The following is a 144,179-nucleotide window of genomic DNA, read 5'->3' as shown; positions in this document are numbered from 1 at the left end:
CACAGAGGACTCACCATGGAGTCTGGGCTGAGCTGGGTTTTCCTTGCTGCTATTTTGAAAGGTGATTCATGGGGAATGAGTTGAATGTAAGTGAATATGAGTGAGAGAAACTGGGAATATGTGTGGCAGTTTCTGACCAGGATGTCTCTGTGTTTGCAGGTGTCCAGTGTGAGGTGCAGCTGGTGGAGACTGGGGGAGGCTTGGTACAGCCTGGAGGGTCCCTGAGACTCTCCTTTGCAGCCTCTGGATTCACCTTCAGTAGCTCCTGGATGCACTGGGTCTGCCAGGCTCCAGAGAAGGGGCTGGAGTGGGTGGCCGACATAAAGTGTGTTGGAAGTGAGAAATACTATGCAGACTCTGTGAAGGGCTGATTGACCATCTCCAGAGACAACGCCAAGAACTCCTTGTATCTACAAATGAACAGCCTGAGAGCTGAGGACACAGCTGTGTATTACTGTGTGAGAGGCACAGTGAGGGGAGGTCAGTGTGAGCCCAGACACAAACCTCCCTGCAGGGGCATCTGGAACCACAAGGGGGTTCTTAGGATACACAGAGGACAGGGGCAGCCCCAGGGCAGGTGCAGGTGGAGGTCAAGGGCTGCTCTCCTCCAGGGTCTGTGGCTTCCTCTCATCTAGCAGTTCCCCAGGGAGCCTCATGAGTTTACAGTGATGTGCTACTGAGGTTTCTAAGTTTGTGAAGTTTGTTACTACAGGGCGAACCACTATCAAACGCCCTTAAGGCAGGTGTCACTGATGGAGAAAGAAAAGGGCACAGGAGGCCGGGTGAGGCTGTGGACACTGTCTGCCTATGATTCAAGTTTCACAAGCAGTGAGGGAGAAATGGGGTGTTTGATGGAGCCCCCTAACTACCATGTGGTCTAAACTAAGTCCAACTAAGTTCCTGAGCTCTAGGTGCCCATCAGGGATCCGCCATGTGCCCGGCAGCCGCGTGCCTTTTCGTCTCCTCTGTGCCCAATCACTGTCTGTGATGAGCTTCCAGGATGTGCGTGTCTGGCACAAACCAGGTGATGGACGTCAGAGAGCAGCAGCTGGTGCCCGGATCATGGGCTCCCCAATGCTGGAGGAATGGGAGGTGCATTCTCAGGGACAAGACACTGTTGATGGATTTTTATATAGAAACCACAATTTTACTTGCTTCTGTCAGGGGACATAGAAGAAGCAAGCATGCAGTCAGCAAATAATTATAATTTCCACAATTACCCCAAATGGTTAATCCTTAATTCTGTGTAGGGTCCTGCCATAGAGTCACCTTTCTCATGAGGAATGGTTGAATCTAGAATGAGTCCACATGATTTTCATATTTTTGGCTTCTGTCCATGTTCAGAGATTTATAGTAGAGTAAGTTTGGACCTTTCCACACACACTAAGCCTCACCTCCCTCACAGAAAGAGCAGAGACTGACTATTCCTGAGTGTGGGGTAGGGGCTGGCCCTGCACACCTCACAGCCTGCAGAGACTGCCACATGCAGTGTTATAGATTAGGTGTTTCCTCATTCAGGAGGGATGACCTCCACAGCCTCCGATTTCTGCTAAGATATAACTGTGATTGCAGAATTAGGACACCATTAGGCTATCATGCCTCACTTCTATTCTGAAAATCACCCTCTTTATAGTAAAAGAAAACAATTCAATGTCCATGCCCCTGAAAGTCGTTTCTTTTTAATTTGCTTGCAAGTTTACCATATATGTGCCTGAATTTATTCTCAGAATCTACTGAATTGTTTATAATCTCACAAATTGAACAAAAATGAATTCTTCATTCTTACTAAAATGTGTGTATGTAGGAATTTCAGTGTGTTTTCCAGAAGCCGTGCACACCAACCACTGTGTTTCATGGTGATTTATTGGCCTGGTGAGGCCCTCCCAGACCCCCTCCCTCACCTGTGCTGTCTCTGGATTCTCCATCACAACCAGCACTTCCTGCTGGAGCTGGATCCGCCAGTCCTCAGTCAAGGAAGTGGATCAGGGCATAGGTCACGAGGGAGCACAAATTCTAACCCACTCCTCATGAACTCAGTCACCATCTCCAGATCCACGTCCAAGAACCAAATTTTCTTTTAGCTGAGTTCTGTGACCAACAATGCCACAACCTTGTATTACTGTGAGAGGAACAGAGAAGACGTCAGTGTGATCGCAGACACAAACTTCCCTGGAGAGGGGCCCAGGACCACCAAAGGGCACTCAGGCTCCATGAAAACAGGGCCCAAGCTGGAGAACGGGTTTCCTGTCACCCTCACGTTTCACCATTAGATACTCTACACTATGCCTGTGCTGAGGTGTGTGTATAGTATAATTAGAAAATGGTATTTATATACGTGTATAATCATATCTAGTGTAAGAATTTGTAGTTTCCACCTTATGTGACCGTTAAAGACAACATCTCTCACCTTATTCAAGGACCTTATAAAGTATAACACTTTTACATAAGATTTATCTCCTTTTTTGTGTTTCTCCTTCTGTCTATATTCTCTCTGTCTCTCTCTTCCTCCCTCTTTCTCTCTCTCTCTCTCTATCTCTCTCTCTGTCTCTCTCTCACACACAAATACACACACATGCAATCGTTGACAGTATATAGGCTAATTAACAATATATTCCCATATGATTTAAAAATAAGTTTTACAAATATTTGCCTATAATTTTTCAAAGAAAATTAAATCCAAATGCCAGTGATTTTTTATGTGACTTTTAAAATTTAAATTGTTAATTTTTGTTTTCATCAATGCTTGTATGTGTGCTTTTGTATTCTTTCAGATTATCTGGTGCCTTCATAGAATTAAACATGTGAAACTCTCCACTTGAATTTCTGTGACTCAGGACTGGTGAGCAAAAAGTTAGAAGTCACTCTCCTGATCCTTCCCTACAGCTGCAGATTCCTGAAGGTAATGACCTAACAGTAGACCGAGGCCCTCAAAGGTGACCTTGAGTTCCAGCACATCTTGGGAGGCCAAGCGGATGTTTGTGAAAGAAATAGTGGCTATGTGACAGTTTCTAACCAGAATATCTCTGTGTTTTCAGGTGTCCAGGGTGAGGCCCAGCTTACAGAGTCTGGGGGAGACTTGGTACACTTAGAGGGGCCCCTGAGGCTCCCCTGTGCAGCATCTTGGTTCACCTTCAGTATCTATGAGATTCACTGAGTTTGCCAGGCCTCAGGAAAGGGGCTGGAATGGGTTGCAGTTACATGGCGTGGTGAAAGTCATCAATAGAATGCAGACTATGTTAGGGGCAGACTCGCCACTTCCAGAGACAACACCAAGTACATGCTGTACATGCAAATGAACAGCCTGAGAACCCAGAACACGGCAGCATTTAACTGTGCAGGAAACATCATGATGGGAAGTCCACGTGGGCTCAGAGACAGACCGCCGTGCAGGACACAGGCGGTGGCTTGGCTGAAGGGGGCACTCAGCACCCACAGAAGACAGGAGCAGCCCAGGGCAGGGGCAGGTGGAGTTCAAGGGCTGCTTTCCTGTCAGGCTCTGTGGCTTCTTCTGCATCAAATGCGTTCTCCTGGGAGCCTCTCTATATTTATGGTTCTCTGCCTACCACTGAGGCCTCTGGATTGGAAAAGATTACTACTAGAAAAAAAATTCTCATATACCCCTAAGGAATACATCATTAATTGAGGCAGAAGATGTCACAGGAGGCCAGGGAGGCTGTGGAAACTGTGGGACGTGGATGCACATCTGATGACAAAGACATGAAAAATCAGGGAACACTGATAAAACCTCCTAATTATGCCATGGTCCTCTCTAAGCCTAATAAAGCCATTGATGCCTTCCTGGGCCAAACCCACCCATCAGGGATCACTCCTGTGTCCCAGCAGCAGACACGCCTTAGAATCTCCACTGTGTAATCACTGTCTGGGAGGAGCTCCCAGGGCATGTGTCTTTGCATTAACCAGGTGATGGGTGTCAGAGAACAGCAGCTGGATGCCTGGTCTATGGGTTCCCTGATGTTGAAGAAATGGGAGGTGCAGTCTCAGGGCCAATACACTGTTTATGCATTTTTATACAGAAACCATGATTTTTCTTGCTTCTCTCAGATGACATAGAGGATCAAGAAAACAGTCTGTAAACAATTGTAATGTCCCCATTTCTTCTGAATAAATGCATTATTTCTTAATTCTGAGTGGGGATTTGGCAGACCACGCCCTTCTCCTAAGCAATTGTTCAATCCAGGCTGAAACCACATGGGGATCACATTCTTTGGTTTGGTTCAGGTGCAGAGGTCTTCAGTAGAGCAAATTTGGTCCTTCCCACACAGTAAGCCTCACCATCCTCAGAGAAAGAGCTGAGATTGATCCAACTTTGTCTGAGGTGGGAGCTGCTTCTCCACACCTTGGAGCTTGCAGAGACCCCTAAGTGCAGCTTCATTGAGTCAGGTGTGTCTCCATATGGGGGACTTCTGCTGCCAGTGATTGCTGCTCAGTTCTAAATGTGGGTTCAGAATTAGGACACTTAGGTTATCACGCCTCAAAAATTACCATCATTGTAGATAGAAATAATAGTACAATGCCAATTGTTGTCACTTGTTTCTTATTATTATTGGAGTATAAGTTTGAAGAGACAAATTGTTACCATATATTTGCATAAATCTAATGTCAGAATCTCTTGAATTGCTCTTGAACACTTACAAACTGGTTAGAAGCAGATTCTTATTTTTTTCTATACTAGTGTATTTTGGGATGTCAACATTTTGTCCAGAACATGTGAGTACCAATAACTGTGTGTTTCAGAAATGACTGTGAGATTCAGTCATTTCTATCGAGTGGGAAAACCAGTTAACTTTGTCTTTGATATATGGATGGAAGCCCAAGATAGAGGCTTGTCAGTCATTGTTTCTGTGCCTTCTCCCTTGGGAATGTCTGTATTTTTTATGCTCTGTCCTGGGTCTATACCCCAATGGTTCCCCTACTCCATGGCACCTGCCTGTGCCTGTGCATGCCCCTGCCCACACTCTCTGTGAAACATCTGCTTTGGCTCAGGAAGAACCCCTCCTCTGCCTTTTTTCCTCCTGCCCCTGGTCCACATTCTTCTCCATCCACAGGCTCTCAGCAGCACCTCCCATCCACACTAACCCTACATGGGGTCACACCTTGTCCACCACTTCCTCTCTCTTTTCTTCTGAGCTTTGCCTTTTATTCCAACAGCCTGTTTCCATCTCACCTGGACTTGTGTACAGGAAAGGATTTACCGAGCAGGCTTGTGTTGTGCAAACCCTGAACATTCCTGAAAAAGTGCTTTCTCAAGATAGGCCCATATTCAGCTCCTGGGAGATGATATCTGCCTTTTTGGCATACTCCTCCTGGTAGTATTATTAAACCACTTGATTAAGATAAGGTTTACATCTGTAAAACTACACATTATTTAACATACTTAACTCATTGAGTTTGGAGTAAGTATACATCTGCAAAGTTATCCCCAACATCAAGGTCATAACCATAGCAATCACTTCCAAAACATTCCTCTTATCTCTCTTAATATTGTGATTATTTTATTAGTTAAAATGTATTTTTGTTTGTGTTTGTCTGTGTCTCTGTGTGTGTAGCCTGGGTGCACACTATACTAGCTGTTTTCATAATGACTTATGGTGAATGCCTATTAGTGCTCAAGGGGCCGGCGTCTGAGCACTGGAGGTCAATTGTGCAGGTGTCACACACATCTGTGATGGGCCCAATAAACAGCCCTGGGCACAAGCACTCAGGTGAGCTTCCCTGGTGGACAATGCTTCACAGGTATTGTCATGCATCACTGCTGGGAGAACTGGGGACAAGAGACTCCTCAGGGAAAGAACACCTGGGAGCTCATGCCTGGATTCTCAGGGCCTTCTCCCTGGTGCCTTTGCTCATTTTAATTCATATTCATTCGCTATAATAAAGCTGCACCCATGAGAATAACAGCTTTTCTTGCGTCCTTTATTTGTACTGATTAAGGGGCCTGAGGATGGTCTTGGGACACTCAACACAATTACATCAGAGTTGGAGAATGCTAGAAAGCTCCTGACTGCTGACACATGGCTAGAGGATTTTTTATAACATCAAAGGATGAGAAAGTGTGGGATAAAAGACATTCAATGCCCAGATGGCTACAGAATCATATGGCATGAGATGGCATGTGCACTCCAATAAGGAGCAGGAAGTGAAAGTAATCCGTGGAATTTAGAAACAACAGACACAGCTTCCTAGGAGTTGTTCCCTGAAAAAGGAAAAGTAAAAATAATGAGGAACAACCCGAATATGCAATTCATATCTGTGATAGCTAAAATAATAGTAAAAAGATGCACATCCAGCCTTGCACTGTGCCCTGTGAGCCGACGCTGCTAGACTCCCATTCACCACCAAAGGGTACAGTTGTCCAGAAACAACACACAACACATAAGAGTGACACAGAAGGTAGCCCAGAGTTTGGGCTGGGGAGGGGAATCCACTAGACAACTATAACAAGGAGGACAGCGTGGAAAGTGGCATCATTCTGTGATATGATTGATATCATCAATTGATATCATCAGATTGTGAACAAAGTTAGCCAATGGACTATGAGAGTGACTGACGTAGCAGCTTCTCTGGCTTCGTGTGTTGCAGATGAGAGGAGAATGTTTGGGAGGATGCTGGACCCACAACTCACAACAGACGTATGACAGATGTAGCTGATCCCAACCTCAAGTAGGATGTTCTTGATGAGACAGCTTCCCTGGTGCACTGGATATCAGATCCTGTATAGTTTCAGAACCTGTGTAGTTTGTGTTGCCTTGGCTTTTTCTCTGGATCTTTTAGGTGCTAATGAAATGAGAGTGGTTCACAAAAAAATGGGGCAGACAAAGGGGATAGTTAAGGGCCTCCTCCAAGCAATGTGGATATCATAAAATAAATGTTAAAAAATGAAAGCACTAAACAAGAAGGTGCTGGGGTTGACACAAAGGACTTAAAACAGCACTACCAGGAGTTGGGTGCAGCAATGGGCATCCCTTCAGGTCCATCAGCAAGTCAGAGACCTAACAAATATTCCCTATTCATGTTGAATTGGCAGAGTGTAAAAATCTAGAAGACAAAATGGCCAGGAAAAATGTGCGATTTTGCATGGGTGAAGGTCTGGCAAGTTAATCATCTTGAGGACTGTTGAGGTCCTGAGGTGGTCCTGCCCTTGCTTGATGCCCAGGCCGTAGTCCAACTCACACGAAATTGCCAGGGAATAGACAGTAGTCTTTTTGGTAGTTCTTGTTATCAGGCATAAGTGCATTTGAATTTTCTCTTCATGGCTTTTTCTGGCACTATTTCTCATTTTTTTTAACACACATAGTTTCAACTAGATTTATCACCTTCACAGGGTCACAGAGAAGGGTGGAAGAAGGGAGGCCCTGGAATGGGTCTCGAAGAAACATGGAAAAGAGTGGAGAGGGACAATAGCAGGGTGTAAGGAATTATTGAGACCTTACTCTGCCCCTCCCAGGAGGCTCAGGCCAGCCTTTTTCTGCATTTGAGGTTCTGGGTTATAAACGCTGTAGACTCCTCCCTTCAGGGCAGGGCGGCAACTATGCAAATGCAAGTGGGGGCCTCCACACTTAAACCCAGGGCTCCCCTCCACAGTGAGTCTCCCTCACTGCCCAGCTGGGATCTCAGGGCTTCATTTTCTGTCCTCCACCATGATGGGGTCAACCGCCATCCTCGCCCTCCTCCTGGCTGTTCTCCAAGGTCAGCCCTGCTGAGGGCCTGAGGTCACAGAGGAGAATGGGCGGAAAGCAACTCCTGATTCAAATTTTGTGTCTCCCCCACAGGAGTCTGTGCAGAGGTGCAGCTGGTGCAGTCTGGAGCAGAGGTGAAAAAGCCCGGGGAGTCTCTGAAGATCTCCTGTAAGGGCTCTGGATACAGCTTTACCAGCTACTGGATCGGCTGGGTGCGCCAGATGCCCGGGAAAGGCCTGGAGTGGATGGGGATCATCTATCCTGGTGACTCTGATACCAGATACAGCCCGTCCTTCCAAGGCCAGGTCACCATCTCAGCCGACAAGTCCATCAGCACCGCCTACCTGCAGTGGAGCAGCCTGAAGGCCTCGGACACCGCCATGTATTACTGTGCGAGACACACAGTGAGAGAAACCAGCCCCGAGCCCGTCTAAAACCCTCCACACCGCAGGTGCAAAGTGAGCTGCTAGAGACTCACTCCCCAGGGGCCTCTCTATTCATCCGGGGAGGAAACACTGGCTGTTTGTGTCCTCAGGAGCAAGAACCAGAGAACAACATGGGAGGGTTCCCAGCCCCTAAGGCAACTGTATAGGGGACCTGACCATGGGAGGTGGATTCTCTGAGGGGGCTCTTGTGTGATCTACAAGGTTGTTCATGGTGTATATTACATGGTTAACATCAAAAGGCTGCCTAACAGGCACCTCTCCAATATGACAGTATTTTAATTAGTGAAAATTTTACAAAGTTCATTGCTTGCTTGCTTTCCTCCCTCCTATCCACTCTCACTCCCTCCTTCTTTTATTTTCTACTTAATTTTACAAAATCACTTAATCCCTTTTTGAACTATTAATAGGTTGTCTTTGTTTGGTGATTGTTTTCCTTTCAATAATATGTACTGAATAATTCATCTTTGTGCCAATTCGTAAGTATTCTGGTGTAATAAAGACTTCTTTCATAAAAATTGGATAAATTAAAATAAAGATTTAAAAACTTTTTAAAAACATACAATCTATCAAAACTGAACCATTAAGAAATAAAAAATCTGGGTTGGGTGTGTTTGCTCATTCCTGTAATCCCAGCACTTTGGCAGGCCGTGGCCGGTGGATCACCTGAGGTCAGGAGTTCGATATCAGTCTGGCAAACATGGAGAAACCCTGTCTCCACTAAAAATACAAAAATTAGCTGGACATGGTGGTGCTCGCCTGTAGTCCCGGATACTTGGGAGCCTAAGGCCAGAGAAGAGATTGAACCTGGGAGGCAGAGGTTGCAGTAAGCCGAAATCTAGCCACTGCATTCCAGACTGGGCAACAGAGTGAGACTCCATCTCAAAAAAAAAATCTGAACAGACCCATGAGTAAAGAGATTGAGTCAGTGATTTTTCAAACATCTCAAATCAAAGAAAAGTCAAGAACTTCGTGGCTTCACTACTGATTTTATCAAAAATTTTTTAAAAAACCTAGAATCTCTATACCAATTTCCAACAAAATAAAGAGGAAAAAATACATGCAAGCTTATTATGGAAGGTCCTATTTCCAAAGCAAGGAAAAGACACTACAAATACATAAAATTACAGGCTAATATCACTGATTATCTAGTTTCAAAAACTCTCAAGGGTGATGACAAACCAAATTCAACAGCACATTAACAATAGAATTCACCATGATCAGGTGGGGTTTATCTCTAGGATGCAATGAAGTTTCAACCTGCAGAAATAAATGTGATATATCAAATGAAAATATTGAAGGACTAAAACCATATGTACCGTATGTCCATGTCAATAGATGCAGAAAGAGCCTCTGTCAAAATCCACTACACTCTAATTTTTAAAAATCTGAACATATTATGCATAAAAGATATACACCTCAACATAATAAAGACCACATATCACAAGCCCACATCTAACATTATACACAGTGACAAAAATTTTATTTTCCTCTAAGACTAAAAACTAGACAAGATGCTCACTATCACCAATATTATTAAACACAGCACTGGGCGGTCTAGACAAAATAGGCAAGAAGAAAAAATAGAAGTCATCCATATAGTAATGAATAAATTTAAAATATATGTTTTACATATTATATGCTCTTCTGTATACAAAGCCCTAAAGAGTCCACCAAAAAAGGTTGGAAGTAATGAAGAAATTCAATAAAGTTGCAGAATCCAAAATCAAACTTACATTTCAAGATGGCAGGTTAGAGGCATTGCTAGCATACCCCTTCCACTTGGAAGGACAAACTGATGTGGAGAGATGAACATTGCGGACTTATTTTCAAGAAGCAATGCAGGAACTGAACAGAAACACTGAAATAATCTACAGACTTTCTGAAAAAGCAGGAAGCTGCAGCCTACACTGTGAGTCAGGTGAAGGGCCGGGAGTCCCCAGCGTTTGAGGGAGAACAGCCAAAAATTTCAGCCAGTGGTCCCAGGTTGAAAGTAGCTCTCAACAGGGGTGTGTAATATAACCTAGGGTTGGGACGAATCCCCTTGACCAGGGCCTGGGTAGGGAAGTGTTAAAAGTGGGCTCTGCAAGTTTAGGAGCCATGGGTGTAGGAGCTGGTGCCCGGCTTTGCAGGAGACAGGAAGGGGCATAGCATGAAACTCATAGCTGCAGTCTCCACCGGGAAAGCTTATGACTCCAGGCATTTGCAGGTATTGATCACAGGTTGACTGGAACTCATCTCACTGCTGCCAATGGAACACCATGGGAGTGGATCAGCCTCACCTAGTGTGTGGGAACTGTGTGGGGCCTACCACCACCTGCCACTCCCCACCCCCTGCCCAAACTTCTGTGCAGCAGAGGCAGCCATGGTCCCATCTGGAACATCATCCCAGTGGCCTGAGAACCACCCCTGTCCCCCACACCCACAGGGCCTGCTGCTTGCCCTGCATACAGAGACTCAGAGCAGAAACCCACCTGGCCCAACCCTCACCTTGCTTTGTGCAGCCACCTGCCCTGGCAGCTTAACACAAAGGACAGCATCTTTTAGGAGTTACATAGCCACACCCACTGCCTGAGAATCCACAGTAGCCCCCATACCTGGGCAACACAAGGCTTGCAAAAATCCCACTGCTAATAATGCAGCTGGTGCTCTTTTGCAAGCACCACCTCTTAGCTGGAGGCCAACCAACAGTCCATTACAGTATCTCCTGGTAGACTAACACTGCATCCCGGAAGGAGAAAATGACTGTGCGATCTCAACTATCACCATGGCCTGCACCACTTTGGATGACCAGGAGATCCTGAGTCTCTCCATGTGATCAGTTCATTACTACTATAACCAGCATTCAAGAAAGCCAGTATACAAAGGCTATCAATATCCATGGAATTTCACAGCGTCTCCATCACTCTCCTGCCTGCCACTCCCATCAGACCGGGTTCTGCTGCTCACTGTTGAAAAATATGAGGACAGTTCACATCACTGGATCACTTAGAGACATTTGCCCACACCAGCCTGAAGTGTGTCAATGTCACTGGGCAGCTAGACCTAGAGAAGAAACATAACTCACAGTACCATGGCTCCCAGGTTCTCCTCCTCTTAGGGGAAGGGAGTGCACCACATTGAGGGAACACCCCATGGGACAAGAGAATCTGGATGGCAGGCCTTGAACACCAGATCCCTCCACTGGTGGGAAACTTCTTCTAGCAGAAGTACAGTTGCAGCACTGGGCTCAGCTGGGAAAGTCTTCAGCTCTTTCTCAACAGACAGCCCTGTTGCTTGTGAAGAATCTTGAAGAAGAGGAAGCCTTTCCCCCTTGTACACCACTGCAGGCACACTTGGGGCCTCTCCCACAAGACCTCAGCATGGGTGCAACTATAGACAGCCTTTCTGGAACACATCATTGTGACTGCATCCCCCAGAAAGAGCACTTTCTGGATTCAGGCTTGCATGAAACAGAGAGTCACAGTTCCTCTCTATTTGGCACATCAACATTTGTACAGATGAAAAAACATGCCTGTCTTATCTGAATAGCCAGAATACTGGGACAGCAGTATGTCCGAGAGGTGGATAAATTTCCTACTGACTTGACAAGAGAGCTGAGGTGGTTCCAACCCTTCCCACCGATAAGACCTCAGTGTGACTCACTAAAAACTCTTTCAGCCAACTCTGTCAAGGCTGGGACTTAATTCACCCACCTGCTTTAGCCACAACTAGTTTCTACCCAAGGAAAAGTCCTCCACTGATCTGAAGCTTGAGCCATCAAACAAGTAAATAAATCACTGGGGACAAATAAAATAAATACATGCATGCCACAGAGGAATGAGATAAGGTTTAATAGACCTCTACCATTCTAACCCCATAGAAGAAACTGAACTTGCTCACACACTGAGCAGATTTCTACCACAACCAACACATAGGAAAGCCATCATACAAAGATTCTCCATAACCACGGAACTCTTACACAGTCTTCACCCCTCTAAGGACCAAAAACCAAATCAGGTTGTAATTAATTATAAGCATTAAAGTCTCTTTCTTAAGGGAAAAAATCCATTTAAAAACAAACACAAGAAACAGTCAAATCAAACATAAATTCAATAATAATTAGAAAATCTACCAAAATGAGAGGAGATGAGAAAAATAATTGGGGAAAAATGAGAAAACAGGGTGCTGTGCCAGTGCCGAAAGGTCACAAGGTCACACTACCTCTCCAGCAATAAACCATAACAAAAATGGAGTCTTTGAAATATCAGAAAAGAAAATCAGAATGTTGATTGATAAGCTACTCAAGAAGATATCAGAAAAAGGCAAAAATCATAATAAATAAATTCATAAAACTGTTCAGAATATAAATACAAATTTTTACAGAGAGATAGACATCCTAAAGAGAAACCAATCAGAACTCCTGAAAATTTAAAAAAATGCAGGGAATTGGAAAGGGAATTACAAAATGCCATGGAAAGTTTGAAAAATAGACTAGAAAAAAGTAGCAGAAATAACAATAGACTAGAAACAGTACAAAATAAAAGTAGAAGTAAAATATTCGAGGAAAAAGAAAAAGGAAACAGTTAAAGAAAAAAGTAGAAAGACCAGATTATTATTGAAATAACCAAATCAGACAAAAATAAATTTAAAAAGAGCCAAAAGAAGTGAAAAAAGTCTCCAGGAAATATGGGATTATGTAAAACAAACAAATTTAAGAATAATTGGTGCTCCTGAAGAAGAAAAAATGATAAGTTTGGGAAACTTCTCTGAAGGAATAATTGAGAACTACTTCTCTGGCCTGACTAAAGACCTAGATATCCAAATCCAAAAAGTTCAAGGAACTCCTGGGGAATTCATTGCAAAAATACCTTCACCAAGCATACAGTCATCAGGCTACCTAAAGTCTACATGAAGGAAATAATTCTAAGAGCAGTAAAACAAAGAAACCCATCAGAATAATGGCAGACTTCTCAGCAGAAACTTGACAAGCAAGAAAGATTAGGGTTCTATTTTCAAACTCCTTAAACAGAAAAACTTTCAACCAAGAATTTTTTTTTTATCCCACCAAACTGTTTTATAAATAAAAAAGAAATAAAGTCATTTTCAGAAAAACAAATGCTGAGGGAATTCATCACTATCAAACCAGCACTACAAGAAATGCTAAAATAAGTTCTAAACCTTGAAACAAAAGGCCAATATGCACAAAAATGGAACCTCTTAAAAATTAAAAACTCATGGGGCCTATAAAACAATCACACAATATCAAAGAATAAACAAAATTAGGTAACGGCATGACAAAGAGAATAGCAACTCATATCTAAATATTCACATTGAATGTAAATCATAAAAGGCATGGAAGAAGGAATTTCACAAAAATAGAAACCAGGAGTGAGCAGGACTAGCTATTTTTGATCTCAGACAAAACAGGACTTCAAAGCAAAAACAATTTAAAAAGACATAGATGATCACTACACAATGATAAAAGGATCAATTCAACAAAAAATTACAATTATATATTTATATGCACCAAACACTGGAGGAACTAGATTCATTAAACAAGTACTGCTAGACCTAAAAAACTGAGAGAGTTAGCAAAACAATCATAACGGGAGACTTTAGTACAATCATGACAGTACTAAACAGATCTTCAAGACAAAAAGTCAACAGATAAACAATGCACTTAAATGACTCACTGGAACAAATGGATGCAGCAGATATTTACAGAACATTCTATCCAAGATCTGCAGAATATACATTCTTCTAATCAGCACATGCAACATTCTCCAAGGTAGAGCATATACTAGGCCACAAAACAAGTCTCAATAAATTTTTAAAACAATGAAATCATATCAAGTATCTTCGCAGACCACAGCAGAATAAAACTAAAAATCATCTCGCTAAAGAACTGTCGAAAATGAACAAATACATAGAAATTAAGAAATCTGCTTCTGAATAATATCTGGGTTAACAATTACATCAAGATGAAAATTTAAAAATTATCTTAATTAAATTATAATAATGAGACAAGTTATTGAAACCGCAAAAATAAAGGAAAAGCAGTGATAAGAGGAAAGTTTATAGTGCCAGCTGCCTGCATCAAAAAGTCTGAAAGAGCACAAATTCACAACCTAATGTCACACCTCAAGAAATTGGAGAAACAAGAACAAACTAAACATAGAGCCAGAAGAAGAAAAGAAATAACAAAGATCAGAGCAGAACTAAATGCAATCCAAACAAAAAAAAGCAATGAAACAAACAGTTGGTTATTTGAAAAAATAAACAAATTCATGGGTCATTAGCTAGATTAACAAAGAAAAGAATATCAAAGATCCAAATAAGCTCAGAAATGAAACGAGACATTACAATCTACACCACTAATATAAAAAATAATTTGAGACTACTAAGTTCACCTTCATGTGCACAATGTAGAAGACTTAGAGGAAATGGAAAAATTTCTAGAAACATACAACACTCCTAGATTAAATAAAAAAGAAACAGTTACTTTGAATAGACAAATAACAAACAGTGAGATTGAATCAGTAATTCAAGAATTGCCAACAATAACAACAATGAAATAGGGCCAGGTGAATTCACAGCTGAATTCTATCAAAAAATTTAAAGAAGAATTGCTGCCAATTTTGCTGCAACTATTTTTTAAATTTAGATAAAAAAGAATCCTCCCTAAATTATTCTATGAAGCTAGTATAACCAAGATACCAAAACCAGGAAAACACACACACACAGACACACACACACTCTACAGATGAATTTCCCTGATAAATATAGATGCAAAAATAGCAAAAAAAAAAAAAATAGCTAGTTGAGTTCAACAGCACATCAAAAAGATAATTCCTCATGATCAAGCGTGTTTCATCTCAGAATTGCAGGGATTATTTGAACATACACAAGTCAATAAATGTAATACATCACATAAACAGAATTACAAATAAAAAACTTACGATTGTCTCAATAGATGCAGAAAAAGCATTCAACAAAATTCGGCATTTTTAATGATAAAAACTGTAAATAAATGAGGCATAGAAGAAACCTGCCTCAAACTAATAAAAGTTACATATGAAAAATCCACAGCTAATATGCTGAATGTGAAAAAGTTAAAAGCATTTACCCTGAGAACACAAACAATACAAGGATGCCCAAGTTCACCAATTCTATTCAACATAGTTCTGGAAGTTCTAGCCAGAGCAATTAGTCAGGAGAAAAAAAATAAGGGTATCCAAATTTAAAAAAAGAACGTCAGACTATCACTGTTTACAGATCAAGGGATTATATATATTAAAACCCTAGACTTCTCCAAAATACTAGTAGTTTTAGTAAATGAATTCAGTTAAGTCTCAGATTACAAAATACATGTACACAAATTAGTAGCACGGCTATATATCAACAACAGCAATGCTGAGAGTTAAATCAAGAACTCCATCCCTTTTACAGAAGCTGCAAAAAGATAGTATATTTACCAATATACTTAACCAAAAGGGTAAAAGATCTCAACAAGGAGAACTACACAACACTGCTGAAAGAAATCATAGATGATACAAACAAATGCAAATGCATCCCCTGATTATGGATTGGAAGAATCACTATTGTGAAAATGACCATAATGCCTAAAGCAATCTACAGAATCAATGAAATTCTTATTAAAATACCAACATTATTTTCTATAGAATTCAAAAATAATAACGTTGAAATTTATTTGAAACCAAAAAAAGCCAAAATACCCAAAGAAATCCTAATAAGATAAAGAAAATTGGAGCCATCATATTACTGAACTTCATATTACACCACAAGGCTGCAGTTACCAAAACAACAAGGCACTGACATAAAAGTAGGCTCATAGACCACCGGAACAAAATAGAGAACCCAGAAATAAAGCCACATATGTAAATCCAACTGATGCTTTGCAAAATGTACCAAATTTTAAATTGAAAAATAGACACCACATTTAATAAATGGTACAAGAAAAACTAGCAAGCCACATGTAAAAGAATAAAACTGGATTTCTATCTGTCACCATATAAAAGACCAACTCAAGATGAATCAGGTACTTAAATATAAGACATTAAACTCAAAAATTCTAGAAAACAATACTGGAAAAACACTTTTAGACATCAGGGTAGGCAAAGAATTTATAACTAAGACCCCAAAAGCAAATGCAGCAAAAACAAAACTAAATTTATGGAACCCATTTAAACTAAAGTGTTTCTTCACAGCACAACTAAGAGTCAATGGAGTAAAAAGACAACTCACAGAACGGGAGGAAATATGTGCAAACTTCACATCTGACAAAAAATTGGCATTCAGAATCTACAAAATACTAAAACAAGTCGCCAAGAAAAAAACAAACGATCCCATTTAAAAGTGGACAAGGGACATAAATAGATAGTTCTCAGAAGAAGATATACAAATGGCCAACAAACATATGAAAAACTGTGTAATATCACTAATGATCAGGAAAATACAAATTAAAACCACAATCTAATAACACCTAATCCTGCAAGAATGGCCACTATAAAAAGTCAAAAAACAAAAGGGAATGCTTATACACTGTTGATGAAAATGTAATTTAGTATAACCACTATGGAAAACACTATTGAGATTTCTTGAAAAGCAGAAAGGTAGATCTACTATTTTTTTTTTCTTTTTTGAGATGGAGTCTCTCTCAGTCACCCAGGCTGGAGTGCAGTGGTGCAATATCATCTCATTGCAACCTCCGCCTCCCGTGTCAAGTGATGCTCCCACCTCAGCCTCCGGAGTATCTGAGATTACAGGCACCCGCCATCATGCCTGGCTAATTGTTTTTTGAATTTTTGTAGAGAAGGGGTTTCCCCATGTTGGCCAGGCTGGTCTCCAACTCCTGACCTCAGCTGATCCTCCCCCCTCGGCCGCCCAAATTACTGAAATTACAGGCGTGCAGCATCGCGCCTGGCCAGATCTACTGTTTGATCCAGCAATCTCATTACTGGAGAGCTAACCAAAGGAAATAAAGTCATTATATGAAAAAGACGTGTATATGTATGTTTATAGCAGCAGAATTCAAAATTGAAAATATGTGAAACCAATTTAAATGCCCATTGGCCAATGAGTTCAGAGAGAAAATGTGACATCGCCTGTAATCCCAGCACTTCGGGAGGCCGAAGAGGGCGGGTCACGAGGTCAGGAGATCGACACCATCCTGGCCAACATGGTGAAACCCCGTCTCTACTAAAAATACAAAAAATTTGCCGGACCTGTTGGCGTGCACCTGGAGTCCCAGCTACTCGGGAGGCTGAGGCAGGAGAATTGCTTGAACCCGGGAGGCAGAGGCTGCAGTGAACCGAGATTGCACCACTGCACTCCAGCCTGGGTGACAGAGCAAGACTCTGCCTCAAAAAAAAAAAAAAAAGGAAAAGAAAAAGAAAATTTGACATATATGCATCATGGAATACTACCAAGCCATTAAAGGGAATGGCATAATGTCCTTTGCAGCAACTTGGATGAAGCTGGAGGTAATTAGTATAAGTGAAGTTACACAGGAGTGGAAAAGCAAAAACTGTGTTTGCACACTTACAAGTGGGAGCTGGGCTATGAACTTGCAAAGGCATACAGAGTGATATAAGGGACTCTGGAGACTCAGAAGGGAAAGAATAGGAGGGACACTAGAGAGAAAATAACTACACTTTAGGTAGAGTGTACACTGTTCAGGTGATGAGTGTACTAAAATCTCAGAATTTATTGCTATATAATTCCTCCATCTAACAAAAAAATATTTACCCCCAAAGCTATTGAAATTAAACAAAAATCAACCTACAAAAATAGGTATCTTCTGTATACACTGAAAAATGATTATTCAAAATTAAAATCAAGAAAATAAATCTAAATACAACAGCTTAAAATTCACAAAATAAATTTTACCAAAATAAATTTAACAAGGATACAAAACATCTGCACATGAAAATTATAATATATTGATTAAAATGGAAGAAAACACAAATAAATGGAAGGCTATCTTGTGTTCTTGTGTTACTGGAACACACATTGTTAATATGTCCACCCTAACCTAAGCATTTACAGATTCAATGCAATCCCATTCAAAATTTCAAAGACATGCATTTACATAAATTGAAAAAAAAACTCTCTAATTTGAATGGCTGGGATGATTGACCCGGACTATTAATTTGAAATCAGACTACTATTCCACAATGGAGGTGAGACAGAGTATGTCTGCAATACAGAAGATTTCTTAGGGCATCTCTTAGTATTACTTTGCCATGGGATTATGGTCAATGGGAAACTAAAACAACCTCATTCAGGCAGGAATACAAATGGCCCAGATACTTCAGAAATAAAAGTTTGGGTCTTCACCCAGATTAAAAAACCTGACCAGCCAAGGTACTTGCTGAAGGCAAAACAAATACAGAATGGGTAGTAGAAGAAGGTAGTTGTCAATACCAGGAACGACCATATGACCGGAAGTGGGGACCGTAATTGTCATGAGTATTTTCTCCATATCTTGTTAAGCATATATTTCTGCATGTGTATAACTGTACTAAGAAAATATCTTCATTGTGCTGGACACGGTGGCTCACACCTGTAATCCCAGCACTTTAGGAGGCCAAGGTGGGTGGATCACCTGAGGTCTAGCGGTCGAGACCAGCTTGACCAGTATGGTGAAACCCCATCTCTACCAAAAATACAAAAATTAGCCTGGCATGATGGCAGGCACCTGTAATCCCAGCTTCTCAGAAGGCTGAGACAGGAGAATAGCTTGAACCCTGAACCCGGGAGGCAGAGGTTGCAGTGAGCCAAGATTGCACCACTGCACTCCAGCCTGGGTGACAGACTGAGACTCCATCTAAAAAACAAACAAACAAACAAAAATATATTAATTGTTTTCATTGAATTTGTTTTCTTTTTATCATGTGTCACAAGAATTTATTGACTTCTTATCAGCATTTAAATGTTGTTAACCGTATGTAGTGCTATGTATGTAGGTTAAGGATTAGTGCACTTTCAGTTGTATGAAGGATAGCTGTGTTATGTTAGGCATAATTATGACATTATTATTGTCTTTATTTGGAGATCAAGCATGATTGCAGCTAGATGTGTAGGGGTGCTAAGTTGACAAGAGTTGGGCTTTTGATGGTTGATACTAGGTGTCAATTTGATTGGATTAAAGGATGCCTACATGGCTGGGAAAGTATTGTTTCTTGGTGTGTCTCTGGGGGTTTTGCCAGAGGAGGCTGACATTTGAGTCAATGGACTGGAAATTTGAGTTTGTCATGTTGCATGATCCTTTTAAAGTCTTACAGAACTTAGTTGACTATTATTTGGGAGTAGTTCATTTGTATATACTAAGAATATTTCTTTGAAGTTTAATTTTCTTCCTTTGCATTTGTCTGTCACTGGCAATACAGTAATTGTAGCCTTTTAGAAATAGCTTAGAAGGTTGGCGCCTCGTCATTTTTTGAAAAAGTTAGGGAACGGTCGGCATGACTTTTTTAAATTCCGAGAGTCATTTTTTATCTAACATATAACCTATCATGAAGAATATCTATAGTGTGCTTGGGAAGCACGCGTATTACACTGCGCTTGGTTGGAATGTTCTGTAGATGTCTGTTAGGTCAGTTTGTTCAATAGTGTTGTTTAAGTCCACGGGTTTCCTAAGAATTTTTTTTATGGATGTTCTATACATTATTGAGGGTGAGGTGTTGAAGTCTCCTCCTTTCTTATTGTTTTCTATTTCTCACTTCATATCTCTTAAACTCTTGTTAATGTGGTTATATTTCTATTTTTACAACTATGTAAAATAGAAATAAAATAATAATTGCTTAGTAATTTTAATGGGAAAATCACATAATAAGAAATTATATTTTCCCAAATGCTGCCATCACCACTAAACTCCTCCAGGAGTCTCACATCTGCTCTGGGCTCTGCTGTCTCCTAAGGGGACCCACATCAGAGTTTGCTACAGAGGAGGAGACAAGAAAATAGGGCCCTCCCTCTCCTGATGAAAACCAGCCCAGCCCTGACCCTGCAACTCTGGGAGAAGATCTCTAGTCCAGAATTACCAGGAGTTTGGATTTGATGATCAGCTCTGTACAAACATGGCTCACCGTAGAGTTAGGGCTGAGCTGGCTTTCTCTTGTCATTATTTTAAAAGGAGAATAATGGAGAACTTGAGATATTGAGTGTGAGTGGATATGAGTGAAAAAACAGTGATTCTGTGTGGCAGGTTCTGACTCAAATGTCTCTGTGTTTGTAGGTGTCTAGTGTGAGGTGCAGGTGGTGGAGTCTCGGGGAGAGTTGGCACAAGCTGGATGTGCCTGAGACTCTGCTGTGCAGCCCCTGAATCCACCTTCTGTAGCTACTAGATCAGCTGAATCTGCCAGGCTCCAGGAAAGGGGCTGCGTGAGTAGTAGATATAATGTACGACGGAAGTCAGACATAATATGCAGACTCTGTGAAGGTCAGATTCACCATTTCCAAAGACAATGCCAAGCACACGTTGTATCTTCAAATGAACAGTCTGAGAGCTGAGAATACGGCTCTATATTATTGAGTCAAAGGTACCAAATGAAGGGACATCAGTGTGAGCCCAGACACAAAATTTCTTGCAGGGAGAAGGGAGGAGGCTGGGCTGCAGGGGGCACTCAGCACACACAAAAGACAGGGACAGTTCCAGGGGCAGGTGCAGGTGCAGGTGAAGGCAAAGGTCTACTTTCCTTCCAGATCTGTGGATTCCTCTGCATCCAACAGTTCACCTGGGCCTCTGTCTTTATGGAACTGCTCCTACCACTGCTGTCTCTGGGTTAGTAAAATTTGCTACTATAGGAGGAAACATTGTCATTTGTCACAAAGGTGAATAATGGAGAACTGAAGATATTGACTGTGAGTGGATATGAGTGGAAAAAACAATGATTATGTGTGGAAGGTTGTGACCAAAATGTCTCTGTGTTTGTACATGTCTAGTGTGAGGTGCAGGTGGTGGAGTATGAGGGAGAGGCATGAGGCAGAAAAGTGGGCAGGAGGCCAGGTGAGGCTGTAGACACTGTCAGCCCACTACACCAATCTCACAACCACTGCTGGAGAAGGTGGGAGTCTGATGGAGCTTCCCAAAAACCCTGTGGTCTAAGCTAAGTCCATCAAGGCTGCTGGTTCCTCCTGGAGCATAGCTGTCCATCAGGAATCCCCCATGTGCCCAGCAGCAGCCACGCGTTGGCATCTTCACTGTGCACAGTCATTGTTTGGGAGGAGCTCCAGGATGTGTCTCTTTGTCAAAAACTGGGTGATGATGTCAGAGAGCTGTGCCGGCTGACTGGTCCAGGTGCTCTCTGATGTTGGAAGTATAGGAGGTGCGTTCTCAGGGTGGAAACACCTTTTATGGAAATGTACATAAGAAAACACGATTTTCCTTGGTTCTCTTAGATGACATGGAGGAGCAAGCGCGCAGCCTGCAAACAATTGTAACGTCCTACATTATCCCAAGTTCATTGATTCTTGTAAGCCTTGGTTTCTGTCCAAGTACAGAGATATTGATTAGAGTGAATTTGGTTCTTTCCACACACTAACCCTCACCTCCCCCAGATAGAGCACATTGTCCTCACTCTGAGTCTGAGGGAGGAGCTTTTCCTGTACAACTCAGGGCCTGCAGAGACCCCCGTGGGCAGCTTTGCAGAGTCAGATCTTCCCTCATGTGAGGCGACCTCCACTGCCCATGATTGCTGCTCAGGTCTAATTGTGGATTCAGGATTAGGACACCCTTTAGGCTATCACAGGTCAACCAGATTCTGAAAAATCACTGTTATCATAGACAGAGGTAATAATTCAATACCCATTCCCCTGACAGCAGATTCTCTTTCTTATTTGGTTGAAAGTTTGAAGAAAATAAGTGACCATATATTATTCTTATTCTAACTTTAGTATCCACTATTTGTTCTAGGGGATTCACAAATTTCAAAACACTGAGCTCTTCATTCTCATGAAAATGTGCATATTTGTGAATTTCAACGTGTTGTTCAGAACCTGTGCATGCCGACATCTGTATTTCTCGTGCGTTCTTGGCCTGGCAAAGCCCTCACAGACCCTCTCCCTCATCTGTGCTGTCTCTGCTTCTCCATCACAACCAGTGCTTCCTGCTGGTGCTGGATCCCTCAGCTCCCCAGGGAAGGGACTGGAGTGAATCAGGTGCACAGGTCATGAGGGAGAACACAACGCAACCCACGCCTCAAGAGTCCAGTCACCATCTCCAGATCCACATCCAAAACACAGTTTCTTCTACGGCTGAGCTACCTGAGCAACGAGTACACAACCATGAATTTTTACACAAAAGATACAGCAAGGGGAAGTCAGTGTGAACCCGGAAACAAACCTCCCTGCAGGGAAGCTCAGGAACTGCGGGAGGCCCTCGGGACACCAGGGGGCGCTCAGGACACACATCAAGGCAGGTGCAATGTGGGGAAAAGGTGCTGGAGATGGGGTTTGGCATCATCATCATATTTCACCACTGGACACCCGCCACTATGTTTATTCTCATGTACGTGATTCTTTGTATTATTAGAAAATGGCATTTATGTAAATAAATAACCATATGTAGGTGCATCAAGTCGTCCTCTCCATTTTTTTTTTTTTTTTTTGAAGGAGTCCTGCTCTGTCACCCAGGCTGCAGTGCAGTGGCGCGATCTCGGCTCACTCCAACCTCCGCCTCCCGAGTTCAAGCGATTCTCCTGACTCAGCCTCCTGAGTAGCTGGAATTACAGGTGTGCACCACGGCGCCCGGCTAAGTTTTGCATTTTTAGTAGAGACTGGATTTCGCCATATTGGCCAGGCTGGCCTCAAACTCATGATCTCAGTTGATTCGCCCGCCTTGGCCTCCCAAAGTGCTGGGATTACAGGTGTGAGCCACCGTGCCCGGCCCGTCCTCTCCATCTTATGTGGAACTTTTCCATTAAGACTCTGAGTCCCTGGATTTATTTGAGAACCTCATAAATCATGGTCAATTATGTCTCTTTCTCCTCTTTCTCCCTTCTTCACTCCTCTCTAGCTCACAAACTGAAACACACACAGAATTTTCTAATTTTAATTACCTGATGTGTTGAAGACAATTGATTAAAGCGCAGCTTTTCCAGTTTAGCCACCGTTCATATTGTTGTAAGAATAAGAACGTTGTGTTTCTCAGCTGCGTGCTTCTCTAAGATGAGTAGCAGCTTTTTAATATAATATCCAGAGGCTGAAAGCAATCTGAATATCAATCATCAGTTTAATCAGTAAACACATGGTGGTAAATTCGCTCACTGGAAGAACACCGATTGTTACAATCAGGTAAGGCTGGATACTCTCAACAGCAAGTGTAAACTCACAAGTATATATGATGATTAAAATAAGACAAATACAAGTACATACATACTGTTCCACTTTTACAAATTCTATAAAATGAATGCTAATCTAAAGTTACATAAAGAAAACCAGTAGTTGACTCTGGACCTGGTGTGAGGAGGGAAGGGTTAGGAACCAGAAATTGTAGGAAATGAAGAAGAAATGCTGAGGGTAGTGGAGTTTTTTCTATGTTGATGAAGGTAATAGTTATGTCACTATTAATCAAATCGTACACATTATGGGATGCCTATTATTTGTGAATTTCACCCTATTTAAATATTACAAGTTAAAACAAGTATAATTTTGTAGAAAATTAGTTAGACATAGATGAATAAAATGTATGATAAATAAAAAAAGAAAATCACAGAACAATAGCATAAGGACTTCACTCATCAAACTGAAGAAATTTTAAATTTCTCAACACAGAATTAAAGATTTAATTAGATATACATAAGAAATCAAAGACTCCTGGATATACACACGAATAAACCCTAAGTCCACCTGTATTTTTAGGGAAACGCTAGAATACAAGAAAATAATGTCATGATTTCATTACATAACGGGGGTTAATGAAACCACATCAGGCATGTCCAGCTGTGTCCTGGGGTTGGTTCAGGGAACAGGTGTGTCCTGTGGTTAGGAGACGTGGCAACAGGCTCACAGCATCAGTTCTAGTTGACACCATAAAAAGGCCAAGAGATCACAATTAAAATGTCATGTGGATGTCACATCTGTGGGTGCGGCACACTCCCCCATGTGAATACGGAAAGGTTAATTACACTCTTCAGGTGTCTGCTGAGCACACAGCTGGTCTCTCAGGAATGTCCAAAATGGTTCGATAGAGCAAGAAAGGTGACTGGCTCAGGGTTCCTATAGTGGCTTGGTGGTGTGGGCAGAGTGAGGGTTCTCACTCAAGAAAGGGGTTTGTGGGGTTTGAACCTTCACATGGCTTCAAATCGGGCAACTCCTGTGATTCCTAACTAGATTCATGTCGTGTGGGAAAGAAAGGAGATGATGGAGGAATGAGCCTTAAGTTATCAGCAGTCAGACATCAAAACAATAGTCTGATGACTTATTCTATGTAGCACCTATAAAAATCGTCCCGGTCGCGGTGGCCCAAGCCTGTCATCCCAGCATTTTGGGAGGCTGAGGCGGGCAGATCATGAGGTCAGGAGTTCAAGACCAGCCTGGCCAATATGGTGAAACCCCGTCTCTACTAAAAATATTAAAAAAAAAAAAAAAGTTGGGTTGTGGTGGTGGGCGCCTGTAATCCCAGCTACTCAGGAGGCTGAGGTAGGAGAATAGCTTGATCCCAGGGGGCGTAGGTTGTAGTGAGCCAAGAGCACACCACTGCACTGCAGCCTGGGCGACAGAGCAAGACTCCATCTCAAAAAAAAAAAAGAGTAAAAAAAATCAGCCCAATATGGGTGGACAACAACCAGGCCTACAAAAAAGGAGAAGACTGCTTATAAGAATAAGCAAATCATAATGAAAATTAGGAGGAAAACAAGGAGAGTGAGGTGAAAGGCATGGGGCAGGGGATTAGACAAGAGTCCTGTTCCAATGTCTTGTGTGGAGACTTTTCACTGTCTAAAATCATCCACCTATTCTGAATGTCTTAGGTGAACTGTCTGCTCCAAAACATCAGAACCACCAGAGGATTTTTGAGGATACTCAGTTTAATATCTTATATTTGAGGTGCCTTACAACTGTGTAAAATTCTTAGTTATTATCAGTATAATTAGAGATAGGGCCTCACTGTGTCACACAGGTTGGAGTGCAGTGGCACAATCATAGCTCACTGTTACCTTGAACTTCTGGCTCACATAATCCTTCTGTCTCAGCCTCCTGAGTAGCATGGACTAGAGAGGTGCACCACCACACACAGCTGACTAAAAAAAAAATTGTTTCATAGAAATGGGGTCTTTCTATGTTGCCCAGGGTGGCCTTGAACTCCTGGTCTCACGTGATTCCCCTGGTTTTGTTTCTCAAAGTGGTGGAATCATGGGCATGAGCCACCGTGTCTGCTCAGAATTGATTATTTGGTTGCAAAATATTAACCCAAGAATTGACTCCCTGAATTTTCTCTGCAGCGTTTTGGTTAATAGTGTCTGATAAGATTTATTTCAATAGTTTCAACAGCAGAGTGTTCTCCTGATGTTTCTTCCAATAGTGATAATTTCATGGTTGAAGATCACAAAATACTATTAAAAGATGACATAAAAAGGCAACCTTAAACTTTTGGTGATGGAGTGAGTATAATACAAAAATTACGTTCAATATTGTGTAACACACGCCTGCAGTAGGAGGAAGGTGAGCAATGAGGGTAAAATTTCTAAACGTATGAATCTTCCAGCTCCCCAGTCATAGGGCAGTAACTGATGAGTCGTGAGAGAGGGAACGTAATGCCGTAGTGCTTGTGGGATAACTCTTGGCCAAGAGAGTTTCCATATTTTATTAAAGTGGTTATAATTTTTAAATTTAAAGATGCCATTTTTTCAACATATCCAGAATATTGTGAGCGGGATTGATTCTGTATGATACGAGCAATGGCAATGCCTTCTGTTTGGATAATATTACAAACCAGGTTAAGACTGTTTGGTGTAATGATGCACCAGAACATTATTCTAGCTTCCATACTAGATTTTGTTTTTCTCTTTGTTTGCATTCATTTCAAATTTATATGTAAGGTCTCTAGAATGTAGGAGTTTATTTGAAAGTGTCTTTTCTTGTTGGCCATTTTGATGGGGCTTCCAGGAGATTTAAAAACCTCCTCTGCCTGCAGCACAGTTTAAAATTCTGCACTACAGTAGAACATCTGTATTTAATCCTGGTCTTTGGTTGATTGACAAGCTCTAATACATGCAATAACTTCTGCCTTCTGGGCTGGTTTTACATCAGGTAGAGGAATATATCCTAAATGAAAATTTGCACTAGTAATATATATTATTAATTAATAACCACCACTTTTATTATTTAAGTGTTATTAATCAAGAACTAATGTTAAATCAAGGGTCTCAATGGGAATATTACCTAAGGGATACACAAGATATTTTGCTAATCTAGATAAAATAGATGTGAACACTCTCGTAGTATCCAGCCATGTCTCCTGTCTGTCACATTGTTAACCACACAGTAAATTCACTTGGCACTTGTTCTAATTATCTAATTAGTCACTTACTTATCTCAAAGCCTCCGGATTATTATGTGCGACTATTTCAGCAGAGAGTGAAGAAAGACAACCCAGGCTGACCAAACAATGAGGAAAATCACGACCTGATGAAACAGGAAGCCTGGATGTGAGTGGCTCCAGGATTGAATAATTTGACAGCTCATGTGCCCAGGCTGTTTCTTTTCTCAATTTTCCACACTGATACATCCAGAAAGGCAGCTTCACCCCCCAGGGGACTCCCATCATGCTGTGACATGGTGACAACATTCCCAAGGCTCACACACATATGTTAAATATCGGCTGGAAAAGGGCCAGAGACATTTCTGTAATTCTCTTCTGAAGGACCATGAATGCCTCAACCAACCATCTCCCCTGCCTCCATGACCAGAAATGCACCACGTGCCCACACGGATATTCATCCCTGTTGGGGATAAGACTCCATTGATGAGGCTGATTATTTTATCATATAAAATTACTAAAGACTGATTTAAGGGTTTCAAAAACTAATTGAACTCTGTTGTTCTATGTCCACCAGAGATTACAAATCTTCCAATGATACCTTCTTTGTTTTTTGTCTGCTTGACTTTGTCTCTTCAACTTGTTCTGTACCCCAGAGAATCTCTTTCAGCTCCCTCAGGTGCATTCAATTGTTTTATTTAACTGACAATTTCTAAATCGGTTAAAGACATTAGGCTAAAGACTCCATATTCCTAGGTCCGTATTCCTTTTTCCATATTCCTGGGAAGGCATTGTGACCCAGAGTCTGGGCATGACCTTGTGAGTGTTCCTGACCCTCCTCCATATGAGATGCTGGTCTGGGTGTTCTTGCCCCTTTCCCTGGGGTAGAGTCCTCCTGTTTTCCCCAGGTGTTCCCTCCCACAGCTCTAGTGTTCTCAATCAGTGTCATCACCTTCCAGATCTTCTGCCCTGCCCTGCAGACTAAGGCTCTGATTCCATAAGCAAGATAGGGGAGCTGCTCCTCAATAGATCTTTGGTGAGGACCTCTGTTCCCATCTCAATTCCTGTAGGGTTGAACCAGTGTTCCTAGGATTCTGGTTTCAGTAGCTTGTCCCTGCAGAGTAAATTCTTAGTTCTGTAGGGGGATTAAGGGAGTTGGGTCTGAATACATTTCAGATGTCGAGGATCTTGTTCTCTCCCAGAAAGACACTTCGGGAAAGTAAGATTTTGGTAACTGTCCCCTTTCTTGGGGAAAGGGATTCAAGAGGATAGGTTGCTTTTGGGTATGTGGTCCCTTAAAATTTCACACTAAAAAGCGTTTCCCACACTCAATTTCAAGCAGCCCAATATATATTTGTATTTTTTCTTGGAACAGACAATATTTTATATTCCAGACTCTGCCTTAGGTAATTTCAAACCCTGGCTTTGTTACTCTCTACAAGAAATTGCTTCTCCATAAGCTTCAGATTTGTTGTGTGTTTTGAAATTTTATCAGAAATATTAAAGAAAATTGGCAAAATTCCATCCTCCATGTTTATCTGTTATTGTTGATGCAGTTGTAAAAAATAAGAAAAATATATTCCTTTTTTCTGTACATTTCCAAGCTTAGTAGCAAATTTTTAGTAACACCCAGAATAATAAAAAATTCAAATATTGTTTAGCTGCTTAATAGGAAAACAAATTATAGTAAATTTGTTTGCTAGAATGCTACCCAGCATTTATAATAAGTAAACATTTGATATACCCAACTACAAGGTAAAATATCTATTTATGCTAACTAAAATAAGCCAAACAAATGAGAATATATACTATGTTATTTCATTTTTATAAATTCTGAAAAATTAAAATGAATTTGCAGCAATGTAAAGATCAGTAGTTGCCAGGGAAATGGTAGAAGAAAGAAAGGAAAAGGAGAAAGAATACAGAAGAACAAAAGGAAACGTTAAGAATTCTCTTGTCCAACTTGATAAGGATGATGGTTACATCATTTTTATCAACTGTAATCTTTAAATATGTGAAAGTTTATTATCTGTAAACTAAACGTTATAAACTTTATTACAAGCAAAAATTGAAAGTTAGACAAGAAGGAGTGATAGAAAGAGAAAATGTACATTAAATTTCAGAAATATTTAAGAATGTATCTGCCTGAACCCTAGTTCTCACCATATCTTTAGGTGAATGCTAAAATGCAGCAAAATCACGCATGTTCTCACTACAGAAAGTGGGTTCTACAAACCACACTCGGCACATTTAGCTTTGTCCTGGAGTTGGTTCAGGGAGTTATTGGGGCCAGTGATGAGGAGCACAGGCCAAGATACCAGGGATTACTTATCCAAAAACATAAGCTCTAACATACATACTTAGTCCCTTTTCCGTGTGTGGTTTACTTCCACATCTGTACATGGAGAGACCACTGACTGACAAAATATAATTTATACAAATATGTAAAATTAAATAGGGTGATCAGTTCAAGGTGTTTATCACAGCATAATTTTATAATAAGACAGCATATTTCCCAAATACCATCATTGTCACCAAACTCCTGCAAGGCACAGTCATCTTATCTGGGCCCCGTCCTCTCCTCAGGTGTCCCACCCCAGAGCTTGGTATATAGTAGGAGACATGCAAATAAGGCCCTCCCTCTGCTGATGAAAATGAGCCCAGCCCTGACCCTGCAGCTCTGGGAGAGGAGCCCCAGCCGTGAGATTCCCAGGAGTTTCCACTTGGTGATCAGCACTGAACACAGACCACCAACCATGGAGTCTGGGCTTAGCTGGGTTTTCCTTGTTGCTATTTTAAAAGGTAATTCATGGTGTACTAGAGATACTGAGTGTGAGGGGACATGAGTGGTAGAAACAGTGGATATGTGTGGCAGTTTCTGACCTTGGTGTTTCTGTGTTTGCAGGTGTCCAATGTGAGGTGCAGCTGGTGGAGTCTGGGGGAGGCTTGGTACAGCCAGGGCGGTCCCTGAGACTCTCCTGTACAGCTTCTGGATTCACCTTTGGTGATTATGCTATGAGCTGGATCCGCCAGGCTCCAGGGAAGGGGCTGGAGTGGGTAGGTTTCATTAGAAGCAAAGCTTATGGTGGGACAACAGAATACGCCGCGTCTGTGAAAGGCAGATTCACCATCTCAAGAGATGATTCCAAAAGCATCGCCTATCTGCAAATGAACGGCCTGAAAACCGAGGACACAGCCGTGTATTACTGTACTAGAGACACAGTGAGGGGAGGTCAGTGTGAGCCCAGACACAAACCTCCCTGCAGGGGCGCACAGAGCCACCAGGGGGCGCTAGGGACAGACTGAGGGCGGGACAGGTCCCAGGAGCAGGTGCAGGGGGAGGTTTCCTTTTTCCTTGGCTGGAAAAGTCACGTTTATCTTCCCAGGACTCGAGCCTTCTAGGCTGTGATATTTTATTACTTGTATTTACTGTTCATTTATTATCATTAGTTTTTAAATTTTGGTAATTTTTACAACTCTATGGATATATTTTTAAGTGTATACTTTCAAGAAATAAACATTCCTAATTATTTGCACTGATTCTTCCAGAGTTTTATTAACATTTGTTGACATCAGCAACTACATAGCTATAGGGACAAACACTTTTAACGATAGACAGTTGTTTAGGCCTGAAACCCCGTTTATACTAAAAATTTACAAAAATTAGCCTGGCGTGGTGAGGGGCGCCTGTAATCCCAGCTACTCGGGAGGCTGAGCAAGGAGAATTGCTTGAATCCGGGAAGCGGAAGTCACAGTGAGTGGAGTGGAGTGCCACTACACTCCAGCCTGGCGACAGAGCGAGACTTTGTATGAAAGAAAGAAAAGAAAAGGAAGAAAGGAAGAAAGGAAGGAAGGAAGGAAAGAAAAGAGAGAAAGAAAGAGAGAGGAAGGAAGGAAGGAAGAAAAGAAGGAAAGAAAGAAAAAAGATGTATAAACTCGCAGACCTATGCATAGAAAACCATAGGGATTTATATTAAACATTACAATAAAATAATTCTAAAAATGTGTCCTAAGGAAGCAAACATAATGATGAAGTAAATATAAATGTTAGAGTAATTTATAATTGATTTGTTATTTTTAATCGTTTACATGAATTTATTTCTATTTGTTCATTTAAAAGTAGTATATTGGTCATTTCAAGAGAGTTAACAGTATCAGATGTTGTTGTTACGATATATGATAAGAATTTGAGGTGGTGAATGATAATTATCTTATTTCTCAATTATCTTAGTTATTCCATATTGTATTCACAAATCATAACATTGCTTCTTACCTTATAAATATAAACAACCATAATTTGTGAAATTACAATAATTCTTTATTTTAATTTTTTAATTTATCCCAGATCATTATGTTTTTCTTCGCTTCCAGATCTCACTGGATCATCTCGAGGGCCCATCTTCACCCCTGTCTCCCGAAGACTCCTGGAGAGGCTGCAGGACGGGCAGAAGGAGGCGCCCCGTGTGAGTCCACACGACCTGGAGCCTCCCTCTCCTTGGATTAGGCCATCTCCTCGGGATCACAGGGCTCTTCATTATCCTCACCCCGCTGTTGTACCAAACAAGCAACATCACACTTCAATTCATCAGGGTTTGCTTTAATTTTCTAAATCATCGTGAAGGTGATAATTTTAACAGTAATGTATCACAACCAAATAGGATAAGCCCTTTTCCATGGAACAGGGTTTCTTATCAGGATATACATGTATTATGGATTCTCAATTTATTTGTAGATGAGATGCTAATATCTCCATATTGTAGATGATTCTGCTAAGTCATCTCTTAAAATTAATTTTTCCAAAGACTCAAACAAATAAATGATATAATTATAAATTTCAGGTGTAATAGCTGAGCCAACATTGAGACTATATTAACGTTTAGAACATGAACTTGCAAATATTGTTATTTTCCTGTCGGCTGTCCCCAATTGTGATTTTATACAGAATATTAGAAATGTATCCTGATAAATCAGGTTAAAATATTATATCATTAGTTTATTAACTTTTATAACTAATAATATAAAATGTTCCACATATTTTTTAGCCATGTTTTACTTATCCATGACATGTGTGTTTATTAATTTTTCATTTTAACATGCCACCTTTATCTTTCTTATTTCTGGGATTTTATTCTACTAGATAGAGCTGAATGCATTTTAATAATTATTGTAATAATCACATTTATATTTTGCATTTTGATTTTCATATACACTTTATTAATATTTTAATTTCAATATAAAATATTTTCCTACAAATGTCAATTTTTGATTTTTATGAGATAAAATTAATCTATACAAAATACATGTATTTTCAATGTACAGTTTGAGGGTTTCTGGCAAATGTGCACACATTTGTCTCCAGCATCTAAGTTATGATGAGGAGCAGGTCCATCTCCACAACAAGTGTCCTCTTCAGTGCTTCCAGTCAGCTCACACATAAGGAATTTTTTTTCAAATTTAATTTAGATACAGAGGGTAAATGTTTGGATTTGTCATGGGGGATTATTGAGTGATGCTGAGGTTTGGAATACAGATTCCACCATCCTCTCCCTCCACTCTCCAGCAGTCCACAGTGTCTATAATTCTCATAATTATGTCCATGTGTGCTCAATGCTGAGGTCTTAGGAGAATATGTGGTATTCAGTTTTCTGCTCCTACATTAATTTGTTTATGATTAAGGGCCCCAGCTTCTTTCATTTTACTGCAAAGGACATGATTTCACTCTTTTTTGTGGCTGTGTAGTATTATATATTGTAGATGTACCGCATTTTGTATATCCAGTCTACCATTGATGTGCATCTGGGTTGATCTATGTCTTTGCCACTGTGAATAGCACAGCAATGAACATAGATGTGCATGTGTCTTTTTGGTATAATTATTTGCTTACTTTTCAGTGTATACCCAGTGGTGGGATTGCTGCATAAAATGATATCTCTGTTTTAAGTTCTTTGAGAAATCTCCAGTCTGCTTTCCAAAGTGGAAACACCAATTTATATTCCCCTCATCAGTGTATAAGTGTTCTCTTTTCTCCACAGTCCCACCAGCATCCATTGTTTTTTGACTTTTTAGTGATAGCCATTCTGAGTGGTGTGTGGCTACACACCTACAATCACCTCATCTTTGATAAGGCTGATGAAAACAAGCAATGAGGAAAGGACTCTGTTCAATAAATGGTGCTGGGACAACTGACTAGGCATATGATGAAGACTGAAGCTGGATGTCTACTTTCAACACACATAAAATTAACTCAAAATTCATTAAAGTTTTAAATGTAAGACCTCAAACCATAAAAATCCTTGAAGACAACCTAGGAAATACTCTTCTTGACATCAGGTTTGGCAAAAAAATTTTGGCTGAGTATCCAAAACCAATTGCAACAAAAAGAAAAATAGACAAGTGGGGTCTAATTAACTGAGGAGTTCCTGCTCAGCAAAACAAACAAAACTATCAGCACAGTACTCAGACAACCTACAGAATGTGGAAAGATATTCACAAACGTTCCATCCAAGAAAGCCCTAATATCCAGAATCTATAGGGAAATTAAACAAATCAAGAAGCAGGGGCAGGAAGGGTGTTTCCTTTTGGATCTTGCCACTAACCTGTTGGGAGTTTTTCTCCTTCCTTTGTGGTTTCAAGAAACATTGGTAGATTCTCCTCAGGTATAAAGCTCTGCTTTCTTGTATTATGTAATGTTTTTGGTTTCGGATGTTACCAGAATTACACTGCACTGTGAGAGGATTCATTCCTGGTGTGTGCAATAGTGGATGAAAGCTGCAATGTTAGGGGTGGCTTTGAAAGCTACGTTAGGGGTGGCTGAGGGCAGTTAGCAGGAAATGATCATCACTATAGAAGGCTACTCATTTCTTTGCACATTTCCATAAACAATTGTAGTTTATGCCCTAAAAACTGCATGCTTTCTTGGCCCTTTTTCTTAAATGCCTCCAATCCAAGACCAGTCATCTAATTAAGCTGTATGTCAAAGACCACCAATCAAGTTAAGTCTGTTTAATGAAACACTTTCTAAACAAAAAAGTACATCTGTGTTTGTATAGTCAGCTTTAAATTTTACATTGCTTTACAAATATTAATTTTGTAAATTTAGTCTCATAATTATCGTCAGTAATTTAAAATCTTAAAGTCATGCTATGTTAAATTAAGTAATCTTAGCTTTCTCACTACGAATTAGAGTTACTAAGAATTAGAATAGTAAGAGCATGTATAAAGAAAGATGAAGATACGTTTTTTGCTTTAAAATATTTTGTTTTCCAGTTTACAGGACCTTTCTACTGGTTTTAAGATAACAATCACTGTTTACATCTAACCCTTTTTTTAAACACCTGCTGTTTAAGATTATAAAATTATAAAATTAAAAACCTAGTTAAAACCAGATTGATCTTTGTAATTTAACAAGATGTTTAGTATTGTTGTTTTAATAAAAAATAGGGAAATACTTAGCTACTAGAAAAATTATCATCTATTTAATCATAAGGTTTTACTTAGGTAAACACCTAAATTTCATGGGTTATAAACATGGTTAATAGGTGAAAAACTTTAATGGACAAGTATTACAGTTTTCATAAATATTCTAGGTAAGCTATTTAAAAAATAAATTAGGTAAATGAAATAAAACAAACCATTTAAATAAACTTGTTCTACAATTTAAAAATCTAAAGTTTAATTAAATAATATATATTATATAAATGTTTATGACATTACTAATTGTTTAAAATATATATACTATAAGGAAAACTTTTAAAAAATACATACTATAAGAAAACATTTTTGAAAACATTTGTTTTTAGAAAAATAATTTATTTAATTCAAAGGTTAATTATAAAATGTCATAAACATACCCAGTTAATGAGAGGTTTAAAGAAAGTTCTAGACATAGAGAAGTACTTTTGGTAAGAAAGGTTAAAATAAAAAAAAATTATATGAGAAGGAATTTTGTAGGATAACTTTTTATATATAAAAGTGACTATTTATGAAAGAATAATGTTTAGAATAAAACAAGATGTTCAAGTATGCCATAAATGGTTCGTGTAAGTCAAAATAAGGTTTATAGAAAGCTAACTTATTTAAAAAACTTCATGTTATCAAGTTGACTATCATTGAAAGGGAAGAATTTATTATAGTCTTTATAGGGATCTGGCTTTCATATGAAAATATACTAACACACTGAAGATTGGTTAGAACGACAAAATTGTTTTAAAGTATTGATTTATTCAATACAATTATAAGGTATTATAATTTTTTAACCCAAAATTTTAACTTTTGTTGCATCTTGCCATTTTTATTTTTTTCCATTTGAGAAGGCTTGAGAGGATCTCAACTTTTTCATCAGCTCCTTTAACATTGTCTTTCTTACAGCAGTTAGCCTCTGAGTTAACTTCTAACTGTTGTTAGTTTCTGACTGCTCTTATTTCCTGATGTTAAAATCCTCTATCTTAAAGTTCTAAATAAAATGTTTTCTTTCAATATAATATTCAGTGCCCTTGGCTTTTCTTTAACTGTCTAAATTTTTCTATGAAACCAAAATCTTCACTTGTAATCCAAGACACATTCTTCCTAGGTCTGATTAATTCAAATACTTTTTCATTAGCATTAACTTGTAGGTTATGTACATAGAGTTCCCCATAGGGAAAAACAGTCACAGTGCAGAAGGCTTTATTTTTGCTATTTGGTAACTGGCATGAGACAAATTTTAAATTTCATTGAAATAATTCCTATGTAAGTGTTATTAAGTTTTTCAACTACTTAGTAATACTGAGAGTTTAAGACAATAGAAATTAATGTTATGACATTCATATAACTATCTGTATAACTTTTAAAGTCCTTGTGCTGCTACTTTACTGAGCTTTGAATCCTAGGTCTAAAAAGGACACACAACACTTTGGGAGGCTAAGGTGGGCAAATCACCTGAGGTCAGAAGTTAGAGACCAGCCTGGCCACCATGACAAAACCCCATCTTTACTAAAAAATACAAAAATTAGCTGGGCATGGTGGCAGGTGCCTGTAATCCCAGCTACTTGGGAGCCTGAGGCAGACAGAATTGCTTGAACTTGGGGAGGTGGATGTTGCAGTGAGCAGATATTGCACTACTGCACTCCAGCCTGGGTGACAGAGTGAGACTCCATCTCAGAAAAAATAAATAAATAAAATAAAAAATAAAAAGGACACCAAGTCCAGCTAAATCTTAAACACCGACAGCAATTAAAGCCCCATCTACAGACCTGGAAGAAAATGACAAGAAAAATTGATCACACTCTCAAGACACAAGCCCAGAAATTGAAACTACTTAACCACCCCAGCCCCAGGGACTATTACAGAAGAAGTGGCTTTGTAAGATTGTAAAAGCTAATTTTGAGAGATAAAATCAGTTCAGAGTTTCTTTATAAATTAAACATTAATGCAAGTCTAGCATCTGGGCCCCTGTGCCAGATTGACCAGGGTTTCTTGAAGAACTAATCCACATTTAAATTTAAAAAATGGATAAAATTGTATAAAAGATCTATGCAAATTATTTTTATGGTAAAAGTAATTATAATTTAATAGATTTATTTTTCAGAATTGATAGTTTTAACTTTTCTCATGCTGTTCTTCTAAGGGGTTATATTTTAGAAAATCAATTCTACTCTTTCAAAAATATTTTTTTCTTTTTTTTAGAAATCACTGAGTTTTCACATGGCTAAATAAATAACTTATTTTACAATAATCTGTAATCCTATTTTGTAATATCAAGTGTTGTAAACTTTTGATATTTGACAAAGTTCACAAAATAAAATTCTAAATTCAGTCATTTGAACACCCTGAAAAGAAACACATTTAGCTGATTTGGTACAGTTAAATTATACAGGAAGTAATGTCAAATTTGCAATGGTTATTAACTTTGAACTATATTTATATAAATGTGGACTATATAATTTGAATATACTTATGTAAAGAGTATATGTTCCAAAATTCTATTAGATTCAAGTGATTTTTATATGTCTTAGTATATTTTATCAGTAGTACTTATGATTATAATTTAAAATTTTTGTTTATCACAGAAATAACCAAATTTTCTCCTCAATTCTGTCTTTAACCAGGGGTATTCTAAAAGGTCGGTCATTCACAATTGTTGTTTTACTTTGATTCTTTATCAGGTGGCTTATAATAATCTATAGAACTTTGAGTAGTACTCTTAAATATACAATATACAATTTTGACAATTTTATAAATTGTGCCATTGGTATAGAGAGAAAAACTTCCATGAGTCTCATGAGACCTGAAGCATTTATGATGATTGTTAATCTAATATCAAGCAGGACAGGATGTAATTGCATGCACTGAATGAAAAGGAGACTGAAATAATTTTTATGACTTATTCTTTAAAGCATTTGCTATTTACTCATGTTTTATTGTTCAGAATCAAGAAAACTTTGTCTTTTAAGCTATTCACAGTTTTTAACAATTTTAACTATACTCTATTGAGAAAAATTAAAAATATAATTTCTTCTTCTCTACATAATTTCTCCAAAATTTGGAAACTGTAGGTATTCTTATATCAAAATAGTTATTTGCATAGGTTCGATAAAAATCTGCTTTCTTCCATAACAGAGCACAATTAGAGACAATGGTCACTTTACCAAGGCTTTAACTTGAATGACATATTTTCTGATTTACTTTATAAAATGAAGAACTGTACAGCTGATATAAGCCCCTTTGGAAAACTGGCATTTTATCTTTTTTTTTTTTAACAGGGCCCTGAGCTGTAGTAAGTAAATAATTTTGCTTTCTGACAGGCCCAGGAAACCCAAGTTTTCTTGGATACTTGAAAAAATAAAAAGTAAACCAATCCATATAGTTATCTGATAGCACAGATAAAATATTGGCTGGGCTTGAGGCTTTTAAAGATCTTACCCTTAGATTCCTTATAAAAGATAGCAAAAGCAATGTATGAATAAAACAGCCTATGTACAACAAACAACAACAACAACAAAAACAATAAAAAGAGAGCTAATATGTTAAATGATTATTTTTGCTGCATCTTATACAAAAAAATCAGGCCAAGTATAATAAGCCTAAAATTTATTTTACAAATTAGTCCTATTATGATTTTGTCTCCAATAAAATTGGGGAATTATAGGGAGAAATATTCTTTCAAAATAAACTATAGTGCATCTGTTATTAGGTTCTAACCTTGTCCACTTGTTTTTCAATTTACATTATTTTCTACAATTTGGACTCAATTTTAAAATATTTCTTTCCACAAGTCTCCAAAATAACATTTTCAGTGATTTTCTTTTTAAATATTTTTTTCCTATTTGAAATCTCCAGAAGGTAAACTGTGCTTTCTTACAGCTAGTCAACTTAAACTCTAAAATAAAATAAAATCAATGATATGGTTTGTCTCTGTGTTCCCACCAAAATCTCAGCTTGTATAGTAATAATTTCCACATGTCAAGGGTGGAAGGAGGTGAAGATAATTGAATCACGGGACGTGTTTTCTCCATGCTTTTATCCTATTAGTGAGTGAGTTCTCACAAGACCTGATGGTTATATAAAGGGCTTCCCTCTTCACATGGCACGTCTCTCTCCTGCAGCCATGTGAAGAAGCACGTGTTTGCTGCCCCTTCCATCATGACTGTAAGTTTCTTGTGGCCTCCCCAGCCATGTAAATCTGTGAGACAATTAAACCCTTTTTTTAAATAAATTATCCAGCATCAGGTGTGTCCTTATAGCAGCATGAAAACTGTCTAATACCAGCAACTTAATTATATACAAAAATTCTTTTTATACCCTCCTACTGTGAAGGGAAAATAAATCTTGAGACCCCAAAATTACTAAGCTAAAGAGAAGGGTCAATGTGGTGTTACAGGAGATAGAAAGAAATTATTTAGGTAGATAGTTGGGATGAGAGAGTCTCTGGCAAAAAAACTTTTCTTCTAACAAAAATCAGCTCAGAAATAACTTCTTCTCTAATTACACACAGTTCAAAGAAATCGCTTCTAACAAAGAGCAGACCAAATAATCAGGTTGTGAAATACAGATAAGCAACTCTGCCACAGAGAGGGTGTTTCTGGGTGTAATCACCAAACCTCACATACATGGGATGGGTCACAGTGAAAACAGTGAGCCTTAATAAGCACATTCCTTTTCTTTTCTGGGAGTACATTAAGATGGAAAAGCTGGAAGCTTGCACGGGGTTTGGGACGCCTGCAACTGCGAGGAGGTACCTGGGACCAGGCAAGAAAACCCTTCCTGCCCTTTTTAGCACATGCATGGTGGAAGAAGATAAGCAGTGTGGAGTAGATCAAGCAAAGTGCCCGCCTGCATAATAAAAGCATGAGGTGGGGTTGCCAGAGACTTTGCTCTATGCAGATGGCACACATTGTCCTAACTGTTTCTGCGCCCTATACTGATAAGATGCCGTCTCCCCACGAGCACATTTATAAAAATCCTTACGTTGATAATATGCCGTCTCCCCACGAGCACATTTATAAAATCCTTACATTTCACTGCAGCACGACAACCCATTTGGGACGCCTCTCTGCGACAGAGAGCTTTTTTTTCCTTTTACCTATTAAACTTGTGCTCTAACCTCACACTTTGCATGTCTGCGACCTTGATATTCATGGCCATGAGACAAAGAAGTTCGGGTGATATTCCAGACAACGAGGCTGCCATACTGGAAAGTGCTTTGGGCAAATCTGCCTCCCCTTCTGTTCAAAGTGATTCCTCTGAGGCTAACCTGAGACCAATACATACCTGATTGCTTCCTCTTCACTATCATTTATGTAAAAATGAAGATCCACTGAGTCAGACTAAATTGTGCATTCAGTGGTAGGCTAATAAAGTACTCAAAATAATGCAACCTATTGTCTCTTATCTACTTCTAAACTGCAGTCCGTGCTTTTGATTTGTCCTGCCTTACAGGAAAAATCCAATGTACACTTTACATATATTGATTGATGTCTCATGTCTCTCTAAAATGTATAAAAGCAACCTGTACTTCAATCGCCTTGGCCACATGTGTCAGGACTTCCTGAGGATGGTCATGGGTGAGTTCCTAACTTTGGCAAAATAAATGTATTAGTCTGTTCTCCTGCTGCTAATAAAAACATAACAAAGACCGGGTAATTGATAAACGAAAGAGGTTTAATTGACTCACAGTTTCACATGGCTGGGGACACTTCACAATCTTGTCAGAAAAGCAAGCGACATCTTACATGGTGGCAGACTAGAGAGAGCTTGCTCAGGGCAACTCCTCTTTACAGAACCATCAGATCTAATGAGAAATATTTACTATCATGAGAACAGCATGGGAAAGGCCTGCCCCTGTGATTCAATTATCTCTCATTGGGTCCTTCCCATGACACATGGGAACTGCAGGACTAGAATTCAAGGTTAGATTTGGACGGCGACACAGACAAACCACATTAGTAAACTTCCTAAATTGACTGAGACCTGTCTCAGATATTTGTTGTTTACCTTATTCATGTACAGCCTTCAGAGTTCCAAGGCCTATATCAGTTTTCCAGGATTGTTTCCCCTTTTCGTTGTTTGCTATTTCCTCCTTTATTTCTATGTTTTACTTCTCTTTTTTCTCCCACTATTTTCTTATTAATGGATGTGAGACTTCACAACATTTGAAATATAGGTAACAATGAACTATATTAACAACATGGGACCTATTTATCTAGAAATAATCCATCCTACCCATGAAAGAAAAAAACAAAAAAACAAAAACAGAAGCCCAGAAACTTATTTTGTGGTAAAATGCTTCCTCTGAAATATTTTGGATAGGAAAAGGTTGGGAAGATATGAAATGAAAATAAAAACTTGTGACGTCAATTCATTATGTCATGAGGGGGGGAAAAAACTAAAGGATGATCCATGCAGGAAACTGATTTTCCTTTCATTCCTAAGAAAATAGCCACAGATAAAATGTTAGATATCTTCACAGATAGCTACAATTTGTTCATCTTTGAAATACTTAGTGCAGGAGAACCACTTGATATTCTATTTCCCTATGTGCTTCTTTTTCATTACTACATGTAAGTTTTCATGCAATTCCTCTTTCCCCTCTAGCCAGCTTTTCCCCTTTATATATTGAAAGCCCTAAAAAATGTCTTTTGGGAATATCACTAACCACGCATTGTTTCTGTGATTACTTTTCTTCCAAGCATGCCATAACTTTGGAAAAATTAATTTTAATTTGATTGAGAGCTTTCTCAGAAACACTAGGCAAAATCCAAAATCAGGAGCCAATTATTGTAAAAATCAGCCATACTACACTGTGTGTATGTGTGTGTGTGTGTGTCTGTGCATGTGTGTGTGTGTGTACATGTGTGTTTTAATTTTTGTGAGCTTTCAGCCATGTAGTTCTCTCTGTGGACATACTATTTGGCGTGACTTTGAATAGAGAATTCAAAAAGAAATAAGAAGCTCCTACGAATTCTCTGAAAGTTTCTGGACTCACCATGGATCTTGACTGTGTCATTGCATCTGACAGTCCCAGGGAACAGACTCTCTGGTGGTTTCATAGAATCTATGCTTGGGCTCTCCCTGCAGTTTACTGGGTATAGTAATGTTAAATCACTGTTTCAAGAGACAACTTCAAAAGCATTAGATGCTGCTGAGAGAGGATTATGAACCAGGGGACAGCCCCTTCATTCTGGGAGAGCGACACTGGGAGAATATGCTCTGTGAGCCCAAACAGCATCCTCCCCTGCAGGGTGAGGGCAGAGCTGCAGGGCAAGCCCAGAGCCCACTCCACACAGATGTCAGCCCTGGAGCTGCTGCAGAGGAGTCTGAGGAGAAAATTTTTCCAGCACCTGAATTACACTTATTTCAAAACAAAAATGCAATTAAAAAGTTAAAACAAGTAATTAATGTCCAGGCACAGTGGCTTACACCTATAATCCCAGAAATTTGAGAGGCTGAGGTGGGAAGATTTGTTGAACCCAGGAGTTTGAGATCAGTCTGTGAAAAATAGTGAGGCTTCATCTTTATTTTTGAAAATAAAAATAAAATAAAACATAAAAAATTTAGCAAAACCTACGATGCGTCTTTACATACCCCATCATACTTGAAGCATTTACCTAACCCAATGAGGTGATGAGGACCCAATTTGAAAGGAGAAAATTTTAGACTTTTCATATATCTTAATAATTGGAAGATGTAGAAGAAATATATTTATATCAATTAAATGTGTGCAAATATTGACAGACACACCATACCAGGAGTTCAACTTGCAAAGGGTAAAACCAAAAAAGTTTGAGATTGTTAATGTGCCATTTGAAGATGAGATCATTTTGAGGATCATGTCCTGTGAGAGTTTGTTTCTCTATTAGAGGAGTTCTGTACTCATAAAGTTCTGGACATGCCAGGAGACAAGTATCAGTAAACAAATATCAGAACTTGAACTTCAGCTTCCCACTCTTGCATTCTCCATGTATCATCTCTCTACTATTTCTCATTCTAGATCAGGTCTTTAGCTATGAAATATTCCACCTAATTAACAGGTAAACAGATTGAAGTCTACAGAGTTAAATATGTATATTTTCTCCTGTTTTTCCCAGTTGTTCCCTCCCACAGCTCCAATATTCTCCACTGTTACCATCACCTTCTAGATCTGCTGCCATGCCCTGCAGATTAAGGATTTGATTCCACGACAGAGAGGAGGTGCATTTCAATGGAACTTTGGTGAGAACCTCGGTTTTTATCCTATTTCCTCTGGGGCTCCACCAGTGCATCTGGAATAATGGGTTCAGTGGCTGGCCCCTGCAGGGTGATTCCTTAGTTCTGTAGTGAAGATGAGGGAGGTGGGTCTGAATGCATTTCAGAAGTATGGGCTCTCCTTCTCTCTCAGACAGACACTTTGGGAAAATAAGATTTTTCTGACTGCACCCATTCTAGAACAAAGGAATTCAATTGGATAAGAATGCTGATAAAAGAAAACCTTAAGCCAAATTAAATTTAAAGGAGTTTAATTGAGCAATGGATGATTCATGAATTGGGCAGCCCCTGGAATCTCAGCAGATTCAAAGAGACTTCAGTGCAGCCATGTGGTTGAAGAAGATGTATAGATTTTTTTAAATGATGTACAGAAATCAGAAGTGAGGTACAGAAACAGCTGGATTGGTTACAGGCTGATGTTTGTCTTATTTAAACACAGTTTGCACACTCAAGAGTGTACAAGTGGTTGAGGTATGGCTGCTGGAATTGGCCAAGGCTCAGCTGTTGGTGAGGTGCTCAGGTACATACTCCTGAGTTAGGTTTTCAATCTCATCCACCTATTCATGTAGGTTACAGTTTGTCCACAAGGACTCAAACATAGAAGTACGGAGTCCTTCTCAGGCCATATTTAATTCACTTTATCAGTGCCCTTCAGCATATGGTTCCTGAGAATTTCACACGGCAACACATTTACCACCCTAGAATTTAGGCAATCCAATACATGTAACAGGCTGTATTTCACACGGCAACTTCTGCCTCAGTTTAGCTAACACTATGGCTTTGTTTCTCTCTACAAGAACTCATTTCTCCCAAGATTTCCATTTTCCTGAAAGGAAAATAAATCTTTTGGACCCCCATATCACTAAGCCAAAGGGAAAAGTCAAGCTGAAAACTGTTTGGGGCAAACCCACCTTCCATTCTTTCCCTAAAATGATAGCTGTTAAGGTGTTTAAAAGCTACAGACCTCCTTCAAAATTTGACCACACAGAAAATCTTTGTGGACACAGGACAGACAGAGTCATTTCTCTGCTCATGTAAGTCAAACACATACCTGATTGCTCCCTGTGCTCTATTGTTTCACTAAGTCAGACTAAGGCCTACATGACTATTCCTGTAAATTGTGCATTCAGTTAAAGGGTAATCAGAAACTCAAAAGAATGCAACCATTTGTCTCATACCTACCTATGATCTGGTAGCTCTCCCCCCAACTTCAATTTGTCCTGCCTTTTTGAACTAAATAAATATACCTTACATATATTAATTAATGTCTCATGTCTCCCTAAATTGTATAAAACCAAGCTGTGTCCCACCACACTGGGCACGTATCATCAGCACTCCCTGAGGCTGTGTCACAAGCATGTCCTTAGTCCTGGAAAAATGAACTTCCTAAATCTATTGAGATTAGTCTCAGATACTCTTTGGTTTATAAGTATGTTTTCTATCTCATAACTTCAATTATCTGAAATACTAAAGGAAATCTGCCAAATAACACATTCTCTTGTTTATCTGTTATTGTTGTTGCAAAAATAAATATATTTATATAATTTATGTATAATTGATCACCTTTGTACATTACCAAACTGAGTAGCAGATTTGTTAGTAAGACTCAATGTAATAAAAAATTCAAATATCAATTAGCAACTTAATAGAAAAACAAATTACGCTACATTTGTTTGCCGAAATGCTACCAATTTTTATAAAAAAATAAACACATATAACATAAATGGTTTAATTCTCAGTATTTCTATTGAGAAAAATAAGCCAAATACATAAGCGAATAGACTATATTATTTCATTCTTATAAATTCTACCAAATAAATACTAGTCTAAAGAAATATGAAAACATCAGTAGTTTATAAAGAAATGGTAGAAAAAGGGAAGGGGAAAAAACAAATAATATAAAAGATCAAGAGGAATGCTGAGGGGAGTTGACTTGTTACCTCATTGAAAATAGAGATTATTTTTTCAAAGTTTACTATTGCACATGTTAAATATGTGAATTTTATCATCTGTCAGTTAAAACTCATAAAATTTATTACAAGTAAACAGCTGACATTTTATACAAAAAAGGGATGATAGGAAGAAACAAATAAATACATTAAATGTCAGATACACCAAAAACTTATCTGCCTGACCCCTAGTTGTCTCCGTAATTTTTGGATGAAAACCAGCCCACCCCTGACCCTGCTGCTCTGGGAGAGGAGCCCCAGCCTTGGGATTCCCAAGTGTTTGCATTCAGTGATCAGGACTGAACACACAGGACTCACCAGGGAGTTTGTGCTAAGCTGGGTTTTCCTTGTTGCTATATTAAAATGTGATTCATGGAGAACTAGAGAGATTGAGTGTGAGTTACATGAGTGAGAGAAACAGTGGATATGTTTGGCAATTTCTGACCTTGGTGTCTCTGTGTTTGCAGGTGTCCAGTGTGAGGATCAGCTGGTGGAGTCTGGGGGAGGCTTGGTACAGCCTGGGGGGTCCCTGAGACCCTCCTGTGCAGCCTCTGGATTCGCCTTCAGTAGCTATGTTCTGCACTGGGTTCGCCGGGCTCCAGGGAAGGGTCTGGAGTGGGTATCAGCTATTGGTACTGGTGGTGATACATACTATGCAGACTCCGTGATGGGCCGATTCACCATCTCCAGAGACAACGCCAAGAAGTCCTTGTATCTTCAAATGAACAGCCTGATAGCTGAGGACATGGCTGTGTATTACTGTGCAAGAGACACAGTGAGGGGAAGTCAATGTGAGCCCAGATACAAACTTCCCTGCAGGAACGCTGGAGGAAATCAGCTGCAGGGGGCGCTCAGGAGCCACTGATCAGAGTCAGCCCAAGAGGCAGGTGCACACAGAGGCTGATTTCCTGTCAGGGTGTGGGACTTCGTCTTTTTACCATTTCTCTAGGGAACCTCTCTAAGTTCAGAATTCTGTGCTTACCAATGTCATCTCTACATGTTTTTAAATGATTATTTTAATATGAGAACCTATTCTTACATGCACAAAATGCAGATGGATGCTTACAGAGATGAAAAGTCCTCAACCATGGTCACCAGGATCAGCCTTGAGGAAACTCAGGGGTGCTTGGTGAATCTTCTCCAGTCAGACTCAGGACAGAAACCTCTGTGAGATTCCCTGACTAGATCAGTCTTCAGGAATTTTGATACCAGCCAATAGAGAGGCTGGGCCAGGGTCAGTGTCATGTAGAACCTCACAGGTTTCACGTCTGACCCTTCTCCTTCTCCTGACACTAAAGTATGCAAATCAGTATCAGCACTGATCTGGGTCCCCTTTTGCTCTTAAAGCATTCTATTTCTTTTTATTTGTTGTTGTTCTTGCTTTTCCTCGTACTTCTCTTGCTCCCTGTAAAATGGGGAGGTGTTTCTTGCTGCAAAAGCCCCAAGCCTCAATCCCATTCCCTGCAGCTCAGGCGGGGCTCAGGCTGTGGCTCCTGCAGCCACATGGGAGTGGCTGTTGTGGCTTTCTCTTCTCCCATTGCTCAGCACCCTCCAGTGTGTTGTGTGGAGACTGCCTGGGAACGAAAGTGGACAACAGGAGTGAAGGGGATGAGCTTGCGTGGACAAAATGGGATGTGGATGTGAAATTTATCCTGTGCTGTACAAACAACCACAGATTCAACTTCCTCACCAGTAGTATTAGAAAGAGGGTGTGAAAGTGTCAGAATAAAAATGGAAACACTTGTGTTAACACCCTGACAAATGGAACTAGGAATGACCATGAAGAAGTTTCTCATGCATACACTCCTGAAAACAAGAACTACCGTAAATGGATTCTGCTTAACCACAGCCTTGGATAGAAGAAACCACAACCTTACAAAAATCACTTCCACAAGGATATCTTCCCAGCAACTCCCTGTTGAACCCTACAGTGATGCCACCCTTAGTACTTAACCACAGCCTTGGATAGAAGAAACCACAACCTTACAAAAATCACTTCTATGAGGATATCTTCCCAGCAACTCCCTGTTGAACCCTACAGTGATGCCACCCTTAGTCCTACAAAAATCACTTCTACAAGGATATCTTCCCAGCAACTCCCTGTTGAACCCTACAGTGATGCCACCATTAGTCCTGATTCTAGGAGCACAGGATAATCCTCTCAAAATGACTTATGTAACCCACCTCATTTTCACTGCGTAAACCTATGGATTCACATCCTGGAGTCACTGCTGCATTTGTTCTTAATGGTCATTAGCCCCTTTCACAATATTTGAGGCTGTTTTTCTCTGATGTCTCTTCTAAAATAAAGAATTTCCAAGTGGACAGCAGTAAAGAAGCTATTTAGGAAGATGTAATGGGAAGGCATCTTTAACATTCTGTTGAATGTTTCCCCATAGCACTTCAATCCCCTAAAATACTTTGCTGTATCAGCATGTGATGAATCGGAGTATAATATTGAAGGTAAAATGGGAAATACATGGGCTTTTGATGAATCAAGTCATAGGGTGAGAATGTCTGTGTCCTTGAGGAAGGAGACGATGGGTTGTAAGTTCTAGTGGAGGTACCTTTGGCAAAGGGAGTTCATGAGTTTCTGAACCTTGTGCTACTTTTAATTTAAGGATGCAATTTATGATGTATGTTTACTTAAATCTTTCCAGAGACATTTGTCAGTAAGGACAGGGTAGCATTTGTGTAATAGTGATGACTTAGAGAGTTATTTTGTAATTGCTCCTGTAAGGTATGCACATTGCTCACTTGATACAGAAGTTCAAATGTCACAGGTGGAAAAACAGGAATAAAGGTGGGCGGATCACAAGGTAAGGAGATCGAGACCATCCTGGCTAACACGGTGAAACCCCATCGCTACTAAAAAATACAAAAAATTAGCCAGGCATGGTGGCGGGCACCTGTAGTCCCAGCTACTCAGGAGGCTGAGGCGGGAGAATAGCGTGAACCCGGGAGGCAGAGCTTGCAGTGAGCCGAGATCGCACCACTGAACTTCAGCCTGGGCAACAGAGGGAGACTCCATCTCAAAAAAAAAAAAAAGAAAAAGAAAACAGGAATAAAGCAAATTTTATGAACTGTCATGACTGTAGTTTTTGGCAAGGACATTATCATGTCAACCTGTAAATAAACAGACAACAATAAAACATATCAAATCCATGGGGAGTCGGACCTATGTCCCTCTGTCTTATAAGCACAAGGCTTTGCCACATCCAAAATATTATTCAGGCTCCAGGGTATAAAATGCTTTTGGACTATGGAAGGTAACAGCTCTCCCCTCAGGCAGGGGTAAGGTATCTGGGGAATGCAGAGTTGTGTTCATAAGGAAGATGTCATTATCGTGTCTTCTCCTGTGCCTGGTAACAGGTCCCGAAGGTGAGCGTCTCAGATGTCAGACGTGGGTCTATCGGGTTAGGATAGGTACATGTGACTGACAGGGACTGATTCTCCATATAATCACATGCCCTGTCCCAGGAGCAGCTGCAGGAGTCAGCCCTGGACCTGAATAGCACACACTTACCCTCTGCCTCACCTACACTGTTACTGGCCACTCCGTCACAACCAGTCCTTACTAGTGGACCTGGATCTGCCGGCTCTCAGGGAGGGGCTGCAATGGATAAAATGCATTGCTAGTGGTGGTGGGAATCCATTTGTCTTGTGGAAAATGGCAGCATTCCCTTATTTTATAAGGCATAATAATGCTATGTTGTGTACACATACCACATTGTCTTTATCCATTTGCCCATTGACAGACACTTAGTTTCCATATCTTGGCTGTTGTGAATACAGCTGCAATAATCACAGGAGCGCAGGTATCTTCACAAGGTGGTAATTTCATCTCTTTGGGTATGTTTCCATAAGCTGCATCACTGGTCATATGGTATTTCTGTTTCAATTCATTTAGGAGCCACCACACTGTTTTGCCTAATGGTAATGATGGCAATACAGAATGTCATAGCCGCTACGAAGAACAGTTTTAGATTTGAGGTATAATCCAAAAGCAACTAATGTTTGATCAGGGTTCTCATATGAGGCTCTAATAAATAAGTCCAGAAAGTTTTCCCACCTTGGGCAAGGATGAGTTTGCCCCTAATTGTCTTTGAGGAAGAAGATTGGCAGAATGTGAGATGAAGTCTGTTGGCAGGATTCAGGATGATTCAGTAATAACTAGTAATGGCACAGAAAAATAAAGAGATAGAGACATACAGAGAGAGAGAGAATATGAATCTCATAAGAGGAAAATTTGCTAAATATCAGCATTGGGTTTTCAGTCATAGACACATTTGTATGAGCAAGGAACCATGAAGTCAAGTGAGGAGTGGAGAATATGTTCAGTCCAAAAATCAGCATATTCTCAGAGGCACCCATTGCCCCATCACACAGGTGGAGAATTTTGGAAACCAGTGAAGTGCGAGTTCACATTAGGTGATTAAGTTACCATGTTTCGATAAACTTTCATTAACATGCAAAGTACTTCCATAGATAACTGATGCACAAATATACGAGATGCCTTTTTTGCGTTTATGGATGTCTAGAGAAAAATAAGTGAGAAAATTTTTCCAGGTTGCAGAGATCTGTTTAAGTTGCAGATTCCATAGGAGAGTGTCTTTGAATGAATACTGTTCTATTAATTAAATAGGTCAAAATTCCCTCTGTTGGAGCAGCCTTCCAATTATATAGATTTCTTTATAGCTTCTTGAGTTGTGAAACATAAACCCAAGGATTGACTTACTGGAATATGACTGCTGTGTTGATTAAATTTCTGATAAGGTTTCTTCCAATGATTTGAGAATAGCTTTCCTGTTTTTTTACTCAAGGAAATGAATTTTCACAAGGTCTCAGGACATCACGTTTCAGGTGCTTTAGTTAAAGGGACTCTTCTTGGGGGCAGTCAGCTTTCTTCCAACCGTGAGCTCACTTCTTCAGCAAACCATTCGCTTTGTGCCTCTATTAAGAATTATGAAGCTTTTATACTTCAATGCACTGAAAATCATGCCCCTTGAATTAAATCTTGATTGGCACTGACATGAATTGGCCACTCTTGTATATGTGTCCTATGTTATGGGCTCAACATAACAGTGGACTGAGAATCGTCCATTAGTTGCCTCTGATTGTGGCACTGACCAGATTGAGAATCCTCAGAGTCATCCATGAAAAAGAGAGTCCTTAGGTTCATGAGGTTCTTGGAGACATTCAGGTAAGTGGAGGAGAGAAACAGGATTGGGGGCTGCCAGCCATTTCAACAAGACTGGGAACAATTATCATCTAAGTTTAAAGGTCTACATCATTCCAAACACCCTCCATGACAGGCTGACGGGAAGAAATCCAACCCCACAGAGGCTCCACAGCAACTCTTTATTATACTTGGTAGTGAAGCTGTTTCAGGGAAGAAACGTTCACTCAACGGAATCAGTGACGCTTCTCTGAGCTACAAGAAACAGGGTATTGGACCCAGGTTTCTCTGAGTTCATTGTGATGATTACATTCAGCTGCTTCTCCAGTGAGTTTAAATGAGCATGTGGCAATTCAGATGAGCCTGGCTGTGGGGTTTATTATATGTAAATCTGAACTACATAAACAAAGAGGGCATGTCTGACCGTATGAGCGTGCAAAATCCTGGAGACCCCACATCCCACACTCTTGTGCTTTTTTTTCTCCAGCAACCTCCAGGTTTTTTTGTATGAGAATTGTAATAGATTATCTCATGGCTAAGTCATCAAGAGACATAAACTCTGAGAAATACACGCAGAAAATTCTCCAGATAGAAGATCCAGGGGAAGAACATTTCTAGCACCTTATCTATGTAGGGGAAGGCAGTCCATCTCCATTACAGACCCCTCACAGCAGCCTTCCTTTATAAGGAAAATGGGTCAAATTAGCCAATAGGGTAAGAATCCTATAATGTTCCAGCCAGAAAAGGGAAAGCATCAATTTGACTTCTGGAGACTCTGTATATAGGTCACATTCCATAGAAAGAAGAGCACTAAATTATTAAGATTCAATTGTAACTACATATGATACTTCCGGGATGCACAAATTAAAGATGAAAGTGTGACAATGCACAGGCTCTGTCAGAGAAGGAGAACATAGGGAAACTGAAAGAGAATGGCAGAGAGTAAGACAAGGACAGAAGAGCAATATGAAGCCTCTGACATCAACTCTGTAAGGACAAGGTCTTGGCAACTCCCGCATTGACCACAGATTCTGTTACCATGGGCCATTTGCAGGGTTCCTAGCTAAGGAAAAAGAAAAAAAAAAAAACTGCATGCACTTCTCAAGTCTCCACTTGTATCCTGTTTTTCTTAGATCTCTAGGACAAAAAAAAATGGCATAAACCTAGACCTAGTGTCAGTGTAGGAGGCACTTTCTTTATAGGCAAGACACTAGGAAGAAGGGAAAATGTGTGTTATTGGACTAGGAGATACAGAGATGGCTTTAATCTGAATAGATCTACACCCACAGGTATTCTCGAATGCAACATTCAACTACAAGAGGCTAATGAAGAAACACGACCCTCCCCAAACCCCTGCAAGCTCCTGTATTCACTGTGTCTCCACTGATTTAGTGCACCTGGAGCTTCAGAGCACTGGCTCCCTCCTGTGTCCTAGAATCTTTTCTTTGGGTCTTTCTGCAGAATTCAATAGGATTAGTTAGGCTAATCAATTGTTTCAAGAGATGGTGTTGGCAGCATATATTGTCGCTGGAAGAGTATTCTAAGCCAGGACACAGGCACTTTATGCCGGACTAAAGACTCTGGAGAAAATGTTTTGTGAGCCCTGACAGAAACCTCCTTGAAAGGTAAGGGCTGGGCAGGAGGGGGCACTCAGGAGCCACGCAGCACACGGTCCAGCCCCAGAACAGGAGGCTGGGGAGGAGGTTTCCTCTCAGGACCTCGGTTTTCCTTCGTCAGAAAAAAAAAAAAAATCTAAAATATCTGTTCAACAAGTTACTGATGTACCTTCAAATATCCTGCTACAATGGAACAACTCATATAACTTCAGGCAATGAGAACTATTTTTTAAATTGAGCTTCTAGGATTATAAGTATCTTAATAGTGAAAATGTGAAGAATAGGTATGATTTTACTATTTCAATGGATACAGAATTGTGGGAGTCACTATATTCTTACGAACAAAAAAATCAGATTTCAGTGTTAAGTAATGTTGCCTACATTGTGTGAGTGACAGGGCAGTGGTGGATCTGAGAGTGTGGCGGGTGCACGGACATAATGATTCAGAAAGCAATATGGAAAGATGAGGATCTATGGATACAAACTGAAAGTATGTAAATACTTCACAAAATACTAATAAACGGAGTTGAATATAAAACCCATAATTATCCAAAACACAAATTCCTTGGAAGTTATTTTGGGAACATGATTTCATAAAGAACTCCAAACTCCTGTTTCAACTTCTGACTCCTCGTTTTTGTGATATAAGAAAACCATCTCCAATTATGCATCTCAAGGCAATTCTGTAAACCAAGAGCGTTTCTGCTGAAGATCCTGGGGAATCAAGGCACCAGGCAGGTGATGGAGACACTATCTCAGGTGCACCCAACAGATCTCAGAGGAACCTGCTGGAGAGTCACGTGGAACATCTACAGTCAGTTTCTCAGAGTCAACAGTGAGCTGTGTTGGTGCCTGAGGGGACCATGATGGGGCCAAGGCACGTGCTCAGTGTCGTGGACAGTGATGGTCCAGAAATGATCTAGATGGTCTTGATGCTAACGAAATATGGGTTCAGAGTGAGGAGCATAATCTGTAGGGACTTGTTCTTCAGTGAAAGGATCCTGTCCACAAACAGAAATGGAGCAGGGCATGCATTTCCTCAAGCAGTATTAGGGCTTGGACCATCAGCATCCCACTCCTGTGTGGCAGATGGGACATCTATCTTCTCTTTCTCATCCTCGACCAGGCTTTGAGGTATGAAATAATCTGTCTCATGAATATGCAAATAACCTTCGATCTACTGAGGTAAATATGGATAATCTGGGCCCTGAAAGCATCATCCAACAACCACATCCCTTCTCTACAGAAGCCCCTGAGAGGAAAGTTCTTCACCATGGACTGGACCTGGAGGGTCTTCTGCTTGCTGGCTGTAGCTCCAGGTAAAGGGCCAACTAGTTCCAGGGCTGAGGACGGGATTTTTTCCAGTTTAGAGGACTGTCATTCTCTACTGTGTCCTCTCCACAGGTGCTCACTCCCAGGTGCAGCTGGTGCAGTCTGGGGCTGAGGTGAAGAAGCCTGGGGCCTCAGTGAAGGTTTCCTGCAAGGCTTCTGGATACACCTTCACCAGTTATACTATCAGCTGGCTGCGACAGGCCCCTGGACAAGGGCTTGAGTGGATGGGAGTAATCAGCCCTAGTGATGGTAGCACAAGCTACGCACAGAAGTTCCAGGGCAGAGTCACCATGACCAGGGACACGTCCACAAGCACAGTCTACATGGAGCTGAGCAGCCTGAGATCTGAGGACACAGCTGTGTATTACTGTGCGAGAGACACAGTGTGAGAAACCACATCCTCAGAGTGTCAGAAACCCTGAGGGAGGAGTCAGCTGTGCTGGGCTGAGGAAATGACAGGGGTTATTCAGTTTAAGACTGTTTAGAAAACAGTTTATATACTTGAGAACAAAGAACAATAGAAACACAATCTAATTGTAAGAGAAATATTCCATGCAAGAGCCACCACATAAGCCAAACTGACAGAGTGGGAAAGGCCACACTCAGTAAAGTTGATACAAACATTCCATGAAGGTGCTACTATGAACAAGTTTTCAAATTAGATGAATAATAATTTGGAGCAAGGTTATTTGGTCATATGTTAAGAGTAAGCATGATTCTTAAAAAGTGGGAAAATTGTCTTTCAAATGTTTCTGTCACTCCTTATCATAAAGTTTATTTTAGAGAAGTTTTAGGATTACAGTGAAATTGCACAGAAGGTGTGAGAATTCCCATGAATCCCTGCCCCACACGGACACCGCCTCCTCCACTACAGCCATCCTGCACCACAGTCATAAATAAGTCACAATGGATGAATCTACAACAACACTTGGTTCTTTCTTTTTCTGGTGATCCCCTAATATAACAAGCCTAAATTATCTTGGAACACCCAGGTATTTTCAATGGCTTTCTAGAAGTGATATTAGTCAGAGGGAAAGTGAGTGAGGCTATTACTATTTGAGCACTTTCTTCCAAAATCCACAAAATATATATTAATTTGGAGTTTTTCTTACTTCTGGTTTACAATGTCCCTTTCCAGAGAGTAAGATTTTTAAGCTTTTAGTGAGGCTGGAAATTTTAAAAAAACTTTAAAAAAGAGAAATAAGCTTTCCTGTATTAGGCTGACTTATCCCAGAGGCAACAACAAGCGCAGCCCAGACCCAGGAAAAGTCTTAATAATATTATCTAATGTGCTCTGGAGACTCTTCCAGCACTCCCTCAACATAGGGAGAAGAAAACCAAATTTTCCTTTGTTTTATGATATGAGTTTATAGATTCTTGTTCTCTGTAACTAGTAACTTCAAGTATTCTGTTTTATCTAAGAAGTACAACGAAGGTCATGAGAAGCCTGAACAGGCCAGAACTACAACTGTCTAAGTACCGGAGTGAGTGTTATGAGATAAACCAGTGCAAGGCTCTTTAGAACAAAACCTAGGTAACAGACATCTGGGTTGCATAGCAATGGTCATGTGCAATCCTGAGTTACGAACCTGTTACAATTTGATTAACTGTCTTTGTCCTGCCTCTGTATCCCTGCTTTTGTGCCACTCTAAGCTTGCTTCAAGCTAGCCCACCCCATTTTGTGAAGTGTGTATACAACTCAAGCGCTCTCTTTGTTCTGCGCCCAGTCTTTAGTCGTTGAGTCTGCTGGGTCTGGGTGCACTTGATAATAAAAATATCCTCCTGTATACACCCCAAGGTCTCTCTCTGGTCCTCCTGATTCTGCAACATTTCAGGCAGGTTCATATCTCTAAAAGGCCAGCAAGTTCTGGTCAATCCCATAATGAAAATCCTTTAATGAGACATGGCAAACCTGACAATAAGAGACTCCTTGTATAATGTCCTAGAGTTGGATTAGACACACTGTAAGCTCTTAGGTGGTGGTTCTGAATAAGGCAGTTTGTGCAGCAAATGCAAACACATGCATGGGATCCAGGCAGGAACAAAAGCTTCCCTTTACAAAGTGGGTGGGCACCTGGAGGGAGCCCTCAGAGGTGGGCAGTGGTCGCCCTTGCTGACTGCACATTAGCCAGAGGCGTGACCACGATTGGTCTTGCAGGGAAAGAGCACCACTGAGGTCATAGGTTATGAAAATATTTGTCATCTTCCAGTGAGCAAGTCCATCTGCTTGCTTGTGGGTATCAACTCCATGGTGGATACACTCTGGGAGATGACAAGATGCACACAAACCTCCTCTCACTAATTATCCACTACCACACACTCAAGACCAACCTGTGCTCCGGAAAGGAATACGTGCCTGTGGAAATAGACGGAGCTTAAGTATTTTGTAACCTGGTGAACATACTGTGCAAAACCACACGTTTCAGGAAGATTAGCTCAGAAATGTTTATCAAGTGACTGAAGGGCAGTGGTGGGTGAGGTGATGGGACAGCCTCAGGGCTGCACATGAGGAGGGCTCCCTCCCCCATGCAGGCTTTTCCTCCAGGAGCTGCACCAGGAACTCAAGGAAGATCAGGGAGAATTCTGAGAACACCCTGCTGTGGAGCTGCCTAGAGAAGAAGAATAAATATGAAAAAATACAACTCTGAGTAATGCATGGGTATTTGTTCATGAAAACTCTCTCTCTGAAAGCTTGTGAAGGTCTTGAAATGCCCCTGATTAGCTGAAGACAAACATTTAAACCGTCCTTCCACAGGCAGTTCAAGCAGGCTGGATATGTCCTTCTATGGATGATCTTCCTCAGCCCCTTCCTCTTCCCAGCTCATCACTGGCTCTCTGTGTAAAAAGTCCTCATCAGTGGAATGTGGTTGATGAAGTGAGGTCTTCAATTTTCTCATCTTCTATGTGGTCATGTTATTTTCCTCATCTGAGGTTTAAAAACTCACCTGCATGCAGCACATGACAGGTTAAAATCTCTTGTGGACAAAACAGTAACAAAGGCACCCACCAGGGTTGAGCAGCCCGTGTTGCTGACAGTGACCACCAGGGGTCAACGTCCTCCTCATAATCCCATGTCAGAGCAGCACTTGAGTGATTTCAATAACAACTTCCCAGGAGAATCAGCTGAAAACTACTTGTCCCATTTTCCATACAGATATAACCAATCCCTTTTCCTGAAGAAATAGAAAGAGCTGAATGCTGAATACACTGAATGTCTGCTGGTTTTGCAAGTTTGTGACTATATCACTTTCTAATTTCTGACCTGTGCAGACCACTGTACAGACTTTTCTCACTGGTGGGACCAGCCTTCCAGATGTCAAATATAACTGAGCTTCTTCATATAAAAGTCAACACAAGCTCCTCATGGTTTCAGTGCTCGCTGAATGGAGTTGGAAATAAAACCCACAATTATCCATAACACAAATTCCTTGGAAGTTATTTTGGGATAATGAGTTCATAACCTGTAGACCAAGAGTCCAAGAGTGTTTCTATTGAAGAGCCTGGGGGATCAAGACACCAGGCAGGTGATGCAGACACTGTCTAAAGAGTGCCCAGCGGCTCTCAGAGGGACCTACTGGATACTTACGTGGGACATCAGCAATCACTTTCTCAGAGTCACCAGTGAGCTGTGCTGGTTCCTGAAGGGTCCAGGATAGGGCCAAGGCACCTGCTCTGTGTCGTGGAGAGTGATTGTTCCAGAAATCATAGAGGTGGTCTCTATGCTTATAAAATCTACGTTCACAGTGAGAAGTCTGTTCTGAGAGGGCTTATTCTTCAGTGAAAGGACCTCTGCCCACAAATGTTCATAAATGGAGCAGGGCATTCATTTCCTCAAGCAGGATCAGGGCTTGAGCCATCAGCATCTCACTCTTGTAAGGCTGATGTGTCGTTTGTCTTACCTTTCTTATCATCGACCAGGCTTTGAGCTATGAAATGCCCTGTCTCATCAATATGCAAATAACCTGAGATCGACTGAGGTAAATATGGATATGTCTGTGCCCTGAGAGCATCACCCAACAACCACATCCCTCCTCTAGAGAATCCCCTGAAAGCACAGCTCCTCCCCATGGACTGGACCTGGAGAATCCTCTTCTTGGTGGCAGCAGCCACAGGTAAGGGGCTCCCAAGTCCCAGTGATGAGGAGGGGATTGAGTCCAGTCAAGGTGGCTTTTATCCACTCCTGTGTCCCCTCCACAGATGCCTACTCCCAGATGCAGCTGGTGCAGTCTGGGGCTGAGGTGAAGAAGCCTGGGTCCTCAGTGAAGGTTTCCTGCAAGGCTTCCGGATACACCTTCACCTACCGCTACCTGCACTGGGTGCGACAGGCCCCTGGACAAGCGCTTGAGTGGATGGGATGGATCACACCTTACAATGGTAACACCAACTACGCACAGAAATTCCAGGACAGAGTCACCATTACCAGGGACAGGTCTATGAGCACAGCCTACATGGAGCTGCGCAGCCTGAGATCTGAGGACTCAGCCGTGTATTACTGTGCGAGAGACACAGTGTGAGAACCCACATCCTGAGACCGTCAGAAACCCCAGGGAGGAGGCAGCTTCACTGAATGAGGAGGTTACAGGGCTTACAGTGTTTAAAGTTGTTCAGAAAATAGGCTAAGCAATTGAGGAATATGAGTAATAGAAATATGTATGCACTCTATACAGGAAATATTTCTAATAACTGTCACCCTATATGCAAAATTCACAGAGAGGTAAAAGCAGAAATCAGTCAAGCTGATGCAAAGTTCCCCACATAGGCTTTGTGCAGACCTAAGTTCTAAAATCAGATAGATAAATAATTTGGAGCAAGATTGCTTGATAACATGGCTAACGCTGAATATGATTCCTAAAAACTGGCCAAAATATATTCCAATTTGTCTCTGCCACCTCTCTTACATAAAATGTATTAAAAAGTAGTTTTAAGACCACAGCAAAATTGAATAGAAGGTGCAGAGATTTCCTATGTGCCCCTGCTTCACACATGCACAGCCTTCCCCACTGTCACCATCCTGCCCCAGAGTCATCATAAGTTACAATGGATGAACTTACATGGATGGATTGGTTCTTTCCTCTTCCGGCAGTCCCTTGGCATACCAAGCCCAAATTATCTTGAAGCACCACAGGTTCTTCGAGTGGGTTCCTGGGAATGAAGCCAGTTAGAGGAAAAGTGGGTGGGGCTATTCCTATTAGGAGTTTTTTAGAGGATTCATAAAATGCATATTTTCTTATAGATTCTGTGACTCCTGATTTACTATCCCTTCCCAGAGGGTAAGCTTCCTAAATTGTTAGAGGCAGATCCATATCTATGGAAAGAAAGCAAGTTCTAGTGAATCCCATAAGGAATGTCCTTTAATGAGAAGTGGAGACCTTGGTCATGAGGCACATCATGTAGGATTTTCTATAATTCCTTTAGATTCACTGTAAGCTTTTGAGGGTGTTTCTGGATGAGGCCCTTTGTACAGAAAATGAAAACTCATGCATGAGTTCCAGGCACAACCAACCAACTTCCTTCCAAAGTGGGAGGGAATAGAAGAAACCCTCTCCTGTGTGGGCGCTGGTCCCCCTCCCTTGCTGGCTGCACATTAGCCAGAGGCATGAGCCCAATTAGTCTTGGAGGGTGACAGCCCCACTGGGGTTGCTGGCTATAGAAATGCCTGTCCTCTTCCAGCTGAGCGAGTCAACCTGCTCGCTTGTTGGAGTCAACTGCATGGCAGGTGCACTCTGGAAGATGACAAGATGCACACAAACCTTCTATAAGGTATCAATTACTACACACTCAAAACCAAACTGTATTCCAGAAAGAGACAGGTGTCTGCAGGGATAAACAGAATTTAAGCATTTTTTGAATAGGGAAGACACTGCCAAATGCCATATGTTTCAGGAAGTTTAACTCAGAAATGTTGATGACATAACTCAGAAACGTGAGGTGACATGACAGCCTCAGGGGCTGCACATGAGGAGGGCTCACTTCCCCATGCAGGCTTTTCTTCCAGGAACTCTACCAGGAACTCACAGAAGATGAGGGAGATTCTGAAAACATCATTCTGTGGTGCTGCCCAGGGAGGAAAAATAAGATATGGAAAAAAAACTATACAAATTATTAGATTTGTTAATACAAACTATTTCTGAAGCCTTGTGGAGGTCCTGACATAAGCCATCATTAGCTGTGAACAAATATCTACACCCTCCTCTCCTGGGGAGTTCAGTTAGGTTGCGTCTCTTCTTTTATGGACAGTATCCCCCAACCCCTCTTTATTTCCTGCACACCTGCTGCTCTCCATGGGACGAGTTCTCATCAGTGAAATGTGGTTGATGTAGTGAGGTCTTCACTTTTCTCATTGTATTAGTCAGGATTATCTAGAGGGAGAACTAACAGGATAGAGGTCTGTATTTGACGGGAAGTTTTTAAGGAGGACTGACTCACACGATCACAAGATGAAGTCTCATGATAGGCCGTCTGCAAGCTGAGGAGCAAGGAAGCCAGTCCAAGTCCCAAAACCTCGAAAGTCAGGAAGACGACGGTGCAGCCTTCGGTCTGTCGCCAAAGGCTGGAGAGCCCCTGGCAAACCGCTGGCTTAAGTCCAAGAGTGAAAAAGCTGAAGAACTTGGAGTCTGACATTCGAGGGCAGGAAGCATCCAGCATGGGAGAAAGATGGAGGCTGGAAGACTCAGCAAGTCTAGTCTTTCCAATTTCTCCTACTTGCTTCATTCTAGCCATGCTGGCAGCTGATTAGATGGTGCCCAGGGAGGTTGAGGTTGGGTCTGCCTCACCCAGTCTACTGACTCAAATGTTAATCTTCTTTGGCAACACCCTCACAGACACACTCAGGAACAATTCTTTGCATCTTTCAGTGCAATCAAGCTGACACTCAGTATTAAACATCACACTCATCTTCTGTGTTGTCATGTTCCTCTCTTCATCTGAGGTTAAGGAACTCACCAGCACGTAGCACATCGTAGCTTAATGTCTCTCATGGACAAAATAGTGGCAAAGGCACCCACTAGGGTTAAGCATCGTGTGTCGCTGACAGCAACCACCACAGGACCAAGTCCCTCTACCATCCTGTGTCAGGGCATCGCCTCAGTGATTGTATTGGCAACTTCCCTCGAGAGTCATCTTAAAAACGGCTTGTCTCATTTCCCACGAAGGTATAGCCCATCCATTTTCTCTTCCTAGCAAAATGGAAAAGGATGAATACACTGAATGTCTCCTGGTCTTGCAACTTTGTGACTTTATTCCTTTCTAATTTCTGATCAATGCAGCCCACTCTACAATTTTTTTTTCACTGAAATGACCCACATTCTGGATGTTAAATATAATTGAACTTCCTCATATATAATTCAGCACAAATACCTCAGAGTTTCTGTCCTCATGCACCACTCTAAACTTACACAAGTTGTTTATTTATTTGTTTTATTTTCTGGCATCTCTACTTGGCATCTTCATCATACCCATTTTATGTTATTTCTACAAATGATTAATTGTTAAAATTTATAGGTACTTAATTAAATATTCAGGAAACAGGATAAAATGAATGTAAAATAAAATAAAAGTAAATAAATTAATATTTAAAATAAAGAAGCCAGCAGCTGAAAGCAAGGAAAATCTATTATGCTGTGTCAGAGAGTATGGAGAACTCATAGTACAATATCTTCTGCACGTTAATCATTACTTCTACTCAAGTTACAGGGTCCTCTCTCTTTATATCAGAGCTTTCCCTAACATGTGCAATGAAGACTGAACACAGATTCCTCCCTCAAGACTGACCTAGCATCTCTCACTGAGCCTGAGCTGACAGTCATAGATATCACATTTGTCTAAGAAAATAATGACACCCTGTAAAGTTACCTACCAGTGATATGGAGACAATTTGAATAATATATATAAAGCCTAAACTTGATAGGTAGTCATTTATCCTTAGAAGGATTGACTGCTGTCTCTACATGTGTTTTTTTATCACAGACAAGCTACTAGTGCCACAGTCCAAGTTGCTGAATATTTTATTTCCTAGCATGAGTTACTACAGAATGTGTTCAACATGAAAGAATGCAGCTGTTGTTGAGGGAGAGGAGATGTGATTATGGAATACGACCAGGGATCCAGCAGACATTCCTCTTTCACATTTGCCCCAAAACAGAGACACCACTAAAACAATGAAATGATTGACTTTAGTCTCCACAGTCTAATGTGAGATTTATACCAGATGTTTTCTGCCACTGTTTTATAGTAGAAAATATAATCTCTAAAGAAATTCCATTTTTAGAGACAATACCATCCTCCAGGAAGCTGCAAATGCCCATTAACAGAGAGTATTATAGTGCCTTGTGGCCAGGAGCTACAACACCTGGGTCTGGAAACCAATGGACAGAAATATCAGGTTTTCTTGGCAAATCTATGATGAAAATTTGGAGAATGTTTCTTTCCATCTCCATAACAATATGTTGTGATGGAGTGGAGGTCCTGGTACATAAGAAGGTATGTGTTCACAGTGGGTACAGAATTAGACCCATAAAATGATTGTTCTACTGGGGTTCCCTTGCTGTTGGACCAGCTGACCAATAAAGTGTTGTAAGAGGTGCAGTATTTAGTGAATACTGTCATATTTTTGAAGGTACCATATTTGAAGCTACCAGGAGAAACAGAGATACATCAATCTAGCCTAGGGAGACTCTATGAATTTATTTTATTTCCTTCAAAATGAGGTAAAAAATTGCATCAGTTGAAATGCTGATGATAATCAAGTGATGAAAGACAACATCCACTCAGTGTTTTAGGTGTGGTTTAACCCAAAAGTTATACAATATGTGAGAACCTGAACTCTGGAGCCCTGGCCATCTCTGAGAAGAATCTAGAAGGTAGACTAAGCCTCTACCACAGTGTGATGTCCATGGAGACTGGGGATGGCTACTGTCTCAATCTTGGGATCACGGAATAGACTTACTATGATTCTGTGTGTATGTGGATCATTGTGTGTAAGTGGGAGGATTCCTATAACTGTGTCTGTGTGTTTGTGAGTGTCTATGTTTCTGTGTGTGAGTTTGTGTGTCTTTGTTTTATTTTAAAATGAGTAATTTAGTTTCTGATCATTAGACTGTGTCTTTGAGGGAGTGTGTGGGAGAATGTGCATGCCTGTGTCTGTGAGTTAGTTTGTAAAAGGGTATGTTATATTGAATGTGTGTGTCTGGGTCCTTCAGTATTTGAGCCTGTTAATTTACATGAACATGAATTTTTTGAGGGTGTGTAAGTATAAAACTTTTGTAAATGTAATTGTTTGAATGCTAGTGTGTGCAGAGCTATTTGAGTGTGACTGTGTTACTTGTATTACTTAGTGATTGTGTGCCCCTATGTGAGTTTGTTTGGGTGAGTCATTACCTGTGACTCTACATATGAAGGTGTTGAGGGTGTGTGTGAGTCTGTGAGCATGTTTATGTGCATGTGGAGTGTTGTTATGTATGCTTTGAGAGACTTGTCTCTTGACCTCAATATCATTTGTCTGAAAATACCAGGTATGTTTGAGCCCTTAGAATCTAAGGAATAGTTTGTTGTTTAGGATAAATCCTCAATAAGATTAACAACTGATTTCTCACCAAAAATCAGGAAGGCCAAAGCTCACTGGAGTGGCATATCAAAAGTGCTAAAATACACTATCAATCAAAAATTCCATACTAGCAAGAACGCCTTCAAAAGTGAAGGAGAAATCAAGATAATAGAAATAAACAAAAGCTATGGAGTCCATCAAAACCACAAATTCCTAATGAGAAATACTAAATAGAGTCCTGCAGGCTGAAATGAAAAGAGAGTGGAGAATATTTAAAAATCTTACACCTAAAAGAACAACAACAACAAGAAAAGTATCCCAGTAATCACATTTGTGTAATGAAAACCAATATTGTTTTATTTTTGCCTTGAGTCTCATGTTCTATTCCTTTTTTTAAAAAAAAGGATATAATAGTAATGACAAATTTGAATAATGTGCCTATAATTTATGGTTATAAAATTCATTATAAATTTGAATAATGTGCATATAATTTATAAAGTATGAATATGTAACAACACAATAAGTGAAAATGGATAGAGCTGTAGAGAAGCAGAGTTATATGCACTATTGAACTAAGGCAATCATAATTTAAACTACTCTGTTATAAATCTGAATTACCAATTGTAATATCCAGGTTAGCTATAAAAATTTAAGTAAAAGTAAAAAAAAAAAATTAGCAGGACAGCTGACTAAATGTGCCTGACACTCTTCAACCCCACATGAAATAACCACAGAAATGAATAAACAGCTGAGACTAGAGAAATTCAACAAAGAGTTACATATCATACAAAATAATAAAGCAAAAAGCATACAGCTGAAGAATTTAATGAATAAAATAAAAATGCAATTTACAGATTCAATAACAGAAAATAACAAGCAAAAATAAGAATTTCTGAGCTTGAAGACAAGTCTTTCAAAATAATTCCAGCAGACCAAAAAGAAAAAAAAAGAGAATGAAAGAGAGAAGGAAGGAAGGAAGGAAGGAAGATACAATTTTAAAAACATAGAAACCCTATAGTTTTCAAAACACAATTTGAAAACAAGTTTTTGAGTTATGGAAAATCCAGGGGAAAATTCCAGAGGGAAAAAAATGAAAATGATGTAGGAAACATATTTAATAAAACAAGAGCAGAAAACGTCCCATATCATGGGAGATAGATGGTTATTCAGATCCAGGAAACTCAAATATTCCAAACAGATTGAAACTAAACAGATCCTCTATGAAGAATGCTTTCCTCAAATTATCAAAAGACAAAGACAGAGCATGATAGAGTAGGATAGTATATTCAAAATATTAAAATAAAAAAGTATCCAGCCAATAATATAATACCTAGAAACATTATTATTCACAAACTAACAAATATATAATGTTTATCGGACTAACATGAACAGGAAATCCATCACCTCCAGGCTGGCCTTACAAGAAATGCTCAAGATTCTTACATCTGGAAGAGAAAACATAATAGCCACAATTATGAAAAAATTTTTAAAAAACCATAAAACCCACTAGTAAAGCCAATACACAAAAAAGAAAATAAATGAATCAAATCTTATCACTACAAAAATTACAAAACTACAAAAATAATCAATAGGTTAAGAATAAGAAACAAGAGATACACAAAACAATGAGAAAAGAATCAATGAAAGTGAAAGAAGTAAGACCTCTTCTATTTATTATTAGCTTGAAAGTAAGTGGATTAAATTTTACATTTAAAATACATAGACTGAGTTGAAGAGAAAAGAAAAGAAAAAAAGAAACAAACAAATAAAAGTGCCAACTATAGGCTGCTATGTTAAGCCCATTTTGCATTGTTATAAAGAAGTACCTGAATCTGGACAATTTACTTTAAAAACAAAAACAGTCTACAAATTCAATGCAATTCCCATCAAAATATCACCATCATTCTTCACAGAACTAGAATTCATATGGAACCAAAAAAGACTTGGATAGCCAAAGCAAGACTAAGCAAAAAGAACAAATCCAGAGGCATCACATTACCTGAATTCAAACTATACTATAGGGCCACAGTCACCAAAACAGCATGGTACTGGTATAAAAATAAGCACATGGATCAGTGGAAAAGAATAGAGAACCCAGAAATAATGCCAAATATTATACCAATGAATCTTTAACAATGCAAACAAAAACATAAGGTGGGGTATGGAGACCATATTCAACAAATGGTGCTGGCATAATTGGCAAGCATATGTAGAAGAACGAAGCTATATCCTCATCTCTCACCTTATACAAAAATCAACTTGAGATGGATTAAGGACTTAAATCTAAGAGATGAAAACATAAAAATTCTAGAAGATAACATCTGAAAAACTCTTCTCAATATTGGCTTAAGCAAAGTCTTCATAACCAAGAACCAAAAGCAAGTGCAACAAAAACAATGATAAATAGGTAGGACTTGATTAAACTAAAAAGTTTCTGCACAGCGAAATAAACAATCAGCAGTGTAAACAGACAATCTATAGAGTGGGAGAAAATCTTCACAATCTATACATCCGACAAAGGACTAATATCTAGAATCTACAAGGAACTCAAACAAATTAGCCACAACAACAAAAACAACAACAAAAAACAATTCCATAAAACAATAAGCTAACGACATAAACAGACCATCCTCAAAATAAGATATACAAAGGGCCAATAAACATGAAAAAAATGCTCAACATCACTAATGATCAGGGAAATGCAAATCAAAACCACAATGCAAATGCAAATCAATACCACATTACTCCTGCAAGAATAGTCATAATCAAAAAATAAAAAAATAGATGTTGGTGATGATGCAGCAAAAAGGGAACACTGGCGGGAATGTAAACTAATACAACCACCATGGAAAACAGTGTGGAGATTCCTTAAAGAAAAAAAGTAGAACAAATATTTCATCCAGCAGTCCCATTACTGGGATCTACCCAGAGGAAGTCACCGTACAAAAAAGATACTTGCACATGCACATGCATGTTCACAGCAGCACAATTCGCAATTGCAATAATATGGAACCAGCCCAAATGCCCATCAGTCAATGGGTGGATAAAGAAATTGTGATACACACACACACACACACACACACGCGTGCACGCACACCATTTTATATATATATAATTTTATATTTTATATATACACATATTTTTTATATATGTACATATATACATGTGTATATGTGTATATATGTATATATATACACGTATATATATGTGTGTGTGTGTATATATATATATATATATATATATTTACCATGGAATATTATTAAGCCATAAAAAGGAACAAAATAATGACAGTCACAGCAACCTGGATGGAATTGGAGACCGTTATTCTAAGTGAAGTAACTCAGAAGTGGGAAACTAAACATTGTATGTTCTCACTCATACGTGGGAAATAAGCTATGAGGATGCAAAGGCATAAGAATGATACAATAGACTTTGGGGACTTGGAATAGATGAGGGGGGCTGAGGGATAAAAGACTACAAATTGGGTACAGTGTATACTGTTCGGGTGATGGGTGCGCCAAAATCTCATAAATCATCACCAAAGAAATTACTCATGTAACCAAACCCTACCTCTTCCCCCAAGCCTATGGAAATAAAAATAAAATTATGTAAAGTAAAATAAAGGTATATTTGGCTGGCAGTTCTGCAGGCTGTACAAGAAGCATAGTGCTGGCATCTGCTTCTGTCGATGGCCTCAGGAAGTTTTCAATTGTGGCAGAAGGTGAAAAAGGAGCACGTACGTCAATGGCGAGAGAAGAGAAGAAAAGGCAGAAAATTAAGGTTGTTGGGTGGGTGCCATGCTCCTTAAACAGCCAGGTATCATGTGAACGAATAGAATGAGAACACACTCATTACCATGGGAAGGGCATCAAGGCTTTTATGAGAGATCCGTGCTCATGACCCAAAAACCTCCCTCTAGGTCCTACCTCCAACACCGGAGGTAACATTGCAACATGAGATCTGAAGTGAACAAGCATTCAAACTATATCAGTTACCTACAAAAAACTCACTCCAATTGTAATGATGCACTTATGTTGAATATGAAGGTATGGACAAAGTTATGTAATGCAAATAAAAACTAACTTCACCTGGAGTAGCTATACTTATAGTGGATAAACCAGACTTTAAGTTAAAAGCTGTAAAGACAGACAAAGAAGGACACTATGTATAAATACAGAGTTCAACCCAGGAAGAAGGCATAAGAATTTTAAAGATATATACCCAACGATACAGTACCCAGGTAGGCAGAGCAAATGTTATCAGATCTAAAAGGAGAGATAGACACCAATACAATAATTGCCGGCGACTTCAATCCCTCACTGAAAGCATTGCACAGTTTATCCAAAGAGAAAATGAACAGAAAATTTCAGATTAAAATTGCACCAGAGGCCAGGCACAATAACTCATATCTGTAATTCCAGCACTTTGGGAGGCTAAGGCAGGTGGATTGGTAGAGAGCTCAGGAGTTTGAGACTAGCCTGGGTAGCATGGCAAAACCCTGTCTCTACAAAAAAATAAATAAATAAAAAATAAAAAACAGCCAGTGTGGTAGCATGCGCCTAAAGATCCAGCTACCCAGGAGGCTGAGGTGGGAAAATCACCAGAACCCAGGGAGATAGAGGCTCCATAGAGCCCTGATGGCACCCATGCACGCCCTCCTGGGCAACAGAGCGAGACTGTATCTCAAAAACAATAATTGCACCACAGACTGAACGGACTCAACAGACACTTACAGAACACTTCGCCAAACAGCAGCAGATTGCACATTCTTTTTAACAGCACAATGAACATCCTCCAGAATTTAATATATATTTGGACACAAAAAAGTCTCGAAATTATAAAAATATCAAAGCCATATCAAGTATCATTTCCAAACACAATGAAATAAACTAGAAACCCTAGAGGATGGAATATTTGAAACAATGCAAATATATGAAAATTAAACAACATGCTTCTGTGTGACCACTAGCCCGCTTCCATGGGCTGTCAGGAGCACATTGCAAGGGTGACACACACAATGATCCATCTCTGCAGAGCCAACTCTCCTTCTCCACAGATTCATCCAAGAAACAATTTTGACTATACCTGAGCTCTGTGACATCTGAGGACATGGTTTGTATTACTGTGCAAGACAAACAGTGAGAGGAAGTCAGTGTGAGTCCAGACATAAACCTTCCTGCTGAGAACAATGGAAAGCTTTTCTTCTAAGATAAGGAATAAGAAAAGAATGCCCAGTCTTAATACTTCTAATCACCATATTGATGATAGTTTTAACCATAGAAATTTGAGAAAGAAAAAAATAGTAAAAGGCATACAAATTGAGGGGAATAAGTTAAATTGTTTCTGTTTACAGACAATATAACTTTATAAATTCCAAAAAAAATTAAAAATTCTGAAAAAACAGCCACTGAAAACTAACAAACAAATTTAGTAACATTGCAGTATACAAAATTTATATGGAAAACTCAGTAGTGTTACTAAAAACTAACAATTAACTATTTAAAAATCATAAGACAATGTCAGTTGCATTTACAATAATATTAAATAACTTACTTAGTGGCCATGCACAGTAGTTTACACCTGTAATTCTTGTACTTTGGGAGGTAGGGGAGAATCACTTGAGGCTAGGAGTTTGAGACCAGCCTGGGCAACACAGCAAGACCAATATCTATTTCTAAAAATCACTTAGAAAAAATGTTGGTCAAATAAGTGAAAATCTGTGCATTGAAGACTATATGACATTGATGAAATAAATAAATCTATATGCAAATATATGGGAAACTATTCCATATGCACAGATTGAAGATAATAATACTGTTAACATGTCTACCCAAAGCAATCTACAGATCCAAAGCAATTTCTATACAAATGACATTTTCAACAAACTATTTTTTAAATGATAAAATTGAATCACAAAAGACCCCAGATGGCCAAAGTAACCTTGAATACAAACATCAAAGCTGGGGGGAGGTTTCCTAGTACCTGAACTGCAAATATGCTATGAAACTACAATAATAAAACTGCATGCTGCTGACTTTCTAAATAAACTTTAATATTCTGAATTGAAGTTATTTGACAATTTCTTCTATCGTTTTATCTTTACTAAAGTGTTACATGAGTGTTTATCTAGAGAGATAATGTGCAAAGAGTCTTCCTGGGTGGGAAAATCCCATAAGTGTCTCCAGGAGCTCCGAGCTCTCTCTAGGCTTCTCAGTATGTTCAGGTTCAAGAGACAGAAAGAATTCTCTCAGCCCTTCACTGCTTTTTGCCCTCTTGAAGGTCAGAAAGCCAGAACATGCTTTGTGGGGACATAATAGAGGGGACCAAAATAGACACTTTCAGCAAACCCACTATAACAAGTTCTGCTGCCCATGGGCATCTTCTCCAGGTACATGTTGGTCGCTAGACCCTCAGGCTCACCTACACCATGTGGAGGAGGACGTCTACCCACCCTCATTTCAGCACAACTGCTGTGTAGCTCAGCATCAGTAGGTCACACTACAATACATTAAACATCATTCAGCTAATTATTTATTGAGGTTTTCATTTGTCCATATGCTATCAATATTGGGCAGTTTCAAATGACAACCTAGAGGACTTAATGATAGTTAAATTTATGTCTTCTATTATGGAAAAACATCCCTTACCTAATGACAGGTTCAGCTGTTTTTGCCAAGATGGTGGCTCTTCCCTGGCCTGCTAGTCTCCTACATGAGAAGCATCAATGAACTGGGCAGCACCACAAACTTGTCAAGTGATCACTGGGAATGATGTCAGCTACAGAGGATGGGGTAGGGTTGCTCATACCTATGCTCCTTACTTCTAGGACACATCAGGTGCCTATGGATTTAGAGCATGTCTGCACCCTGGTGGACTGCACACCTTACCCAGGGAGAAAGGTCTCTGAGTGTGGGTGGCAAGCCACCTAGGTGCTGAGGTAAGAGACCGAGGGCACAAGCTGTTCCAGTATAATAAAATATATAAAATAAGAATAGTTATACTAGATATAGATCATAGATATGATTATATATGAATATCATTAATCATTAGTTTATAGCAATCACTCTTTATCCCAATGTTATTAATAATCCTCGCTCTATAATCATAACCTAGGAAAAACCAAGCCATACAGAGATAGGAGTGGAAGGGACATGGTGAGAAGTGACCAGAAGACAAGACTGCGAGCCTTCTGTTATGCCCGGACAGGGCCACCAGAGGGCTCCTTGGTCTAGCGGTAACGCCAGCTTCTGGGAAGATGCCCGTTGCCAAGCAGACCGTGGTCTAGCGGTAGCGTCAGTGTCAAGGAAAAACACCCGCTACTTAGCAGACCAGGAAAGGGAGTCTCCCTTTCCCCAGGGGAGTTTAGAGAAGACTCTCCTCCTCCACCTCTTGTGTAGGGCATCAGTCAGGCCCGCCCGAGTTATCTGGAGGCCTAATCATCTCCCTCTGATGCTGTGCTTCAGTGGTCACTCTCCTAGTCTGCTATCATGTTCCATCCTGTATACCTGGCTCTGCGTTTTAGATAACAGTAGCAAAATTAGTGACAGTACTAAAAGTCTCTGATATGCAGAAATAATGGCGTAAGCTGTCTGTCTCTCTCCCTCTCTCTCTCTCTCTGCCTCAGCTGTCAGGCAGGGAAGGGCCCCCTGTCCAGTGGACACGTGACCCACTTGACCTTACCTATCATTGGAGATGACTCACACTCTTTACCCTGCCCCTTTTGCTTTGTGTCCAATAAATATCAGTGCAGCCAGACATTCGGGGCCACTACCGGTCTCCATGTCTTGGTGGTAGTGGTCCCCTGGGCCCAGCTGTCTTTTCTTTTATCTCTTTGTCTTGTGTCTTTATTTCTACAATCTCTCGTCTCCGCACACAGGGAGAAAAACCCACCGGCCCTGTGGGGCTCGTTCCTACATCTGAGCTTCTCAATGGAGGTCTACTTCTCTATGAGACTAACACCTTCTGTGGAGTCTCATGCTGAATGTCTTCTTCTTGATTATGGTCATTGGTTATGCAGTGCTGTAATTAGAAACCCTTACAGAATAAACTACAAAACAAGAATGATACTAACTTCTTCAGACATGACAATTCTACCTAATGTGCACAACTGGACCTATTGAAATCTTAGCCAAGAGAGGATGCAGGCATAAAGCAGATGATTTTCTGATTGTTCCACCCTACCGGGTTATATTGAACAGTGGACACAGGATTCAACAGGTACCGATTATTAATCCAGTAAGGAAATTATAGAATAGTCCCAAGTCTAACCAGAGAAGAGTAGCTGAAGACAGTACTTTCCCTGCAGCTCTGAGATTCACTAAAATGTCCAGCTCTGTCCCTCACTCGTGAATATCACAGACTAAAGGACACCCTTACCACAGCATTGGCTCTCCATGAAGATTTGAAATTGATGCCCAGGACTCAGGGTCTGCTGACAGAGCTGTGACAGTGGGAGTGGAACTCACACAGAGCAAAACAGAGTGTGTTGCATAATAAGGCTGTGCAATATTTTCATAATGGAGGGAATCTCTTGGTTCCAGGAAGATGACAATTTAATATGTCTCAGGCCTGTGGAGCTCTCTTTAGGAGCTTTGTGTGCAGCTTCTTTGTATACTGTGGCTCCAGGGGGGAAGAGATTCCCTCCAGTGAGGGAAGAGATTCATCACCTCCTGTGCGAAGGGGGCTGAAGCAAGGAAGACAAGTGGCCTGGCTTCCACAGAACCCATAAGCTAAAACACTCCGAGTTCCCTTGACTGCAAGAAATGCAGCTGTCATCACGGTTTCAAGTGCCAGAGTCTTTAATGATTATGTTTCAACTCATGAGAGTGCCAGGAAAATTCCACCAGTATGAACTACTCAAATATGTCATTTTGTAACATTACTTCATTGCTTGCTCTCATTTCCTCCATGTTTCTGAAAAAGCAAAGTTTCCATGCTTTATCATCTGCACCAATGAGGCCATATTTAAGCTATATTTTCATATGAACGTCTCTTGAAGATTTTAAAATAGAACAAATGTTGAACAATATGCTTAAAAGAAAAAAATAAAGAAAGAAGTCTATGTTGACTCATGTGACATTGATAATTTATATTAGATTATATTGGTTGCTTATTTAGTTGGTCATGGGAGAAGAGCCTTCTTTCCAGCCAAAGAATACTAAGAACTCCCTCTCCTAATGACGAATTTCAGCTGATCTTGCTGAGAATATTTAGCAAGAAGACAGAAACAGAGACTCCTAAAGGGAGCTCCAGAGTCCTGAGATATATTTAAGTTTTCATTTTCCTGGAACCCAGAGATTCCCCACTGTTCTACAAGACAAGACCCCATTCTATGACCCTGTCTGAGGAGAGCTCAGGGGCAGTGAGCTCCCCCTCACATTACCCCTTCACCCTATGCCCCTGGGGCTCTGTCCATGCAAATAAGTCCCGGGTTCAAGAACGAATAGAGGCAGGGCTGTGAGTGTTATGCTGTGTGCTGGCTCTGAGCTGGGGTCTCTAGCAGCACTCTCCACATCCATAGATACATGGCCCCTCCGCTACTCCTTCTCTGCCTGCTGGCTGCCCTCAGTGGTGAGTTACTCATGGTTTCATACGTGGGGAGACACGGGATGAGACAAATGTGTCTGTGACTCACAGATGTTCTCTATTCTCAGGGGTTCACGGTGAGGACCACCTTGTGCAATGGGAGGAAGAAGCAGTGGTCCCCTTGGTCATGCTCAGCCTCACCCGTGCCACCTATGCACATTCAATTTCTGAACATTCTGTTTCCTGGATCCACCATCTCCCATCAAAAGGTCTTCAGTGTGTTGGTGTGATATGGGTTAAGGGAAACACTAAGCCCCAACCTTCAGGGCAGAGCTAGCATCTCCAGAAACACATAGTAAAAAACAAGAAAACTTACAGCTGAGAAGTGTGATGGCTGGGGATGCAGGCGTGTATTACTGTGCTCAAGGCACTGTGACTCGAATCCAGAGTGGACTCAGACACAAACCTGCCCTGCAGGGGTTCTTGGGACCACAGGGGAAGGATCAGGTCACCAGGGTGTACTTAGGAACCACTGAACCGGGTCAGGCAAAGGAGGTGGGGGTCAGGGCTCCTCCCCAGGGAAGGGCTTTTAATCTCCATGCCTTGTAAACCTCTGACAAGCCAGGCAGACACAGACATATTTTTAAACTATGGAAACAGATGTACCTTTCATTTTGGAGGAATAAGATCATAAGTGTGAAAGCGAAACTTACCAAGGGCCAGGTACTGGAATAACTGTAATCTACATAATCACTCTAAGAATTCTAAGAATTTACAAGTGCAATCATCCTCATTTCATAAACTCACCTTAAATAAGAGCTTTCTAACTGATCCCATATATTCTGATTTTGTTTATTTCTTCAACACTTTATTATCTTCAAGGCATTTCACTGATGTCAATTTTAGAAGAATCATATGCAAACAGCCCCTCGTGGTGGTTGAAAGCCCACAGCCTCTCCAGTCCTGTGGATATTTCTGGATGTTCTCAGAGTCTCCACTGTCTGTAGAGAAGAATTGTCCCAATAGTTATTTCACTTTTGTCTTCCACAAAGTTGGAAAGATGGGGATCACTCAGGGGAATCGAGATCAACAAACAGAAAGCCTGAACCCACCATATACAAGATAGGATGTATTTTTTAAGGAATATATTAATTCCCAGACCCTCAGGCTCACATACCTCATGTGGAGGGGAACACACATCCACTCCTTCACTCAAGGCACGCTGGCCATGCAGCTCAGCTTTTGCAGGCTCAGGACTGCAAGCTCTCCAGTGTGGGAGTGAAGCTAACGGGAGGTGAGGCCAAGTCTCTGCCCTCACAGAGTCTCATGATGAAGATCTGATGAAATATTTCCACAGTAACATTTCTTTGGATATATAAATGTAGAATATATTTTGAAATAATGAATGATGTATCTTCTGATGGATTCATGTTGGGGAGGTGATAGAGGAAAAATAAAGGTAATTTTAAATTTCTGCTCCCAGCTACAGCACTTGATTTTGATTTAGTGCATGACTGTTTGAAATTTTTTGATGCAGTCAACTTCAGCAGCCCAGACCTGGAAGCCCAGCCAATAAGTGCTCCAGATTGGGAAATTTAAACTGATGGGAGCTGTTTCATGGAGGAGGAAAAATGCTGAGCCAGTTGTGCGATCATAACTATTGACTGGATAATAGAAGCCTGTGCCCTTTCTGCCAGTACCTCTGGTCCAAAACCTGAGCTAATCACCCTCACCAAGTTGAGTAAACATTGACACCTATACTAAGTACACTTTCATGGTGGTGCATGCTCATGGGGCCATCTGGAAAGAAAGAGGCCTTGTCTCATCAGGAAATAAGGACATTAAACACCCAATAGAAATGGTGTTAAACTACTAGAGGTGTGTTCTCATCCTTCTCATCCTCCATTATGCATTGCCCTGAGCACCCAAAAGATGACTCATTGGCACCTAAAGGAAATCAGACTGCAGAAAAGGCTGAGAAGTGAGCAGTGCAGGATGCACACCTGCTATGAGCTTTGATTCCGCATCTGGAGTTTCCATAGTTCAAACTCCATTATACTAAATAGACAAGAAGCATGCCTGCGACTGAGGATTTGGTAAAACAGATCCAGATTTATTCTGAAAAACTAATGCTTATGGATTATTCTTACTCTCCGAGGCCCTGGTCTATAGTTTTAAAACATTTACATGAGGGCACACACTCCAAATGAGATTCCCTTGCAGACTTTGTATGACCATGTGTCAGAATGGTCAGAAAACTGTTCAGAAAGTCACATGGGAGTGTGTTTTGTGTGCCAAAAATATCTTTGAGACTGAACAAAATCTTTGCAATGGAGAGGTACAACACAGAGAACTGTGACTCTTGGAAGATTGGCAAGTGGATTCACTCGCATGCCTGTGGCCAGTGGCAACTATAAATTCCTCCTGATTGTTGTAGACACTGTTTCAAGATGGGTAGAAGCATATCTCACCAAGTCCCAAAGAGCCACATGACTGGCTAAGGCATAATTCAAGGAAATCGTTGCCAGGTTTGGACTCCCATGCACTATACACAGTGACAAAGATCTTTCTTTTATTTCAGAGTTTACTCAAAAGGTAAGTCAAGCACTGCAAATCAAATGGAAACCACAATCATCATGGAGACCACAGTCAGCAGTAAAGAAATAAAAGATAAACAACACCTTGAAGAAGACAATAGCCAAACTCAGGCAGGAAATTGACCTGCGTTGGGATAGATTTTTTCTTATTGCTTTGTTCTGGGGCAGAATGGTGCCCTGAAGTGGGCTTGGGAAAAGTCTCTTTGAAATTATATGTAGGAGGCCCTTCCAGACCTCTTGCCAGTAACAGCACCTTTGGAGCTGGTAAACGAGCCCAGAGTTAAATCATATGTGCAGATTGGTGCAGACCTTGCTAACTGCACATCAGCTTGCTATTTCCAGGCCTGTTTATTCCACAGTGAGCCTCTTCACCCCTTCCATCCAAGAGACAAGATGCCACTACAGTCTTGGAAAAGTCAAAAACAAGATCAGCAGCTGACTGAAAGGTGGAACGGACCCCACGATGTGCTAATGATTCACCTTTGTTCAGTTGAGTTATCCAATGTAAAGCCATGGGTGCATCGCTGTTGGAAAAAACCTGCCCCACCTCAATTTGACCCCAGAGAACAGACTACCTGGTCACATAAGCCTAAGGAAAACCTGAAGTTGCTGATAAAGAGGAGACAAGAAGACAGATAGGTAATACCCGTCTGTTAATATGAAATTCTTAATGAGTTCTATAGTTATAAGTACATTATTTCTCCTTATTAAAACTAATCTTTTTTGCTGAATGGGTGGAAGATGGTGGCTTCCCTCCAAAAGAAAACATAGTTGGTTCTGTAAAGAGTTCACCCATTTCTTCCACTATAGGCCTGCCCTAGCATAATACAAGCTCCCAACTTAAGAATTTATGATTTTCCATCCATTGGAGTAGCCATCTTTTCCATCTATTATAAAAACAGAAGACACTTCATTAATATCACTCCCACTATAGGCTATGCCATATCCAGTGAGGTAGGATGGCTGACAGTGGTGCGAGTCCAAGTAATTGGTCAAGCACTGCTATGTGTGAAGAAACACCACAGCATACTCTACACTGTCACTCATGATATGGAATTGTTGCCTCCTTAGCAATGTAACTGAGCCCTTAATATGTGGCTGGGATGACAAGGCAATGCCAGCCTGCAGAGTGGAACCTGTTCTTACCTCTGGGGTTAGCTATAGCCTGTGGCACTCATGGCTGGCCCTAATTTCCTTACAACTGGACTAAAAGAAGCAACTGGATATGACCTTATATCCCAGGATATAACTGTCCAAAGTGCATTCTCTTTATGTCAACTGGAAAAGTGTGAAAGACAGACACTACTGACATAAACAGACATCCTAGTTGTTCTGCCCACTAGCCAGCTCTTCCCCCTAGGTGGCAGTCATAGATTTAGAATTGCAAGTAGAGGCCCTGGCTAAGCAAACCACCAGTCCCTTTAACAACACCTACCATGCCATCATCATTCTTACTGAAGAAACCTCACAGATTTGACAAGTGACACTATGAAGCTATATGACCCTAGGTATTGCAACTACAGCCAAAGGTAACACTAGTGTATTAATGAACACTGAATGTTGCATATATATACAAGATTAGTCCCACAATATAACTGAAGCTATGCAAGCATTAGATACCCATATTTCTGCTAGAGATGGATGCCCTCTCTCAGGACCCCGTGACAGCATGGTTTAGTTGACTTCCTAACACATGGAAGACTTTCATATATAGTAGAGCTGGTATACTGTTCATTGCTATCTTCAGTTGCTGTGGATTTTATTGCTATCTTGCACTTTAAGTGAGAATGTAATACTGACCTTCTCAAAAACTCCTAGGTCCTTGCACCATAATGCTCCAACAAACACCTACTGTAATTCCGGAGACTCCAGAATATTTCCAACTCCAGTTTAATGGATTCCCTTCCAATACATACAACCTATGCCCTTTCTAAAGAAGTAGCCAGAATGACTATGACACATGTTTTCCATAGAAACGAAATGGAATTTGACAGTGGGGAATGATATACAGGCAGCTTAATTTCAAAATGCATTTTAAACTTATTTTTTGAGGTTTTAATATTATTTTTTATACTCCCTGAAACCTGAAATTTCACACTTACATTTAAATTCAGACTTAATAGCAACAAATAACCAGAATACATGAATTGCCTGTAATCTATATACCTTGTACTGTAAGCCACATTTCAAGTGTAACCTTACTTGTCAACACAGTATGTTTAGCATAGGCATAATTGCTTGTCCTGACTGTCCAGAAGGCAGGGTGGTATTAAGTATGCGGCCTCTGGAGCTGGGAAGTCTGGCTTTGTATACTGTCTCTGCCACTGCTAACTGGAGGACAATGGGCCAGTTACTTCCTGTACCCCAGTTTTCTCATATGTAAAGTAGGGTTGTTGTAAGAATGAAATTAGTTAATATTTAGTACCTAACAACTAGTAGGCATTACATGGTAGCTATTCGTATTGCTATCGTCAGAGAACACACAGGAGTCCATTGTTATTTTTACCCTCCCCTTCCAAACAAAATGTGTAAGACACTAGACATGGTAGCTCTGTAACAGGGTTTGTCATGTACTAAACTGTGTACCCAAATGATATGTCAAAGTCTTGACAACCAGCACTTCAGAACACGTCCTTATTTGGAAATATGGTAGCTGGAGATGTTATTAGTGAAGATGAGGTCTTACTTGAGCAGGGCAGGCCCTCAATGTGGGAAGATTGGTGTCTTTCTAAGTACAAGGAAATTTGGACACAGAGACAGAGACATACAGTGTGCCATATGACAGCAGAGGCAAAGATCAGAGTGGTGCAGCAGTAAACCAATGCATGTCCGGGATTACCAGTCACCTCCACAAGTGAGGAAAGGGCAAGGAAGAATTCTCCTGAGTCTCAGAAGGAGTTCAGCCCAGCTCGCACTTGATTGTGGACTTCTAGTCTCTAGAACTGTGAGAGAATACAGTCCTGTCATTTTTAAGCCACCCAGTTTGTAGTATTTCATTTTGGCAGCTCTAGGAAATTCATACAGAATTCTTCACCCAAAAGGAAGCACTCTTTCTCACAAACAGTCAAAGTCCTGGATGACGGACAACCTGGAGACTGCAAACCTCCAAAGAATCAAAGGAGGTTCTATAAAGTCAAGGGGCCCCAACTTTCAAAGGCTGCTCTTCAAGTCCACACCCACACTTTGGAAGGAGAATCCTGCTCTTGGACATGGGATCCTTAGTGAGCCAACTGCCAATAATCCAACTTCGTCATGAATTAAAGATCTCTGACATTTCCTCTTCACCAAGGGGAATTCTGTCAAGTAGTAAGTAAAACCCTTCTTCAGTAATCTCCACACCAAACAGTTCTGCACGGCTTGGGACGCCTCAGGAAACTTATAATCATAGCAGAAAAAAAAGGGGAAGCAGGGCAGTCATACATGGTGGCAGAAGAGAGGTTAAACTTTTCTGTCTCTCTTGGGTGTAAAGATATAATCTTGAGGCAAACAGCAGAATAAATTTTCTTACGCCTTGAAATAGACTCCACCTTTCTCCCTTTCACCATAAATATTCCCTTCACATTAATCTAACTTTATGTTTGCATCGAACTATGTGCCTTTTTGGAAGTTCCGGAAGCTACTTTGAGACAGATAGACAAAGTCGGGAGACCCTGATGCAGAATTCCAGAGGTGACTTCAAGGTTGCTAGTTAACAACCCAGGCATTGCCGAGACGATGCCAGCCCAAGATGCAGGTGGACTGGGATGCCAGAGAGCCGCCAGAACAAGACGCACAGACCTGGTTCTCAGCCCAAATCTTGCATGCCTTTCTTACCAACTTTTCCTTTTTTAAACCCCTGCCTTTCCTTCAAAATTGAAGTGGTTGCTTTGGATGGGAATGCGGTCACTTCCCCTTTACCATTATGGTTAATACAATAATCTTTGTACCAGATCTCTCTCTCGTTAATTGGATCCTGCAGGTGGCCGATTCCGGACCAGAGTGAGGTTAGAAACTGAATGCACATACTGGGTGGTTCACAGACACGGTGTTCTGTGAAGTTTATGGGTGGATTCCTGGGGAAGCCTGCAAGCCTGTTAGTGATTAGCAGAACCGCATCCAGCTACTGGGATCTGCACGCCAGGTGCCTTGAGCCCTTCACCATGTTCCCTGGTCCCAGCTGCCCGCGGATGGTTCAGCCTTGACAACGGGCTCGGTGTTCTGGGTGGTGGGAGAGCAAGGGGGCCCCTTGGGCAGCGTGCTACAGGGCTGTGAATCCAGGGGCCCACCCGGTGTTCCCTGTGGAGTCACTGAGGGAATGAGGGGCTTCTCAGGGCACAGAGCTGTGCCGCCTTTGTGCAGTGGTGGCTGAATACAGTGACACTGGGCGCGTGGTGAGAAGCGGGGCAAGGTCAGTTCACTGGACCCTCCGCCCTGAGCCTCAGATGAGCCGGGGATCCCCAGACAGGCCCGGCCTCTGCCCTGCGGACACTGGAGCCTTTGCTGTGGCCGCCACCGAGGAGCCTTGACCTCAAAGCAGCGGGAACCTCTCTACTCACCTCGGGAACCTGAAGGCAGCGGCGGCCTCTCCCAGCCAGGACCTCGCCGGCCTCCGGGTCTCCAGGCCCAACCCTGTATAACATAAAGGAAGTCCGCGCTGAGCTACCGGCGGGACACAGCGCCATTGGGTGGGCGGGCGCGGCGGGGCGGGAAGCACGGGGCAGCTGCCACAGAGATGCGCGGGGGCTGCCGGGAAGTGGGCGGTCCGGGAGGCGCGGGGCTGATGGGATGTGGGCGGTCCGGGGACGCGCGGGGGATGGCGGGACGTCGGCGATCCGGAGATGCCAGGGGGCGGCTGGGACGTGGGCGGTCTGGAGAGGCGCGGGGGCAGCTGAGATGCAGGTGGTCTGGGACGCGCGAGGGCTGGCGGGTTGTGGGCGGTCCAGGGATGCGAGGGGGCAGCTGGGACGTGGGCGTTCCGGGGACGCGTGGGGTCGCCAGGAAGCGGGGTCTAGGACTTAGATCCGCCTTCTCTTCAGGCCATGCAGCCCCGAAGCTCCGAATCCTGGGATGACTCCTGTCCATGTTGGAAGGGACCCCCCCAGTCCTGCCAAGGTTCAAAGGCCTTAGGGCAAGAAATGTTAGTAGAGTCCTGGAAGACGATGTGGGGAACGGGTAGCGGCCACCGGATGGTGATTGTTCTTCTACAAGACCTTGACATGGATGGGGAGAAACAGAGAAGAACCTTCCAAGTTTGTCCCACTGGACATGCCCACCACACTTTACCAGCCCTTTCTAGAAGGCCTGTGCATAACACATGAAAAAGCCGCTCTCGACCTTCCCCTGACCTTTTAAAAGAAAACATTTGCTGCATCTAACCCGCCTAGATGTAAGGAGGTTCCCAAATGTATGACAGAGTCAGAAAATTACACGTCTTGTAAGTTACCATGTGCTTGTCTTTTGTTTTCCGTTTTTTTTGTTTTCTTGTTTCTTGTTTTTTGTTTTTGAGATGGAGTCTCACTCTGTCGCCCAGGCTGGAGTGCAGTGGCAGGATCTTGGCTCACTGCAACCTCTGCTTCCTGGGTTGCAACAATTCTACTGCCTCAACCTCCCGAATAGCTGGGATTACAAGTGTGCACCACCATGCCTGGCTAATTTTTGTAGTTTTTAGTAGAGATGGGGTTTTGCCACGTTGGCCAGGCTGGTCTTGAACTCCTGACCTCAGGTGAGCCACCCACCTTGGCCTCTCAAAGTGCTGGGATTACAGGTGTGAGCCACCGTGCCTGGCCGTAAGTTACCATGTCCTTTTTAAAAAAATCATAGCAAAGGGGTGTCTTCTGGAAATGACATTTTGAAATGGAGTTATTAGACCACCCCTGGAAGGGACACAGTAACCACACGTCCACGTTCGTTCAGTGGGTGAGAGGACATGGAGGGGAGACCTGGGCAGGAAGGGAAGAGGGTTCCATGCCAGGCTGCTCATATTTAGAAGACATTTTCATATCATTGTCATTGTTTTCTCGTGTGCGTTTTATTCCTCGCTATTGTATACATCATTGGAAATTCTAAGTATTCTTTTGAAATATCTAGTCTTGCTAGATGTTCTGAAGTGCCTGATGTATGTTAAAATTACAGGTGGTAAAATAATAAATTTTGTAAATACCTTTTTGTTAAAATTCATATGCAGTGTTTTATTTTATTTTGATATTGGTGGGGGGTGGGGAGGATGGCCAAATCCCTGCTTGATCAACACACATTGCGTTTGTGCTCCGGTTCAGGGGAGGAGAGAGGAGGAGAAAGTGCAGACTTCTAGGCCTCTGTGCGCACCGGGAGGAGAGATTAATGATCATCTCTTCTGTCTGTGTGTTTGTTTTATTTATCTATGGATATCCTGTGTATAAAGGATGAACAAGTCCTACTTATAACATCTAAGCTTTTCAGGTGTTAAGTTGCCAGTGTATGACGGAAGTAGCGTTATTAAAGGAACGCAGCGTGTTCACATTGTGTTAAAATTCATAAAAAGCCAGTCTTCTGAAAAGGACCCTTGGGCCTTCCCTCCGCAGCCTCCGGCGCCAGCTGCAGGCTGACCTGGCCAGGGGAAGGCGGGCGGCACAAGCTGCTGCTGGCTGTGGGGAAGGCGGGGGAGCCCAGGCCTCCGCAGGCGCGCCGCAGGCTCCCCACAGGCTCGCGCGGCTCTGGTCGCTGGGCTCTGCGCCGGCCGCATGGGGGCGCCTGCTGGGAGCGAGGAGGCGCCATCCTGGCTCGCCTGCTCCAGGAGGACGCTCTGGGCCTGCGCAGATGCAGTTCTCGAGGACGGGCGCGGGCGCGGGGGGCGGCGCTCCTTGGGCTGCTGCGCCTCCACTGAGCCGCCTGGGTGTGAGGACCTCGCGCCGGCGCCTCCGGGAAGGACGCGGAGCCGCCGCGGCCGAGCCCAGGGCTGCAGCTGCTGCCCGACGCCCGCGGGAAGGCCCTTCCGCCACCGCCCGCGGGTTCGAACTTGGAGCAGCTGCTGCCAGCTGAGGCGCCAGCGGCGTCCGGAGCTCCTCAGAGTGAGTGTTTTGTGCTGGATTCGGCATGTCGTCTGAAAACTCGGGAATTTGTCACTGACATGGTGACAGGAGGTGAGAAGTTTTTTTAGACGTTGCCTTCGCTGGCCGGGCGCGGGGCTCAGGCCTGGAATCCCAGCACTTTGGGAGGCCGAGGCGGGCGGATCGCTTGAGCTCCGGAGGTGGAGAAGCTGCCTTCGTGGTAACTGTGGTCTTCAGTTCAGCTGAGAACGAAAAATGGCTTTTCCTTGAATTAGCTGCTTTTGTGATTTCTCTCAGGCTCATCTTTCGTCAGTTAAAAATCCAGTGGTAGGTGTAGCTTAGAGACGGGAAAGTTTGGGTTTTCTTTTGGCTACACGTAAGTCTTGGAAATTATTTTCTTTTACGTTCCAGTGTGAGCAAATCCAGAAGGATGTCAGATTAAACACCGAATTTAACAAATTCAGCCGGGCACGGTGGCTCACGCCTGTAATCCCAGCACTTTGAGAGGCCGAGGCGGGTGGATCATGAGGTCAGGAGTTTGAGAACAGCCTGACCAACGTAGTGAAACTCCGTCTCTACTAAAAATACAAAAATTAGCCGGGCGGGGTTGTGCGCGCCTGTAATCCCAGCTACTCAGGAGGCTGAGGCAGGAGAATCGCCGAGATTGCGCCACTGCACTCAGCCTGGGCGACAGCGCGAGACTTCGTCTCAAAAAAACAAAAAAAAATCAATCATTGGAATACTGTTGTTCATTACAATTAATGAACGTTTGATACACGCATAAACGAACTAAATTCACAAGTACATATAAGTAAAATAAGCCAAAAAAAAACTACATCCTGTATGATGACAGTTTTATACATTCTACAGAATAGAAACTAAAGTGACATGAAGGTTGGGAGTTGAATGGAGAAAAGGTGAGAGAAAAGAGGGAGGAAGGAGGAGTTGCAAGAGAATAAGAGAAAATGGTGAGGGTAATTGATTTGTTTTCTATCTTAATAATGGTGATGGTTACATCAGTAATTTCCAAATTGTACATTTTGTGTGTTAATTATAATTTTATATTATTCAAGCTATTACAAATAAATACCTGTATAAATTTCTTAGGGACGGTGTAAGGGAGATGGATAAATCACATAAAAAGTCAGATATTTCTGAATGTACAATGAATAACCCTTAGCTCTATCTCTATTTTTTGGTAATTCTAAAATGCAGCAGTTTTTTTTAAATGTTTTTATTACAAGAAGGGTTTCTTCAAACCACACCAGGTGTGCGTAACTCTGGGCTAAAGTTGGTTAAGGGAGCTGTGGGATCCGGTGGAGAGGAGCACAGGTCCCGATCCTGGAGCCCATTCTTGTCACATGTGAGCTCCAGGACACATCTCATAGGTGCCTTATGATTCTGGGTTTACATTCACATCTGTAAATGGAGGACCAATGGGCATCTGCCTCTAACAATGTATTTTCATGTGTTAAGATAATGTATGCTAAATGTTTACTATAGCACAATCTTTTAATAAGAAATTACATTTTTTCCAAATACTATCATTGTCTTCAAGCCCCACCACCCACCAGAAAACTTCATCTGCTCTGTGCCCTGCCCTGTCCTCAGACATCCTGCCCAAGAGACTTCTATATAGTAGGAGACATGCAAACAGTTCCCTCCCTCTGCTGATGATGAAAACCAGCTCAGCCGTGACCCTGCAGCTCTGGGAGAGGAGCTCAAGTGCCAGGATTCCCAGGTGTTTTCACTTGGTGATCAGAACTTAACACAGAGGACTCACCATGTTTGTGCTGAGCTGGGCTTTCCTTGTTACTATTTTAAGAGGTGATTCATGAAGAACTACAGATATTGTTTGTGAGTGGATATTAGAGAAACAGTGGATATGTGTGGCAGTTTCTGACCAGGATGTCTCTGTGTTTGCAGGTGTGCAGTATGAGGTGCAGCTGGTAGAGTCTTTTTTTTTTTTTCACTTTTTAGCGAACATCCATGGGTTATAAAATAATGGGTTGGCTTTTCTTCCAACACTTTACAGACACCATCAATTTTCCTCTTGCTTATAAGGTTTTAACCAGAAGAATGCTGTCATCATCTTTCCTGTTCTTTTAGAAGGAATGCCCCCTCAACTCATCTCCACTTGTCTGCATGTATTTCTATTTGTCTTTGGTTTTCAGTAGTTTTAATAAGATTTACCTAAATGTGTGTGGGGGGAGCATGGGGTGTTATTCTGCTGTTCTGTGTTCTCTGAGATGCATGGATTCACCATTTACTCTGTCTCCATTTTTGTGAAAACAATTAGAAAAAAAGTCAGTGTGAGCCCAGAAACAAGCCTCCCTGAAGTGGGCACGGGACCACCTGGGGGCGCTCAGCACCCACTGAGCACAAGAGCCAGCCTCAGGGCAGGTGCAGAGGGGTGTTAAGGTCTGGTTTCCTGTCAGCCCTGTGGCTTCCTCTCCATAAAACAGTTTCCTTTGTGGCACATCTCTGGATTCCTTATCGTGTTTTTCCTGTGAAGTCTCTGAAGAAGAAACATTTGTCGTAACAAGAGAAAAACTTTCTCACATGCACCAAAGACAGAGTCACCTACAGTCATTTACTCCTGTTTCTGAATGTCAATAAGGTGTCAATGCTTCTGAAGTTAATCAGCTAAATCTATAAAAGGTGCTGTGTTTAACTCAGCATGGCAGCCCAGCTCAACAGAACTCCAAGGGCCAGTGAGCAGCAGGCAGGATAAAGTGCATGCTGGGCATTGGGGCAGAGGGAGTTAGCATCCAGTGCAAGAGAAGAAAGCCCCCGTGGTGGTCATTGTCAGGACTCCAAGCCCACAGTTCCAATTGTAGGTGATACTGGGCAAAGGAAGAGAGACCCCACCAATGGTTAGTGTGGATGTCAAGTCTGATGGTTCCACACTCACACTCCAGGTGAATATGAAAACATTTATTAACTCTATTTTTGAGGTGTCTGCTGAGAGCAGCACAGGCCTCTCAAGAAATTTCAAACTGGAATTTCCTCAGTAGAGCCGAAAAGGAGGCTGGCTCAGGGCTTTATAATGATTTGGTGGTGGGGTTGGGGGGGCGTTTCTACTCAGGAGAAGGAGATTGTGTGATTTAAACCTCACACTGGCATCAGATAAGGGAGCTTCTGTGATTTCTTACTAGATTTACCACATGCAGGGGATAAGGAGGAGGAAGAATAAACCTTAATTCGTCAGCGATGAGGCACCAAAAATAGGACCTGACGCTTTATTCTCCCTAGCAGCTTAAGAAAATGAGTGAAAAAGAGAGCTAAGAGTCCACTATGTGTGAAAAGCAAACAGGTCTAAAGAAAATAAAAATTTTATTACTGTAAGCACATCATAAAAAGAAAGAGAAGAATGAATGAGACAGGCAGGGGTGCTGAATCAATGTCCTGGGTGGGGCCTTTTCATTATCCACAGTTATCAGTTAATTCTGAAGGTCTGAGGTCAGCTTCCTGCTTCAAAATATCACAGGCCCTTACAGTATATGTGAAAATGCTCGGTTTGTTGTTCTTCACTAAAGTAGCCTTATAATTAGATGAACTTCTGAATTTAATCTTCAGTTGTGTTAAATAAAAAAATAACGCAATCTACAATTTAGGAAAGTGAGAGTTTATTTTTATCAAGGGTTACAGCCATCCCATATGCTGAAAAGCATAGCTTTTGGTAAAGACGAGAGAAAGGCACTCCCACGAAGAAGGGGTTGGGCAGAAGCTTTATGCTGAAGGGTTTGGCTAAACAGACATAATCAACAGGTTACAGGAGGGGCTACTGATGTTCATGGAGGTGGTCCTCACACGTGCATACTGAATAAACATGCCTGTAACGTATGACCCCTGTTCACTTACCAGTGGATACTTAGCATTTAAATTCGTTACAGTCAGCCCCTATGTGCCAATAGCAGAAGCAGAGACACAAAGGCACTCAGTGTGCAGCCTCTGTGAACGGCCAGAGCCAGGCCATGGTCAGCGGTCTCGGATCAGGAGAAAGGTCCTGATATCACCCTAGTGTTCAATCAAAGCTGGGGTTATGGCTTGTGGAACAGGGGTCAGTTCGTCAGGGGATGGGCTGCAATTGTCTTCATAGTGCTTGTCTGAGTGCCAGTGCTTACTGAGCCACTAGAGAAAAAGATTAACCTATTGGCAGTTAGAAGACAGTTTACCTTTTAAGTGTGGGAGTGAGTGGCAGAACCCTTGCCTGACATGGCTTTAGGTCTTGTTTATAATTTGACATCTTATTGCCGCAGAGATTCTGTTCTGTCATTCTTTTGATCTCTATTTTAACATTAGTGTTGGTCATTGTTGTGTCTAAACCGCAAAGGGGAGTGAGTATAAGAGGTGTGTCTGATCTTGTCATGGCTGGGATCTCAGTTTTTAGGCTTTTCTGGAGTCCCTTAGATGAACAGATGGACTATTTAGTCAGTTGGGGCACTTAGGATTTTATTTTTAGTTTACAGTTCATAAATATGAACCCTAGTATTGACATTGTGCATATTCACTGCTGTGTTGTGGTTAAAATTACCTGGTAAGATTCCCTTCAAAGCAGTTCAAGAGCAATATTCTACCCTGATGTTTCTTCCAGTAAATACCATTCCCTGTTTTAATGTCATTAGAGGCTATTGAAAAGATGTAGGAAAATGGTGGCTTAATCTGTTGATGACTGGAGTGGGTAAAATACAGTCATCACTTTCAATACTTTGTCATGCGTGCATGTAATAGGAAGAGGTGAGCACTGGGGGTAAATCTCTAAATGTATGGGCCTTCCAGCCACCAAATCATAAGGTGATAACTGATGTCTCACTGAGGGACTTGACTATAATGCTCTAGTGCTAGGGAGATAAACTTTGGCCAAGGAACTTCAAGATTTTCTTAAGGTTTTGACAAGTTTAGTTCAAGTATGACAATTTTCTTCAACATTTTCAGAAGATTGTGGTTGGGAATGATGCTGAGTTATATAAGTAATGCTAATGCCTTCTGTGTTTAGATAATATTGTAAACAAGACTGTTTGTTTGGTATAATGACCCACTACAATATGTATACTTTTAGTTGTTATGCCATTTCATTTTCCTTTAGGACTTTCTAAGTTACATGAGTCAGGTCCCTAAAATATAGGCGTGGATCTAAAATTTATTCTTTTGTTGAGAATTTTTACATGTTCCAGAAGATGTGAGAAACTTCTTTGCATGAAGAGCATCCCAAAGTCAGGCACTCCTGTAACATGTACTTAATCCTTGTCTTTGGCTTATTGATGAGCTCTGTTGACCACAATAACTTCTGTCATGCGGGCTGACTTGACATCAGGTAGAGGAACAGATTCTGAATGCACTACTCAGTTGAGTGCATAACCTCCAGTTTCGTTACTGATGTATGATTCATCAGAGATGATACTAGATCAAGGATTTCAATCGGAATCTAATCTAAAAGATGTGAATAAACTTTCCTAATTTAGATAGTATTACTGTGAGCACACTGCTAGTATTCAGCCATGTCTCCTGTCTGTCACACTGAATTCACGCTAACTTTGACCTAAAAGTTAACACTTGTTCTAATGTTCAAATATGTTATTTTTATTTTAATGTCTCTAGATTATTATGTGTGGCTATTTTAGCCAAGAGTGAAGGAAAGCAAGGTTAACTGACTAAAAATGAGAAAAAGCACAACCTAATGTAATGGAAGTCAGGACATCAGCATCTCCAGGCTTGTCTATTTCTAGAGTTCATGCAACCAGGGGATTTCTTTTCTCATTTTTACACAAAGAAACACCTAAATTGTCCATTTCATCTCCCATTGACTCTTATCATCTGTCTCTGTCAGTTTGCTTAGAATTTTGGCCTCCAGCTGAATCCAAGTTGCTGCAAAAACATGATTTCATTCATTTTTACAGCTGCATGGTATTCCACTGTGTATAAGTACCACGTTTTCTTTTTTCAGTCTATAACTGATCGGCATTTAGTTTTATTATATGTCTTTGGTACTGTGAATAGCACAGTGATACACACATGAGTTGATGTGTCTTTTTGTTCCAATGATTGGTTTTCTCTTGGACATATACCCAGTAATGAGATTGCTGAGGGGAATGGTAGCTCTGTTTTAAATTCTTTGAGAAATCTGCAGATTGATTTCAACAGTGCTTGGGCCAAATTATATTTTCACCAAAAGTGTGTAAGTGGTCCTTATCTCTATAGCCTTGCCTACATCTGTTAATTTCTGATCTTTCAGTGATAGCAATTCTGACATATGTGAGAAAGTATATCATTTGGTTTTGATTCGCACTTATCTGATGACTGAATATGCTGAGCATTTTTATAGGTTAGTTGGCCACTTCTATGTTTGTATTTGAGAAGTTTCTGTGCATGTCCTTTCTCCATTTTTAATGGGGTTATTTGGTTTATGCTGGTGATTAAGTTCCCTATGAGTTACCACCTTACACACACTAAGATAATCAGCATTCATAAAAGAAAAATGAATAGAAAAACATAATCACTTGTAGGTATAGACATACTGAATTTGGAATGGTCATGGCTTGCCTGTTGGTATTGAAATGGGACAGCAACTTTGGAAAATGGTCTTCACAGAAAACCTCATAAATGTAGCTAGTGTCACCACTCACAGAAGTAGATGGAGAATACAACTCAAGTGTCCATCGACTGCCAGAGGGATGAAGACGCCACGGTGCGTCTGTGTGTCTCTAACCCACAGGGATGAAGACGCCGCGGTGTGTCTGTGTGTCTGTAATGCAGCTTTAAAAAGGAGTGAATCACTGACATAGGCTGCAACTCGGATGGGCCTTGAAAACATTGGGTGAGTGAACTGAGGGAGACACGGAAGTCTACATCCTGAATTGTCCTATTGACATGAAGTATGCAGAGGAGGAAAATCCCTAGAGACAGATCACAGGAGGTGAGTGGAGGGGAAATGGAGAGTGACGCTTAATGGAGCTGAGGTTTTCTTTTCTGTGATGAAAATGTTCCCAAACCAAATACTGGTGATATTTGCACAACATTGCAAATGTGTAAAGTATCACTGACCCGTACACTTAATCGTGGCTAAAATTGTAAATTTTATGTCATGTGCATCTCAACACAATAGAAATGAGCACCACATTTTGTTTAGTGAATCAACAACAATAACATTTAGGTTTAAATTCTGGATTCCCCAGCAGAACCAGTGCTTCCTTCTGGAGCTGGATCCATCAGCCCCCAGGGAAGGGACTGGAGTGGATCAGGTGCACAGGTCATGAAGGGAGCACAAATTCCAACCCACTCCTCAAGAGTCCAGTCACCACCTCCAGATCTATGTCCAAAAAACACCTCTTCGTATGGCTGAGTGACATGAGCAACAAGCACACAACCGTGTTTGTTTTTTGTGTTGTTTTCGTGTGTGTGTATGTGTGTGTGTGTTTTTTTAATAGAGTCTTGTGTCACCCGGGCTGGAGTGCAGTGGGGCAATCTTGGCTCACTATGAGCTCCACCTCCTGGGTTCAAGTGATTCTCCAGCCTCAGCCTCCAAGTAGCTTGGACTGCAGGCACTCACCACCACACCTGGCTAATTTTTGTATTTTTAGTAGAGACAGGGTTTCACTATGTTGGCCAGGCTGGTCTTGAACTCCTGACCTTGTGATCCGCCCGACTCGGCCTCCAAAAGTGCTGGGATTACAGGTGTAAGCCACTGTGCCCAGCCACAAACAAGTATTTTTAAGCAAAAGACACAGTGAAGAGACATCAGTATGAGCCCACACACAGACCTTCCTGTGGGAGTTTACAGAACAGCAGTGGGTGCTGAGGACAGAAGCCAGCACCCAGGAACCAGCAGGGAAACCCAGGGGGCATTTGGCACCGCCTGAAGGCTCAGGACCATTGTGGGTCTCAGTGGTCAGGCAGGCTCAAGGTTCAGCCTCAGAGCAGGTGTAGCAGGCGGGGAAAGGCTCTGAAGACGGAGTTTAGTGTCACCTTCTCATTCCACCACTAAACACCCTCCAGGACATCTATTCTAATGTGTATGGGTGTTCATGTGTTTAGAGAATATTATTTATGTTATGAATCTATAGCCATCTGTGGGTGCATCAAGTTAACCTCTTCAACCTATGTGGACCCTGTTCATTAGGAATAAGTCCCTGTATTTGAGGACCTCACAAATTAATAATTATGTAGAATCACTTTCTTTTTCAGTCTCCTTTCCTCCCTCTTTCTTTCTTTCTCACACACTGACAAACACACGGGGTGCCATAACATTAATTACCTGATGTATTAAAGAATATTGATTCATTTGCAACTTGACCAGTTTAGCTGTTGTTCATGTTGTTGTAAGATCAGGAACATGTTTCTCAGCTGTGTACTCCTCTAAGCTGAGCAGCAGCTTTATTTGAAATACACAGAAACTGAAAACAATCCAAATATTAATCAGCACCTTCATAAGTAAACAAATTGTGGAAAAGTCATTTATTGGGATAGTACCCACTACTACAATCAGTAAATGTTGGATACGATCAACAGCATGGTTCAATTCACAAGTACATATGATGAGTATAATGAGCCAAAGCACATACATATGATTCCGTTATATAAACTGTACAAAGTGAATACTCATTGGAAATTACATAACAAAGATCACTAACTGACTTCTCCATAGTAAGAGAAGCAAAGGTATAGGAGGGAGAAATTGCAAGAGACAAAGAGAAAATTGAGAGGCGAATTGATTTGTTTTCTCTGTGAATGGTCATTAGGTCAATGTTTGTCAAATGGTGAACATATTGTGTGAAGATTATATGTCAGTATTACCTCATTAAAGCTATTATAAATAAAAGTCTAATGTGGTAGAAAAAGGTGAAGAGAGAAATAAAAATAATACAAGAAAAGTCATGAACTCCTGAATGAATTAACCCTCAGTTTTTCTCTATTACTTATAAAAACACCAAGATACAGCCAAATAATATCACGATATCATTATAAGAAGAGTGTTTTGTAAACCTCACTGGGAATTTCTAGCTCTTTCCTAGAGTTAATTTTGGGAACAGTTGGATCCAATTGTGAGAAACGCAGGCCAGACACTGAGACTGGCTCTTATGAGATGTGAGCTCTTAGACATGTCACATGGTCCCTCCATACTTGGGGGTTTCCATTCACATTTGTAAATGAAGGAAACATTGACTCTCAAAGAACATACTTCATGTGCATCTATAAGTAGAAATGCTAATGAGAATTAATTACTTATGAAGTATAATCACCCACATCCACTCTTGGACACAGCCCACTCTGAGGCATCCCTTACAGAACTCATTATATAGTAGGAGACATGCAAATAGGGTCCTCCCTGTGCTGATGAAAACCAGCCCAGCCCTGACCCTGCAGCTCTGGGAGAGGAGCCCCAGCCCTGAGATTCCCAGGTGTTTCCATTCGGTGATCAGCACTGAACACAGAGAACTCACCATGGAGTTTGGACTGAGCTGGGTTTTCCTTGTTGCTATTTTAAAAGGTGATTCATGGATAAATAGAGATGTTGAGTGTGAGTGAACATGAGTGAGAGAAACGGTGGATTTGTGTGGCACTTTCTGACCAGGGCGTCTCTGTGTTTGCAGGTGTCCAGTGTGAGGTGCAGCTGGTGGAGTCTGGGGGAGGCGTGGTACAGCCTGGGGGGTCCCTGAGACTCTCCTGTGCAGCCTCTGGATTCACCTTTGATGATTATGCCATGCACTGGGTCCGTCAAGCTCCGGGGAAGGGCCTGGAGTGGGTCTCTGGTATTAGTTGGAGTAGTAGTTACATATACTACGCAGACTCTGTGAAGGGCCGATTCACCATCTCCAGAGACAACAGCAAAAACTCCCTGTATCTGCAAATGAACAGTCTGAGAGCTGAGGACACCGCCTTGTATTACTGTGCAAAAGATACACAGTGAGGGTAAGTCAGTGAGAGCCCAGACAAAAACCTCCCTGCAGGAAGACAGGAGGGGCCTGGGCTGCAGAGGCCGCTCAAGACACACTGAGCATAGGGTTAATTCTGGGACAAGTTGTTCAGGAAGGTTAAGAGCTGGTTTCCTTTCAGAGTCTTCGCAATTTCTCCATCTAACAGTTTCCCCAGGAACCCTGTCTAGATCTGTGATCTGTATCTGCTGAAACTGCCTGTGTCACCTTCCTCACCTGTGACTTTGGGGGAGCTGATTGTGGACACTCCAGTGTGTGGGATTTCTTGGTGACAGCAATTGTGTGTTCTGTCTAGGCGTGTCTAGGGCTGGCCATCAGGAAGGGCAGGCTGGAATTTTTGGAAAGAGGCGCACCTGCCATCCACCAGGAAATTTTGTTGTCTTTTGTTCTGCTAGAATTAAATCAGACACACCAAGGTTAACTAGCGCTATCTTCCTAGCTTGAGAAACTTGATGGCAGGCTTGAATAACACCTATATGAAGCCATCAGAGCAACAACTAGATTAATGTCTGCTAGAATTAAATCAGACACACCAAGGTTAACTAGCACTATCTTCCTAGCTCGAGAAACTTGATAGCAGGCTTGAATAACACTTGTATGAAACCATCAGAGCAACACCTAGAATAGTGTCTGATTTAATAATTGAGACTATGGTCTAGCCAAGGAGACACATAAAACATGATTTCCATGGTTGGTTCATATTTTATATTTATCAATAGAATCTGGCTGATATTCTAAACAGCTTTGCCAAAATATGTGTGTTAGTGTTGGTCTTCGGAGAAGCAAACTCTGTGACTGGATTAGCTTCGTGTACAGTTTCCCTGTCCACTCTTCTGAGAGGAAATGCAGAGGTGGTGGAAGGGGTCTGGGGTAGCTGAATGCATGTGAGGGAAGTTGGTCCCTGAGTGAAGGAGAAAGGGAGGAGGACTGGGTGGAACTTTCCTAAACTTCTGTGTTCTATGAAGGTCCAGCAAGGTCACTGAATCAGAGTCGTGTCACAGTTTCCCATCGGGGACCCAGTGACTGCCAGCAGTGGCTGTGCTCAGATCAGCGCAGAGCTTGTTCGTCTCCTGAGAGTGGAGCACAGGACGTGGCTCCAGCACCAGCCATGGCATGGAAGACAGAGAGCAGCCCTGGGTGCCTGGGTCTGGTGAATTGTGCTCCCTGCAGGTGGAGGGAGGGAAGTGCTGACTCAGGGCCCAGAGACTGTGGGTTCTATATAAAACATACACTTCATTTCTGTGGATGACATAGAAACAAACATGCAGTCTGTAAACAATGGTGATTCCTACATTTGCCCCAATTGCTTTATTCCTTGATTCTGCAGAATGTCCTGGCACAGAATTGCCTTTCTCATGTGGAATTGTGACGTGTGTTGAGGATGTGTGATCCCTACTTTCATTGTTTTCCTCCATGTACAGAGCTCCTAAATAGAGTACAGCTGACCCTCCTTCTACGCTGTTCCTCTCCTCCCCACAGGAAGAGCAGATAATTACCTGAGGCTGAATCTGAGGTGGGATCTGTCCTCTGAACCTCAGAGCCTGCAGAGACCCCCAGCTGCAGATTCATGGAGTCAGGTGTTTGTACATGTGGGAAGCTTGAGCTGTTCTTTTGTCAGTGAACATCCGTAGAACTAATTGTGGGTTCAGAATTAGGACACCCATTGATCTATCACACCTCAGCTCATTCTGCCACTCAGAATCTCCAGAAATTCAGGAAATGGTTGAATGTACATTTTTGTGACAAATTTTTCTCATTTCACTTAGTTGTGAGTTTGGTTAGCAGAAAGTGCTACCATTTATGGGTCCCAAACTGATGAAGCTCATTTGCTTCAACAGAAGTTAGGAGGCTCCTAAAACTTCTCATCAGCCCTTCTCTCTGCACGTCATGTGAAATTCAGTTTTACCTGGAATTCTGGTGTGTTGGTTTAGCCAGAGTTCCCCATCCTCCATGTCTGATTTTCCTGGGTATCTGATCAGTTGCCTTGCCCTTCACCATACCTCGGTGATGTCTGATCACCCTGGCCCAACATCAAGAATTCTGGCAGGTTGGTTTAAGCAGGATTTGCTGTGCCCCTGATGTTTCCTCTCAGTAATTTTCCATCTTCCGGACCCCACCCTGCTGCTTGGCTTTAAATCCCCACGTTTCCATTCTGCATTTGGAGTTCAGCTGAATCTCTCTCTTCACTGCAAAACACCATTGCCCTGATCCCGACACCTACCATGAGGACCCTGGATAAAGTCTTCCTTACTGTGCTGGAACAAGTGTCTTTACTTGATATTTTTTCTTTAATAAATCTACCTTTAGTGCTTCCTAAATTGCTCAAGGAACCTCAAGAAATAAGATAAGTGTGATTATCCATTTTACTGTGTGTGTGTATGTGTGAATTTCAGTTTCCATGTGTGGTGTCCAGAAGTCCTGAGCACAAACAGTTTTGCTTCTCTGTCCAATTCTTTGCTTCTGAAACCCAGGAGTCATCCCAACATTGGTAAATTGGCGATTTGTTTTTACTGTTTAGTGACTGACATATTTCACTTAACCTGAAGCTTCACGAACACAGTGATGAAAAGTAGATAGAGGACTTGTTTGGAAATGCCAGATTTATGGTAGACTTTACCACCCACATGTGTCTGGAGATCTCCTTAGGATTCCAAGAACAGGGTGTTTTTTTTCCACCACAGGACAAAGATGAGAACCTCCAAGCTGTGATGATAAAGGACAGGCAGGGCCATGTGTGGACAAGGACGGGCTGCTGCCACATTCAGAGTGTTCTCTCCTAGCAACGCCGCCGTCTCCTTCCTCACTCTGTGGTATTTGTCAGATGGGAAACATGCCTAGAATTTATCTTTGACATATGGATGGAAGCCCAGGCTAGAGGCATTTGACAGCTTATTTCTGAACCTACTTCTTTAAGGAATGCCCAGATCCCTTGCTCTGCTTCCTGGTTCTTAACCCCTTTAGCTCCCTTCCGCTCCTGCGCCCATCCACTGCCTCTTTACGGCCACTTCCCCACACCCTTCACTGTAGCACCATTTTCTTGGGCTCCTTGGAAATATCACAGCTTTGGTTTAACTCACAGATCAGGCACACTCATGGGCCCCTCCAGAGGTTCTCGATTTCCCTCCCTCAGGCTCCTCCTTGGGGTCCTAACTTGGCCATCTCTATCCTCTCTTCTGAGCCTGGCCATCCACAATCCATCCCATCTGGACTTGTGTATAGCAGTGGGTTAACTCAGCAGGTATGAATTGTTCAAACCCTGCACATTCCTAAAAAATAACTAAAAAAAAAAAAACTTTTGTTCATTTATTGCTGTTACCTACTGTGATGAGATCTCCGAGTCCATAAAATATTGCACCTGATAACAGTGTCTGTGGATGTCTATAGCCTTGGGACATGCGGTACAAGTTTAATCACAGTGATTTATAGTGAATGTCTACTTTTGTTTTGCTGGAGAGGGCTGTCGTCTGAGTATCGTGGTCAGTTCCCCAGGTGTTCCATAGTCTATGATTCATTCCCCAAACACAGCCCTGGACAAGAAAGCTCAGCGGCACTCCCCTTGTTGTCAACACTTCACACAAGCCATCTTACCTCACAGCTGAACAATTACACATGTGTAGAAGGCTCCACTGTGAGAGGACCCCTGAGAGCTTGTGCCTGGATTCTCCAGGGCTTCACTCCTTGTGCTTTTTGTCTTTACTTATTTTAAATTGTATCATTTTGCTGTAATAAACTGTTTCTGTGAATAGAACAGTTATGAGTCCTATGTTTTTACTGATTTTTCAGCCTACAGGTGGCAGATGAGAACTCTCAACACAGTTGTGTTAGAAGAAGGATTTCCTAGAGAGACCCTGACTCAATGATGATACATGGCTGAAGCATTGCATGGAAAACGTAAGTGTTCAGGTATGGAATCGCAAAATTTGATACCTGGGGAGTGACAGAATACTACAGTCTATTACAGCAGCTGAGCTGAAATCAGTTTCTGGAGGTAAATGGGATTTAGAAATTATAAATCCAACTCCCAAGGAGCTGGCTCAATTGATACATAATGAAATGTGAAATGATTAGAAATAGCCTAAATATGCAATTTCCATCTGTGAGAACTAAGTGAAAATCCAGGAGAGAGTTGGCAGGGAGAGGGGTACTGCACCAACCTCAGATTTTGACCATTTTCATTTAGGGCTGATGGGCTCATGACCACTAGAGTTAGCAATTACACTGTGATAAAAGATAAAAGCTTCACAAACTCTGCCCACCCAGAAGGTGGCTCAGGTGGTGAAATGGGGAGGGTAAGGCATGAAACGACTGAAATATGGGAGGATAGTGAGATGGGTTCTCTCTTTTTGAGTTTTATCTTTTGCTTCTTTAATAATTTTTGTTAATCTGGATTTGGAGAATGACTAGTGTAAAAGTGGATTCTGTTTTGAGTCCCTTAGAATGGAGGAGAATGTGTGGGCCAACGTTGTGCCCAGAGACTACTACAGAACAATAGTAGGTGAATGTACATGACCCAAACCCAAAGCTTTGTGGTTGCTGATGGGAGAGCTGCACTGCCCTGGCCTACCGGATAACAGCTTCTCCAAAGTGTATTTACCCTGACAATGGAGATTGCCTTTCTCTTTTAAGTGAAAAAAATGGAACACTACAATAAAGTAGTGGTAATGCTGTGTGTGTATGTATAAGACATTCTGGAGTGGGTTTGTGATAATTGGGATATGTATCACTTATCCTTTTGTTTGTATACATTTATGGGGTGAAAGTGCCGTTTTGTTACATGGATATATTGTTGAGGGATAAAATCTGGGCTTTGAGTATAGTCATCATCTGGATGGTGTATATTGTACCCATTAAGTAACTTCTCATCCCACATGCCACTCCCACCCTCCCAACCTTCCAAGTCTCCAATATTTCTTATTCCACACTCTGTATCCATGTGTACATATTATTTAGCTCGCACTTATATATGACATGTGGTATTCAACTTTATTCTTCTGAGTTATTTAACTTAAGATAGTGGCCTACAGTTTCATCCATGCTACTGCAAAATACATAATTTCATTCCTTGTCTATTATTGAGTAGTAATTAAATGTGTATATGTACATACACATGTATAGTGTGTGTATGTGTGGGGATGTGTGTGTACATATATGTATATGTATGAACATATACGACTGTTTCCTTTATCTAATCATTTACTAATAGAAACTTAGTTTGGTACCATTTATTTGCTATTGTGAATAGAGCAGCAATAAACATATAAATGCAGGCATCTATCTGATATAATAATTTATCTTCCCTTGGGTAGGTACCCAGTAGTGGGACTGCTGAATGAAATATTAGTTCCAATATTAATTATTTGCAAAATCTCCATACTGTTTTCCATAGAGTTTATAGTAATTTACATTTCCACTAGCAGTGTATAAGCACTCCTGCTTCTCTGCATCCTTACTAGCATCTGTTTTTTGTTTTGTTCCATTTTTCTTTTTGACTGTTTTAATAGTAGCTGTTCTGACTGGTATAAGATGGTATCTCACTGTGTCTTTAAATTGCATTTTTCTGATGATTAATGTCATGGATTATTTTTTCATATGCTGGTTGATGATTTTTTTGTCTTCTTTTGAAAAATAAACATTGTAGTAATTTGCTCATTTTTAATGTGGTTATTTGTGGGTTTTTGTGTTGCTTTTGTTTCTTGTAGTTTGTAAATATTAGCTCTCTGTCAGATACAGAGTTTAAAAATAGTTTATCCCATTCTGTACGCTTTCGGTTAAGTTTTTTGATTATTTGTTTTGCTGTTCAGATGCTTTGCTTCTTATTTGTATTAAGTCCAAATGGTCTATTTCGGTTTTTATTGTTTACTTTTAAGGTTGTAGTCATGAATTCTTTGCCTATGACAATCTCCAGAACAATATTTCCTAGAATAGCATCTGCAACTTTCAGACTCTCAGGTCTCCCAGTTAAGTCTTTTATCCATATTGGCTTAATTTTGGATACAGTGAGAGATACGGGTCCAGTTTTATTCTGCTGCAAATGGCTGTTCAGTTTTTCCTGCACAATTTATTTAACAAGGTGACCTGTTCCCAGTGTATGCTTTTTGTCTAGTTTTTCACAGTCAGTTTGGCTGCAGGCATTTGACTTTATTTATGAAATGTCTATTCTGTTCCACTCATCTATGGCTTTCTGCTAGATTGTTACTTGATTGTTACTTGTGTATAATAATGCTACTGGATTTTGTATGCTTTTTTCATTTATTCTAAAACTTTACTGAATTAACTCCTCAATTCTAGGAGTATTTTGAAAGAATATTAGTTTTTTTAAGTACAAAATCATATTATCAGCAAACACAAAGAGTTTGACTTCCTCTTTTCCAATTCGAGTGCCTTTATTTCTTTCTCTTGCCTAATTTCTCTGGCTAGGATTTCAAGTTCTATATTGATTAAGAGTGGTGAAAGTGGGCATCCTTGACGAGTTCTGAGTCTTAGGAGGAATACTTTCAACATATTCCTATTCAGTATAATGTTGTTTCGGAGTTTGAAGGTGATTTATGGAGAATGAGAGATGTTGAGTGCAAGTGGACATGAGTGAGAGAAACAGTAGATATGTGCGGCCGTTTCTGACCAGGGTGTCTCTGTGTTTGCAGGCGTCCAGCGTGAGGCGCAGCTGGTGGAGTCTGGGGGAGGCTTGGTACAGCCTGGGTGCGTCCCTGAGACTCTCATTTGCAGCTTCTGGATTCACCTTCAGTGACTTCTGAATGCACTGGACCCGCCAGGCTTCTGGGAAAGGGCTGGAGTGGGTTGGCCGTATTAGAACCAAACGTAACAGTTACACGACAGAATGCGCTGCATCTGTGAAAGGCAGGTTCACCATCTCAAGAGATGATTCAAAGAACACACTGTATCTGCAAATGAATACCCTGAAAACCGAGTACACGGCCATCTGTTACTGTACTAGAGACAGTGAGGGGGAGGTTAACGTAGGCCCATACACAAATCTCCCTGCAGGGGCACACAGGGCCAACTGGGGGCGCTCGGGACCCACTGAGGATGGGACAGGTCCCAGGGGCGGGTGCAGGGGGAGGTTTCCTTTCTCAGCTGCAGGAGGCGGGTTTGTTTTTGCAGGAATATGGAGTCTTATGAGGTTTTGATATTTTACTGTGGTTATTTATCATGATTTTTTAAAATTGGGATTTGTGTTTTAGTAATTTTTAAATTTATATGTAGGGGTATTTTTAAAAATTAAGTTTTAGGGTACATGTGCACAACGTGCAGGTTTGTTACACATGTATACATGTGCCATGTTGGTGTGCTGCACCCATTAACTCCTCACTTAACATTAGGTATATCTCCTAATGCTATCCCTCCCCCCTCCCCCCACCTCACAACAGGCCCCGGTGTGTGTTCCCCTTCCTGTGTCCATGTGTTCTCATTGTTCAATTCCCACCTATGAGTGAGAGCATGCGGTGTTTAGTTTTTTGTGATTGCAATAGTTTGCTGAGAATGATGGTTTCCAGCTTCATCCATGTCCCTACAAAGGACATGAACTTATCATTTTTTATGGCTGCCTAGTATTCCATGGTGTATATGTGCCACATTTTCTTAATCCAGTGTATCATTGTTGGACATTTGGGTTGGTTCCAAGTTTTTGCTATTGTGAATAGTGCCACAATAAACATATGTGTGCATGTGTCTTTATAGCAGCATGACTTATAATCCTTTGGGTATATACCCAGTAATGGGATTGCTGGGTGAAATGGTTATTTCTAGTTCAAGATCCCTGAGGAATCACCACACTGACTTCCACAATGGTTGAACTAGTTTATAGTCCCACCAACAGTGTAAGAGTGTTCCCTATTTCTCCACATCCTCTCCAGCACCTGTTGTTTCCTGACTTTTTAATGATTGCCATTCTAACTGGTGTGAGATGGTATCTCATTGTGGTTTTGATTTGCATTTCTCTGTACCCTAAAACTTAAAGAATAAAAAAAATCCTTCAAAAATAATTCTTCCTAGTAATATGCACTTATTCTCCTAGGTTGTATTAACATCTGTTGATATCTTCAACTACATAGCTATGGTGACATTAATTTACATTTGTAGACATATGTGTAAATACACAAACTTATGCATACATGTGTAGTCTTTTATATTTAATATAATAAAATAATTATAAAATATGTCCTAATGAATGAAACTTAATGATTAACTAAATATAAATTATAGTAATCCATTATTCATTGCAATGATTCTGTATAGTTTACATAAATTGGTATCTATTTGTAAGCTTAAATATAGTGTATTGGTCATTTTAAAATGGCCAAGAACAAATTTCAAATGTCCTTGTCACACAAACACACACAATAAGGATTTGAGGATTTGAGTTGATATATATGTCAATTAGCTAGATTCAATTATTCCATATTGCATTCATAAATCATAGCAGCTTTGCACTCTATAAATACGTAGTCAAAATTTCTCAATTTTCAATGAAATTTTAATTATACATTTTTAAATCCGTCCTAGGTCATGATTTTTTTCTCCCTGTCAGGATATGATTAGATTGTCCTGAGAAACTCATTTAGCCTCCTGCCTCCTGAAGGCTTCAGGAAGTAAGCTCCTAGATGGGCAGAAGCAGGCAAATCTTTCATGTGCACAGGACCTGGAGCATCTCTCTTTGGATTAAGCCACCTCCTCAGGATTACAGGGCTCTTCATTTTTCTCAACAGGCTGTTGTACCAGATAAGCACAAAAACTTAATTTCATTATGCTTTGCTTTTTTTAAAAAAAAACATGAAGGTAATAATTTTAACAATAAACATATTACAACCTGCTATACATGAGACCCTTCTTGTGCTTCGACCTTTCTTCTCAGGAGTTTGTATGTATTACATATATTCAGTTTTTTTCTGAGTTGGAATGCTTATTACAGATTATTCCCCTTATTACAGATTACTCTTTTAATTTATCTCTTAGAATGATTTTTCGAGAGCCCCCGCCTGCCCGCGCCTGGTGGAATGGAGGGGCGCCTGGGCTGAGCCAGGCGCGCAGGGGCCTCCGCACATGCCGCGCCGGGAGCAGACGCCATGTGGGCGGACAGTGAGCGTGAGAGGCCGGGTCGGAGTGGCCGCCGGAGCAGTGCCGGGGATGGAAGAAGAGCCCATCTTCACCACCGGAGCACAGGTCTTCCAGATTGACCCCAACACCAAAAAGAACTGGATGCCTGCGAGCAACAGGCGGTCACCGTTTCCTACTTCTGTGATGTCACAAGGAACATCTATGGGATCGTCAGTGTGGACGGAGCCAAGGTGACCATAAACAGCACAATCACACCGAATATGACCTTCACCAACACGTCACAGACGTCTGGGCAGTGGGCCGACAGCAGAGCCAACACGGTGTTTGGTTTGGGGTTTTCCTCTGAGCAGCAGCTGACCAAGTTTGCAGAGAAATTCCAGGAGGTGGAAGAAGCGGCCAAGACAGCCAAAGACAAGATCCAGGAGAACATGGAGCCCTCGAGTAATAATCCCGAGAATCAGGGCGTGGAGCCCCATCTTCTACTCCGGCATCCAGTGTCAACGGGACGGACGATGGAAAGGCCTCTCAGGCCGCTGCAGCCGACACGCACCTGCAGTCTGGGAACCACAAGCTGAAGGCGGCCTCGACGCGGAGCTGCCCACGGGAAGAGGTGGGAGATGGAGCTGCAGACCTGGCGGGAGAGCGACTTCCGGCTGCCCACGGCGCTGCAGGAGTCGGTGGCCAGCGTGGAGCAGAGGAAGAGGCCGTGAGATCCACAGAGAGGAGAAGAACACACAGCTGAAGAGGAGGATCGAGGAGCTGGAGGCCGAGCTCCGAGAAAACGAGAAAGAGTGGAAGTCCCCAAAAGCAAAGTAAAACTACACCTCAGCTCAGGTGAGTGCAGCTGTGTCTCTGAGAAGATGGAGGCGGCAGAGAGAGGATCAAAACCTGGAAGACAAAGTGCGTTCCCTGAAGAGAGACACTGAGGAGAGCAAATCCAGACAGCGCCACCTGGAGGTGGAGGTGAAGAGTTTCCCGGAGGTGCTGGACACCTCCGGGATCCACAACCTGCATGACTTCCGCCCAGGCCTCGCATACTGCGCACCAATAACTAGGGCTGGCCGAGGCCCAGGCCCCTCCTGTGAGCCCCAAGCGTGTGTGCGAGACCAGATGGCGCTAGGACGTTCCCTGTGTGCGTTGCTTCTGTAAATGCAGGCGCAATTTCTTGTATTTCCAAACCAACTGTGCCGTCCACTCACCCCTTCCCAGAATAGAAATCTCCTCTTGTCCAGGCAGTGTCTCACGCCTGTAATCCCAGTACTTTGGGAGGTCAAAGCGCAGGAGAATCACGAGGTCAGGAGACCGAGAGCATCTTGGCCAACATGGTGAAACCCTCCCTGTCTGTACTAAAATACAAAAAATTAGCCAGGCTTGGTGGCAAGCACCTGTAGTCCCACCTACTTGGGAGGCTGGTGCAGGGGAATCTCTTGAACCAGGAGAGAGAGGTTGCAGTGAGCCGAGATCGCACCACTGTCCTCCAGCCTGGGCGACAGAGCGAGACTCCGTCTCAAAAAAAAAAAAAAAAAGAAAAGAAAAATTTCCTCTCGCTTCTCTGGCCTTGTGAGGTTGTGGACAACTGGAAGATTTTGACTCAGGAATCTAGAACTAGGTCTACCTTCAACATTTACACAGTCAGGCCAGGGATGTTTATATCTTTGATAAGGGCTGTTGAAACCATATGAACTGAAGAAAAGCATTTTCTAATCCAAATATTGATATTCTTTACACCAGGCCATCGGGCTCCTTTTATCGAATAGCATTCAGGGTATTTGAATGTCCATCAGGCGCCAGGCCCAGGGGTCACAGGGAGAACAACATTCCTCTCCATCAATAACGAGAGGCTTTAAAACAACTGTTTAGTGGAGACTTATCGAGAGATGGCAAACAGGTTTCTGGTGGGTACATTTTCTGGCCTGGGGATCACCTGCATCCACGATATTGCCCTCTGCCCCCCAGTTTGTATGGTTGCGACAATGTTCCTTTTCTTGGTTTTAATTTCTGAGCGGATGATTGTGGTGCGGGAACAGCACACAGTGACGATGCCTAGCACAATGCCTGGCGCAAAGTAGGTGCTTTATAAACGTTTGTGCGGCTCACACCTGTAATCCCAGCAATTTGGGAGGCTGAAGCAGGCGGATCACCTGGGGTCGGGAGTTCGAGACCAGCCTGACCAACATGGAGAAACCTCATCTCTACTAAAAATACGAAAAAAAAAAAATAGCTGGGAGTGGTGCATGCCTTTAATCTCAGCTACTCGGGAGGCTGAGGCAGGAGAATCGCTTGATACCGGGAGGCAGAGGTTGCGGTGAGTGGAGATCGTGCCATTGCACTCCAGCCTGGGCAACAAAAGTGAAATTCCGTCTCAAAAAATTTTTTTTCTAAAGCCCCACTCAAAACCAGGGTATTATTAGCAGTGTAATAGTTGGACCACAATTGAAAATACATTCAATTCAGTTCATATGCTCTCAAATATCCTTTTTCCTTTTAAAGTTGTTCTCAGTTGTAATATTACTCAAAATATTAGTAATTTATACTAATGACACAGGTTACAATATTGTATACATAATTTAGTGACATTTGATTGGAAAAAATACATGTTCCCCATGTCTTGAGTATTTTTTCCTTCTCTATAAAATGTATGCTTATAATTATTTAAGTTTCAGATGCTAGCATTGTCTTTTTGATATCTGGGATTTAATTTTAGTAGGTATACTGGAATGCCTTTTATTAATTCATATAATAATGTTCATATTTTGGATAGGATTTTAATATTAATTTTACTATTTACTGAATTTCAAACTTTTCTACTTTTTTTGTTTTTATGAGATAAAATTCACACATAAGAAAAAATGCATAGATCTGGAATGTGTCACTAGAGAGTTTCTGGCAAATGTGAATACCTTTGTCCCCAGCACCTAAGGTAGCCTGAAGAGCAAGTCCCTCCCCAAAACATGCGTCTTTTTCTATGCCTGCGGTCAAATCCTGCATGGGGAAAGGTTTCGATTTCTGACACTATAGATGTATTTTATTCTGCTTTGAACTTTATATAAATGGAATCAAACATTATAGACTTTTTTTGGTAAGGGGCTACTTTTCTACTTTTGAGGTTAATTCATGCTAGCTAATGTATAAAATTAGATCAACATATTGTTTATTCAATTCATAGACAGACTGTGATATGAACCACCAAAATTTTCATGTACATGGAAAGAGAGGGAGAGAAAGAGAGGAAGCAGAGATATTTTATATCTGAGTCAGTCCATTAAGTAAATAAATGACAATATTTTCATTTATTTTTCTGTCAGTAGACTTTAAATTTGTGTCCAGTTTATGAATATTATATGCAGAGCTGTTACAAATATCTTAGTGTAAGTTTTCTGATGTTCTATTTTTATTGAGAAAATATGAAGTATGTATTTGTTTATTCTAAGAGTAAGTTTAATTTTTTTCAGTGGTATTGAGGCATAACTGAAATATTTTTATAATATATATGTTTAAGGTGCACCAATTGATGTTTTGATATTGTATTAGTCCATTCTAACACTGCTATAAAGAAATGCCTGAGGCTGAGGTGGGCGGATCACGAGGTCAGGAGATCGAGACCATCCTGGCTAACACGGTGAAACCCCGTCTCTACTAAAAATACAAAAAGTTAGCTGGGCGTGGTGGCAGGTGCCTGTAGTCCCAGTACTCCGGAGGCTGAGGCAGGAGAATGGCGTGAACCTGGGAGGTGGAGCTTGCAGTGAGCCGAGATTGCACCACTGCAATCCACTCCAGCCTGGGTGACAGAGCGAAACTCTGTCAAAAAAAAAAAAAAAAAAAAGTTTGAGACTGAGTAATTTGGAAAAAAAAAAAAGATGTAAGATGTTTAATTGACTTGTGAGAACTCATGCACTGTCATGAAAACAGCACCAGGAGTCAGTTCTAAACCATTCATGAAGGACCCACGCCATGACCCAGTCACCTCCAACCAGGTCACATTTTCACAATTGAGGATTATAATACGACATGAGATTTGGGGTAGGACACAGATCCAAAGCATATCAGATATACATTGTAAAATGCTCATCATAGTCAAGGTAATTTGCATATCCATCTTCTCACAGAGCTACCATTTAATTTTTTTTAAATGTAGAGCTTGTGTGTGTATGTGTGTCTGATAACAACACCTAAGATCTACTCTTAGCAAAAATCACTTTTACAATATAGTGTTAAATACAGGAACATTGCTGTGCATTAGATCTCCAGAAATGATTCAACCTGCACAACTGAAACTCTGTGCCCTTTGACCAATATCACCCAATTTCCCTCTCCTCCCAGGTCATGGGACCCAGTATTCTACTCGCTGCTATCAAGAACTTGGATATTTTAGATCCTACATGCAGATGAGATCATGAAGCATTTGTCTTTCGGCATCTGGCTTATTCCACTTAGCATCATGTCCTCTAGCTCCATCCGTGTTGTTGCAAATGTCAGAATTTCCTTTTTTTTTGAAAGCCAAATGAAATTCAGTTTTATATATATACATTTTCTTTATACAGTCATCAATCTATGGTCATTAAATTCTTTCACAAATCTACACTATTATAAATAATCTTGCAATTAACATGTATTTGACATCATAATTTTATTTCCTTTGAAGATATAATAAGAAGTGGGATCACCAGGTCATATGATAGCTTTATTTTTCAATTTATTGACTAACCAATCTTACCATACGATATAAGGATACCCTCTTCACCACATTCTTGCCAACATTTGTTATCTTTTGTCTTGCTGATAATAACCATTTTAAGTGGTGTGAGGTGATATCTCATTGGGCTTTTTATTTGAATTCCCCTGATAATTAGGAATGTTGAGCGAAAAACATATGATTATCTCAATAGATGCTGAGAAAGCTTTTAATAGCATCCAACATCCACTCATAATAAAAACCCTCAACAGACTAGGCATCAGAAAAATATACCTCGAAATTATAAGAGCTATCTATGACAAACCACAGTCAACATCATACTGAATAAGCAAAAGTTAAAACGCCTTGAGAATTGAAAAAAGACAACGATGCCGTCTCACCACTCCTATTGAACATAGTATTAGAAATCCTAGTCCGAGGAACCAGGCAATAACAAAAATAAAAGGCAGCTGATATGGTTTGGATTTGTGTCCCCACCCAAATAGCATGTCGAATTGTAACCACCAATGTTGGAGGTGGCGTCTGGTGAAAGATGATTAGATCATGGGGATGTGTTTTCCTCTCTCACGCTGTTCTCCTGACAGAGCTCTCAGGAGATCTGGTTTCAAAGTGTGTAGTACCTCTCCCTTATCTCTTCCTCCTGCTGCAGCCATGTAAGACATGATGCTTCCCATTCTGTCATGATTGTCAGGTTCCCCAGGCCTCCCCAGCCATGCTTCCTGTACAGCCTGCAGAACCTTGAATTAAATTAAATTAAAGAATTAAATATCTTTATAAGTTACTCAGTCCTGTGTGTTTCTTTGTAGTGTGAGAATGGACTAATGCAGCATCCAAATGGGAAAAGAATGCAATGTATCTGTCCAAACTGATGATAAAATTCTATACCTATAAAATTCTAAAGACTCTGACAAAATAATTCAAGAGTAGATAAACAACTTTGGTAAAGTCTCAGGATACAAAAATCAATGTACAAAAGTCTCCAGCATTTCTATATCCCAACCACATCCAAGCTGAGAGTGAAATCAAGAACACAATCCTATCCCACTTACAATGCTCACAAAAAATGAAGTGCCTGAAAATACGGTAAAAAACAAGGTGAAAGAACTGTATAAGGAGAACTACCAAACACAGCAGAAAGAAATCACAAATGACACAAATAAATGTGAAAACATTTCATACTCATGGATTGGAAGAATTGATATTGTAAAAATTGTCATACTGCCCAAAGCAATTTACAGATTCAATGCTATTTACATAAAACTCTCACCACCATTCTTCAGATAATTAGAAGAAAAATTCTAAAATTTATATGGAATTTAAAAAAGACCCTGAATAGCCACAGCAATCCTAAGCGAAAAGAACAATGCCAGAGGCATCATGGTACTGAATTTAAACTACACCATAAAGTCATGGTAACAAAAACAGCTTGGTACTGGTAAAAGGGCAGACATGCAGAAAAAGTGGAACAAAAGAGAAAGCAGAAATAAAGCTGCACGCCTGCAACCATCTGATATTTGATAAGGCTGACAAAACAAGCAATGGGGAAAAAACTCTATTCAATAAATGGATTCTGGCAGATATGCAGAATGCAAGAGTGAAGGAGGTTGGGCAGCTTCTACCTAGATTTCAGAAGATGTGCGTGGAGAACCCTATATGCCAAGGAAGAAGCCTGCTGCAGGAGTGGAGCCACCACAGACAGTGTCTATTAGGACAATACCAAAGATGGGGAAAGATGGGGTCGGAACCCCCATTCAGAGTCCCCACTAGGGCACTTCATAGTAAATCTGTGGGAATGTGGCCACAACCCTCAAGATCCCAGAATGGTAGAGTCAAAGGCAGCTTGTCCTCTCAGCCTGGAAAACCTTCTGGCACTTGACTCTAACCTGTGAAAGCAGTACCATGGGCTGTGCCCAGCTACAGGGATGATATTCCTGAGGTTTTTGGGACCCCCTTTGTCCTAGTCTGCCCTGGTGGAAGTACATAAAGTCAAGAGAGACTATTTTGTAGCTTTAAGATTTAATATCTGCCTTACTAGGCTTTAGGTGTGTCTAGAACCTGTTGGCAGTTCCTTTGGCCAATTTATTCCTTTTGTATTGACAATATTTACCCAATTCCTGTGGCACTATTGCACCTTGGAAGTAAACAACTGTTTAAAACTTTTTTTTTTTTTTTGAGACGGAGTCTTGCTCTGTCGCCCAGGCTGGAGTGCAGTGGCGCGATCTCAGCTCACCGCAACCCCTGTCTCCTGGCTTCACTGCCTCAGCCTCCCTAGTAGCTGGGATTACAGGCGCCCACCACCACGCCCGACTAATTTTTGTATTTTTAGTAGAGACAGGGTTTCACTGTATTGGCCAGGATGGTCTTGATCTCCTGACTTCGTGATCCACCCGCCTCGGCCTCCCAAAGTGCTGGGATTACAGGCGTGAGCTGCCACGCCCAGCCTGTTTAAAACATTTTGCAAGCTCATAGCTGCAGAGAAATTGCCTTAAGACTCAGAGGAGACTTTGGTATTTTCAGTCGGAGGTTGACCAAGTGAAGAGTTTGGTCACTATTAAAAAAACTATTAAAAAAAAGATGACTTTGCAATCTAAGAAGGACATGAGATCAGGACACAAGAGTAAAATGGTATAGTTTAGATGATGGTCCCTGCTAAATGTCAAGGTGAAATGTGATTCACAGCATTTGCGGTGGGGCCGACTGGGAGGTTTTGGGACATGGGGAAAGATCCTTCAGGAATGGCTTGGTATCCACCCCATGGTAATTAGTGAATTATTTCTGTATTATCTACTGTGAGATCTGATTTTCAAAATAATCTAGCAACCATCCTCCTCTTTCATGTCCTCCCTCTCACCATGTAACACAGCCTGTTTCCCCTTTGCCCTCCACCATGACTGTAAGCTTCCTGAGGCCCTCACATGATGCAGATGCTGATGCCATGCTTCTCACATAGCCTGCAGAACTGTCAGCCAAATAAGCCAAATAGACTAGTACACTGTCCAAAGCAATATACAGATTCAATGCAATTTCTATTAAGTAACCAATATAATTGATTACATATTTTTAAAAACCATAGAATTTATATGGAATCAAAAAAGAGCTTGAACATCAAAAGCAACCCTAAGGAAAAGTAACAAAGCTGGAAGCACCACATTGCCGGACTTCAAATTATACTACACAGATATAGTAAGAATGACATCATGGTACTGACAGAAAATAAAGATTGATGTAACACAATAGACAGCCTGGAAATAAAGCCAAATATCTACAACCACCTGTTGTTTGACAAAACTGACAAAAATATACACTGGAGAAACAACCCTTTATTCAATAAGTGGTGCTGGGAAAATTGGGCAGCCACAAAGAAGAATAAAACCAGACTTCTATCTCACAATAGACAAAAATTAAGTGAATATGGATTCAATACTTAAAAATATAAACTGAATCTACAAAAATGTTTGAAGAAAATGCAAAAAAAAAGTTCTCGGGACATTGGCCTAGGCAAATAAAACATGAATAAGATTTCAAAAGCAAATGCAGTGAAAACACAGACAAACAGGACTTAACTGAAGTAAAAATCTTCTGCACAGAAAAAGAAATAATCAACATGGTGAGTAAACAACCTGCAGGATGGTAGAAGGTATCATCTCACCTTAGTTAAGATGGCTCATATTAAACACACACACACACACACACACACACACACACACACACACAGAGAAACCAAAACAAAACAAAAAAAACACACTAACCAATGCTGGTAAGGATACAGAGAAAAGAAAACTCTTATGCATTGTTGAGGAGAATGTAAACTAGTACAGTCACTATGGAGAGCAGTGTGGAGGTACCTCAAAAAACTGCAAATAGAACTACCATGTGATCCAGCAATTCCACTACTGCAAATTTATCCAAAGGAATGAAAATCGTTATATCAGAGAATTCTGCACCCCAGTGTATGTGGCAGGACCTTTCACAATAGCCAAGATATGGAATCAACACAGGTGTTGAACACAAGAGAATAATGGTTAAAGATGATGTGGTGCATATACATGATGAAATACTCATCAGCCATAAGAAATGAAATCATGTTATTTGTGGCAATGAGGATGGAACTGAAGGACATTATGTTAAATGAAATAAGCCAGGGACAGAAAGTAATACACCTTGTCTTCTCACTCACAGGCGGAAACTTAAAAAAAATGGTCTTCTAGAAGTAAAGAATAGAACAGAGGATACTAGACACTGGGAAGGGTAGGGGAAAGGACGAGATAGGCAGAGATTTGTTAAATAATACAAAATTAGAGCTAGGGAGGAGGAATAGATTATAATGATCTTTACCACTATAGGATGGATACGGTTAACAATAATATGTAGTTTTAAATAGTTAGAAGGATACTGAGTGTTCCTAACAAAAAGAAATGGTTTGAGATGATGGATATGCTAATTACCCTAATCTGACCCCTATGCATTATATGTATCAAAACATCACTATGTATCTCATGAATATTTACAATTATTGTCTATTAAAATTATATTTAAAAATAACACAAAATTCATTGGCAGTGACATAAATGGAGGCTCTGGGTTAGGTGTGGGGATAAAGGGAGGCTCTGGGATACATTACAGGCCTAACATGTCAGTGGGCAGAGGAGCTTCCATTAGCTTTTTCTATTTGTAGCACAGTAGATGTGACATTTCTCAAAGTTTCCCCTACAATAGAGACCTGAGTTCCGGGGAGGTCTTGCAGTCAGCTGTGCAGATGGAAGAAGCAGGAGTAGAGGGTTGCTGGCCCATTCAACAATAGTAGGATGATTATTGTGCATGAAGAGAAGTCAACATTGTTTTAAGTAGTTGCGTCACTGGATGACATGAAAAACAAATCCAATGGAAATCCTTAAATATTATTGGTAGTGAAACTGTTTTGGGTGAGGAAATGTTCACTGAAGTTAAGTGAGCCAGTAAAGCTGTTAAGGACTATAAAAACATTGGATTGGATTCAGCTTTGTCTGAATTAAATGTGATTATTACTGGCTCAGGCAGGGGTCAGAAATCAAGATGGATAGGTGGTACCAACCAGAAAAAGCCATGGACCAGAAAGATTCACAGCTGAATTTATTCGGATGTATAAAGAAGAGTTGCTACCAATCCTAGTGAAACTATTCCCCAAAAATTAGGATAAAGGACTCCTCCCTAAATTATTCTGTGAGACCAGCATTATTCTGATAACAAAACCGGGCAGAGACTAAAAAAAAAGAGATAACTTTGGGCCAATATTCATGATGCAAAAATGCTCAATGAAATACTAGCAAACTGACCACAGCAACACATCAAAAAGCTAATCCACCATGATCAAGTAGACTTTGTTCCTGGGATGCAAGGTTGGTTCATATACGCAAATCAGTAAGTGTGATTCATCTCACAATCAGAACTAAAAACAAAATCATGCTATCAAAGGACATAGAAAAGGTGTTCGATGAAATTTAACATTGTTTCATATCCAAAACCCTCAACTAGGCATGAAGAAACATACCTCAAAATAATAAGAACCATCTATCATGAACCCACAGCCAAAATCACACCGAATGGGCAAAAGCTGGAAGCAATTTTCCCTGAAAACTGGAACAAGAAAAGCATTCCCACTCTAACCACTCCTGTTCATCATAGTCATGGAGGTCCCAGCCAGAGCGCGCAGGCAAGAGAAAGAAAGAAAAAGCATCAGAACAGGAAGAGAGGGTGTCAAACCATCTCTGTAGATGAAATGATCATAATCCTGAGTCTGTAGTTTGGTGATTGACATTAATTTGGAAAAATTGTCAGTCATCATTGCTTTAAATATTTCTTCTTAACCTTTCTCTGTTCCTTCTCTTTCCCATGTTATACCCTTATAATTGTCTCACAATTCTTGGATAAGCTGTTCTGGTTTCTTATGGGTGTGTATTTGTGTACTTGTGTGTTTGTGTGTGTATTTGTGTGTTTACTTTTTTAAAAAATATTTCTCCATTTTCTTTTCAGTTTGGGACATTGCTATTGAGATATTTTTAATTTCAGATTTTTTTCCTCAGCCATGCTGCGTCTACATATAAGTCCATTGAAAGCATTGCTTAATTCTGTTACAATATTCTTGATATCTACATTTTTTTGCTTTTTAAGAGTTTGCATCTTTCTACTTGCATAACACAACTGTTCCTGGATGCCCTCTGCTTAACTCATCACAGCCCTTAGCATATGAGTTATAGCGGGGTCTTAAATTCCTTCTTCGGTAATTCCAACTTACATGACGTAGCTGAGTCTCATTCTAATGCTTGTTCTGTCTCATCACACTGTGATATTTTTCTTTTAGTATGTCTTGTGATTTTTTTAGCCAGAAATTATGTACCAGGTAAAAGAAACTGCTGTAAAGAGGCCTTTAGCGATGTCATTGTAAGGTGTGGAGAGAAATGTGTTCCATAATCCTACGGCCATGGCTTACTCTAGCAAGCTTAGGCCTTTGAAAATAAACCCTTACAGGAAAGTGAAAACATAAGTCTTAGATTTGGAGAATTTGCTTGCAAATCGAATATTTGGAAAATGACTTTTATCACAAATGTACAAATTACCTTACAATTGAACAACAACAAAACCACACAAATTAATTTTAAAATAGGCAAAGATCTGAATAGAAATTGCATCTAAAAATAAATATAAAGAGATCAACTTCATTTTCATTAGGTATATGCATGTTTAATATTCAAAAAATACTACTATCTTATGAGGATGGGTAAAATACACAATATAGATAATACCAAATGGTGATGAGGAAGTTGAAAAACAGGAACATTCACTCTTTGCTGGTGGTAATGCTGAAATGGCACATAGACATGTACAGTTAATAATTTAGTGTATATTACAAAACAGCTAGAAGAGAAGGTTTAGAATTCTTAACACAAAGAAATAATCAATGATGGAGATGAAAGATATACCAGTTATCCAGATTTAATCACTGCATATAATAATCTTTTATCAAAACATATACCCCATAAAGATTTTGAACTCTTATGTATCTATATAAATTAGATATTAAAAAACAGCAATGCAGGGGAATCCAGCTAATTGCAGATTCCCTGAATGTATCCTTTCTTGTCAAAAAGGAGTTCCAGAGACTCTTGAAAATGTAGTGCAGTTCATGTGAGAAATAGAGGTTCAGAAACGCCTCATTATACCCTCCTCCCTTTGGAATTCAAGCACAACTAACCAGTATTTTTCATTAAAACAGATCTTAAGACTCAGAAAACAGATTCTTTGCAGCAGTAAGATACCAAATTCTAACCTGACTCAAGAATAGGATCACATGACAGAGAGCAGGCCTTGAAAAGAATCAAAGACTTTTACCCTAAAATATATTTATTTGACACATTTTAAAATCACCCTCCACAGTTATCTTTTGAGAGAGAAATTTACGTTCTGTAGCGAATCTCTTTCCCTTTCCAGGTCTAGTTGTTATACTGAGATTAGCTGAGAGTCTAGCATCTTTTAAATGTCATAGTAGAAAACATTTGCTAGTTACTGCCTCTAACGGTGGCCACATAAGAGAATTCATCTACATAATAAGAATCTTGTTCTCCAAAACCCGTTATCCTAACCTATGTAGGGAAAAGAAAGAGAGATCAGACTGTTACTCTATGTAGAAAAGGAAGACATAAGAAACTCCATTTTGATCTGTACCCTGAAGAATTGTTTTGCCTTGAGATGCTGTTAATCTGTAACTTTTGCCCCAACCTTGTGCTCACAGAAACATGTGTTGTATGGAATCAAAGTTTAAGGAATCTGGGGCTGTGCAGGATGTGCCTTGTTAACAATATGTTTACAGGCAGTATGCTTGGTAAAAGTCATCACCATTCTCCATTCTTGATTAACCAAGGGTAACAATGCAGTGCAGAAAGCCACAGGGACCTCTGCCCAGGGAAGCCGGGTATTGTCCAACATTTCTCCCCACTGAGACAGCCTGAGATATGGCCTCATGGGATGGAAAAGACCTGACCGTCCCCCAGCCTGACAACCGTGAAGGGTCTGTGCTGAGGAGGATTAGTAAAAGAGGAAGGCCTCTGTCTCCTGCATGTCCCTGGGAACGGAATGTCTCGGTATAAAACCCAATTGTACATTTGTTCTATTCTGAGATAGGAGAAAACCACCCTGTGGCTGGAGGTGAGACATGTTGGCAGCAATGCTCCTCTGTTACTCTTTACTACACTGAGATGTTAGGGTGGAGAGAAGCATAAATCTGGCCTATGTGCACATCCAGCGATAGTACCTTCCCTTGAACTTATTTGTGACACAGATTCCTTTGCTCACACGTTTTCTTGCTGCCCTTCTCCCCACTATCACCCTGTTCTCCTGGCACATTCCCCTTGCTGAGATAGTGAAAATAATAATCAATAAATACTGAGGGAACTCAGAGACCGGTGCCGGTGTGGGTCCTCCGTAGGCTGAGCACCGGTCCCCTGTGCCTACTGTTCTTTCTCTATACTTTGTCTCTGTGTCTTATTTCTTTTCTGAGTCTCTCATCCCACCTGACGAGAAATACCCACATTTGTGGAGGGGCTGGCCCCCTTCAAACACAGAAACGTTTTTCTACTGATTTCAGCTCTTTAAATAAAAAGTTAAGTCTTTCAATCAGAAAATCTTTGAATTCACCTGTAAGCTGTAATCCCCTCCCCACACTGCCTCACTTGTAGCTCTTTTATCTTTATGAAGCAAATCAACACGTCTCATATGTATTGATTGATGTCTGTCTCTCTAAGACATTAAATTTAAGCTGCCATCAAGCCACTTTGGGCACACGTTCTCAAGATCTTCTGGGGCTGTGTCACAGGGCATGGTCCTCACATTTGGCTCGAATAAATCTCTAAATATTTTGCAAAGTTGACTTTTTCATTAATAGTTCTTACAGAACCTACTCTGTGGTCTTTGTTACAAGCATAAAATCAATATAGTATTAGTTATAATAGTATTGGGTATACCACATATTGGCAATTTCTTATGAAGTTAGGCATAGACTAACAATGGGATCAAGTGTAAGTGTTTCAATGTATTTATGCAAGTTATTTCGATATTTATGTTCTGCAGATAATTCTATCAGATTTATTGTATCAGCTAATTATTTGTTTTATGATTTTTTGCATTTTTTGTAGATGATAACACCGTATCTTTTCTAGGCCTTTATTGTAGAAAATTGTGTGAAACTACTCAGGACTGCATTTGAAAGTCCTTATTGCAGTGGCTGCCAGAATTGAAGTGCATTTCCTCTGCAGCCACCAGACACCCAGATTCCTCCAGTAACACCTTAACTTTGTTTCCTGCTTGGCTTTGGGCCTTAGTCTTGTGCTATCCAGAGAGACTCTGTCTTTCAAATCCCCCAGGTCATTCTAAAGCCATATGGACCGGACAATTGTCAATGTGGTGGGAAGGGTCGCACTGAACAGGCACTCTCTGTCCTTCTGAGGGAGCCACACTCCAGGCAGACATCACAGTCCTGGCTCAGGTTGTGTCCTTCCAAGTATCCCTGCCCCTCCTGCAGGTGTGATGCTGATCCATGCATCTTCCTCCCATTCCTGGGTAGAGGGTCTCCTTGTTTTTTCCCAGATCTTCTTCCAGCAGCCACTACGTCTTCCCACTGATGTCTTCAGCTTCCTATTTTCTGCCCTTCCCAGCAGGATGAGGCTGTTATTCCTGAAGAAAGAGAGAGGAGGTGGGAGATGAGGCTGTTATTCCTGAGAGAATGAACAGGGCTTTGGAGCTTTTCTTTCTTCTATCCCAGTTTCTATGAGTTCCTCCAGTACCAGTAACACAAAGGTGTTAGTGGCTTTGCCCCTGCATGTTAATTCTTTAGCAATGTAGTGGTGACAGTGGAGGTGGGTCTGGATGCATTTCAGCTGCAGTTGCTGTTTTGCTTTCCAGCACAGAACCAACTTGGGAGCTACAGGGAAGAGCTTTTTGTGATGTGTCCTCAATCCTGGGAGAAAAGTTTTCAATAGCAATAGGAATCTCTCAGTTGTATGTTCTCTGAGAATTTAAACAATAACTTATTTATTATACTCAATTTTAAACAATCTAATAAATATGTCTAATTTAATCTTGCATTAGCTTATGTGACATTTGCTGGCCATTGCCCCAGATAAGGCCATTTTCTCTTCCTGTTTATCCCTGCAAGTGACTGACTTTTGCAAGACGTAAGGTTTCTTGTTTGTCCTATAACATCAATAATCTGAAATATTAAAGAAAATGTGCTAATTTGCAGATCAGTAAGGTTAGTTGTTTCTGTAAAAATATATATGTTTTTTTGAGATGGAGTCTTGCTCTGTCACCATGCTGGAGTGCAGTCGCGCGAACTTGGCTCACTGCAACCTCCGCCCCCTTGGTTCAAGCGATTCTCCTGCATCAGCCTCCATAGTAGCTGGGACTACAGGAGTCTTGGCCTCCAAAAGTGCTGGGATTTCTGGCATAAGCCATCGCACCCAGCCAAAAATAATATATTTTTAAGGGGTGCATACATCTCCAGGCTGAGTAGGAGCTTTATTTGTAGTACTCGGTAACTGGAATTAACACAACTATTAAGGAGCATTATAAATAAATAGTAAGGGTGCACTCATTAACTGGAATACTGTTCCTCATTAGAATCAACACATTCTTTAGTTCATGTCCTTTGCAGAGACATGGATGGAGCTGGAAACCATCATAGTCAGAAAACTATCACAGGGACAGGAAACCAAACACCGCATGTTCTCACTCATAAGTGGGATCTGAACAGTGAGAACACATGGACACAGGGAGGGGAATGTCACACACCAGGGCCTGTTGGGGTGGGGAGCAAGGGGAGGGACAGCATTAGGAGAAATACCTAATGTAGATGACGGGTTGATGAGTGCAGCAAACCAGCATGGCACATGTATATCTATGTAACAAACCTGCACGTTCTCCACATGCATCTCAGAACTTAAACTATAATTTTAAAAACACATTATTTATATAGAACCAAATTACTGGCTCACAAGTAATTATACTGTGCAAAAAACCACACAAATGAAATTGAAACTATAAGATTTCACTTGAACAAAATCTTGAAAAATAGATCTAAAGTAACAAAGATGACTGACTCAATATGGTGAGAGGAAAATGACTGGGAGGCAGAGATGAGAGGAACACAGGGAAGCTTTTAAGTGTAATTCATCGGTATCTTGATTGTTATTTGGGATGCACAGGTGAGCACATGTGTAATTACATTTTTTTCCTTTGGAGACATTTTCTTGCTTTGTCATCCAGGCTGGAGCTCAATGGTGAGATCATAGCTCTTTGCAGCCTCAGAACCTGGGTCTCCAGCAATCCTCCTCCCTCTGCCCTATCTAGCTGGGACTACAGCTGTGCACCACCATGCTCGGCTTCAGTGCTTATTCAACTAGACACTTTAATTATGGAGTAGTTATTACGTGGCAATAATGCCTCAATAAGGGTATTGCAAATAAGTGGATGGATAATTTGTTCAATTAAGATTGATGGAAATATAGACACTTACGTGAGAAATGTATGACAATCAAGAAAATAAAACTGTAGGAAACATACTTTACTTTTTTTTAGGTAATCGCAACAGTGCATACACATCACACCATGTTCTCATTACAGAGAAAAGGTTCTGCAAACCTCACTTGGTGTGACCTCCTGTATGCTGGGCTTGGTTCAGGGGAAGTCAGGACCAGTGGTGAGAAGCACAGGCCCAGATAACCAGACTCACTCTGACCAAATGTGAGTGCTGGGGACATTGTACAATCCATCTGTGTTTTGCTGATATTTTTTCATCTGTAACATGGAAATAACATTGATACTACATACCATGGTTTCTGTGCATATGGAAAAATAAAAGATGATTGGTGCAAACTTTAAATACACACAGTTTATGTACATCAATTGTACCTCAAAAAAACTATTTTAAAATAAAAATTACAAAACTATAAGTTTTATAGGTTTTAAGGGTTTATCATAGAACAAACTTACAATAAGAAACCACAATTTCCAAATGCTATCAATATCACAAATCTCCCCCAGGACACTCTCACATGCTCTGAGCCCCACTCTCTCCTCAGGCCTCTCACCCCAGAGCTTGCCATATAGTAGGAGACATGCAAATAGAGCCCTCCCTCTGCTTATGAAAACCAGCCCAGCCCTGACCCTGCAGCTGTGGGAGAGGAGACCCAGCTCTGGGACTTTCAGGTGCTTTCATTTTGTGATCAGGACTGAACACAGAGGACTCACCATGGAGTCATGGCTGAGCTGGGTTTTTCTTGTTGCTATTTTAAAAGGTAATTAATGGAGAACTAGAAAAATTGAGTGTGAGTGGATAAGAGTGAGATAAACAGTGGATATGTGTGGAAGTTTCTGACCAGGGTTCCTTTTTGTTTGCAGGTGTCCAGTGTGAGGTGCAGCTGGTGGAGTCTGGGGGAGGTTTGGTACAGCCTGAGAGTTCTCTAAAACTCTCTTGTGCAGCCTCAGGATTCACCTTTAGTAGCTATGCCATGAACTGGGTCCGCCAGGCTCCAGGCAAGGGGCTGGAGTGAGTGGCACATATATGGAATGATGGAAGTCAGAAATACTATGCAGACTCTGTGAAGGGCCGATTCACAATCTCCAGAGACAATTCTAAGAGCATGCTCTATCTGCAAATGGACAGTCTGAAAGCTGAGGACACGGCCATGTATTACTGTACCAGACACAGTGAGAGGAAGTCAGTGTGAGCCCAGACACAAACCTCCCTGCAGGGGCACGCGGGGCCACCAGAGGGTGCCCAGGATCACCTGAAGACAGGGACAGCCCAAAGGCAGGTGCAGATGGATGTCAAGAGGGTCTGTGGCTTCCTCTACATCTAACTGTTTCCTGGTGAGCCTCTGTATATTTATTTTTCTGTGCCCACTAATGAGGTTGCTAAGTTTAAACACTTTTTTTTTTTTTTGAGATGAAGTCTCGTGCTTGTGCCCCAGGCTGGAGTGCAATGGCATGATCTGGGCTCACTGCAACATCCGCCTCACGAATTCAAGCGATTTTCCTGCCTCAGCCTCCCAAGTAGCTGGGATTACAGACAACTGCCACCACGCCTGGCTAATTTTTGTATTTTTAGTAGAGACAGGGTTTCACCATGTTGGCCAGGCTAGTCTCGAACTCCTGACCTCAGGAGATCCTCCCACCTTGGCCTCCCAAAGTGCTGGGATTACAGGCATGAGCCACTGTGCCTAGCCAAAAAAAGACTTCATTATTATAGGAGGAAAAATTCTCATCTTCAGGTGTCACTGATGGAGGCAGAAAAAATGCCCAGAAAGTCAGGTGAGGCTGTAGACACTGTCAACCCAGGATGCAAATCTCACCACAAGTGCAGGAGAAAGGGCAGGGGGTTGATGGATCATCCTAACTAACGTATGGTTTAAGCTGAGCCCAGCAAGACCCTCAGTGCCTCCCTAACCACAGTTGCCCTTCAGGGATCACCCATGTGCTCAACAGCAGCCACACCTTAGTATCTCCACTGTGCAGTCATTGTCTAGGACAAGCTCCCAGGATGTGGGGCTTTGGCACAAACCAGGTCATGGATGTCAGGGGCAGCTGGGTGTCTGGTCCATAGGCTCCCTGATGTTGGAGGGTTGAGAGGTGCATTCTCTGAGCCAACATATACTCTAGGGATATTTACTTCAGAACACATAATTTTATTTGTTGGTTTATGGTTAATGGGGTATTCATCCCTTCAATCATTTGTCCTTTGATTTACAAAAACATTCCAGTTTCACTTTGGAAGTAATTTTATTATGTGCAATTAAGTCATTATTGATTATAGTCACACTATTTTGCTACTAAATAGTAGGTGTTATTCATTCTTTCTAACTCTGTATTTTGTACCCATTAACCATATCCACCTGTTCTCTGGCCCCCACTAGCCTCCCAGACTCCAGTTACCATCCTTCTACCATCCATGTTCCTGAGTTTAATTCTGTTGATTTTTAGAGCACACACATAAGTAAGAGCCTGCAATGCTTTTTTTTTAGTGCCTGGTCTTTTTCACTTAACATAGTGACCTCCAGTTCCATCCATGTTGTTGCAAATGACTGGATCTCATGGAATACCTAATTTTATTCGGTTCTTTCATATGACATAGAGAAGGAAGCATGCAGTCTACAAACAACTGTAATTTTTACATTTACCCCAAATGAATTATTACTTATTTCTGTGCAGGGTCCAGGCACATAGTAGCCTTTCTCTTGAGGGACTGTTAAATTTAGAGTGAGATCACTCGTTTCTCATATTATTTGATTGCTGTCCATGTGCAGAGATCTTAAGTAGAGTAATCTGCTTCTTTCTGCACACTAACTCTGACCTTCTCGACAAAAAGAGTAGAGATTTTCATGTTTCCTGAGTCTGGGGTAGGAGTTAGTCCTACACAACTCAGAGCCTGCAGAGACCTCCCAGTGCAGTTTTATAGACACAGGTGTTTTCTCATGGGGGGTGAGACCTCCACTTCCTGTGACTGCTGCTCAGATCTAACTGTGATTTCAGATTTAGGACACCATTAGGCTCTCAAACCATTTCTATTCTAAAAATCAGCCTCATCATAGAAAATGGAAATAATTCAATATCCATTTCCCTGACCGTATTTCATCCTTGTTTTTAATTTGGTGCAAGTTTATTACATATTTGCCTGAATCTAACTTCAGAATCAACTGAATTGGTCTAGAAATCTCACAAATTGAACAGAAGTGGATTTTATTATTTTTACCAAAATGTGTGTAGGTAGGGTTTCCAATGTATCGTCCAGAACTTGTGCATGCTAACAACTGTTTTTCTCAGTCAATTATCAGCCTGGTGAAGCCCTTGCAAACCCCCTCACTCACCTGTGCTGCCTCTGGATTCTCTGTCACAATCAGTGCTTCCTGTAGGCACTGGATGGAAAGCGCAGGAGTGGGTCAGGTGCATATGTGATGAGTGAAGGATGAATTCCAGCCCACTCATCATGAATTCAGACAAGCTCACATGTTCCCACATGCACTATATCTTCACACAAGCAGATGTGTCTGCACATGAATTCTTCTTTCAGACAAACACATCTGTCCCCTCGTGGACTCTTGCCACACACAAGCACACGTGGCTTCTTGTGGACTGTGCTTTCAGACAAGCACACATTGTTTCATGTGGACATCTTCCTCCCACAAATGCATTTTCCCCTGAGTAGACTCTTCTCCCACAAGCCCGTATGTCCCCACATGGACATTTCTCTCAGACAAACACCCATTTCCCCATGCAGTCCCTTCCCTCAGACAAGCACACGTATTCCCAGGTAGACTCTTCCCTGAGGCAAGCACAGATGTTCCCATGTGAACCCTTCCATATGACAAGCACACATGTTCCCATGTGAACTCCCGTATAACAAGCACACATATTTCCTCACGGGCTCATCACTCAGATAGGTCTGCATGTCCACATGTGGACTCTACTCTCAGACAAGCCCACAGGTCCTCACATGGACTCTTCTCTCAAACACCCGTTCTCCATTGTAGACTCTTCCCTTAGACAAGCACGCATTTTCCCATGTGAACTCTTCCGCATGGAAAGCACACATATTCCCACAGGGATTCTTCACTAAGACAAGCATGATTGTCTCCATTGTGACCCTTCCCTCAGAGAAGTACACTTGTCTACATATGGACTCTTCTCTCAGACAAGCAAACATGTCCCCACGTGGACTCTTTCTTCTGACAAGCACACGTGTCCCCATGTTGTTATAATCATTTTCTCACCTCTGTCTCACAAAGTTCCCTGTCCTCCAAGAATAATTTTGACCTCTCACTTCTCATTCACACTATGGTGATTGGTGTGCAGCATTTTCACCCAAGAGAAATGCAGGCAGCTCTCAGAATTTATTGTGATGGAGGCAGGAAGACAAACACAAAGATAAAACTTGTCACTACCTTGCTGGGCTGTGTTCTGTGCAGAGTCTCTGAAGGCTGCCCTGGGGCTGTGTCCTAAGCTGTATCTCTCTGATTCCACTAGGAGAATGCACATAGAGAAATTCAAGCTGAATGGTGTCCTGATCCCTGCCTCATTCTGCTATTCTTCCCTATTCCTCAGAAATTCACCCAACATTGCCCTCTGTCTTGTATTGTCTACATTCTCACAGACTCTCTCGTAGAACTTCAGCTTCAATGGTCAGAGCCCTGGTCACTTCTTCCCAACTCTCCGCACATGCCAAGTGCACATTAGAGACTCAATAATGAGGCTCACCAGAGGCAGTAGTAATCTATCACAGTGGAGATGAAAATCCATGATTTAAAATAGGTTTCTAAAAAAGAAAATATGTCTCACATCAAACACAAATGAGAGAACGTAACGGCATAATTCATTTTCAGGTTTTTCATATGTAAGTCTCCTAAAGTGCATAATTTAGTTTTCAGTGTGGTTCCTGATCCATGAATCCTTTTGCCTTCTTCATTATCTTTCATTCAAACAAACAGAGACCATACCCACTGTTCAAAGTGTAGCCTCATGGAGAACATCTTCACCAATCAGCCCAGTCAGTGAGTGAGGCCTTTAAATCCTTCATGCTAATTCAAATTTCTGGCTTTATTCTTAGTAGACCCCAGGTTTTAGGGGATGTTGGGTTGTGCCAGCACTCCTAAGTAAGGGAGATAGAAATTATTTCCTCAGTCATCCTCTTGAAACATTTGAACAATTGGACATAGTTTGATTATTGAGGTGTGATGCATCAAAATAATGTTAGTTCAATCCTCTCTCAACCAGTCATTGGACATTGAAATTTTGTAATTATTTATTTGGATATCTCTGAAGTTTACCTCTTGAATATTTAGGTAATAGTATAAATTAGTTTAAGCTGCCTACTAGGTAAAATGATCTGCTGCAGAATTTTGACTTCCTTGCTGTGCATTTTTGCATTTAAATTCAAGTTTATATTACTCGTGTGTCTAGAATGTAAAAATACGTCTTACATTTTCTCGAATTTTTCATTTCACTGGAGTTTCCAGAAGATGAGAAAACCCCCCTTGTGTATAAAATACCTGGTAACACATTGCTCAATAGTTTCCTTGCTGAGACCAGCTCAGTCGGGAGACCCTAACCCAGTGGTGCTAGAGGAATTAAAGACACACACAGAAATATAGAGGTGTGAAGTGGGAAATCAGGGGTCTCACAGCCTTCAGAGCTGAGAGCCCCGAAGAGAGATTTACCCACGTATTTATTAACAGCAAGCCAGTCATTAGCATTGTTTCTATAGATATTAAATTAACTAAAAGTATGCCTTATGGGAAATGAAGGGATGGACCGAATTAAAGGGGTGGGTCTGGCTAGTTATCTGCAGCAGGAACATGCCCTTAAGGCACAGATCACTCATGCTATTGTTTGTGGTTTAAGAACGCCTTTAAGCGGTTTTCTGCCCTGGGCGGGCCAGGTGTTCCTTGCCCTCATTCAGGTAAACCCACAACCTTCCAGTGTGGGCATTATGGCCATCATGAACATGTCACAGTGCTGCAGATATTTTGTTTGTGGCCAGTTTTGGGGCCAGTTTATGGTCAGATTTTGGGGGGCCTGTTCCCAACATTTCCTCTTTAATTTTTTTCTCCTCTCATATTGTACTATTATAAGCAATGAGATATCAGGACACATCATCAACACTTTGCTAAGAAATGTCTTCAGCTAAATTCCCAGAGTGTCATATACTAATCCTAATTTTAACTAAGGTAACATAATTAAGATACATTCTATAACAAGTCACACATATTATCCAGTATCCAGTAACATGTTTGTGACAGAAACAAAGCAGGTGCTTCCTCTGCAAAGGGTCATCTGAGGTCTGAGTTGAGGGTCACACAGGTATTTTTCTGGTTTACAAGGGTGGGAACAACAACTGTAATAACGACTCTGAACAGCACTGGCCCTTCCTTGAAAGGTTGCAGGTAAAGCTACTGCTGCTATTTCAAATTAACACCTTACTAGAATAAAGCCCAGAGGGAGGGGCCACATGCTGGGTCACAGAGTGAGGGGAAATGGAGCTGTGCTCTGCTCTCCACACTACCTACAAGATCCCAGACACACACCCAGGTTCCACTGATGCAAGGCATCTACAGTGCAGTTCTAAGGCACCTGCTTCCTGGGGCAGGGAGCATCCTCCTGTCAATTTTGCACCTGCTCCTTCTGCAAGCTATTAAGTGAGCACTTCTATTGCCATGAATTATACATGTTCTCTCTCTTAACATGTATATTGAACATGCTTACTTACTTTGCATTCTATTTTTCTCTGAAATACACTGGATGAGCAGAAGAAAATAAATCACACCCCTGATCCTTTCCACACATACAAAGATTCCTGAAGGCAGAGCTGACTGATATCCTCACCAGTAGACCACTGCCTTTCAGAGATGACCTTGGTATTCAAGTTCCAGCAATTCTTGAAATTAAAGGGCACCTCTATCTCCTCTCCACTGCTTTGCACCTCACCTGATATCAGCTTTCTCATTAGAATGCCTTGTGTTTAAGGAATGAGAGTTCCTGTCACAGGTGCAAAGGCCCAGGTTCTCCCACTGGATCCAGTCCAGGGCTAGGGACACCTGTAAGACCATGATATCATCTGATACATAACCTTTACATCATAACCTTTACATAACCTTTACATACATAACATCACACATAGCATTCATGATACACACATGAGATCACCTTTACATGCTCTAACATGTAAAGATTAGGAAAGTCATCAAGCTCATTCTTATGTCAAAAAACATCTGCACAATTTGAACATCAACAATTTTTGAAATCTATCAAGGAATTGAAATTGCAAGGGAAATTACCCATTCCAAATACTGAAGATACAGACATGTCCAGGATCAGAGTTGACACTGGCTGAACTGGAAAAGAACTTGAAGAAAGCACGAGTTGGTGAGAGCACACACATGGTAAATGCTATGAAAGCCTGAACGGCAGATGTGGACTAGGGTGAGATTCCTGGGGACCTACACTCCATAGTCTTCTGAACTTTCCTTCAAAATGTTCCAGATTCTCAGGTATACAATCCAAATAATTTTTTTATGGGTCTGAATTGGGGAGGACTAATTACTGAGAAATGTACCAAGAGCCTTCTAAAAAAAAAAAAAAATCCTATAGGAAATGAGATTTTCCAGAACCTGGAGGAACCTACAGTTCCCTAAAGACAGACACTGAGGAGAATAAATCTCGACAGCGCCACCTGGAGGTGCAGGTGAAGAGCTTCCTGGAGGAGCTGGACGGGAAGATCCACGACCTGCATGACTCCCGCCCAGGCCTCCCAAGCTGGGCACAGACAACTAGGGCTGGTGGAGGCCCGGGCACCCCACCGTGAATCCCAAGCATGCGTGCGAGACCAGATGGCGCTAGGACGTTCCCTGTGTGCCTTGCTTCTGTAAATGCAGGCGCAGTTTGTCGTGTTTCCAAACCAGTTGTGCCGTCCACTCGCTCCTTTCCAGAGTAGAAATCTCTCTGCCGGGCGCGGTGGCTCACGCCTGTAATCCCAGCATTTTGGGAGGTCGAGGCGGGCGGATCACGAGATCAGGAGATCGAGACCATCCTGGCTAACACGGTGAAACCCTGTCACTACTAAAAATACAAAAAATTAGCCAGGTGTGGTGGCAGGTGCCTATAGTCCCAGCTACTCCGAGGCTATGGCAGTAGAATCGCTTGAACCCGGGAGGCGGAGGTTGCAGTGAGCCGAGATCGTTCCACTGCACTCCAGCCTGGGCGACAGAACAAGATTTTGTCTCATTAAAAAAAAAAAAAAAAAAAAAGGCTTCAGGAAGTAGCTCCTAGATGGGCAGAATCGGTTTAACCCTGTGTGTCCACAGCACCTGGAGCCTCTCTCTCCTTAGATTAGGCCACCTCCTCAGGATTACAGGGCTCTTCAGTTTTCTCAACATGCTGTTGTTGCCCCAAATAAACACAGAAGCACTTTATTTTCTTATGCTTACCTTTAATTTTTCAAAACAACATAAAGGTGATAATTTTAACAATAAACATATTACAACCTACTATACATGATACCCTTCCTGTAGTTCGAGATTTATTCTCAGGAATTTATATGTATTGCTTATTTTCAATTGCTTTCTGATATGGGATGTCAATGTTACTTTATTACAATATTTATTCTTTTAAGTTATCTCTAAAATCTCTAAAAATTAATTTTTCCAAAGCACCACTCAAAACCAGGGTATTATTAGAACTTGTGGGTGTAATCGTTGGACCAATATTAAGAATAAATTCTTAATGGACTAACTCAGATATAAAATTTCTGTCCTTCCTCTCTCTCTACATATATACATAAGGACTTTGAGGTTTCAGTTGAATCAGTCCATTCATTGAATGTATGACAATAGGTTGATCTAATTGTATACGTTAAATAGCATGAAGAAACCTCAACAATAGCAAAAGTAGCCGCTTACCAAAAACAGCTCTATAATGTTAGATTCCACTTATGAGAAGTTCAAAAGAGAAAAACATGGATCTGTGTTGTCAGAAATCTAAACATTTCCCCACGCAGGAGCTGACCGCAGGCACAGGAAGACCTGTGTTGGGGGACGGACTTGCTCTTCAGTCTACCTTAGGTGCTGGGGACAAGAGTATTCACATTTGCCAGAAACTCTCTAGTGATACATTTCAGATCTATGCATTTCTTCTTATATGTAAATTTTCTCATAAAAACAAAAAATAATGTATAAAATAATTTAAAATTCAGAACATAATAAAAATGACATTACATGCCTATCCAAAACATTCAGTAATGAACATTATTATATGAATTAATAAAATCCATTCAAATATACCTACTGAAATTAACTTCCAGAAAATAAAAAGATAAGGGTAACATCCGTAACTTAAAAATTAATAAGCATACATTTCATAGAGAAGAAAAAAGTCAAGACATATGTGGAACATGTATTCTTTTTTCCAATCAAATGTCATTAAACTATTTAAACAATTTTTTAACCTGTGTCATAAGTATAGATTACTAATATTTGTCTGATATTACAACTGTGAACAAGTTTTAAAGAAAAAAGGATATTTGACAGCATGTGAACTAAATTGAATTTATTCTTAATATTGGTCCAACGATTACACCCACAAGTTCTAATAATACCCTGGTTTTGAGTGGTGCTTTGGAAAAATTAATTTTTAGAGATTTTAGAGATAACTTAAAAGAATAAAGAATGTAATAAAGTGACATTGACATCCCATACATAACAACATATTGATCTATTTTTTGTTGATGGACTTTAAATTTGTTTCTAGTTTATGAATATTATAAGCAAAGCTGTTACAAATACCTTAGTGTAAGTTTTCCTATGTTGTCTCATTTTTATTGAGAAAACATGACGTATGCATTTCTTTCTTGTAAGAGTAATTTTAACTTTTTTCAGTTTCATTGAGGTATATTTGAAAAAATTTTTTAAAAGTATATGGTTGAGGAACAATGCACCACTTGATGCTTTGTCTTAGACCATTCTCACATTGCTATAAAGAAATGCCTGAGACTGAGTAATTTGAAAAAAAGAAAAAGATGTGTAATTGGCTCATGATTCTACAGGCTGTATAGGAAATGTAGTTGTTTATTCTGCTGGGGAGACTCAGGAAAGTTAGAATCATGGCAGAAGACAAAGAGGAGCAGGCCAATCACATGGCCAGAGCAGGAGCCACAGGAAGCGTGCGGGGAGGCGCGGGGTGGGTCTACACACGGTTAGACACCAGATCTTGTGAGAACTCACGCACTGTCATGAGAACAGCAGCAGGAGTTGTTGCTAAACCATTCATGAAAGATCTACCCCATGACCCAGTCATCTCCCAACAGGTCCTACTTTCAGGATTGAGGATTATAATATAACATGAGATTTGGGTCAAGATATGGATCAAAACCATATCAGATACACGTTGTAAAATGATCATCATAGTCAAGGTAATTTGTATATATATCATCTCACAGAGCTACAATTTTATTTTTTTAATTTACTGCATGTGTGTGTGTGTCTGATGAGAACACCTACAATCTACTCTTTTAGCAAAAATCGTTTTTACAGTAAAGTATTAACTATAGGAACATTACTGTACATTAGATTTCCAGAACTCATTCACCCTGCACAACTGAAACTCTGTACCCTTTGATCAACATCACCCAAATTCCCTCTCCTCCCAGGTCCTGACACCCACTAGTCTACTCTCTGCTTTTAAGACCTTGGATATTTTAGATCCCACACGTAAATGAGATTATGAAGCATTTGTCTTTCTGCATCTGACTTATTCCACTTAGCATCATGTCCTCCAGGTCCATCCATGTTATTGCAAATGTCAGAATTTCCTTATTTTCAAAGCGTCATAAATTTAGTTTTATGTATACACATTTTATTTATACATTTATCAATGTATGGCCCTTAAATTATTTTACAAATCTACACTATTATTAATAATCTTGCAATGAATCTGTCTTTTGCATAATAATTTTATTTCCTTTTAATATATAACAAGAAGTGGAATCACCAGATCATAAGATAGTTTTATTTTCAATTTGTTGAGTAACCAATCCTACCACATCATATAAGGATTCCTTTTTCTCCACATTGTTGCCAACATTTTTGAAGTTTTGTCTTGCTGATAATAGCCATTTTAACTGGTGTGAAGTGATATATCATTGTGCTTTTTATTTGAATTCCCCTGATAATTAGGAATGTTGAGAAACTTTTCATTTTCCGTTTGCCATGTGTGTGTCTTCTGAAAAAAAATCTATCCAGAATTTTGCCTTTTTTAATCGGGTCACTTGTTATTTGTTATTGAGTTGTATGGCTTATTTATATATTTTGTTTGAACTTCTTGTCAGATATACAATTACACATAGTTTTTCCTGTGTTTTGGTATTAAATTCAAATAAATCAGTTCTGAATCAATGACAGGAAGTTTTTTCTTTTTCCATGTTATCTATGAGTTTATGGTTTCAGGTATTATGTTCATTTTTAGTTGATTTTTATATCATGTTAGAGGAGGCCTAATTTTATTTCTTTTTATATGGATGCCCAGTTTTTACACCATTATTGAAAAGACTGTCCTTTCTCTACTGTGTGTTCTTGGCACACTCCATCAGGAAGAGACATAATGAAAAAAATATATAAGATGAATATTCCTGATGAACATAGATCTAAAAGTCCTCAACAAAATACTAGCAAATAGAATCCAGAAGCACTTTAAAATGTAATACATCATGATCAAATGGGATTTACCCTGGGATGCAAGGTTCATTCAACATCCACAAATCAGTAACTGTGATTCGCCATGTGAGCAGAATAAAAGCAAAAAAACATAGGATTATCTCAATAGATCCTGAGAAAGCATTTGATAAGATCCAACATCCACTCGTCATAAAAACCTTCAACAGACTAGGCATCAAAAAATACCTCAAAATAATAAGAGCCATCTGTGACAAACTCAGTAAACATCATGCTAAATGAGCAAAGGCTCAAACACCTTGAGAACTGGAACAAGAGAAGGATGCTGTCTCTCACTACTCCTATTCAATATAACACTAGAAACCCTAGTTAGAGCAATCAGGCAGGAGCAAAAATGAAAGGCAGCTGATGTGGTTTCAATTTGTGTCCCCACCCAAATCTCATGTCAAACTGTAATCCCCAGTGTTGGAGGTGGGGCCTGGTGAAACGTGATTCGATCATGGAGTTGTGTTTTCCTCTCTCACGCTGTTCTGGTGACAGAGCTCTCAGGAGATCTGGTTTCAAAGTGTGCGGCACCTCCCCCCTGTCTCTTCCTCCTGCTCCAGCCATGTAAGACATGATGCTTCCCTTTCTGTCATGATTGTCAGGATCCTGATGCCTCCCCAGCCATGCTTCCTGTACAACTCGCAGAACCATGAGCAATTAAAACTCTTGTCTTTATAAATTACCTAGTCTCAGGTGTTTATAGTCTGAGAATGGACTAACACAGCATCCAAACAGGAAAATAAGTCAATCCATCTGTCTTCACTGATGATACAATTCTATGCCTAGAAAATCCCCCAAAGTAATTCTAGAATAGATAAATAACTTTAGTAAAGTGTAAGGATGCAAAATCAATGTACAAAAATCACCAGCATTTCTATATCCCAACCATATCCATGCTGAGAATAAAATCAAGAACACAATCCTATCCCATGTACAATATCTTCAAAGAAAATGACATGCTTAGGAATGCAGGTAACAAACAAGATGAAAGATCTCTACAAGGAGAACAACAAAACACTGCAGAAATAAATGACACAAATAAATGGAAAAAAACATTTCATGCTCCTGGATTGGAGGAATCAATATTGCCAAAATGGTCATACTGCCCAAAGTAATTTACAGATTCTATGTTATTTCCATCAAATTATTACCATCATTCTTCACAGAATTAAAAAACCATACATATTCTAAAATATATATGGAACCAAGAAAGACCCTGAATAGCCAAAGCAATCCTAAGCAAAAAGAACAATGCCAGAGGCATCATGCTACCAGATTTAACATTACAAAGTAACAAAAACAGCTTGGTACTGGTGCAAGAGCAGACACACAGATAAAAAAGAACAAAACAGAAAACAGAAATAGAGCTACACACATAAACCGTTTGATATTTGATAAAGTTGACAAGAATCAAGCCATAGGGAAAAAAACTGTATTCAGTAAATGGTGCTGGGAGAACTGGATTCTGGCAGATACGCAGAATGCAAGAGTGAAGGAGGCTGGGCAGTTTCTACCTTGATTTCAGATGTGCAGAGAGCCCTATGTGCCCAGGAAAAAGCATGCTGCAGGAGTGGAGCCACCACAGAGAGCCTCTACCAGGGCAGTGCCAAAGGTGTGGAAAGATGGGGTTGGAGCCTCCATTCAAAGTCCACACTGGGGCACTGCATAGTGGAACTGTGGGAATGTGACCACAAATCTCAAGACCCCGGAATGGTAGATCCATGGGCAACTTGCACCCTCAGCCTAGAAAAGCTTACAGCACTTGACTCTCACTCGTGAATGGAGCCCCAAGGACTGCGCCCAGCAAAACTACAATGATGGGCTGCCTGAGGTTTTGGGGAGCCAACTCTTGTCCCAGTGTGCCCTCGCTGAATTACATGAATTTGAGAGAGGTCATTCTGTAACTTTAAGGTTTAATATCTGCTCTACTGGGTTTTATGTGTGTGGGGGGGCGGGGGGCGCTGTTGGCCATTCCTTTGGCCAGTTTATCTATTTTGGATTGGAATAATTTACCCAATGCCTGTACCATCATTGTACCTTGGAGTACGCAACATTTGCAATGTTTTTGTTTTAATTTTGCAAGCTCATAGATGGAGGGAAATTGCCTTAAGACTCAGATGAGACTTTAGATATTTGAGTTGGAGGCTGACCAAGTTAAGACATTTTTAAAAATTTTATTATTATTATACTTTAAGTTTTAGGGTACATGTGCACAATGTGCAGGTTTGTTACATATGTATACATGTGCCATATTGGTGTGCTGCACCCATTAGCTCGTCATTTAGCATTAGGTATATCTCCTAATGCTATCCCTCCCCCCTTCCCCCACCCCACAATAGTCTCTGGTGTGTGATGTTCCCCTTCCTGTGTCCATGTGTTCTCATTGTTCAATTCCCACCTATGAGTGAGAACACGTGGTGTTTGGTTTTTTTGTCCTTGCGATAGTTTGCTGAGAATGATGGTTTCCAGCTTCATCCATGTCCCTACAAATGACATGAACTCATCATTTTTTATGGCTGCATAGTATTCCATGGTGTATATGTGCCACATTTTCTTAATCCAGTGTATCATTGTTGGACATTTGGGTTGGTTCCAAGTCTTTGCTATTGTGAATAGTGCCACAATAAACATACATGTCCATGTGTCTTTATAGCAGCATGATTCACAATCCTTTGGGTATATACCCAGTAATGGGATTGCTGGGTCAAATGGTATTTCTAGTTCTAGATCCCTGAGGAATCGCCACACTGACTTTCACAATGGTTGAACTAGTTTACAGTCCCACCAACAGTGTAAAAGTGTTCCTATTTCTCCACATCCTCTCCAGCACCTGTTGTTTCCTGACTTTTTAATGATCGCCATTCTAACTGGTGTGAGATGGTATCTCATTGTGGTTTTGATTTGCATTTCTCTGATGGCCAGTGATGATGAGCATTTTTTCATGTGTCTGTTGGCTGCATAAATGTCTTCTTTTGAGAAGTGTCTGTTCGTGTCCTTCGCCCACTTTTTGATGGGGTTATTTGTTTTTTTCTTGTAAATTTGTTTGAGTTCATTGTAGATTCTGGATATTAGCCCTTTGTCAGATGAATAGGTTGCAAAAATTTCCTCCCATTCTGTATGTTGCCTGTTCACTCTGATGGTAGTTTCTTTTGCTGTGCAGAAGCTCTTTAGTTTAATTAGATCCCATTTGTCAATTTTGGCTTTTGTTGCCATTGCTTTTGGTGTTTTAGACATGAAGTCCTTGCCCATGCCTATGTCCCGAATGGTATTGCCTAGGTTTTCTTCTAGGGTTTTTATGGTTTTAGGTCTAACGTTTAAGTCCTTAATCCATCTAGAATTAATTTTTGCATAAGGTGTAAGGAAGGGATCCAGTTTCAGCTTTCTACATATGGCTAGCCTGTTTTCCCAGCACCATTTATTAAATAGGGAATCCTTTCCCCATTGCTTGTTTTTGTCAGGTTTGTCAAAGATCAGATAGATGTAGATATGCGGCATTATTTCTGAAGGCTCTGTTGTGTTCCATTGGTCTATATCTCTGTTTTGGTACCAGTACCATGCTGTTTTGGTTACTTTAGACTTGTAGTATAGTTTGAAGTCAGGTAGCGTGATGCCTCCAGCTTTGTTTTTTTGGCTTAGGATTGACTTGGCAATGCGGGCTCTTTTTTGGTTCCATATGAACTTTAAAGTCGTTTTTTCCAATTCTGTGAAGAAAGTCATTGGTAGCTTGATGGGGATGGCATTGAATCTATAAATTAACTTGGGCAGTATGGCCATTTTCACGATATTAATTCTTCCTACCCATGAGCATGGAATGTTCTTCCGTTTGTTTGTATCCTCGTTTATTTCATTGAGCAGTGGTTTGTAGTTCTCCTCCTTGAAGAGGTCCTTCACATCCCTTGTAAGTTGGATTCCTAGGTATTTTATTCTCTTTGAAGCCATTGTGAATGGGAGTTCACTCATGATTTGGCTCTCTGTTTGTCTGCTATTGGTGTATAAGAATGCTTGTGATTTTTGCACATTGATTTTGTATCCTGAGACTTTGCTGAAGCTGCTTATCGGCTTAAGGAGATTTTGGGCTGAGACGATGGGGTTTTCTAGATATACAATCATGTCATCTCCAAACAGGAACAATTTGACTTCCTCTTTTCCTAATCGAATACCCTTTATTTCCTTCTCCTGCCTGATTGCCCTGGCCAGAACTTCCAACACTATGTTGAATAGGAGTGGTGAGAGAGGGCATCCCTGTCTTGTGCCAGTTTTCAAAGGGAATGCTTCCAGTTTTTGTCCATTCAGTATGATATTGGCTGTGGGTTTGTCATAGACAGCTCTTATTATTTGGAGATACATCCCATCAGTACCTAATTTATTGAGAGTTTTTAGCATGAAGGGTTGTTGAATTTTGTCAAAGGCCTTTTCTACATGTATTGAGATAATCATGTGGTTTTTGTCTTTGGTTCTGTTTATATGCTGGATGACATTTATTGATTTTCGTATGTTGAACCAGCCTTGCATCCCAGGGATGAAGCCCACTTGATCATGGTGGATAAGCTTTTTGATGTGCTGCTGGATTCGGTTTGCCAGTATTTTATTGACGATTTTTGCATCGATGTTCATCAAGGATATTGGTCTAAAATTCTCTTTTTTTGTTGTGTCTCTGCCAGGCTTTGGTATCAGGATGATGCTGGCCTCATAAAATGAGTTAGGGAGGATTCCCTCTTTTTCTATAGATTGGAATAGTTTCAGAAGGAATGGTACCAGCTCCTCCTTCTACCTCTGGTAGAATTCGGCTGTGAATCCATCTGGTCCTGGACTCTTTTTGGTTGGTAAGCTATTAATTATTGCCTCAATTTCAGAGCCTGTTATTGGTCTATTCAGAGATTCAACTTCTTCCTGGTTTAGTCTTGGGATAGTGTATGTGTCCAGGAATTTATCCATTTCTTCTAGATTTTCTAGTTTATTTGCTTAGAGGAGTTTATAGTATTCTCTGATGGTAGTTTGTATTTCTGTGGGATCGGTGGTGATATCCCCTTTATCATTTTTTATTGCATCTATTTGATTCTTCTCTCTTTTCTTCTTTATAAGTCTTGCTAGCAGTGTATCAATTTTGTTGATCTTTTCAGAAAATCAGCTCCTGGATTCATTGATTTTTTGAAGGGTTTTTTGTGTCTCTATTTCCTTCAGTTCTGCTCTGATCTTAGTTATTTCTTGCCTTCTGCTAGCTTTTGAATGTGTTTGCTCTTGCTTCTCCACTGAAAAAAGATGATCATATTTTGCAATGCAAGGACATGAGAATTTTGGGCTCAAGAGTGCAATGATATAGTTGTAGATGTTTTCCCTTCCAAATGTCATGGTGAAATGTGATTCTCAATGTTGGAGATGGGACCAACTGGGAGGTTTTGGGTCATAGGGAAAGATCCTTCAGGAATGGCTTGGGAACCACCCCATGGCACTTAGTGAATTCTTGCTGTATTAGCTACTATGAGATCTGATTGTTAAAAAGAGTCTGGCAACCCTTCTTGCCACTCATGTCCCAGCTCTCACCATGTGACATAGCCTGTTCCCCCTTTGCCTTCCACCATGATTGTAAAGCAGATCCTGGTGCCATGCTTCTCACACAGCCTTCAGAACTGTAAGCCAAATATGCCTCTTTTCTTTGTAAATCACTTGGCCTCAGGTATTAATTTATAGGAATGCAAAAGAGACTAACACACTGTCCAAAGCATTACACAGATTCAACTCTATTTTTATCAAATGACCAATATAATTGATTACATATTTAGAAAAAAATACTAAAATTCCTACAGCATCAAAAAAGTGTCTGAATAGCAAAAGCAATCCTAAGCAAAAAGACCAAAGCTGGAAGAACCACATTCTCTGACCTCAAATTATACTACATGAATATAATAAGAAAGACAGCATGCTACTAGTAGAAAAAAATAGCCAGAAAGAAAGCCGAATATCTAAAACCAACTGTTGTTTGAAAAAACTGACAAAAATATACACTGGAGAAACAACCCTCTATTCAATAAGTGGTGCCGGGAGAATTAGGTGGCTTATGTGGAAGAATAGAACGAGACTTCCATATCACCATAGACACAAATTAACTGAATATGGATTCGGTGTTTAAATTTATAAACTAAAACTATGAAAATACTTGAATAAAATCTAAAAAGAGTCCTCTGGACATTGGTCTAAGCAAACAAAATATGACTAAGACTTCAAAAGCAAGTGCAATAAAAACAGAAGTAGACAAACAGGATTTAGTTGAACTAAAGGTCTTCTGCACAGCAAAAGAAATAACCAACATGGTGACCAGACAATCTGCAAATGGAAAAAATATCTGGAATCTATTCATCTTGCAAAGGGCTAATATATAGAATCTACAAGTAACTCAAATAAGTCAACTAAAAATTACAAATAACTTCATTAAAGAATAGACAAAAACAGACATTTATCAAAAGAATACACAGAAGTGGCCAACACAAATAAAATATACTCATCATCACCAATCATCTGATAAATGTAAATTAGAAACAACATGATATGGCATCTTCCACCAGTCACAATGGCTGTTATTACAAATAAAAAACAGCAGGTGTTTGCAGACAAACATAGGAAAAATAATGATTTATATATGCTTGGTGAGAATGTAAATTAGTACAACCTCCATGAAAAACAACATAGAAATTTCTCAAAGAACTAAAATTAGAATTACCATTTCTTCCAGTAAGCCATCCCAGTGGGCATGTTCCTCCCAAACTTTTATATCAGAGAATGTTGCCTGCACTCCTATGTTTATTTCAACACCATTTTTAATAGAAAAGTCAAGTAATCTATCTCAGTGTCAATCAGTGGATGATTAGGTAAAATATGATATATGTAAATCATGGAATACTATGCAGCCAGTATGGTATGAATTCGGTGTGACCGGCCCCTGGACAAGGGCTCGAGTCGATGGGATGGATCATCACCTACACTGGGAACCCAACGTATACCCACGGCTTCACAGGACGGTTTGTCTTCTCCATGGACACCTCTGTCAGCATGGCGTATCTGCAGATCAGCAGCCTAAAGGCTGAGGACACGGCCGTGTATGACTCTATGAGAGACACAGTGTGGAAACCCACATCCCAAGAGAGTCAGAAAGCCTGAGGGAGGAGGCAGCTGTGCTGAGCTGAGGCAGTGGTGCAGCAGTTTCTTTAACTTCCATATGATCTCATTTGGCATCATCTTCTACTTTTATATTAGCTAAGAACTTGGGGTAGACGGGTGCTCCTCAGAGATCCTTAACTTGCCCATTTTGATGGGTTTTCCAGAAGACATGAGAAGCCACTTTGTTAGCAAAGCATCCCAAAGCCATGCCCTGTTCTAGACACATGTGAGCCCATTTCCTGGTCTTTGCTTAACTGACAAGCTCTCATCAGTGCACCTGGGCTAATTTCACATCAGGTAGAAGAATGCGTTCTAAAGGAAAGCTAATGTTGTAATAGCAATTCCTGCTTAAAAACCTTCAGCTTCATTGTTTTTGTGTAATCTATCAACAAATTATATTAGTTCAAGTTTCTCAATTCTCAATGGGAGTTTCTAATACATAGAAAGGATATATAGAGCTTCCCCTAATTAAAATAAAACAATTGTGAACACAACCTCAGTATTCAGCCATGTCTCCACCCTTCACATCCTTCGCCACAAAGGAATTTTCACCTCTCCTGGAAGCTGGGTTCATTTTCAAATTAGTTATTTTTTTCAATTTAATATCTCAAGATTATCGTATATGACTATTTTAGCAGACTATTTATGCTATAAAATTAATAGATGACACTGCACTCCAGCCTGCACAACCAAGCAAGTCTTCATCTGTAAAATCTAAAAAAGAAAAATTAATAGGTACTGACTTTGAAATTTTTGATAATAATATTTTCACAACCCAAATTTAATTACACCCACATGTTACCTACATCTTCACTGAAAAGTTCCCAGTCACAATAAGTTCCATCAATGCTCCATGTGTTCAAATCTGGACATCAAGAGAGTCCAGAGAATAAAATACAATGACGGCAGTGAAACTGGTGTATATTTAGCACCTCTTAACTCAGGAGGACTCCATGCACCCTGGCACACAGCTGCTTTTCTAAATGGCTCACAATGACTCCAGCTCACTCACAGAGCTCAGACAGAAATCTCCCTTCAGGGTGGGAGCTGGGTGGCAGGGGGCACTCAGTACCCACAGAGGTGAAAATGAGCTTTCGGATGGAACTTCCCTGTCACCTCAACATGGAATTTATTGTTTCATTTCATTACCCCTCTTTCCATAATGGTTCATTTCTTTTGGCCTGTTCATTACTGATATTTTTCAGAGGAATCTCACTTGAATCTTTACTCTTTTGCATTTTGTCTCCATGGCAATGTTGGGAAGTTTTACCTCCAGCATCATAACATGATCTAGTGATCTGACACATTGTGCATACAATACCTATGAATTCAGAAGCTCTTTGTTTTTCTTTCCACGAAATATAATTCTTTCTGTTCTGTGTATAAGCATGTCCTAGCAACCCTGTACACACCCACATAGATGTCTACAAGCCTATGAATTATTCTCTGTAAATAAAAACTTATATCAGTTTCCCTCAATGTTCATAGTTCTCCTGAGAGTGAGGAAGGTCCTTCTCGATCTGTTCAAACAAAATGCCCAGAAACCATCTGGTAGGTATGGAGTTCACCTGGCTCTGGTGTGGGGTCTGTCTCTTTCCCTCTGTTGTCCCACAGGTCAGCCCAGTTGTTCAGGTCCTAACAAGAAAGCCCAGGTTTGTCCTGATTTTAAAACACATCACACTTCTGATGACTCTCCTGTTACCCACATCCATGGAGATAGATTATTTATTATATAATTCACCAAACTAATGTCAAATGCCCAAGTTGCAACACCGCACATCCTAGGGTGTGTTCATGCAATTCAATGGAGGAGAAAGTCTTTCAGAGACAGATGGATCTGAAATGATAAATATGTGGGTAAGGACTCTGGACTTGAGTGTCATTGTCCACCCGTGTTTCACAAGTGTGACCTGTCACGGAAGGATCAGAGTTCCTTGTGCTGTCAGAGGGAAGGGGTCACAGAGGTCCTCTCTGGTTCCCAGGAAAGGTAATCACACTAATCTTTATGATCTTCATGAGACTATCCTCCAGTGCTGACCTGTTATAGAGTTTTTGTCTGAAGTTATCACTGCAATCCCCAATCTACATATTTTCAATCAGAAGCGTTTAGAGGCCAGGACACATCTTCAAGGTCACACATTGAGAAGGATGGAGATATGTCCCACTACCTTCTCCTGAGATCTCAGACAGAATCCCAAATTTCAAAAGGACACAGAAGGACAGCTCTCAGGTGCTTTTTAAAATGACCCACTTCCAGGGACAGGGAGCTTCCCTCTAACCATGATGGGTGTTCTGAACTACAATAAACACTGGATGGATCCAGGATTGTTTGAAGTCACTGTCATTATTACATTCAGCTGCTGTTTCAATGTGTCTGAAGTAGTAAATGACAATTTAGATGACCTGGGTGTGTGGTTGGTTTTATATGAATCTTTAAGGGTTGAACAGTATTGACCCTATTCCAAAATCTGTCCTTGATCCATGATCACACTCATCTCTCAGACAAGCTCCTTCAGCACATCTCTTTACCTGGAAGAAGAGGACTCTGGGCTTGGAGAGGGGAGGCCCCAAGAAGAGAACTGAGTTCTCAAAGGGCACAGCCAGCATCCTACTCCCAGGGTGAGCCCAAAAGACCGGCGCCTCTCTCATCCCTTTTCACTGCTCCGTACAAAGGCACCACCCACATGCAAATCCTCACTTAGGCGTCCACAGGAAGCCACCACACATTTCTTTAAATTCAGGTCCAACTCATAAGGGAAATGCTTTCTGAGAGTCATGGACCTCCTGTGCAAGAACATGAAGCACCTGTGGTTTTTCCTCCTGCTGGTGGCAGCTCCCAGATGTGAGTGTCTCAGGGATCCAGACGTGAAGATATGGGAAGTGCCTCTGATCCCAGGGCTCACCGTGGGTCTTTCTGTTCACAGGGGTCCTGTCCCAGGTGCAGCTGCAGGAGTCGGGCCCAGGACTGGTGAAGCCTTCGGAGACCCTCTCCCTCACCTGCACTGTCTCTGGTTACTCCATCAGCAGTGGTTACTACTGGGGCTGGATCCGCCAGCCCCCAGGGAAGGGACTGGAGTGGATTGGGCATATCTATTACAGTGGGAGCGCCTACTACAACCCGTCCCTCAAGAGTCGAGTCACCATCTCAGTAGACACGTCCAAGAACCAGTTCTCCCTGAAGCTGAGCTCTGTGACCGCCGCGGACACGGCCGTGTACTACTGTGCGAGAGACACAGTGATGGGAGGTGAGTGTGAGCCCAGACACAAACCTCCCTGCAGGGAGGCTGAGGGGGCGGTCGCAGGTGCTGTTTAGGACCAGCAGGGGGCGCGCGGAGCTCACGGAATACAAGGCCGGGTCAGGAGCAGGTGCAGGGTGAGCGGGGCTTGCTCATCTTCTCAGTCGTCTCCCTCCTCGCCAGCACCCCAGCTTTCCGTAGAGGTCCTCTTTATTGTCTGTGGTTCTACTTCCTCACATCCTTGTGCCAGGAAAGAAAGGAGTAAGGCAAATTTTCCTGTTACAATTGAAGTTTCACCAATTACTAAGAACTTTCCTGCAAGTACCTGCACAGCCCATTATAGCATATATATATATATATATATATATATATATATATATATATTCTAATGCTTCTCACCATCTCTTGATTTGTGTCATCAATTTAATTGTGCCCTTTTTGAAATTCATATGCTGAAACTTTAAATCCAATGGATGTATATTGGAATTTTAATGGTATAATTAACGTTAAATGTGGTCATAAGTGAGACCCTAATGCAATAGAGCTGTTGTCTTTATAAGAAGAGGAAGAGACACCACAGACCTCTCACTTCTCACGTGCACACAGAGAAGAGGCCACGTGGAGACATAGTGCACTACAAGGTGGGCCTCTGCAAGCCAGGAAGAAGCTGCACCAAGAACCAACCCTGCCAGCACCTTGATCTTCTACATTCAGACTGAAGAATTGTAAGAAAATCAATATTTGTTGTTTAAGCCACCCACTCCTTTTGTCTTCTTATGAAGACCCAGACAGGCTAATACCACACAACTCTGTTAGCTCTGTCTCCTGGAGGGAGAAGCAGCCCCCTGAGGCTGGGCATATCTCTCAGATTTTCACATGAATTAGGCAAAAACAGTAGCTCTCATATAAAAACTGTCACGTCCCTGTGGGGACAAGGTCTTTTAAACAAGCCCTAGGGCTTTGTCGCAAATGTTGCATTTTATCCTTTATTAGGACTTAACTAATTGACAATGAGTACCAGTTGGATGGAGACTGACCACTGGCCATCTTCTGCTGTCTCCTTATTATATCACAGAAAAGCACAGCAACATTAGTGTATGTCTTCAGCTTTCTAAATTTGCACTGAATCTATTGCTAAATGAGGAGCTACATGGGGTCTGAGTTTTGTTACCTTCTTCCCAGTCTTCCCCAATTACCAAGGACAGAAGATACTTTCAGTGAAATTTAGCTGTCAATGCCCCCAATACCACATCATGTTTTAAGGTCCAAGGACTTTCTTTGGGGGGTTATTGAAAAACACTTTTAAATGGAAAATCCTAAAGCATACAACAGCTGAAAGAATGGCCCCTGTGCACATGAAGGCTGAGGGGATGGACAATAGGGTATGTTCCTCCAAGGTGTTCCTGGGCGTGAGATGGTTGGATACCTCATGCATACGAAAACAAGGACTGAACTGAGATAGAAACAAGGGCCATATCCTATAGGAAAACAAGAAAAAAACGGGCATCCCTGAAGAGAGTTAATTAGACTTGGTGGGTTTAAGATGAATTTTTTTCCAAAGTTTTTTAATGTTCTAAGCTACATATGAATATTTTCAATAAACTGCGAATTAAAAGGAGGATGAATTTAGAAGTTTAGAGAGAAAAAAGCCATGAGGGTGTAGAAAGCAAATCCACACAAAACTGTCACATGGCAGAGGCCAGAATGGAGCTGACGCAGCTACATCATTATTCTGCAGACCTAGTTGAGACCCTTTGGTGTTTAAGGCAGGCCCAGCAGTGAAGACCTCCTTTAGTTTTTGTATGGGGAAGTTCTAATCTAATCTTCCTTTCTGAAAAGGATTTACATGGTAAAGATTCGTCTTGGCAGGGTTTTATTTATTTTTAGTCCCCCCAACCCCCGTCAATTTGAGTAAAGTCATGTGTCACGTAACAATGCTGCAGTCAACAATAGACCACACATGTGTTTGTGGCCACATAACATTGTAATACCATATTTTCACTAAACTTTTTCCATGTTTTGATGTGTTTAGATAGAGAGATACTTACCATGGTGTTTCCGTTTCCTGCAGTGTTCAGTGCAGTAACACACTGTACAGGTTAGTTGTCTGGGAACACTGTGCTAATCCACATACCCTGTGTGTAGTAGGGTATTCCTTGTAGGTTTGTGAAAATTCTTCCTTGATTCTTGCACAATGATGAAATTGCCCAGGGACACATTTCTCAAAAAGAACCTCTGTCATTAAACCACACACCATTGAATATAATCCCTGTGCCTTCTGAACTGAAAACCTTCTGCTGAGAAATCTGTTCCTTTTCTTTCTGTTTTCTAAAACCTCTTTTATTTCCAGCAATCTGGTTTTAAACTGTGTCACATTTTTTGTCATTGGGTTTATCTTATGTAAAATTTATAGAGCTTCTTCATTGTGGATGAATATTTGCTTCCCGTCTCCAAATTTGGAAATATTTTTTGCTATTATTTTGAATAATTTATCTCCTCTCTCTCTCTCTCTCTCTCTTCCTTCACTACCCCTTTTGTCTTTGTATAACTCCTCAAATGCGTAGTTTAGTGTTCAGTGTCCTTCCTGGCCCATAAGTCTTGAACTCTTTTTTATTTCTTTCACTTAAATTTTTCTTCTCTGTCTCTACTATTTCAAATGATCTTTCTTTGAGTTTACTGTTTCTTCTATTACTTGATCTAGTTTGATCTAAAATCTTGTTAAAATTTTTGGCTGTATTCTTCAGGATCAATATTTTTGTTTAGTCATCTTTTAAATGTTTTATCTTTATTAAAATTCTCACATTGTTCTTGCATGCTGCCACTAGCTCATTGAACATGTTTCTAACATTTACTTTAAAGTTTCTATCAGGTAATCCATGTTCTTCCTTTTCATTGATGTCAGTTTATGGACCTTTTGGTTGTTCTTCTGTTTGGACCACGTTCCCCTGCTTCTTCATTTTCCTTGACGTCTTTGTTGTTATCTGTTCTTTATAACAAAAGCCATCATACACTTCTTCAAAGACTAGGCTCATAGAGATCACCCTCACCAATCAGCCCAGACAGTAATCGTGGGTCTCTCAAAACTTCATAGGATTCAAACTTCTGTCTGTTCTTAGTGGCCCCTAGGTTTTAGAGGATGAGAGATTGTGCCAGGACTCACAGGTAAGGGAGGTAGAAACTATGCACTCATGTAGCCCATTGAAAAGTTGGACCACTGGACACAGTTTTATTTTTGAGGTATGATTCATCAAAATGTTAGTTCAAGCTTCTCTCAACCAGTCATTAAACACTGAAATTTTATAATTTCTTATTTGCACCTGGGGTTTTTTCTTTGAATATTTATGTCAAATTACAAACTAGTTTAAAGCTGCCTGTTTGGCAAAATGATCTGCTGCAGAATTTTCATTTTCTGTCTCTAGAATGCAGAAAAATGTCTTAAAGTTCATTAATTTGCTTAATTTAATGTGGTTTACAAAAGATGTGAAAACTTCCTTTATTTTTAAAATACCTGATTCCACATTGGTCAATAGTTTCCTCTTTAATTTACCCCTCTCCTCTCACTTTATCTATAATAAGCAGGGAGAAATGAAGACACACCATCAACAGTTTGCTTAGATATGTCCTCAACTAAATTTCTAAGTGTCACTTACTAATTCTAATTTCATCCAATGTAACATAATTAAGATAAATTCTATAAAAAGCTACACATACTTTCCAGTTCTAATACCATGTTTGTGATGGAAACAAAGCAGGAGTGCCCTCTGCAAGGTGGTCATCTGAGGTCCAAGATGAAGGGTCACACAGGTATTTTATCTGCCCCACACAATCCTTTCTAACCAGGATGATGGCTCTGGATGAAAGATGAAAGTGTGGCAATGCACAGACTCTGAGGAGAACACAGGGAAACTGAAAGACAATGGCAGAGAGTAAGGCAAGGACAGTGGAGCAATCTGAAGCTTCTGCCATCACCATTTTTAAGACCAAGGTCTTGAAAACGCCTTCATTGACATCAGTTTCTTTTATCATGGGGCCTTTGCAGGGTTCCTAGGTGAGAAAAGGAAAATAACAACCTGCATGCAATTCCCCAGTCTCCACTTGTATCCTGTTGCCTTTAGATTTCTAGGAAAAAAAGTCAGAGACCTTTGCCTAGTGTCAGTGCAGGAGGCGCTTTGTATTAGGCTAGGCACTAACAAGAAGAGAAAATCTGTGTTATTAGAATAGTAGATAGAGATTGGCTTTAGTCTGAAATTAGCTGCACCTGCAGGTATTCTCAGATGCAACATTCGACTGCAACAGCCCAAGGAAGAAACAAAGCACCCCAAAAATTCCTGCAAGTTTTTGGATTTATCGTGGGTTCACTGATTCAGTGCAGCTGGAGCTTCAGAGAAGAGGCTCCCTCCTGTGTCATAGAATCCTTGCTTTGGGTCTCCCTGCAGAGTTCAATAGGTTTAGTAAGGCTAATCGACTGTTTCAAGAGATGCTATCAAAAGCATATGGTGTCACTGAAGCAGTATTCTAAACCAGGACACAGCCACTTCACACCGGTCTAAAGATGATGGGGGGAAATGCTTTGTGAGTCCCGACAGGAATCTTCTTGCAAGTCAAGGGCCGAGCTGCAGGGGGCACTCAGGAGTCACACAGCATAGGTTCCAGCCCCGGATCAGGTGCACCGGAGGCTTGGGAGGAGCTAGGTCTTCCTTTATCAGAAAAAGAAACAAACAAAAACAAAACAAAACAAAACTGTTCAACCACTTGCTGATTTGCCTTTATATATCCCTTTACATCATAACCATTCAGACAACTTAAGGCAATGAGAACTTTTTTAATTTTTATTTTAAGGTCCAGGATGCATCTGTTGGATGTGCAGGTTTGTTGAATAGGTAATTGTGTGCCACGGCGGTTTGCTGCACCTATAAACCAATAACTTAGGTATTAAGCCTGGCATGAATTAGCTATTTTTCCTAAGGCCCTCCCTCTCCCAACCTCACAAAGATATTTATAAGTAGAAACCCACTTTAAAAAATAGCTCTCGTTCAATACCAAAGACATGGAATAAGAACTATTTTTTAAAGTGGGTTTCTAGGATTATAAATATCTTAATAGTGAGAACATGAAAGATGGGAATGATTTTACTAACTCAATGTGTACAGAATTGTTGGAGACGCCATATTTCTATGAATAAGGAACTCAGATTTCATTATTAAGTTACGTTGCCTACATTGTGTGAGTGACAGGGCAGTGGTGGATCTGAGAGTGTGGCAGGTGCACAGACCATGTGAGTGAGAAATCAATATGTAAAGGTGAGAATCTATGGATATGAACTGAAAGTACGTAAACACTTCATGAAATTCTAATAAATGCAGTAGGAAAGAAAACCCAAACTTATTCAAAACACGAATTACTTGGTAATTATTTTCAGATGATTAATTCATAAAGAACTCCAAACTCCTGTTTCATATTCTGATTCCTATTGTCTGTGAGATGAGAAAATCAGTTCTAATCACACATCACAGGGCAAATCTGTAAACCAAGAGTATTTCTATTGAAGAGACTGGGATCTCAGGACACCAAGCACTGGAGACACTGTCTTAGGAGCACCCCAGATCTCAGAGGGAACTGCTGGACACTCACGTGGGACAAACAGCAGTCTGTTTCTCAGAGTCACCAGTGAACTGTGTTGGTGACTAAGACCAGCAGGAGTCCAAAGCCCCTGCTCAGTGTCATG

General features: G+C 40.9%; 1 protein-coding gene, 1 long non-coding RNA gene, 1 pseudogene and 4 gene segments (V, D, J or C); all 7 read left to right on the top strand.

The window, feature by feature from the left end:
* Positions 1-7,609: 7,609 nt before the first annotated feature.
* LOC100972925 (immunoglobulin heavy variable 5-51-like) lies at positions 7,610-8,131 on the top strand. The segment is given in 2 exon segments: positions 7,610-7,707; positions 7,791-8,131. Coding segments are annotated over 2 exon segments (390 nt in total).
* A 44,173-nt stretch (positions 8,132-52,304) lies between these two features.
* On the top strand, positions 52,305-52,806 carry LOC100969848 (immunoglobulin heavy variable 1-46-like). The segment is given in 2 exon segments: positions 52,305-52,404; positions 52,490-52,806. Coding segments are annotated over 2 exon segments (363 nt in total).
* Positions 52,807-56,483: 3,677 nt separating this feature from the next.
* Positions 56,484-65,034, top strand: LOC100969493 (immunoglobulin heavy variable 1-45-like). The segment is given in 3 exon segments: positions 56,484-56,529; positions 56,615-56,927; positions 63,980-65,034. Coding segments are annotated over 3 exon segments (471 nt in total).
* A 15,855-nt stretch (positions 65,035-80,889) lies between these two features.
* Positions 80,890-98,996, top strand: LOC134729013 (uncharacterized). 2 transcript variants are annotated; one of them, XR_010109848.1, is made up of 3 exons: positions 80,890-81,177; positions 94,800-94,907; positions 97,658-98,996. It is a non-coding gene; the product is annotated as an uncharacterized LOC134729013 (long non-coding RNA). The 2 variants fall into 2 exon arrangements; XR_010109849.1 differs by lacking the exon at positions 97,658-98,996 and adding an exon at positions 95,445-96,935.
* On the top strand, positions 90,463-94,762 carry LOC117975726 (immunoglobulin heavy variable 3-43D-like). The segment is given in 3 exon segments: positions 90,463-90,571; positions 90,675-90,993; positions 93,698-94,762. Coding segments are annotated over 2 exon segments (363 nt in total).
* A 1,024-nt stretch (positions 98,997-100,020) lies between the features above and the next one.
* Positions 100,021-102,536, top strand: LOC100971549 (homer protein homolog 2-like; annotated as a pseudogene).
* Positions 102,537-137,985: 35,449 nt separating this feature from the next.
* Positions 137,986-144,179, top strand: part of LOC117975725 (uncharacterized) — a 7,025-nt gene continuing 831 nt past the window's right edge. Inside the window, exons 1-2 of the mRNA XM_055097430.1 lie at positions 137,986-138,060; positions 138,143-138,520. Coding sequence (XP_054953405.1) covers positions 137,994-138,060; positions 138,143-138,520 — 445 coding nt within the window. The 5' untranslated portion in view covers positions 137,986-137,993. The remainder of the gene's footprint in view (positions 138,061-138,142; positions 138,521-144,179) is intronic.

This window comes from Pan paniscus, chromosome 15, assembly GCF_029289425.2.
Source record: "Pan paniscus chromosome 15, NHGRI_mPanPan1-v2.0_pri, whole genome shotgun sequence".
Taxonomy (NCBI): domain Eukaryota; kingdom Metazoa; phylum Chordata; class Mammalia; order Primates; family Hominidae; genus Pan; species Pan paniscus.
The sequence above is the reverse complement of the archived record's forward strand: the minus strand, read 5'-3'. Positions and strand labels throughout refer to the sequence as shown.